Below are 144,179 nucleotides of genomic sequence, written 5' to 3' on the forward strand. Positions count from 1 at the left end.
AAACGGCATAAAGCCCCACACTCCAGCAAAATAAACACAGCCTTACTGGCAAAACGACAAAACAAAAGAATAAATTATAACAGAGTCCATATGAGTATGGGATTCACCCACACAGCTTGTAGTCCAAGCCTTCAGCTCTGTCTTGAGCTGAAGCTCTCCCAGTCTGGAGACCTTGCTTCTCCAAACCACAACAGAGAAAAGAAACAGGACTGAACATTTAAACGTTGCTTAGCCACACCCTGAGGTGGACTTATGGGGAATGACTTCCCTCCCATCTCTATGTCAATCCCATAAAACCACACCCTTTCAAAGAGTTAACACCCAGCATATAACATTCTGGCAGAAATGTTATTGGTTTCAGTTCACACAGGCTAGCAACCTGAGTGACACATACCTCTCCTCATATATCATACCAGTGACTCTGTCACATATTTCCCCCCTCTGCCCAAATCCAGGGGTTTGGGAACCTTCCGATACCAGACAGGGAATTCTAGAAAGGGCATCAGCATTCCCATGTAATTTCCCGGACCTATGCTCTACGTCAAAGTTGAAGTCCTGAAGAGCTAGAAACCATCTAGTTACCCTGGCATTTTTACCCCTCTTTCCCTCAACCATCTCAACGGGCATGGTCTGACACCAACTGAAACTCCCGGCCTAGTAGGTATTAACTTAGTGTATCTATGGCCCACTTTATGGATAAACATTCTTTTTCTACTATTGCGTAGTTTTTTGTCACAGGATGAAAGCTTCCAGCTCAGATAGAGAATGGGATGTTCTCCCTCTTTTATCTCTTGAGAGAGTACGGCTCCTAGACCAACCTCTGAAGCATCTATCTGGACTACGAACTCTTTCTTAAAGTATGGTGCGACCAGGATCGGCTGTTTACACAGGGCATTCGGAGTTCTCCTAGGACTGTATCTAACTCCTGTCAAGCTCTTCAACACAAGCTAAACAACTAAGTAATGTCAATGTGGCATCACCATAGAAATATTCACCTGCTAGTAACCAACAGCCTATTCAATAACAGCGCACTTAGAGATTTTTCATGTTTTTTTTTAAATTCAAAAGTAGTCGTAAAATTATACCTCTTATTTATTTGTGATCAGGCAGCTGTTAGAACCTTGCTGTTAGGTTTTTTTTCCTTTGCTGGTCACATGACCTTGTTGGCCTATTTAATCCTGCTCCGCCCTTCTGGCTTTGCTGGACTTCATTGTATATCTACTTTCTAGCTAGCCTGTGCTCTGTATCTAACTCTGTTAGTTTGCTTGGTCTACTGACCTCTATGTTCTATATATTTTGTTTGTTCGTCTGTCTGCTACTATTTCTGTTAGGAGGTGTCCCATATTCCTCCCAGTCCTTAGTACTTGTAGGGATTCCCTCCCCACATCTATAGGTCTCCGTACAGACTAGCTTAGGACTTTAGCAGGTCTGATCGCAGGATCAGGTCCCCTGTTACATCGTAGGGATTAAGCTGAGTTCTATCGTAGGGACAGATCTCCTCTCTTTCCTTAGCTCTGGTAGCAGAACATAACAGTAAGTCCAGCCAGCAAATTCTCTAAGGAAAGATTTTTCTGTTCCATCATGGTGTCGGTTCAGGATTTGGTTCATCGCCTGCAGGGACTCTCTCTGGAGGTGGCCGAGCGCCGTCAGCACGTGAGTAACTGTCCTGGAGCACATTTCTTGGAGCCTAAGGTATGTTTGCCGGATTTATTTTTTGGTGAACACCGAGAATTTTTTTCATTTAAAAATGCTTGCTTATTGTATTTTCGTTTGAGACCTAAGTCCTCTGGGGATGAATCCCAGCGCGTAGGGTTCATAATGTCACTTTTGCGCAAAGAGCCTCAGGAGTGGGCCTTTTCTTTGCAACCTAGTGATTCATGCTTCAGATCAGTGGATAGTTTTTTTTCTGCTTTGGGACTATTATATGATGATCCTGACCGTGTCGCATCAGCTGAGACTGAGTTGAGACGTTTAAAACAAGGATCAGGTAATGTTGAAAAATATTGTACTCATTTCCGTCGTTGGTCGACTCAAACAGGGTGGAACGATTCTGCTCTGAAAAGTCTATTTCTTGCTGGGCTCAGTGAAAGGGTTAAAGACCTGCTAATTGCTTATCCTACACCTGAGGATTTGCAACAGGCTATGCAATTAGCTATACGGGTGGATAGAAGACTGCGTGCTAGGGTTAATGAGAGCAAATCCTCTGCTATGTCAGTTTCTGGTTATGATAATGTGTGTACTAACAGTGGTGAACCGATGGAGATTGGATCGGTGGCACCTCGCTCTCAAGAAAAAGACCGTCGTTTTTCGGAAGGCTTGTGTTTCTATTGCGGAAAATCTGGTCATTTGATTAAAGGCTGTGAGCTTCGTATGAAGAAAGAAAAAAAAAAGGTCAGTCACACCCGTATTGCCTGTTTAAATTCCAAGGGTATATTTTTAGCTGCTTCCACGATTGCTCAGGAAAAATTAATGGAATTTCGGGTGTTTGTTGATTGCGGGTCTACACTGAATGTAATTGATGGGGGATTCGTGGAAAAACTCAATTTAAAACCTGAACCTTTATCATCCCCCATTGCTGTGGTTTCTGTGGATGGCTCCCCTTTGAAGAATATTACTCTCAAGGTCAGTGAATTTCCTCTCACTATTAATGGTGTTCACCATGAGAAATTGGATTTGGTAGTGTTGAATAACTTGCCTTCTCCAGTAATATTGGGTTTGCCCTGGTTAAAATTTCACAATCCTGTACTGGATTGGTCTACCAGTGAAATTAAATCCTGGAGCCATAAATGTTATGACAAGTGTTGTAACGGGCGTATTGCAGCTTTGGATAGGGGAGAATTGCCTGTTCCTATTCAGGATTTTTGGAGAGTTTTTTCTGAGAAAGAATCGCAGGTTTTGCCTCCCCATAGAGACTATGATTGTTCTATTGAATTTGTCCCTGGAGCGACTCTTCCTAAAAGTCGTTTATTTAACCTTACTATTCCTGAGAGGAAGGCTTTGGAGGAATACATACAGACAAGTTTGGCCGCCGGTCACATTAGGCCCTCTAAGTCTCCTGTGGCGGTTGGATTTTTTTTTGTAAAAAAAAAAGACGGCGGTTTACGTCCTTGTCTGGATTTTCGTGAGATTAACAAAATTACGGTACGCAATCCTTACCCACTGCCATTGATTCCTGATCTGTTTAACCAGTTATTGGGGGCCAAGTGGTTCTCTAAAATTGACCTTAAGGGGGCATACAATCTGTTGCGCATGAAGGAGGGTGATGAATGGAAGACTGCTTTTAACACTCCTGTGGGTCATTTTGAGAATCTGGTTATGCCTTTTGGTCTTACTAATGCTCCTGCATTTTTTCAGAATCTGATTAATGACATCCTTAGACCTTTGATCGGTAAAAATGTGGTTGTGTATTTGGATGACATTTTGATTTAGTCGCCAGATCTGGAGTCTCATTGGCGGAGCGTGCGTGAGGTATTACAGTTATTAATGGACAATTCGCTTTTTGCTAAGCTGGAGAAATGTGAGTTCGCTGTACAGAGAATTAGTTTTTTGGGCTACATTATCTCCAGCAAAGGTTTTGAGATGGATCCGGTTAAGGTTCAGGCTGTGCAGGAATGGCCTAGGCCTATTGGTTTGAAATCGATACAGAGGTTTTTGGGTTTCGCCAATTACTATAGAAAATTCATAAAAAAAATTTCTAGTATTGTCAAACCTCTGACTGATCTCACCAGGAAAGGTGCTGATGCGGTTCAGTGGTCTTCTGAGGCCATTGAAGCTTTTGTGTATCTCAAGGAGAGGTTCACCTCTGCTCCCATCCTTATGCAGCCTGATGTTACTTGGCCGTTTTTGGTTGAGGTTGATGCTTCCTCTGTGGGGGTTGGCGCAGTATTGTCTCAGGATAACGGGGATGGATTACATCCCTGTGCCTTTTTTTCAAAAAAATTTTCGGAGACTGAATTGAATTACGATATTGGTAATCGGGAATTATTGGCTATTAAACTCGCATTTGAACACTGGCGCCACTTCTTGGAAGGTGCGGAATTTCCCGTTCAGGTTCTTACGGATCATAAAAATCTGATATATCTTGATGCTGCCAAGCGCCTGAATGCCCGTCAGGCTAGGTGGGCACTGTTTTTCTCGCGGTTTAATTTCTCCGTTACTTACATCCCTGGTACTAAGAATGTTAAGGCGGATGCCTTGTCTCGCAGTTTTTCTCCCATAGTCGGTGCTGAGAAAGAGGAAAACATTTTACAAGAAGGTGTTGTGATAGCTGCTTTAGACTCCGTTTTGGAAGATGAGATTCTTAAAGCTCAGGAGAATACCCCATCTAACACTCCTCATGGGAGGTTGTTTGTGCCTGGGACCTTTAGGAGAGATTTGTTTGTTGAGTGTCACGAATCTCGGTTGGCAGGTCATCCCGGAATCTCTGAGACCAAGAGACTGGTGGGTCGCAGTTTTTGGTGGCCTGGATGGCAGAAGGAAGTCATTAAGTGGGTGCGCCAATGTACTATATGTGCTAGATCTAAGTCCTCACATACTCCTGCTGCAGGGTTGCTTTGTCCTTTGGAGGTCCCCAGTGCTCCTTGGACACATTTGGCTATGGACTTTATAACTGACCTTCCCCCCTCTGAGGGTTTTACTGTCATCTGGGTGGTCGTGGACCGTTTTAGCAAGATGTGTCACTTGGTTCCCTTCGTCAAACTGCCCTGCGCTAAAACTCTCGCTAAGGCCTTTGTCAAGGAAATTGTCAGACTTCATGGCGTTCCTACTGACATTGTTTCTGATAGGGGTCCTCAGTTCGTGGCTCGTTTTTGGCGTGCCTTTTGTGACAGGTTGGGAATTCATTTGTCGTTTTCGTCCGGATATCATCCTGAATCTAATGGCCAGACAGAAAGGAAAAACCAGGATGTTGAGCAGTTCTTGCGTTGTTTTGTGGCAGACAGTCAAGAGGGGTGGTCTGAGTTTCTGTCACTTGCCGAATTTGCTCTGAACAATCATACATCTTCTTCTGCTGGTTGTTCGCCTTTTTTTTGTTGTTCTGGGAGACATCCGTCGTTTGGGTCGTTCTCCAAGTTGGGATCTGCCGTGCCTGAGGAGGAGAATTTTTCCGGTGATTTGGAAAGAGTTTGGACGGATGTGCGTGGTAATCTTCAGGAGGCCAACAGAAAATCTAAAGACTACTTTGATAGGAAACGACAGGAGGTTTTGTTCGCTGTTGGTGACATGGTTTGGTTGTCCTCTAGGAATCTGCGGTTGAGGATTCCTTCTAAGAAATTGGGTCCCAAGTTTGTAGGGCCCTTTAAGGTGCTTCAGGTTGTCAACCAATCTGCTGTTAGGTTGGAGGTTCCTACCTCCTGGAGAATTAATCCGGTCTTTCATGTCTCTCTGTTAAAAAAAGCTGTTGTGTCGGATGGTGACGCCTCTGCCTCTGTTCCTCCGGTGGTGGAGGACGGGGAATATGAAATTTCTCGCATACTTGACTCTAGACGGTATAGAGGTAGTTTGCAGTATCTTGTGGCCTGGAAAGGTTTCGGACCCGAGGATAACTCTTGGGTGAGGTCAGATGATGTTTCCGCGTCCAGACTTATCAGAGCGTTTCACAGGAGATTTCCTGATAAGCCTGGTCCTAAGGGATCCGGAGGATCCTCTTAGAAGGGGGGGTACTGTTAGAACCTTGCTGTTAGGTTTTTTTTCCTTTGCTGGTCACATGACCTTGTTGGCCTATTTAATCCTGCTCCGCCCTTCTGGCTTTGCTGGACTTCATTGTATATCTACTTTGTAGCTAGCCTGTGCTCTGTATCTAACTCTGTTAGTTTGCTTGGTCTACTGACCTCTATGTTCTATATATTTTGTTTGTTCGTCTGTCTGCTACTATTTCTGTTAGGAGGTGTCCCATATTCCTCCCAGTCCTTAGTACTTGTAGGGATTCCCTCCCCACATCTATAGGTCTCCGTACAGACTAGCTTAGGACTTTAGCAGGTCTGATCGCAGGATCAGGTCCCCTGTTACATCGTAGGGATTAAGCTGAGTTCTATCGTAGGGACAGATCTCCTCTCTTTCCTTAGCTCTGGTAGCAGAACATAACAGCAGCCCGTCCTGTGACTTAAACTAATGCTGTCGCTGACAGAGGTAACATCATCCTGTTATGCTGTCACTGAGATGAGTGATGTGCCATATATTCAATTTCCTCCCCACTAATATGGATAAAGCTAAATATTAATTAAAAACTCTTTTAACTGAAAATCAATAGTCTAGCTATATAAAGAAATTGGACAAGAAGTTAATTCCTTGTGGCAAGACGACTCACTCGGCCGTTTCTGGAAGTAGACTCAGGAACCCGAGTTTCCTCTGCAGGCTTTATTAAACGGCATAAAGCCCCACACTCCAGCAAAATAAACACAGCCTTACTGGCAAAATGACAAAAGAATAAATTATAACAGAGTCCATATGAGTATGGGATTCTCCCACACAGCTTGTAGTCCAAGCCTTCAGCTCTGTCCTGAGCTGAAGCTCTCCCAGTCTGGAGACATTGCCTCTCCAAACCACAACAGAGAAGAGAAACAGGACTGAACATTTAAACGTTGCTTAGCCACACCCTGAGGTGGACTTATGGGGAATGACTTCCCTCCCATCTCTATGTCAATCCCATAAAACCACACCCTTTCAAAGAGTTAACACCCAGCATATAACATTCTGGCAAAAATTTTATTGGTTTCAGTTCACACAGGCTAGCAACCTGAGTGACACATACCTCTCCTCATATATCATACCAGTGACTCTGTCACATATTTTCCCCCTCTGCCCAAATCCAGGGGTTTGGGAACCTTCCGATACCAGACAGGGAATTCTAGAAAGGGCATCAGCATTCCCGTGTAATTTCCCGGACCTATGCTCTACGTGAAAGTTGAAGTCCTGAAGAGCTAGAAACCATCTAGTTACCCTGGCATTTTTACCCCTCTTTTCCCTCAACCATCTCAACGGGGCATGGTCTGACACCAACTTAAACTCCCGGCCTAGTAGGTATTATCTTAGTGTATCTATGGCCCACTTTATGGCTAAACATTCTTTTTCTACTATTGCGTACTTTTTTGTCACAGGACAAAAGCTTCCAGCTCAGATAGAGAATGGGATGTTCTCCCTCATTTAACTCTTGAGAGAGTACAGCTCCTAGACCAACCTCTGAAGCATCTATCTGGACTGCAAACTCTTTCTTAAAGTATGGTGCGACCAGGATCGGCTGTTTACACAGTGCTGACTTCAACAGTTGAAACGCGGTCTCTGTTTCCTCCATCCACTTCACCATGGTTTACCTGGTGCCTTTTAGGAGATCCATCAGTTGCAAAATTTGAGATAAACTGCCAGTAAAATCCCTCCATTCCCAGGAACACTCTTACTTGTTTCTTGGAGAGCGGTTGCGGCCAGGTCTGGATTGCCTCCACTTTAATTACTTGCGGCTTTATTTCGCCTCTTTCGTCGAAATAGCCCAAGTAATTGGCCTCTTCTTTTCCAGAGGCACATTTTCTCGGATTTATGGTAAATCCCACCTTCCTTAGAGCATCCAGGACAGCCTGTAGTTTAGGTAGGTGACTAGCCCAGTCTGGGCTAAAGACTACGATGTCGTTAAGGTAGGCTGCAGCATACATCTTATGTGGGGCTAGGATCCGATCCATAGCCCTCTGGAAGGTAGCTGGGGACCCCTGTAGTCCGAACGGCATCCAAGTGTATTGAAATCACCCATCACGTGTCGAGAAAGCCATCTTCTCCTTGACCATCTGGGACATAGGGATCTGCCAGTAGCCCTTCGTCAGTCCCAGAGTGGTGAGGTACCTCGCCAGTCCAAGCCTCTCGATGAGTTCGTCGACAAGGGGCATCGGGTATGCGTCACACTTGGACATCTCATTCAGTTGGCGATAGTCATTACAAAACCTCCACTCTCTGTTGAGTTTTTGTACGAGGACAATTGGGCTCGACCACCCGCTCTTTGACTCCACTATCACCCCGAGATCTAACCTCCTCTTCACCTCAGCCGAGATCACCTCCCGGCGTGCTTCCGGAATCCGGTACGAATTCAGATTCACTCTTACATGTGGCTCTGTTAGCATGTCATGCTCTACCACCTGAGTATGCCCCAGCATCTCTGAGAACAGGTCCCGATTCTGCTGCAGCAGTTCTCGACACTGTTGCATCTGGGCTGGCGATAGAGTTTCTGCTATAGTGACCTCCTCCACCTTGCCTTCGGGAGCGGCTCCCAGGCAAGGAGTTTCCACCGCTTCCCGGTCCCGCCACGGCTTGAGCAAGTTCACATGGTATATTTGGTGCGGCTTTCTTCGGCCAGGCTGGTGGACTTTATAATTAACCTCGCTGACTTTCTCCACCACCTCGTACAGACCTTGCCATTTTGCCAGGAACTTGCTCTTGACTGTAGGGATTAGTATCAAAATACGGTCCCTGGGCTTGAACTGCCTCAGCCTCGCCAATCGGTTATAGACTCTTGCCTGGGCTTCCAGCTCCTGGAGTAGATGAGCTTTCAAGATCGGCATCAGTTTCGCTATTCTTTCCTGCATCTGGGCAACATGTTCATTGACCCTCCGGTGTGTCGTAACCTTGGCTTCCCAGGTTTCCTTAGCAATGTCCAGGAGCCCTCGCGGATGTCATTCATACAGGTGCTCAAATGGAGAAAATCCGGTAGAGGCTTGCAGAACCTCCCTTACTGAGAATAGCAGGAATGGCAGCAAGTAATCCCAGTCATGTCTATCCTTCTCCACGACTTTCTTGAGCATTGCTTCAAGGGTCTTATTAAAGCGCTCTACTAAGCCGTCTGTCTGAGGATGGTAAATAGATGTTCACAGCAGGGTAATCTGGAGGACCTTGCACAGCTCCTTCATTACCTTGCTCATGAATGGGGTCCCTTGATCAATTAGGATTTCCTTTGGCAGCCCGGTCCTGGCAAATATATGAACCAGTTTCCTGGCTATTCATTTGCTTGAAGAGTTCCTTAGCGGTACCGCTTCTGGATACCGGGTCGCATAGTTTATAATCACTAGAATGTATTGGTGGCCTTGGGCTGATTTGACTAAGGGCCCTACTAGGTCCATAGCAATCCTCTCAAAGGGGACCTATATCACTGGTAGTGGAACTAGCGGGCTACGGAAGTGGCAGGAGGGAGCGGTTATTTGGCAAGTGGGACAGGACCTACAATAGGTCAGAATTTCTCAGAAACATCCTGGCTAATAAAACCTTCTTAATATCCTCTCCTGAGTTTTCTCAACCCATAAGTGTCCCCCCAGAACATGTGAATGGGCCATATCTAGCACCCTCCATCTGTATGGCCCCGGGACTAGCACTATCTCACCACCCCTGAGTTTGGCAACACGATATAACAACTCCCCCTGAACTGCAAAGTGGGGGAACCTGGTGTCGACCCCTGGGTCTTGTGTATCCCCATAGCATACAGTAACCTGGTCAAACGGCCACTTTAAGGTCAGGTCCCGAACTTGAGCAGTCCCAAAGTTCTCTCCGGGCACATCTAACTGAGGGAGGTTGGCCTCCTCAGTCACCATCTCGCCTTCATCGCCGGCAAGGATGCAGAGTGGGAACTCATCCACTTGAGACTTCGTCGGGAATTCTTCTCCAGGGACCTGGCTTTTGCTCATGCTATTTAGTCTGGTTCCCTTCCCCCAGAAGTCCCAAAGCAAAGAAAAATCATGGCCCAGTAAGACGGGATGTATCAGGTCCTTAACCACCCCAACCTCGTGGGACTGGGCACCACAGTCTGTTCCCACTGTCACTGTGGCCACAGGGTAGTCTTTGGCATCCCCATGGATGCACCGAATTCCCACAATTTTGGAAGGGACCAACTGGTGGGGCAGGGGAGCTCTGATTAAAGTCACCAGACTTCCAGAGTCTAACAGCCCAAGCACCTTTACTCCATTTATGGACACGGCACATGCCTGCGGCCCCTAGCCGGGTCGTCTGTCCACACTGAAGGCTGGATACGCATAATAGGAATTCCGTCTGCCTAGGCTGCAGTCCATGGGCTCAGGGGACATATCACACTGGGCGGCTACATGTCCAGGGTTGTGACACCGCCAACATACTATATACTTAACAACAGTCCTTGCGGCACCTTCAGTGGAAGTGGGATGCCCCCCAGTGGTGGCTCTAAACCTCTTCCATGGTGAACCTGCCCCATTTTGTGTATCCTAGTATGGGGCAGTGATTATATCCGGTTTCCCAAGGGATTTCTCTATCACCTGGTACCCCTCTATCAGGCCAATGAAGTCATCTGCGTTCTGGGGTTCGCCCTATCTATCAGTCACCACCCACTCGACCATCTGGGTGGGAGTGGAGGACTCTGGCTGCAACCGCTTCTGAACAAGATGGATTGTGTCAAACATCTGTGAGCGAGGGGGTTTGTCGTTGGCGTATGCCCAGTGGTGGACTCCTTGGGCTCTTACCGCCATATTCACTCCCAGGCGTGCTAAGATCTCTGTCTTTAGCTTAGCATATTCCTTGGCATCCTGCAGTGTGAAGTCGTAATATGCCTTTTGAGGTTCACCTGACAAATATGGTGCCAGAACCTCTGCCCCCTGTTCTGGTGGAAGTCTCTCCCGATCAGCCACCCTCTCAAAGACTGTCGGGAATGCTGCTGTGCCTTTTGCTGAACCTGGATCTGTTGTAGTAACAGTTTGTTCATCTCCTGTTGAGCTTGCTGCTGCTGCAGGATCTGCTGCTCCTGTAGCTCCCGGTGTTGCTGCAATTGTTGCAGGTGCTGCTGATGTTGTTGCTGCGGCACTGGACTAAATGCTTAATAAGCTCCTCCATGTTGCCAGATATCTCTGGCTGGTTGACGGCGTTCACCCAGGACATTCGCCGTTCTCTGTGGCAGGTACACGTGTTCCTGGATCTTTGCCAGCACTCTCACACCAACTGTGGCAAGACGACTCGCTCGGCCGCTTCCGGAAGTAGACTCAGGAACCCTGGTTTTCTCTGCAGGCTTTATTAAATGGCATAAAGCCCCGCACTCCAGCAAAATAAACACAGCCTTACTGGCAAAACGACAAAACAAAAGAATAAACGATAGAGCAAAATAAACACAGCCTTACTGGCAAAACGACAAAACAAAAGAATAAACAATAGCAGAGTCCATATGAGTATGGGATTCACCCACACAGGTTGTAGTCCGAGCCTTCAGCTCTGTCCTGAGCTGAAGCTCTCCCAGTCTGGAGACTCTACCTGAGGAGATTACTGGTAATTCTATTTCACCATCTAATCAGAGTATTGAACCCTTCACTGGAGGTATTAGTTCAGCATTTATGCCCCCTGTATCACCCAGTAGTGCAATCGAATTATATCAAAAAGTAGTAATAGAAGATGTGGAGGCATTAGTTTATCCTACCTCCACACCTAATTTAAGTGAAAGTGAACAATTAGCTCTAAAAAGAATAAAAAATTGGGAGGATGTAAATATACGGAAAGAAGACAAAGGTGGTAACCTTGTACTCTTAACCAGAGATTATTACATCCATGAAGCTAATAGACAATTGGCAGATCACAATACATACGTATATCCCACTTCAACAAGACCCCACTTATAAAAATAAACAAAAATTACGGTCTTTTTTGTGGAGAGAAGTAAAACTAGGTATACTATCTTAAAATGAAGCAAAGAAGTTATTCCCAGAATACCCCTTGAAGCCGCATTGGTATTTTTTACCGAAAGTCCACAAATCTGTAACTAACCCATCGTCCAATTATCCGCTATCCAGATATGTGGATTGGTTCTTACGACCCCTCCTAAAAGATATACCCTCATATATAAAAGACACTGGTGAATTTCTACAGGATTTACAAGATATTGAATGCCAGGAGAATTTTTCACTGGCTTCAATAGATGTGGAAAATCGTACATCAGGATACTGCAACATCAAGGTATAGAGACAATTCGAGGTATTCTGGGCTACAAGGACAAAAGCAATGCATATATTATTAACTTCATCTGCGAGGCATTAGAATTGATTTCGACAAGAAATGCTTTTCAATTTCTTAATAAATGGTATCTATTTCCAATGCACTAGGACCGCGATGGGTACGCTTATGGCGTGTGTATTTGCTAATTTGTTTTTAGCGGTGCTTGAAGATAAATTTGTTTTTACTTTGAAGAATCCTTACCTCAAATTTCTAAAATGTTTTTTTCGTTACATGGACGACATATTTATAATATGGGCTCGTCCTAAAGAGGTATTTTTTAGAATTTGTAAACTGTCTTAATACCATCAATGATATGAATATGCGGTTCACGTCAGTATTTGGGGGAAGGAATCTAGATTTTTTGGATGTAAAAGTATGAATAGCAAATGTCCGTTTGAATACGGAAGTTTATAGGAAAATTACCTCTTATTAATTCACTCCTTGATTTCAGGAGTTTCCCCCCTAACCATGTAAAGAAATCGGTTCCCTTTAGTCAGTTTCTCCGCCTGCGTAAAATTAGCAATGTAGATACAGGATACGAATCACAAGTAAACTACTGGCATGCGATTGAGTCTGATAATGATTTAGCTGAGGTTGCGGGACGACAACCTTTAATTACAAATAAACGTAGTAACAATCTAAGTGATATCCTGGTAAGAAATCGTATTGTATCCCATACTGAAAATTGGTTAAAGCGAATGAAACCTATAGGTAATCATAAGTGTAATGATTGCTCTTTTTGCAGTCAACATATTACATTAAATCCTATTGTTCGAATAACATACAAAGTTAATCAGTTTATTTCTTATAAGACCCAATCCGTTATTTATGTGTATTTTTTTGCCCATGCAAGTCCTTTATATATAAGATTCAGAGAACACTGCAGATTAATCATTACAGGAAAAGGTTCTGTTAGACTCATTGAACATATGAAAAAAGTAATATAATTCTGATCCTAAAGGTTTGAGTTTTGCAGGACTAGAACAGGTCAACCTACCAAGTAGATGTGGTAATTTAAATAATATACTATTGTGTAAAAAGACAAGGTGGATTCTGCAATTAAAAGCCCAGGGTATAAGTGGTCTTAATGACAAAGTGGAAATTACAATGTTTTTATAATGTACTATATGTGTATTAGATTGTCAATGTTTTGTGGATGTGACGTGGAGAGTAGAGGTGTGTTTTCTATTTAAGAGCCACCCCCCGCCCCACGTATAGTTTGTATTTGTAACCGTTGAAGCACTAGCTAGCTGCAAAACAGTCGTCGTCCTGAAGGTACCCTGCTCCCCCGGTTCCAGGTTTTAATGTGTGAATAAGGAATAAAGGTTCTTCAATTGAAATCACTTGCTGCCTGTTGTCTATCTGCAAAGCTCCCCGCTAATATGTTTGCCAAAAGCAAAGAAGGCCAGTTGTGACCTGCATTTGGTAGTAGTACTGTCCAGACAACTGATGCCAGTGGTGGTGGTGGTGCTTCTGCTATCAGCTACCACATTCTTAGTCGTACCTCCCAAATTTTGTTGAAAAAAAAGAGGGTCACATTATGCTTCACCAGTGTCGGACTGTGGTGCCAAGGGCCCACCAGTAACCAACTCCAGGGCCCCACGTTTCAGCTACATGCAAATTTGACATCATCCTCAATCACAAATTTATATAATAATGAACTGGGTAGATTGTTCAATGAATAAGATGCTGCCTTTGTCTGTACGTAGTGATTTGAGTATATTGTGCTAAGTACTACTCATATAAGAGGGTGGTGGCTCACTCTTGCACAGGGGCCCAACGGAGGATTCTCCTTTTCTCCTGTGGGCCAGTCCAAGTCTGTGCATCACATGTAGCTGAAAAATGCTAGGCCACACCCACTGACCATGTGTAATGTGCCCAAACCAGGTAGTCGTGGGCGAGCTGTAACCCATGCTTGCTTTGGCACCCTACAGACAAAGTATGTCCTCGCTCTGGTGTGCTGCTGCATATGTGGTGTTTCCCACTTACTTGTAGCCTGCTGTCCTCTTCTGACTCCAGGAATTCATCTTCTGGAACTAGGGCAGCAATTAATTCAAAGGACACAGAGTTCATAAAAGCAACCAGAACTTTACCTGGTAAGTGTCAGTATTTACAGTACTGTATTTACAGGCAGGTATAAAGGAAAAGCCCAATGAGTAGTCATCTTTCCCACAGGGACCAGATACAACTTTAGCCCTGGTTCCCGATTTAGGTGAAGCATCTCTGTTGCTTTTTTCTCTAGCCCTAGAGACTTTTTCTCTCCAATGACAGTATATCTGGATCCCAATTCACTCTACCTCCTAGAGTTTGAGTCCTGATTTCTTCTGCAGCTTCGCAGACAGAATGTGCCCCCAGGCCCCCGATGACTTCCTCGAAGTTCCCAGGCCGGCTAAGGGGACTCTTATGGAGGGATTCTCTGGTGATCCACTGTCCGGGATACCAGGCCCACGTCTACCCTAGCAGGCTTTACAGAGCCTGCTAACTTTCTGCAGTACTGCACACTACTGACTGTGCTCACTTCCTGCACATGACACTAGCACTCAGTTCCCCCTCCCTCTACTGGGCCGGCTGTCACAGTTAACCATACCTAGGCCAAACTGCAGCCCCCGAGGGTTCTAACCTCGGGAACGTGCTTTAAACCTTTCTAGTATCAGGGGCTGACTATCACCTCCACCACTACTACACACGCCCCTAAATCTAAACTAGAAAGTGGCAACCCCTTTAAAACTGTATTCTCACAACTGCTAAACCTTTCAATTATCCTGTTACATTATAAGAACAGAACAAGAGAAAACACCTGAGGACTGATTTGTTATTAGACGCATACCAGCCCGACTGTCCCCACTAGTGTTGAGTGAGCGTGCTCGTTTAACTCTTTAATAGAGCACGCGCAGGTGTTCACCGAGTATTTTTGGCGTGCTCGGCATCTATGTTTGAACCGCTGTGGCTGCATGTACCATAGTTGTTAGACAGCTGCGACACATGCAGGGATTGCTTGTTTGTTAGGCAATACCTGCATGTGTTGCAGCTGTCTAACAGCCGTGACACCTGCCGCTGTGGCTCAAACATAGATGCCGAGCACTTCAAAAATACTCGGCGAACACCCGAGCATGCTCGATTAAAGGGTTAAACGAGCATGCTCGCTCACATATGCGGATTATAATGAGGGCAATATGGGCTACCGCCCGGGGCCCTGAGGCTCCAGGGGGCCCATGAATTGCTCCCATTATAATGCGCATTTTTTTCGGTCACCGCCGCGCTGTCCGAAGGTTTAGATGATCACCGCTGCGGGCCCGCAGCTGTAGGCAGTTTGAATCATACTGTGTCGCCCCGCCCTGCCAGTGACACATGACGCTCCCATCTGGCCGCCGCGGCTGTATAGTCACTAGCACGGGCATGCAGTTTAAATGCTGTTGGTACCACCCTGCCTGGCGTCATGTGGCAGGGCGGTCCCAAAATCATTTAAATTTCCCGCCGGCGTTAGTGCATATACAGGGCTGCGTGATGCAGCCAGCGTGTCTATGAGTGGCTGCTTTGAACTTTGGGACCACCCTGCCACAAGACGTCAAGCAGGGCGGTCCCAAAGTTCAAAGCAGCCACTCACAGACACGCTGCATCATGCAGCCGCTCCCGTCCAGCCAGCTGCAGATCCACCAGGGTGGGCAGTTTGAATGATGCTGGGACCGCCCTGCCACATGACGTCAGGCAGGGCCCAGCATACACAGGGACACAGCATACAGGCAGACAGTGGCGGGGGGGCCCCCGGACAGCTCCCTCAGCAGCGGCGCACGGCCGCTACTTCTTCTTCGGCCGGGCCAGCACTGCAGCAGTTAACTTCCCTGTGCTGGCCCGGCCGCGTCACAGCTAGGAGACACGGCCCTGTGCGCGGCCGTGTCTCCTAGCTGTGACGTCACGCAGTGCGCGCCTGGCCTTCACTGCTGCAGCCTGCATCGGAGAAGAGCAGGAGGACTGGAGCGGAGAGGAGCAGGAGGACTGGAGCCGAGCCGGGGGATGGTGAGTGTGTGAGAGTGTGTGAAAGTGAGTGAGTGTGTGTGTGTGTGTGCAGGCAGACATAATTGTGTGATGTCTGGTTATATGTATTTTTGTGTTTCAAATGTGTTTATGCGTGTATGTATGTGTATGTCTGTATATGTTTGTGTGTGTGCGTGACTGTGTGCAGCCCCCTGCTGAGTATAGATGGCGCCGTGCGGCCTCCTGCTGTCCCTGGGGGGGCGCCGTGCGGCCTCCCGCTGTGTATAGATGGCGCCGTGCGGCCTCCCACTGTGTATAGATCGCGTCGTGCGGCCTCCTGCTGTGTATAGATACCTACGTGCGGCCTCCCGCTGTGTATAAATGGCGCCATGCGGCCTCCTGTTGTGTATAGATGGCGCCATGCGGCCTCCTGCTGTGTATAGATGGCGCCGAGCGGCCTCCCACTGTGTATAGATCGCGTCGTGCGGCCTCCTGCTGTGTATAGATAGCTACGTGCGGCCTCCCGCTGTGTATAAATGGCGCCATGCGGCCTCCTGTTGTGTATAGATGGCGCCATGCGGCCTCCTGCTGTGTATAGATGGCGCCGTGCGGCCTCCCGCTGTGTATAGATGGCGCCGTGCGGCCTCCTGTTGTGTATAGATGGCGCCATGCGGCCTCCTGCTGTGTATAGATGGCGCCGTGCGGCCTCCCGCTGTGTATAGATGGCGCCATGCGGCTTCCTGCTGTGTATAGATGGTGCCGTGCGGCCTCCTGCTGTGTATAGATGGTGCCGTGCAGCCCCCTGCTGTGTATAGATGGCACCGTGCGACCTCCCGCTGTGTATAGATGGCACCGTGCGGCCTCCCGCTGTGCATAGATGGCACCGTGCGGCCTCCCGCTGTGTATAGATGGCACCGTGTGGCCTCCCGCTGTGTATAGATGGCACCGTGCGGCCTCCCGCTGTGTATATATGGCTACGTGTGCTCCATATTGAGTCATACAATTAATGTAAGGCTATGTGCCCACGATGCAGAAATGCTCCGGATTTTTTTTGAGCGTTTCTGCATCTCCCTGGCAGAAAAAAAGCATGCGGATTGTACATGCGGATTGTACATGCTGATTGTACATGCGGATTGTACATGCGTTTTTCCTGCCAGGGACAAGCGGAAGTGAAGCGTTCTTCACTTGCATTTCCGCATGCGGGTTGACAAGCGCTTTCCAAGAAATTTTATCATCACTTGGAAAGTGCTTGACAACTTGGTCACACTATATAAATCCATGCAACCAGCATGGATTTATATAGTGTGACCGTAAAAGAATGGTAAAAAATAAAAAATATATACTTATCTTCTGATGGCCTAACCCGTCATATGACTAAATGACGTCACGGCAGGTCCTTTTCAGACCATCGCGAGCTGCCGTCAAGCCAGGACGCATCGGATAAAGACACCGGGGACCATCAGAAGGTAAGCATAATATTTATTTTTTCTTTTTTTCTTTTTTTACAGGTTTTATGGTACCCGGGTCCGGAGGAGAGTCTCCTCTTCTCCAAACCCGGGTACCATCCGCACATTGGAACGCATGGAATGCGCATCTACAGATCCAGTGATGCAGATTCCATGCATTCCAATGCAAATCAATGGTGGCGAAAACGACGCGATTCCGCAAAATAATTGGTAGTGCTGCGGATTTTTCCACAATGATAATCCGCAGCGGAAATTTCCGCAGCATGTGCACAACACATGCGGATTATCACTGGGGAACATGGCAGACCTTCTACCAAGCGTTTTTTAAGTGTTTCTGCAGCGGAATTGCCCCTGCGGAAACGCTTAAAAAATGCATAGTGGGCACACAGCCTAAAAAAAATTATTATAATTAATATTGTGCCAAATTAATTTCACGTGAACTATCACATGATCTATCACAGGGGATCATGTGACATGTGATACATCAGGTGTGTGTGTGTGTGTGTGTGTGTGTGGGGGTGTGGGTGGGGGTGGGGGGCCCGTGCCTTCTAAACTGCCCGGGGCCCTTGCTACTCTTAATCCACCCCTGCTCGCTCAACACTGATTATAATGAGGTTTGTCAACTTTATCTACAGGTTTCCATCATATCTTAAGCCTAAATTATTGTAAATCAACATTGAAGCCGTCTCCTAAACAATCCTCTCTGGACACGGGGGGAAATGTTTAGGGGTCCAGCAACCTAGTTCAGCTACTATGACATTACCATCCCCTGGCAGAGAAACTACCTCTGCAACATCTGGCACCTCCTCCATGGCTCACCACAAATTGATCTTACAAAATATAAACAGCACACAGTTACAGCACATTGAAATATTTATCAGTGTTACTAAAACTAAAAAAGTTTCCTTTGAATTAAAGACACATTAGGATAATTGGAGGCCATTGCAGGATTTGGTCCACTAAGGTTTGGGAGCTGTGCATTGTGTGGTTCAATAACACAACTTTCACCTAAAGATATTTGATAATGAAATTTTAAACAAAGTACAAAATTAAATATATTAAAATATAATCAACAAAAACACTGATCTCTACTGTTCACCATGCACTAATAGTTTGGCTTTGCACATGTCATGAATGGTGTAGGGACTAATATGAATCCAATGCCAGGCTTGAGATTGAGGTCTTCTCTGGAAACTCCTGGAGGCGGATAGAAAGTAAATGCTTGAAGAAGTCCAGTAAAAAACAGGAAAAGTTCCATCTTGGCCAAGGCCTCCCCAGCACAAGCTCTTCTTCCTGTAGAAATGGGATTACTGATTTAACCATTTCATGTTAAAAAGATATCTTGGACCTAACAATTTGAATATTGTGCATACTTTCCAACTCTCTCTTAATGTTTGGAAAAAAAGGGAGACCTCCAGAAAGCCACAAAAGTTTCATAGACCCCTGGAAACCATTGATGACTGAAGGTTTCCTGTACATCACTCTGGGATGTTTTGTATCCACACTAAGCCCCAGCGTTCATAGAATATTACAAAAATGCTCCATCCGCCACAAGGATGCCAATTACAGAACATGTTCTTGAAAAGGGGTTGAAAAGTGTAATTTTGATACCACTCTTCTCCCCAGATATGGCTAAAGCCATTTAAAAATTAATTCTGATCTTCATGAGCTTAAGTACTTGAGAGCAAACAGCATATGAGGACATTTTAAACTACTAGTTTCTACTCTTCTGAGTGTATACATGCTTGCAACAGGAATTTAAAAGAATCATCATGTCAGTGGCATAGCTTGGGTGTGGGGCATACGTCCTGCTGCTGACTATAAGTGGGGCTTGATCAAACAACTCTGCCTTGGTCAAGATATGTAGATAGAGGGCCAGAGTAGCAAACTGAATTTTTGCCCTGGGTGAAGAACAACATAGTGAAGACTTTTGAGAAATGTACTGTAGGTACTGAAAATTATAAAGTGCCCAAGTATATGCTGAGCATCTTAATAAGACCGTAGAACAGTTTTGATTTTTTTTAGTACAAAATATGGGATTTAGAAAAGTTATGTATTATTTCTTAAAAAAATATAGTCATTCTTTTAGGAAGTGTTTGGGCAGTTGAGTGACATGTAAATGATTTGATTTTGCTTCTTAATAGACGTTATTACTTACCTACTGAGAACGGCATAAATGCATCATGTCGGACAAATTTCCCATTTTCATCCAAGAAATGATTTGGATTAAAATCATAGGGAGTTTTCCATTGAGTCTTGTCATAAAGAACTGATGTCAGGAATGGCATAACTTCTGTACCCTTTGAACAATAAATCACCAAATATCTTTTTTATTATATACATTTCCTTTTAAAAATGTGAAATGATTGGAATGACTGTGGACCCCATAGCAGACCCTTTAACTAATAAGTACGCATATACAGTACTTGTCCAAAAGCTAAAAAAAAATCCTTGAGCATAAGGACAATGTTTTCATAAACTCACTTTTGGGATCAGATAACCCCGGAAATATACATCAGTTGGAGTTGAACGTGACACGTTTAGTGGGACAACATTCCCAAACCTTTGTATTTCATGTATTACTGCATCAGTATAAGGCATTTTCTTCCTATCTTCAACTGTCGGCAGCTGTCCAGGTTTAATATGTGTTTTAATTTCATCCTGTACCCTCTCTGTAAAGCAAAAGAGAAAATATTTTGTTACTTTTTTGTACTAGCACAGTTATGCCAATGTATTTATTTGATAGATTATAGGCTTTTACTCTGACTTGTACTTCCTATATCAGGGGCAGCTTAAACCAGGATAAGCAGCCAATTTATTGAGTATCCTCACTTGCCTATCTTCTTGTTATTGCTTATCTTTCTTTTTAGCTGTTGTACCTATGCAGCAATTGATTATATACAATAGTATAAAAAGTAACAAAAATAGTCTAAATTCCAAAGTCATACTGATAGCAAATTTAGATTGTGAGCCCCAGTGGGGACAGTGCCGATATTATCTGTAAAGTGCTGTGGAATTAATGGCGCTATATAAGTGTGTAAAATAATTAAATAGTCTAAAATAATTTCACTTTTAATTAAATGTATTCAATAACTAAACATGCCTAACTCTTAACTAGGATATATTGTCTAAAACATGGAATTCATAATGGAGTGCACTTTAGTTTATTTTTTCTATTTGTTTTATTATAATATAACTAGATGGTGGCCCGATTCGAACGCATCGGGTATTCTAGAATAGGTATGCGGCCGACGGGGCGCAATTAGCAGAGCGGTGTTTAAATTTGGCGCCCAAATCGCTGATTTGTCGCGTTCGGCAACCGCGACCAATCAGCAAAGCGGTGTTTAAATTTGGCGGCAATATCGGTGATTAGTCGCGGGCGGCGGCCGCGACCAATCTGCGAACCGTGTTAGTGAGGACTGGAGAGCGTGTTTAAATTTGGCACCAAAATCGCTGATTAGTCGCGACCAATCAGCAGAGAGGTGTTTAAATTTGGCGCCAAAACTGCTGATTGGTCGCGGCCGCCGACCGCGACCAATCAGCAGAGCGATGCAGAGCGAGGTTTAAATTTGGCCCCAAAGTCGATGATTAGTCGCGTCTGACGGTCGCGACCAATCAGCGATTTTGGCGCAAAATTTAAACAATGCTCTGCTGATTGGTCGCGGCCGTCAGACGCGACTAATCAGCGACTTTGGGGCCAAATGTAAACCCCGCTCTGCATCGCTCTGCTGATTGGTCGCGGTCGCCGGCCTCGACCAATCAGCAGAGCGTTGTTTAAATTTGGCGCCAATCTCGCTGATTGGTCGCGGATGGTGGCCGCGACCAATCAGCAGAGCGGTGTTTAAATTTGACGCCAAAATCGCTGATTGGTCGTGGGCGGCGGCCGCGACCAATCAGCGAACCATGTTAGTGAGGAATGGAGAGCGTGTTTAAATTTGGCACCAAAATCGCTGATTAGTAGCGACCGCGACCAATCAGCAAAGAGGTGTTTAAATTTGGCGACAAAATCGCTGATTAGTCGCGGCTAAAGGCCGCGACCAATCAGCAGAGCGTTGTTTAAATTTTGCGCCAATACTGCTGATTGATCTCGGCCAGCGACCGCGATCAATCAGCAGAGCGTTGTTTAAATTTGGCGCCAATCTCGCTGATTGGTCGCGGCTGGCGTCCGCGACCAATTAGCAGAGCAGTGTTTAAATGTGACGGCAAAATCGGTGATTGGTCGCGGCCGCTATTTAAATGTGGCGCCAAAATCGGCGATTGGTCGCGGGCAGCGGCCGCGACCAATCAGCAGAGCGGTGTTTAACTTTAGCGCCAAGATCACTGATTGGTCGCGTGCGGAGAGCGCGGCCAATCAGCGAATCGTATTGGTGAGGAGCGGGGAGCGAAATCGTATTAGTGAGGACCGGGGAGCGCCGCAGCCTGTGCGGCTACTTCCGCTGCGAGAACCCAGGACATGAGTGACTGCTCGCAGCAGAAGTATCCCGACCCGCAGCGCGGCTCCCCGGTCCTCCCTTCACACCCTAGCCGCTGATGTCCCCACAGTATCCGCATGGTGTTACAAAGGTCCGGACATTTGTGTTAAAAATCGCTGATTGGTCGCTGGCGCTGCCCGCGACCAATCACCAATTTGGGCGCCAAATTTAAATATCAGACGCCACCAATCACCGATCTTAGCTCCAGATTTAAACACCGCTGTGCTGATTGGTCGCAGCCGATATTTAAATTTGGCGCCCAAATCGGTGATTGGTCGCGGGCAGCGCCAGCGACCAATCAGCGATTTTTAACACAAATGTCCGGACCTTTGTAACACCATGCGGATACTGTAGGAACATCAGTGGCTAGGGTGTGAAGGGAGGACCGGGGAGCCGCGCTGCGGGTCGGGATACTTCTGCTGCGAGCAGTCGCTCATGTCCCGGGTTCTTGCAGTGGAAGTAGCCGCACAGGCAGCGGCGCTCCCCGGTCCTCACTAATACGATTCCGCTCCCCGCTCCTCACCAATACGATTCGCTGATTGGTCGAGCTCTCCGCACGCGACCAATCAGTGATCTTGGCGCTAAAGTTAAACACCGCTCTGCTGATTGGTCGCGGTCGCTGCCCGCGACCAATCACCGATTTGAGCGCCAAATTTAAATATCGGCCGCCACCAATCAGTACATCGGTGTTTAAATGTGGAGCCAAGATCGGTGATTGGTCGCTGCCGATATTTAAATTTGGCGCCCAAATCGGTGATTGGTCGCGGGCACCGCCAGCGACCAATCAGCGATTTTTAACACAAATGTCTGGATCTTTGTAACACCATGCGGATACTGTGGGGACATCAGCGGCTAGGGTGTGAAGGGAGGACCGGGGAGCGGCGCTGCGGGTCGGGATACTTCTGCTGCGAGCGCCCACTCATGTCCCGGGTTCTCGCAGTGGAAGTATCCGCACAGGCAGCGCCGCTGAGATCCATTCGGCTAGGGTGTGAAGGGAGGACCGGAGAGCGGCGTTGACATCCAATTGGTCACGGCCGATATTTAAATGTGCCGCACAAATCGGTGATTGGTCGCGGTCTTGGCCCGCGACTAATCACTGATCTTGCGGCTAAAGTTAACCACTACTGTGCTGATTGGTCGCGGACGCTCACCGCGACCAATCCCCGATTTGGGCGCCAAATTTAAATATTGGCCGCCACCAATCACCGATCTTGGCTCCAGATTTAAACACCGCTGTGCTGATTGGTCGCGGCCGATATTTAAATGTGGCGCCCAAATCGGTGATTGGTCGCGGGCAGCGTTGGCGACCAATCAGCACAGCGGTGTTTAACTTTTGCGCTAAGATCAGTGATTTGTCGGGTCCGAAGACCGCGACCAATCATCGAATCGTCTTGGTGAGGACCAGGGAGCGCCGCTGCCTGTGCGGGTACTTCCGCTGCGAGAACCCGGGACATGAGCGGGCGCTCGCAGGAGAAGTATCCCGACCGGCAGCGCCGCTCCCCAGTCCTCTCTTCCGCATGGAGGTCAGCGACGCCGGCGGTCCATCCGCTGCTACTGGCCGGGAGATGAGCGCCTCGCGCCGCTCATCTCCCGGCTGCATCTCCGTCCCGCAGATGGGTCCGGCGGTCGGGGTCCTTCTGCTGTTGCCGGCCGGGAGATGAGCGCCTCGCGGCGCTCATCTCCCGGCTGCATCGCCGCTCAGCTCCGTCCCGCAGATGAGCCGCTAACGGCCGCCATCTTTTTTCAGAAATCCTGCGGCGCTGATTGGCCGCTGTCGGACCAATGAGCGATGCGGGATTTCCTGGACAGACAGACAGACACACAGACAGACAGACAGACAGACGGGATAAGACGATTATATATATAGATAGAATTTGGAATGAACACTGATATACAGACCCATTTTAAGGCAAAAGGACACCATGAAGACAAAAGAGAACTTGTGCCAAAGTTATTAAAAAGTCTCAATCAGGTGATGGAGACAAGAAACTATTCAAGTCACTGAATATTCTATAGAGTACGGTTATGTAAAACATCTGTCCAGAGTGAGAAATCTTAGGAAAAATGTGCATAAATTGTGCTATGTCCCCGTGCGTGTGCAGTGAAGCTAATAACTACACAGCCTCACTGCGCACGCGCTGGAACATAGCGCGTGTGCAGTGAAGCTGGTAACCACACAGCCTCACTGCGCCCCATAACAATAGCGCTTGCTGGGAGAAATATTCAAATACAGTGACTGAATGTGGCGCTACCCATGACTAAATATGAGAATCACACCCCTATGACTGAAAACGAGCAGGTAGGACAAAGTATAAAAAAGGTTATAAAATCATTATCATACCACCAATTTTAATGAAAAAAGCTTGCTAGTGATGCACATTGCATCATTAACAAAGCAGTGGGGGCAGTGTAGCTAGTACATGACAAGTTCCCTTTAAAGCAAAAGGACACCATGAAGACAAAGCAAAACTTATACCAAAGTTAGTAAAAGGTTCTAATCAAGTGATAGAGACAACAAAATATTGAAGTTAGGGTATGTGCACAAGATGCAGATTTGAAGCAGGAATTTCCTGAGCATTTTTGCCTCTCCCTAGCAGAAATAAAAAGCATGCAGATTTACATGCGTTTTTGACTCGTTTTTACATGCGTTTTTTGAGGCGGTTTTTGAGCATCAATGAATGATTTTTGGAGCAAAATAAAGTTATTTGGTGGGACATTGCTTAAACCATTGGATTACCATACTTTGTTTGGTCATGAAAAGGTCTGATTGACACCTTGACATCACCAAACAAAAGAGCTGGGTGTCAGGTAGTCCTATTCACCCAATCTTCATTAGCATTTCTATTCATGTAATTTATGAGACTGCTGTGAGCTGTTTTTTTTTGTCTAAAAAGGTGCCATTAGGCAAACATTTCCCTGGCCATAATTAACAGCTCACAGCTGGTTTGTTAGCCACTACATTCCCTGATCAGCGCTCAGCAGCGATTTGGACACAACATATTTATGTTGTATCCAAAATGCGGTGTTCTAATGCCGCACTTTTGTTGTCGGTAAATGTGAATCCACCGTATATAATGACACTTTAATTGGTCAAAATCTGCAGCAGAGACTAGTGTGTCTACTACAGAAATTGACATGCTGCGGGTGAGTTTGGGTACGTGGCCACGATCAGAAGCCGCTGCAGGTTTGATGCTGCGTGTATATACAGCGTCAAACCCACAGTGTCCAGATGTTACAGCATAGTGGATGGGATCTCTAGAAACTCCACATCCGCTATGTGTGCATCAAAGGTTGTGAATCACCCGTGGACACTGACATGCTGCACGTCTTTCAGGACCGCAGCGTGTCAATTTTTCTTGCGGAGTCGCTATTCTCAGCCACAGAAATTTGACCACTAGAAAGTATTGAATGTGGTAATTCGCATGGTTCAGTGAACACATGTGGATTTACCTGCATTCAATAGAATGCAAAGTTTTGGACGCATCAAAAACTTGCATCCAAAGCACTGCTACGTCTGAATTATGGGCACAGAGCCTAAAATTAAAGAAAAAAAACGGTGTGGGCTCCCGCATCATTTTTATAACCAGCAGGAGGAAAGCCGACCGCTGGGGACTGATATTAGTAGCCGCGGAAGGGGCCATTAGCCAACAATGTTCCATGGCTATTAATATCAGCCCACAGCTATTTATTTAGCCTTTACTGGCTAGATTACAAAGGGACTCCGGAAAAAAGTTGACGTGGGGCCCCCCTATAAAATCTAATCAGCAAAGGCTAAATTCGACAGCTGCGGATTGATATTAATAGCCAGGGAAGGTTGCCATGAATACTAGCCCCCTCCGCGGCTCTTAATATTACCGCTCAGCAGTTCCAGAAATAGTGCATCCATAAGATGCGCCAAATCTGGTGCTTAGCCTCACGTTTCCACATTGCCCTGTAGCGGCGGCAGGGGGTAATGGGGTTGGGGTTCACGTCAGCCTTGTATTGGTGGCTGACGTGAAGCCCAGATTAGCAATGGAGGGTGTCTATAAGACGCCCCCATTAATAACCGCATGGTAAAATGGTGACCGCTTTTTCAATAAAAGACACAGCCAGAATAAAGTATTTTAATGAAATAAAACACACATGGTTCAACAAAAACGCAAAAAAACAAACAACAATATTCCTCACCTGTCCGCCGTCAACGACGCCAAGGTCTCACTATGATCTGTGTCACTTCTACAGCTGTGACATCAGAAATCACTGATGTCACAGCTGTAGAATATAGCACTGTATACTGACAAGGGTGTAAAATCACCCTGTCAGTATACAGTGCTGCAAGAGGTCACTGGAGTTCATCAGCTGAAGATCAGCTGATGAGCACCCGTGAGTTAGAGACCGTGGGAACATTCTTGTGAATGTCCCCATGGTCAGCTGATCGGTCATGAGACTGATCAGCTGATTACCGGCATCAGCAATCAGCTGATAATCACGTGACAATCAGCTGATTGCTGCCGACACTGATCACCTGATGTTCACGCGACTATCAGGTGATCGCTGATGTCACCAATCAGCTGATGATTGCGTGACCATCAGATGATCAGTGACGTCACCACAGGTCCTGCCAGTACACTGAAGGGTGAGAGCCCGCGCCTTGCAGTGTACCGCTGGACGCCGGAGAGACAACATCGCTGCCGGGACAGGTGAGTACGAAGGTTTTTTCTTTTCTTTTTACTTTTTTAATCTTTTTTTTATTTTTTTTTACTGCCGCGGGCACACGGGCTGGTAGGAGCCGGCTGCTGCTTCTCCCACCCACGCTGCTCTCGCTGTTATCAGTCAGAGCAGCAATTGGATGAGAGGAGTAGCAGTCTCCTTTCCCGACCCGGGTACCAGACGAGGCGCGATTCCAGAGCGATTTTGCGCCTAATGATTTACATTGAAACACAGCAAATCCGCATGTATAGATATTATACATGCGGGTTTGATGCGATTCAATGCAAGTCAATGGGCGCGAATTCGCTGCAGAATCGCTCAAGAGTTGGTTATGTTGCGATTTGTGCCACACTGATAATCCGGTGCGGAAACTTCCGCATCATGTACACAGCACATGCGGATTATCATTGCTATACATGGCAGACCTTTTACCAAGTGATTTTAATGCATTTAACACATTAAAACCGTGTCGTGTGCACCCAGCCTTAGGGTACAGTTATGTATATCATCTGTCCAAAGTAAGAGATCAAAAAGGAAAGCACCATAAAAAATGTGCACTAGTGAGGAAGGTCAGTAATAGAGCTATGATCTTTAATATGGTAGATTCATCAAGTTTTGACCAGGATCTTCAATTCTATGATAAAGTGACAAAGTCACTGTTGAAGTCATATCACATCTTGGCTCCAGTTTGTCAAAATGAATAGTAAACGTTCTGGAATTAAATGGTGTTCTACGAGAAAAAGTGTCATCTTTTATACACAGGAAACCCCCACTGATTAGCAGAATGGGGAATCTTCTCCTGTTTTAACACTAGAACTACTGATGGAGTCATTTTGACTCCTTTCATTTTTTATTTCTCTTCTGTGACTACATTTTTCAGAATTCCGGCTTGAAACTCGGTGACTTTTCCTCAAATATGATGTGAAAAAAGATTTTGTGAGAATAAATAATTTTGGTGAAAAATTTGCGCGTTTTTTTCAATATTTACCAAGAACTACTGAAGGGAGTCATTTTGACTCCCTACTATATTTTGAGGTCCTTTTGTCACTAAATGTTGCTATAAAGTTTTGTGCATAATTTTTTCACTCTGTCTTATTTACCCTGATGTTCATATAGATGTAGTTCAATTTACATGTCAACTTTTCACATTTTCCTTGTGTTTTACCTGCTTGTATTACTGTGTAATGCTGAACAAAATAGCTTGTTTACTCTAGGCTCTTATCTTATGCTAATGAAGGGTGGTGTTTTTCTAAGGTCCTAGCAGGAGACAGTATTCTGGATAGTAACTTTACTTTCAGTTCAGCTGAAGAGACAAAGAGAACAGACGCAGACATACGAGCTCTGAAGACTCATACAGGTATGAATTGTTATGAAATAGTTTAGCTGTCTGTCAACTGATTCAGCCCACCTACTTTTGAAGGTGGCAGAACAGTTATTATTTCTTTTAGTTTTCATTTCATTACTATTTTTCAGCAGGGAACTATATAGAATTATGGAATTTGTGAGGAATATGGAGAGAAGATGTTTGATAAAGCCTCAGGATATTCTGGCTACTTTGCAATCCATACCGGAGGATGAATCGGAATCCGAATTGCAGGAACATGTATTTGATTCTGACAGTGATGAAGATTTCATTCCTCAGAACATATCAAGTGAATCTGAAGACTCAGAAGGAACAAATCCAGAAGGTAAGTAGTTATGTGTATTTATTTGTTCTTCCACACACTGAGTTAGGGCCTGTGCACACTAGCAGAATTCTGGCTGAATAGCCATCTGGATATTCTTGCCGCAATACAGGCCGTACCTGCCCGCTCATGCCTGAAGCTCCGCTCCGAACCCCGGGCTGGAGCCGCTGTCAGGGACAGAGCAGCGCTTGCTTACGCGCGAGCACGGCTCCGTCCCAGACAGCGGCTCCAGCCCGGGGTTCGGAGCGGAGCTTCAGGTATGAAACTCCGCTCTGTACCTGAGCGGGCAGGTACGGGCCGGATTGTGGTGAGAATATCCGGTCGGATATTCCGCCGCTAATCCAGCCAGTGTGCACGGACCCTTACAAAACAAAAATTCTAAATATTCATCAACTTTTTTACAGATATTCCAAGCACATCAACTGGGGATCGGGCTCATGCAGTTATGTTGCCTCGTGACCATCCTCCTGGTCGTGGACAGAAAAAATCAGCAAAACGTCCCAGAAATGAAAGAACAACAGATAACGATGGCGGCGAAGGTAATGCAACAACAAACACCAGAGAAGGCGAATCTGAAGGAATACTAGTTTCAGCGGATGGTATTCAATGGAAACCTGTTGAAATTGGAGAACACTTGCCTGGTAGGCGTGACAGCCAAAATATTCTTCGAGAAGCACCTGGCCCTACAGGATACGCCAGAAGAAATATCATTATCGATAGTCCTTTGAGCGCATGGCGTTTATTTTTTGATTCATATATATTGACACATATAAAGAACTGTACGCTTGCAGAAGCATGCAGGAACAATAATTTACAGTTTACTCTATCTGATGAGGAGCTAGATGCATTCATTGCTATATTCTATGCTCGTGGAATATCTGTCACTCGATTAGCAGCATTTGGTGTAATGACTGGGGAATACCGTTTTGCAAAGCGACAATGTCTAGGGACCGCTTTGTTGAAATTATGAGGTTTCTCAGATTTGATGAGAAATCTACTCGATCGGAGAGACTGCAAACGGACAAGTTTGCTCTATTTTCTACTGTGTGGGACAGGTTTATTGAAAATTGTATTGCGTGTTACAAACCTGGCCCATACATAACGGTGGATGAGCAACTTTTCCCAAGCAAAACTAGGTGTCCATTCACGCAGTACATGCCTTCCAAACCAGATAAATATGGCCACAAATATTGGCTAGCTTTTGATAAGAGGAGCAAATATCTGGCAAATGGCTTCCCTTATCTAGGCAAAGATGACACACGCCGTGCTGAGGACCGTTTAGCTGACCATGTGGTAATGAAATTATTGGACCCGTTTTTGAAAAAAGGTCGCAATGTTACAACCGATAATTATTTTACTTCAGTAAAATTAGCTAAACAGCTAAAAAGCAAAGGAACAACCATCCTGGGAACACTGAACAAGATAAAGCGAGAAGTGCCTAAAGAAATAAAATCCATGAAAGAGGAATTGTACAACACTAAAGTGTTTAGAAATGAAGACAATTTTACACTTACAGTATATCAAGGAAAGCCCAACAAAAATGTTGTCATTTTGAGTTCCGTCCATCCAGATGTTGTTGTTGCGTCTGATTCCGCTAAAAAAACTCCAGAAACGGTAAAGTTTTACAATGAAACAAAATATGGAGTAGATTTAGTGGATCAGATGGCACGAAAATATACCACACGAACATGCACAAGGAGATGGCCTGTTCATGCATTTGAAAATGCCTTAGACTTTGCGGGTATAAATGCATGGATAATATTCAAGGAGATTACCCACCAAAAAATGTCACGCAAGGCATTTTTGCAAACGCTTGTGAGAGAGTTGAGTGGTCCTTATGTCACAGATAGGGAAAAGGGTTCCACGTCCCAAGTTTCTACATGCTCAGAAGTGATGGTTCAAACAAAATTTTGCCAGATCAAAGAAAAGTGCAAGAAAAATAGATCTGTCGGAAATTGTAAGACTTGTGGTAAGTCTTTGTGTGGGCAATGTACTGCCATAAATCAAAGGCAATGCCTAAAATGCGAAACACCAAATGTTTAGAAGGTGAATTCTGCGCCATATTTTCATTTTTATGTTCCTCCACCTACATTTTCTCTGCTTTTTGTTCTTCAGTTGTTGTTTATATGTGTGCACTTGAATAAAAAAAAATGTTTGAAAAACGTCTATTATAATTATTGTTATTTTCTGTAGAAAAATAAGAAAAGCAGAAAAAAAGCAATCAAAAGCATTACTGTTGAATCTCACAATAATAATACATTACAAAAAATATAATTATTAATAAATAACCACAAATGAAACTCTAAAAATAAACGAAAACAAGCAAGGAGTCAAAATGACTCCTTTCAGTAGTTCTAGGCGGGGTCACGAGTCCAGTAGTCCTAGTGTTAATGGAGTGGAGATCAAGCATGGACAGTGCTACTCCATTCATTCTCTGTCGGAGTGCTGGAGATTCGAAAGAGAGTTCCTGGAATACTCCTTTGTGTAACAAAATTCTGTAGCCTGAGGGGACTAAAATCTGCATGTTTATTGGCTATGATTTTTATTGGCTATTTTAGGTGAAAGCTAAATGTTTCACTCTGCCAAAAATCACGTGTCCACACCGTGTAGGGTGGGTAGCAGCATCATGCTTTCGGAATGTTTATATGCCGAATTTCCTAGACCCTTAGTAAATATAAAACATTCAATAAATGGAAAATATATATACTGAAATAACCTCTACCTAATTGATAATAATAGATACACCTATCGTACAGTAGTACCTATTTAAGAGTTAAGAGACCCACCCAAAATTGTATTGAAAAATGTACTTCTACTGGGGTAGTCATTAGTGTTGAGCCACCCCCGTAGTGTTCGAGTTCGGTTCGGTTCGTCGAACACCCGTGTGTTCGCCGAACTGTTCGTCGAACACCTTCGAACACCGTTAAAACCAATGGCAGGCAAACAAAAACACATAGAAACACATAGAAAACACCTTCAAAGGTGTCCAAAAGCTGACAAACTGCTCAGAAGACACAACTAACACATGGAAAAGTGACAAGTACATATAGTCATGAGAAAAGAAAAGAGGTGGAGGAGTAAAAGGAGGGGGAGACACAGATATAGGCATGTCATGCCCTTCTAAAATCCAAAAAGTGAGAAGCCGACACGTTCAGTCCGCTCCTGCCCGTGCCACCTCCGTGTCGCCGGGTTTGTGCCAGAGCCGCGGTAAACCCAGACGGCCAGCCCCCCTCTCCCAATACTGGTGCCTGTCCGCTGGTGGGTCGAGCGAGCCCCACTGTGGTGGAGGCAGCTCTAAGCTTTTTAATTTAAATTGTCTCTCTAATTTGAATGAATACACTTTAAATCCATTTACAAGGATCTATTGGAGGGCAAGTCTCATGCCAGCAGCCGCGTAATTCCAGCTCCAGTAGCGTCCACTAAAGCTGCTGCAGTTAAAAAGCTTTTATAAGGATCGAGCTCGGCTGTCCACCGCAAGGCATCCTACTGCCAGTCCCAGCCCCTATGCCTTGGGGTGCCTCCTGATGCTCTTCACTGAGTATCCCGTGGTCCCGAAGCATTTCCTTTGAAAAAATTAAGTGTCCAAACTACAGGTGGTGTAGCTTGCTTAACAGCCGGGATAATCCGCTGACTAGCAGACACTGCTACTAGGCACAAAGTATTTCCTGGGCTAGATGCAGTTAAAAATTTGTAATTAGATACTCTCGTTGGATGCTGAGAAAGCATTCCATAGAGTCTCCTGGCACGCCATATATGATTCTCTTAAAAAGCTTGGGGTAGGGGTCTAGGGGACCCTTTTATAGCCAAAATCACGGCCCTGTATCGCAATACGTCACCTAGGCTGAAGATAAATGGAACTGTAGCACCCTGAGGGCTCGGTTGCTACAGAGGTATTGCACCTCACCCAGAGGTGTGATATCTCACTCTCAGGTAAGGATGGGGTGTGGATCAGGACCCGACACCTGCATGCATTACACCACATTGCCGTGGGGCAGGGCGACCAATATGCCCCTGAGATGGGCACGACAGTCCCTGTCCCTGGCTGGAGTGGGGGGAGGGAACACTGAGGAAGGGGAACCCTGTAGTGCAGGAGCAGGGAGGAAGCAGTTCCTGGGTGCATTGAGAAGGGAGTATAAAAGGTGGGCACCATCTTAGTTCAGTGCAGAGAAGTCTGAGCAGAAGTGGCAGGGAGCAGGGGCTCTGCATGAGCTCTGCTCCGGAGGCGGGCCTAGTAACAGAGGCCCAGGCCTGGAAGAGGGAGAAGGAAGGAAGAGGAGCGGAGAAGGCTCCAGGAACAAGGAACGAAGGGATCCCAGGGGTGCGGACGGGCGAGTCACCACCGCACGCCCGAATCCACCTGCATGGAGGGGTCAGGCCAAAGGGGGAGACCGGTCCCCGAAACTAGTGGAGGCAGGAAACGACCCTCAGCTAGAAACCGGAGGCTGTGACATTTTATGTGGCGCAGCCCCTCGCTACACCCGCTAGGAGGGCAGCACATAGGGTCAGGGAAACTGGCGCCAAGTTTACCAAGAGGAGGCCCGAGGCAGCCGGACAGGAGGGTTGGTAAGAAAGGCCAGACAAAGGACACACAAAGGGGGTCCTGTGAAGCGCTCCAAAGTTATCTGGGAGTTGTCTGAGCCCCTCACCTGGTGAGCACAGTACGACGTGGGCAGCCGTTACCTGCAGACGTGGTCTGGATAATAAGAACTGTGAGTAAAGGCCCTGGACTGCATCACTGACTCCGTGTCGTTACTGCTGCTGCCCTGCACCATCACCCCCATCCTCCACATACACTGCCCTGAGGCTATACTCCTCCCGTGGGGAGTTATGCTACGCTCTGCTGCACCCACAACACCAGCCTCAGCGGTCTGCCCTGCAGCGGCGGTTCACTCTGACCGCAATCCACGGGTGGCGTAGTCGGACATTTAAACATCAAAACCACATAAATAGTTCCGCCACTGGTTTGACCACCCTGAGCCACGGAACCGGGTCGCCGCCACGAAGACTACAACCACCAGCATCCACCAAAAAGGGTCCGGCTCCGGGTATCCCAAGGCCCAGGGGGTGCATCAGAACATTTTCATCACCTTTCACAATCACCAATGGGACAAGGCAGGGATGTCCTCTGTCCCCTCTCTTATACATCCTAGTGACGGAGCACCTGCTCTCATCAATTCGCCATAACCCCAATATTAGGTGGATTGAGGTGGGAGGCACCGAGTACAAGTGCTCTCTATTTGCTGATGATGTACTAGTATATATCACTCAATCACATATATCCATCCATGCTGTTATGGCTGAAATAGATCACTTTGTTACATGGTCAAATTTTAAAATAAATGCAGCGAAGTCTGAGGCCCTCAATGTCTCCCTCCCCAAATCCATATAGGATTCCATCCAGTCCAACTTTCCCTTTGCCTGGCCCTCACAGGGTATCAAATACTTAGGAATTCCTATTCATAGAGACCTCTCCCATCTATGTTATCTTAATTTTGGGCCCTTTATTGAACAACTCCATACAGACCACGGTTGGCAAGTTAGAACTGTAAGATTCACTACATGAACCACTGGTGTTTTGTGGAAAAGCACATGTACACTGTGTTCCAAATTATTATGCAAAAAGTGTTTAGGAGTGATAAGGGAAGAATTTGTTTGTTTGTCAGTTAAACTCATTGATGGTGATGTGTGTCAGGGCTCTTTATATCACTGTAAGCAATTGCAGACACCTGTGCTAATTAGTTTGGCAGGTGTGTCCAATGAGAGGCAAGACTACTTAAGAAGGCTGTCTCACATTATTAAGCAGCCTACATTTTCTGCCAAAATGGGAAAGAAAAAGGATGTGTCGGCTGCTGAGAAGCAACAAATTGTGGAGTGTTTAGGTCAAGGCATGACTACAATCAACATTGTGCGATGATCAGGATGAAGTGTCTTGGCAATCAAGAAGTATGTAGCTGATTCACAGTACACACGTGTGCGTGCTGATAAGGGCAAATTGAGGACTCTTTCCTACAGGCAATTACGTCAGGTTAAAAGAGCAGCAGCAAAAAAACCTTGTCATAGCAGCAGACAAGTTTTTGAAGCTGCTGGTGCCTCCAACGTCCCCCGAACAACAAGATGCAGGGTCCTTCAGAGGTTTGCAGCTGTGCATATGCCATCCTGTCGACCTCCTCTATCCACTTCACACAAGCAGAAACGGCTCCAGTGGGCCAAACATTACATGAAGACTGATTTCAAAACTGTTTTGTTCACGGATGAGTGCCATGCAGCGCTCGATGGTCCAGATGGATGGAGTGGAGGATGGCTGGTTGATGGACACTCCACGCAAACACGGCTACAGCGCCAACAAGGAGGAGGTGGAGTAATGTTTTGGGCTGGAATCATGGGGAGAGAGATTGTCGGCCCCTTTAGGATCCCTGAAGGCGCTAAAGATGAACTCCATAATGTATGTGGATTTTCTCAAACAGCTCTTCCTGCCATGGTTCAAGAAGAAGAACCATGTATTTCACAGCAAGATCATTTTTTTGCATGATAATGCACCATCTCATGCTGCACATAAAACATCTGCATCTCTGGCTGATATGGGCATAAAAGGGGACAAACTTATGGTGTGACCCCCATGCTCCCCTGACCTCTACCCCATTCAGAACCTCTGGAGCATCATCAAAAGGAGTGTCTATGATGGCGGGAGGCAGTTCACATCTAAGCAACAGCTCTGGGAGCATATTCTGTCCTCATGCAAAACAATTGAAGCAGAAACCATCCAAAACCTGACAAATTCAATGGACGAGAGAGTTCAGAAGCTCCTTTCGAACAAGGGGTCCTATGTGAAAATGTAACATCACCTAGAATAAAGTTTTGAATTGAAAACTGTTTGATTTCAGTTTCTAATAACCTGCTAATGCTTATAATTTCAAAAATGACCATTTTTTTGGTCTTTATTAAAATGAAAAGGTTGATCGAAAAGTTTGGGGGATCTAAGAGTGTGGCAACCCAGTAGTCATGATTACTTCGAATTCTGACAATATGAGGGTCATGCTGCAGGTAGTGCAGCAAGAAGGCACTTATGTGTCTTGCGCATCTCGGAGCCCCAAAATTATTTTCCGGGCTAGATGCAGCTACAAATTATTATTAATTTTAAATCTGGTGGAGCTTAGTATAGATGGGCTAATAGGACCAGTGCTGCACACTGCTACAAAGCCCAAATTATTTTCCAGTCAAGATACAGATAAACATGATTAGTAATTTGAAAGCTTAAAACGGTTGGTAGGGTGATTTTAACCAATCATCAAGCTTTTACTCTCCCCAGGATGACACAGGGGTAGAAAAGTCGTTTCAGATCCATGATTTGTTCATCTTTATGAACGTGAGTCTGTCTACATTATCAGTGGAGAGCCGCGTGCGCTTATCTGTCAGCACACCACCAGCAGCGCTGAACACACGTTCAGACAGAACGCTGGCTGCGGGGCATGACAAGATCTCCAAGGCGTAAGTGGCTAGCTCCGGCCATATATCCAGATTGGAAGCCCAAAAAGAGTAAGGGTCCAGTGACACAGTCATGGCTTCAATGTTTACTTGGAGATACTCCTGTACCATCGTCTCTAGGCGTTGACTATGTGTCAGACTTCTTGTCTCCTGTGGCCTTGCAAAGGATGGGCTAAAAAAGTGGTGAAATGATTCCGCAAAATTGATGTTACCAGCAGATACTGTGGTTCTGTTACGGTTTGAGTGCTGAACACTTGACGGTCCCACGGTTGGCAAGTTGGAACTGTGAGATTCACTACGTGCACCACTGGTGTTTTGTGGAAAAGCACATGTAAGATTCTGCAACAGTCTCTGCTGATACTCCTGCATGCGTGCATCCCTTTCTATGGCAGGAATAATTTCTGCAAATTTACTTTTGTACCGGGGATCTAACAGTGTGGCAACCCAGTAGTCAGGATTATTTCTAATTCTCACAATTCGAGGGTCATGTTGCAGGTAGTGCAGCAAGAAGGCACTCATGTGTGTTGCGCATCCAGGAGCACCAAGTCCCTGTTGTGTTGGTGGCGAGGTAACAATCATGCTTCCTTCCTCTGTCCTCTCCCCCCAACCTCGCACAACAGAAATGTGATCAAGGTCTCCCTCATCTGATGAGTCTTCCATCAGTTCGTCCTCCACTTCTTCCTGGGCTCCTGCACCTTCCTCACTAGTTTGGCTGCTACCATGCGCCCTGGTAAAACCATCTCCCCCACCCTCACATGCCTGCCGCCTTGGTGCTGCCGACCGTCTGGACCTTGCAGATGTTAGCCCTTCCGCATACAACTCCTCCTCCTCTACTTCCTCCACCTCCTCTTGTGCCACCACCTGACTCCGAATTCTGTTTAACATGTGCTCCAGCATGTAAATCACCGGAATAGTCATGCTGATAATGGCATCGTCAGCACTAAACATCTTCGTCGCCATTTCAAAACTGTGCAGAAGGGTGCATAGGTCCCTGATCTGAGACCACTCCTCCAGCGTGATTTGCCCCACCTCCGGATCTCGTTGGCCCAGGCTATACGTCAGAACGTATTGCACCAGGGCTTGTCGGTGCTGCCACAGTCGCTGCAACATGTGCAGAGTTGAATTCCACCGGGTAGGCACATCGCATTTTAGCCGGTGAAGTGGCAGGCCCAACGACTTCTGTAGAGATGTAAGTCGCTGAGCTGCGGGATGCGAACGGCGGAAGTGAGCACACAGCGACCGTGCCCTCTGCAGAAGGCCATCTAGTCTGGGATAGTGGGCTAAACATTGCTGGACAACCAGGTTCAACACGTGAGCCATACAAGGCACGTGTGTGACATTGCCCCGGCGAAGGGCTGCACCCAGGTTTGCAGCATTGTCGCACACGGCCTTCCCTGGTTTCAGGTCCAGTGGAGACAACCATTCATGAAATTGGTTCTCCAGAGCTGACCACAACTCCTCAGCTGTGTGACTCACATTTCCCAGACATTTCAAAGTAAAAACCGCCTGATGACGTTGAGCCCTACTGCCAGCATAGTAAGGAGGTGTGCAGGATCCCTTCTGCGCAGTTAGAAAGCTTGTGGCATGACCAGAGAGGCTTTGGGTGCAGGTGGAAGACCGAGAGGAGGTTGAGGAGGCAGAAGCAGTGGAGGAACTTTGACATAAAGAGGATTGACGCACAACTCGTGGGGACGGCAAGACTTGGACAGCAGCCCCTTGTCCTGCTGTCACCATAGTTACCCAGTGCCCAGTCAGCGACATGTAACGCCCCTGTCCATGCCTACTCGTCCAAGTGTCTGTGGTGAAATGCACCCTGTCACACACAGAGTTTCTCAAAGAAGCGGTGATGTTGTGTGCGACATGCTGGTGGAGCGCAGGCACACCTTTCTTTGAGAAGTAGTGCCGACTGGGCATCTGGTACTGGGGCACTGCGACGGACATAAGGTCTCGAAAATCCTCTGTGTCCACCAGGCGGAAAGGCAGCATTTCTGTAGCCAAGAGCTTGCAGATGGTGAAATTCAACCTCTTAGCTTTCTCATGGCTAGGAGGAAATGGTCTTTTACTTGTCCACATCTGAGGGACCGAGGGCTGGCTATTGTGCTTAGACGGGGTTGATAAGGGTGTCCCCGGCAAACTGCCGGTCTGTGAGGAAGATGCAGGCGGACATGTTAGGTTGCCTTGATCCAAAGGTGGTGCTATCGATGTCGGACAGCGCTCAACACCAGCTGGTGTTACCACCTCCAAAGAAAATGATGACCTGCCAATCACGCTGGCTGTTGCGGGTAAAGAGGTGGAAGGTCTGCGCCCCAAAACAGGTGTGACTGCTGTCCCCCCAGTCACAGAGGATGAAGAGGCCGCGGATGCACAAGATATGGCAGACGGTGGTTGACCCGGCCGGCTAGGCCGCATTGTAGCACACTGAGCTTCCCACTGCAACTTATGCTTCATGTCCATGTGCCGGTTCATGCATGAAGTACTCAAACTATGTATTTTTTGGCCTCTACTTAGCTTTTGCTGACAAATGTTACAGATAACACGAGTTGGGTCATCTTTATTGATCTGAAAAAATGCCCAGGCTATGCAAGGCTTAGCACCCATGCGACCTGAAGAGCCACCACGACTTGTGGTGAGAGGCAGAGTTGTGTTTGAGGATGCAGTTGTTGACGTGCTTCCAGTACTACGTCTCTGTCCAGGAAGGCGCAACCTGACCTCGTCGTCACTAGCATCTTCCTCCACCTCCTCTGCTGACCTCATCTCTTGGCTGACTGTGGGTTGACAGTAAGTGGGATCTCCAACCTCATCATCATCACCCTGTGCGTTATCACACCCGTCGTCCTCAGAGCCAACCTGTTCCTGCCCTGACAAAAAACTAAAGTTGTCGCTCCAATCAGGTATTTGAGTCTCATCATCGTCTTCCTCATTGTCTCCACCAACAGGATTTACAGTTTGGGAATGAGGGTTTACATTATGGTCAGAACCTTCTGCGTCTGGTCCTGGATCCGATTCATAAAGATTCTGGGCATCAGTGCAGATCATTTCCTCGTCTGGATTCACAGAAGCGCTGGAGTCGACCTCTGATTCCCAGGCTATAGTATGAGTAAACAGCTCTGCAGACTCAACCATCTGTTCTACCTCATACTCAGACGGGCAGCTGGAGATTTGGGAGCTGTGAGGAAGCAAGTGCGATTGGGGTGACACCTTTGATGACTGGAGTATTTGTGATGTTGAAGTTGATGTGGAGGAGAGCCCACTTAAAGGAGCACTTGATATCCATTGAAGCACCTGCTGTTTTTGTGCCTCATCTGGAATTTGTAGCGATTGGCGTGGCCGTAAGAAAGGGATCTTATCACATTGTCCGCTAAAAGAAGTAGACATTTTAGTTTGGCTGGAAGATGGTCTTTCTTCTGCAGATGTTACTGTTGCTTTAACACCTACCCCACGGACACAACGTTTTTCCCCTTCCCAACACGCCTATTCCCCTTTCCACCAGCAGCAGGCCTTTTTCCACTCATTTTGGTGGTTAACTAATTCACAACTCTGGAGTTGTTTGCACAAAAAAACAATGGATGGGAACCGAGCAGAGCTGAGTGGCCAAACTGTGGTATTAGGCCAAAACTATTGGCTGGGTTAGATGCAGAAAAAAATTATATTCAATTTGCAACCTGATGGAGGTCAGTATAGATGGACTAATAGAGAAAGTCCCACACACAGCTAGAAGCCCAAATATTTTTTCAGAGGTAGATGCAGAAAAAAAATATATTCAGTTTGCAACCTGATGGAGGTCAGTATAGATGGACTAATAGAGAAAGTCCCACACACTGCTAGAAGGCCAAATATTTTTTCAGAGCTAGATGCAGACAAAAAATTATTTTTAATTTGCAACCTGATGGAGGTCAGTATAGATGGACTAATAGAACAAGTCCCACACACAGCTAGAAGCCCAAATATTTTTTCAGAGGTAGATGCAGAAAAAAATCATATTCAGTTTGCAACCTGATGGAGGTCTGTATAGATGGATTAATAGAACAAGTCCCACACACAGCTAGAAGCCCAATATTTTTTCAGAGGTAGATGCAGATAAAAAATATATTCAGTTTGCAACCTGATGGAGGTCAGTATAGATGGACTAATAGAGAAAGTCCCACACACTGCTAGAAGGCCAAATATTTTTTCAGAGCTAGATGCAGACAAAAAATTATTTTTAATTTGCAACCTGATGGAGGTCAGTATAGATGGACTAATAGAGAAAGTCCCACACACTGCTAGAAGGCCTAATATTTTTTCAGAGCTGGATGCAGATAAAAATTATTTTTAATTTGCAACCTGATGGAGGTCAGTATAGATGGACTAATAGAGAAAGTCCCACACACTGCTAGAAGGCCAAATATTTTTTCAGAGCTAGATGCAGAAAAAAATTATATTCAGTTTGCAACCCGATGGAGGTCAGTATAGATGGACTAATAGAACAAGTCCCACACACAGCTAGAAGCCCAAATATTTTTTCAGAGGTAGATGCAGATAAAAATTATTTTTAATTTGCAACCTGATGGAGGTCAGTATAGATGGACTAATAGAGAAAGTCCCACACACTGCTAGAAGGCCAAATATTTTTTCAGAGCTAGATGCAGACAAAAAATTATTTTCAGTTTGCAACCTGATGGAGGTCAGTATAGATGGACTAATAGAACAAGTCCCACACACAGCTAGAAGCCCAAATATTTTTTCAGAGGTAGATGCAGAAAAAAATTATATTCAGTTTGCAACCTGATGGAGGTCTGTATAGATGGATTAATAGAACAAGTCCCACACACAGCTAGAAGCCCAATATTTTTTCAGAGGTAGATGCAGAAAAAAAATATATTCAGTTTGCAACCTGATGGAGGTCAGTATAGATGGACTAATAGAGAAAGTCCCACACACTGCTAGAAGGCCAAATATTTTTTCAGAGCTAGATGCAGACAAAAAATTATTTTTAATTTGCAACCTGATGGAGGTCAGTATAGATGGACTAATAGAGAAAGTCCCACACACAGCTAGAAGCCCAAATATTTTTTCAGAGTTAGATGCAGAAAAAAATTATATTCAGTTTGCAACCTGATGGAGGTCAGTATAGATGGACTAATAGAACAAGTCCCACACACAGCTAGAAGCCCAAATATTTTTTCAGAGGTAGATGCAGAAAAAAATTATATTCAGTTTGCAACCTGATGGAGGTCTGTATAGATGGATTAATAGAACAAGTCCCACACACAGCTAGAAGCCCAATATTTTTTCAGAGGTAGATGCAGAAAAAAAATATATTCAGTTTGCAACCTGATGGAGGTCAGTATAGATGGACTAATAGAGAAAGTCCCACACACTGCTAGAAGGCCAAATATTTTTTCAGAGCTAGATGCAGACAAAAAATTATTTTTAATTTGCAACCTGATGGAGGTCAGTATAGATGGACTAATAGAGAAAGTCCCACACACTGCTAGAAGGCCAAATATTTTTTCAGAGCTGGATGCAGATAAAAATTATTTTTAATTTGCAACCTGATGGAGGTCAGTATAGATGGACTAATAGAGAAAGTCCCACACACTGCTAGAAGGCCAAATATTTTTTCAGAGCTAGATGCAGAAAAAAATTATATTCAGTTTGCAACCCGATGGAGGTCAGTATAGATGGACTAATAGAACAAGTCCCACACACAGCTAGAAGCCCAAATATTTTTTCAGAGGTAGATGCAGATAAAAATTATTTTTAATTTGCAACCTGATGGAGGTCAGTATAGATGGACTAATAGAGAAAGTCCCACACACTGCTAGAAGGCCAAATATTTTTTCAGAGCTAGATGCAGACAAAAAATTATTTTCAGTTTGCAACCTGATGGAGGTCAGTATAGATGGACTAATAGAACAAGTCCCACACACAGCTAGAAGCCCAAATATTTTTTCAGAGGTAGATGCAGAAAAAAATTATATTCAGTTTGCAACCTGATGGAGGTCTGTATAGATGGATTAATAGAACAAGTCCCACACACAGCTACAAGCCCAATATTTTTTCAGAGGTAGATGCAGAAAAAAAATATATTCAGTTTGCAACCTGATGGAGGTCAGTATAGATGAACTAATAGAGAAAGTCCCACACACTGCTAGAAGGCCAAATATTTTTTCAGAGCTAGATGCAGACAAAAAATTATTTTTAATTTGCAACCTGATGGAGGTCAGTATAGATGGACTAAGAGAGAAAGTCCCACACACAGCTAGAAGCCCAAATATTTTTTCAGAGCTAGATGCAGAAAAAAATTATATTCAGTTTGCAACCTCATGGAGGTCTGTATAGATGGACTAATAGAACAAGTCCCACACACAGCTAGAAGCCCAAATATTTTTTCAGAGGTAGATGCAGAAAAAAATTATATTCAGTTTGCAACCTGATGGAGGTCTGTATAGATGGATTAATAGAACAAGTCCCACACACAGCTAGAAGCCCAATATTTTTTCAGAGGTAGATGCAGAAAAAAAATATATTCAGTTTGCAACCTGATGGAGGTCAGTATAGATGGACTAATAGAGAAAGTCCCACACACTGCTAGAAGGCCAAATATTTTTTCAGAGCTAGATGCAGACAAAAAATTATTTTTAATTTGCAACCTGATGGAGGTCAGTATAGATGGACTAATAGAGAAAGTCCCACACACTGCTAGAAGGCCAAATATTTTTTCAGAGCTGGATGCAGATAAAAATTATTTTTAATTTGCAACCTGATGGAGGTCAGTATAGATGGACTAATAGAGAAAGTCCCACACACTGCTAGAAGGCCAAATATTTTTTCAGAGCTAGATGCAGAAAAAAATTATATTCAGTTTGCAACCTGATGGAGGTCAGTATAGATGGACTAATAGAACAAGTCCCACACACAGATAGAAGCCCAAATATTTTTTCAGAGGTAGATGCAGATAAAAATTATTTTTAATTTGCAACCTGATGGAGGTCAGTATAGATGGACTAATAGAACAAGTCCCACACACAGCTAGAAGCCCAAATATTTTTTCAGAGGTAGATGCAGAAAAAAATTATATTCAGTTTGCAACCTGATGGAGGTCTGTATAGATGGATTAATAGAACAAGTCCCACACACAGCTAGAAGCCCAATATTTTTTCAGAGGTATATGCAGAAAAAAATTATATTCAGTTTGCAACCTGATGGAGGTCAGTATAGATGGACAAATAGAGAAAGTCCCACACACTGCTAGAAGCCCAAATATTTTTTCAGAGCTAGATGCAGAAAAAAATTATATTCAGTTTGCAACCTGATGGAGGTCAGTATAGATGGACTAATAGAACAAGTCCCACACACTGCTAGAAGCCCAAATATTTTTTCAGAGCTAGATGCAGAAAAAAATTATATTCAATTTGCAACCTGATGGAGGTCAGTATAGATGGACTAATAGAATGATGCTATGCCCAAACGATTTTACTTCACTAGGTTCAGTAAAAAAATTGGTATTCTATACACAGGTGGTATATCTTGCAACACAGATAGGCTACTCCACTGACTAACACACTCTGCAATAGGCCAAAAAGGATTAGCTTTGCTACATTCAGCCAAATGCTGTGAAAAAAACTTGCACAGCACTGGCACAGACCTGCCTGGCAAAAACTGATAGGAACTGATGTAACCTAGTCCTGAAAAGGACTCCAATTACAATTAGTCTTTACTCCCACAATCTATCTATTTAAGAGCACAGACCTGCCTGATAAAAGTCGTAGGAAATGCTGTAACCTAGTCCTTAAAAGGACTGCAATCACAACTATTCCCTACTCCCAAGCTATCTGTAGATTTGTGCGAAAATTGGCTTGAAATTAACAAGGTATAGCGCACACAGCAACAGCGGTGCCGTCTAACACGCAGCTGCAGCAGTGAGAAAATGGTGGCGACGGGGAAAATGGCTTGGTCTTATAGGGCAAGGACATGTGACATACACTGCCAATGACACATGCCCTTGCTTGTGTGAAAAAAGCACTTCGCTCCGTGTGTGCGCTGCTGATAGGCTGACAGATTTCACCTCCCCACTGTAAATGCGGGAAAGAGAAAAAAAAATGGAGATCTTCATTATTCCTGCAGATATCCATCCCCTGCCCCTCCCCCCGCCCCGCTGTACACTCAAACTGCGTATTAACATTAATTTTCATCATTACTGAGAAAAAATCCAGTTATGATTTTGGTGCACGAACAGTTATCGAACATAACCTCGAACAGCCGAATTTTTCTCAAATCGTTCGTGTTCGCCGAACGGCTCGAACACCGCCCAAAACAGCTCGAATTTGAGATTGGCGAACAGTTCGAGTAGAACAACGCTCATCTCTAGTAGTCATCCCAAAAAGATGGCCATTATACATGGAATATTATGGAACTGTGAATGTGTAACAGAAAATCTGGTCTAGGTAAAGTGGTAGCCTTGTGAAAGAGGGGGTCACCTAGTCTTAGGAAACTGTAATTGTTCATTTACAGTCTTATGTTACTTTAAAAAATATAATAAGAATTACTTTGAATCTCTGGATACTTCATCATCAATAAAATTCCCCAGTAGATTGTTATAGATACAGTTACAGTTCCAGCACTGAAGAGATCCCGGACGCAAGTAAGTAGATTTTCTTCATTAAAATATGTCTCAGCTTTTGATGATTCCTGAAAATACATAATCCTCATGTTACTCACTATAAGCAGCTGGTTCCAAGGTAATTATAACCAACCTCTGTTTCTTATACGATAGGCACCTTACCTTTCTGTTAACATTTTCTTTTACCTGAAACAGTAGGTTTTCGAAGGAATGTTCTCATGACTCTAGTATGAGAAGTCCTAAGGTAATTTGTGACATTTATAATGATGTCTCGGAAGCAGATCCCATTTGTCAACTATGTGCCTCATTATGGAGGAGATATCAACATGCTCCAGCGTAAATATTGGACTGGGGATATGTAACCACCAAGCTCTGTGCCTTAATACTGTGTGTAACTACCAAGATTGTAGACTCATCGGGAGGCTGTAACCACTGTATGAATGGATTTACTGTATATTAAAAGAGTTCTCTGAGAATGTGATAAAATGGCGTCTTTTTATCAAACTGCAGCCCGTCCTAGTCATCTGTCAGGACGGCCTGCAGACTGATGACATGAAGAAAGCTGTGTTCCAACTATGTTTCAACTGATAAGAGCTGTATCACACATACCTCAGTCGGTGGCTGGGAGCACGGCTGTCATATATGAAGAAATATATCTTTTCCTCACTGAGCACATAGGGGTTATCGCCATCTTCATCCTCCTCAATGTTTATTTGTTTTCCAGTTGTGCGCAGTTAGTCTCCATGCACTGCTATAAAGATGTCAGACTGATGGAGGAGTAGGATAAAGCTGGATATCTCTTCGATGAACACATGGGTTAAAACATATTTCTTCACATATGACAGCCGTGCTCCCAGGAGCCAACTGAGGTATGTGTGATACAGCTCTTATGAGTTGAGACACAGGTCTCGAGACTTTTATGTCTTCAGTCTGCAGCTCATCTTGACATGTGACAAGGATGGGTTGCAGCTTGTGTTATATCAAGTCATTGTGTCACGCAATGTCATCAGGACCAGCCACGGACAGTCTTCCGGTGCTGGGTAATGACGTGACCCAGCACCAGGGAGCAACAGGGAATGGGTCGCAGCTGCAGACTGAGGACTCTGGGAACAGAGGTAGAAGAGTTGCCGGAGTGTGGGGGGTGCGATCGGCTCTTATGTTTGTACTCGTCTGTCTCGTCTCATAATTTGTCTAATGCATGTAGTGTAGAGGAGTGTTTGCCGGTCTAAGTTGCTTCAGGTGGTTCAGTTAGTTGTTCAGGGTTTTGGGGAGTTTTTGGGGCAACTTTCGGTGGATTTTAGGGGTGCAATGTCACAATTTTGTCCAATGCTGGTAATGAGGCCCATTAGAGCATGTGTGGGGAAGGGGTGGGGAAGCACACACCTCCTGGGTATTAGTTCCTAGTGCACAAGCTTTCGTCACAAGATGAAGTCCTTCGCACGGCTGGTGCAGTATAATATGACCCAAGCCCAGGCCCACCAGAAGTGATGGTACGACCAGAATGCTTGTGACAGGACCTTACCATGTGGGTCAAAAGGTGTGGGTACTGGTCCCTGTAACCCAAGACAAGCTTTAGGTGGCCTGGTAAGGCCTGTACTTCATGCACCAGAACTCAACAGCGTAACTTATCTGGCCACCCTTGATCACGCCCATTGAAGGCAGAAGGCCTTCCACATAAAAATGATGTAGGCATATCATGAGTGGGAGGTCTGCGCCCTCCTCGTATGCAACCTGCCAGAATAGGGAGAGTCAGAGTCCCTCCCGGATATGCTTGCCCAGGCAAGGACAGGTGGGACCATCAAGGATATGGAGGTTTGCAATCAGTTCTTGTTGGAACAATGGTCCCAGCTGTGGGCAACCCTATACCCCTTCCAGGAGTTGATAAGAAACAAGGCCGGAAGGACAGAGTCGGCCATCCATCAAGTGGACACTGGGGTTCATCCCCCAATAAAACGTGCAGCATATCGCATCTCCCTGGAGGTACAGCAGTAGATACAGCATTAAACCGTCCAAAAGTGCTTATGCTTCGTCTGTAGTCCTTGTCCCAAAGAAGGACCAGACAAGCCAGTTCTGCATGGACTACAGGGGGCTCAAAGCTGTCATGGTCACCAATGAGTACTCAATGCCTTGCATCAATGAGCTGCTCGATCAATTGGCCGAGGCCAAGTATCTGATCATCATGGATTTGAGTCGGGGATATTGGCAGAATTCCCTGACCCGCGAGGCACGGGAGTGCTCTGCCTTTATCACCCCATTAGGACTGTACGAGTCCACAGTGATGCCATTCAGCATGAAGAATGCCCCTGCCACTTTTCAGCATATGGTCAACACACTGCTCAAGGGTCTTGAAGGGTACGTGACCGCGTACCTGGACGACATTGCCATCTTCAGTCCCACCTGGGAGGATCACCTAGAGCATCTGGCGCAGGTGCTCATGCTGGTTATGAGTGAGGTCCACTACCTGGGACACCGGATAGGCGGGGGGGATCTAAAGCCGGAAGCAGGGAAGGTGGATGCCATTTCATCCTGGCCCATCCCTAATACCAAGAAACAGGTGATGTCCTTCATGTGCAGCGCCGGGTACTATAGGAGGTTCGTCCCTCACTATAGTAGCTTGGCAAAGCCCCTGACAGTCCTCACCAAGAAGAAGCTGCCCTCCGGAGTCAATTGGACAAACAACTGTAAGATGGTCTTCTGGGAGCTGAAAACCAACCTTTCTAGCTTCCCGGTACTACAAGCAACCTACTTTACATTGCCGTTTGTAGTACAGACTGACACAAGTGACTTTGTCCTCGGTGCTGTGCTCAGCCAGATCGACAATAAGGGACAAGAAGACCCCATTTTGTACCTGAGCCCGAAGCTACTGCCGAAGTAGGTGGCCTACTCCACGATGTAGAAGGAATGTCTGGCAACTGTGTGGGCCCTGCAGTGTCTGCAGCCATACTTGTACGGACACCAATTCACCGTGGAAACAAAATACAGCTGATTACACACTGTATCTGGAATAAATGGGAGGCTACTATGCTGAAGCCTTGCGCTCTAGCAGTACAACTTTGCCATTCGCCACAAGAAGGGTCTTGACCACGGTAATGCTGACGTGTTTATTCCGATGAGGAGAGGTTGCGGACGGGCGCGCAGGGGAATACCAGAAAGTGCTTCCCCGTAGCACCCTATAAAGGGGGGAGGTGTGAAGAACATTGGAGATATATTTTCTTATCAATCATTTGTATTCTATTTGGCATGGGATTATAAAAACCCTGTCAGTGTGCAGCTGTAATAGAACACGTAGCAGCAGGAGGGGGGAGGGTCGAGAGTCAAAGGGCTGTGAGTGACAGATCTTACACCTTGACCAGCTCAGACCAGAACAAAAGGCTTGCTTACTATGTGAGTACCATGGGATCTAAATTGCTTTCTTAGGCTATGTGCCCACGTTGCGGACCTGAAGCATATTTTTTACGCTTCTCCCTGGCGGGAAAATCGCATGCGGATATTACATGCGGTTTTCCCGCCAGGTAGAAGTGTTTGTGAGGCGTCTTTGCATGCATTTCCGCATGCGGGTTATCAAGCACTTCTCCAAGCATCACTTGGAAAAGTGCTTGACAACTTGTTCAGAATGGTAAAAAATAAAAAAATAAACTTTATACTCACCTTCTGATGCATTCTCTGCCCCGTCCGGAGCCTTGAGCGGCTCACGCTGTTGTGTGCAGGACCTGCGGTGACGTCATTGAGTCATGTGGTGGGTCACATGACTCAATGACGTGGCAGGTCCTTCAGACAACAGCGCGACGGAGGGAAAACATCAGAAGATAAGTATAAACTTTATTTTATTCTTTTTTTTACAGGTTCTTTGGTACCCAGGTCTGGATGAGAGTCTCCTCTCCTCCAGACTTGGGTACCATCCGCACATTGATTCCGCTGCGCTTCCGCAAAATTAATGAACATGCTGCGAATTTTTGACCGCAGCATATGCGCTGCAGAAAAATCCGCAGCATGGGCATTGACATTGCGGAATGCCATTGGGGACCATGGGGTGCGGATATACATGCGTTTTTAAAGCGTTTACGCTGCGGAAATTCCGCAGCATATACGCTTGAAAAACGCTACGTGGGCACACAGCCTTAAGAACAGAGGGTGTCTGTGTAAGGCTGTGCCAAGCTGACCTTTCTTGTACCCAGGGGGTGCGAAACGTCACGTTGGTGCAAGTGGGGAGACCGTATCATGTGATCCTTCTGACGTAATAGTGACGTCAGGTGGGGTGGCGATTTGTGGATCCCTCACAAACACTGCAACGCTGGCATCCCTATATGCCCTAATTCCTCCCCACCGGCATTACATTGTGTATGTAGGAGAGCTGTGTGTGAATTTAGGAGAGTTTTGTGTAAGAGAGCTGTGTATACAGGGTCGGACTGGCCTGGCGGGGTACCGGTAAAATTCCCGGTGGGCCCCGGCTCATGACGCCCCAGCCGCCCCAGTGACAGAGTTTAAAAAAAATAAAAAATTGAGGGACATGGGCCCTTTAAAAGCGCAAGAGTCAGGGGCGTGCGCACGCATGCACGCGAACCTGACCCGCCGCGATGCCCATGGCCGGCGACAGCTTCACCACTCGGTGCACCCAGGTAAGTACTGGGGCCCCGGGGGGAAGACGCGCTATTGTGTTGGGGGAGGGAGAGCCCCCCATCCGGGAGGGAGAGCCACCACCCCAGGGAGAACCCCCCACACCTCCTCCTCAGATACGCACCTCTCCTCGTTCCTGCTGCTCGAGTGATGTCACGTCTTCTGATTCTGACGTCTCAGGGCACTCAGGGCAGAGGGCTAGGTGACATCACTACCACCCTCTGCTCTGAGAACTGCAGAGTCAGAAGACGGTGACTACACAGAACCTGCAGCCAGGGAGCGGGAGAGGTGAGAATTTGATTTTTTTTTTATGTATACAGCATCATGGGGGCCCATATACTGTATGGAGCAGCATGGGAGCCAATATACTGTATGGAGCAGAATGGGGTCCATATACTGTATGAAACAGCATGGGGGCCCATATACTGTATGGAGCAGCATGGGGCCCATATACTGTATGGAACCACAACATGGGGCCAATATACTGTATGGAGCAATATTACATGGGGCCCATATACTGTATGAAGCAGCATGGGGGCCAATATACCGTGGCATAGCATGGGGGCAAATATACTATATGGAGCAGCATTACATGGGGCCCATATACTGTATGGAGCAGCAGCATGGGGCCCATATACTGTATGGAGCAGCAACATGGGGCCAATATACTGTATGGAGCAGCATCATATGGGGCCAGTAAACTGTATGGAGCAGCATGGGGCCAATATACTGTATGGAGCATCATGGGACAGACATACTGTATGGAGCAGCATCACATGGGGCCAGTATATTGTATGGAACAGCATGGGGCCAATTTACTGTATGAAGCAGCATGGGGCCAATATACTGTATGGAGCAGCATCATATGGGGCCAATATACTGTATGGAGCATTATCATTTGTGGTCAATATACTGTATGGAGCAGCATGGAGGCCAATATACTGTATTGAGCACCATGGGGGCCCATATACTTTATGGAGCACCATGGGGGCGCATATACTGTATGGAGCAGCATGGGGGCCTATATACTGTATGGAGCAGCATGGGGGCCCATATACTGTATGGAACAGCATGAGGGCCCATATACTGTATGGAGCAACATCATGGGGGCTCATATACTGTATGGAGCAGCATGGGGGCCCATATACTGTATGGAGCAACATCATGGGGGCCCATATACTGTATGGAGAAGCATGGGGCCCATATACTGCATGGAACAGCAACATGGGGCCAATATACTGTATGGAGCAGCATGAGCAGCATTACATGGGGCCAATATACTGTGTGGAGCAGCATAAGGGCCCATATACTGTATGGAGCAGCATGGGGGCCCATATACTGTATGGAGCACCATGGGGGCCCATAGAGTGTATGGAGCAGCATGGGGGCCCATATACTGTATGGAGCTAAATGGGGGCCATTTCTGGCCTCCATTAAAAATATGTTTCAGTGTGTCAGTGAAGCAATTGAAACCAGTTTGCTGTTCAAAATAGTTACCTACAGGCCTGGTATTTAAAACTGTGGTGTCTGCATCACACGGATCACATATAAGTTCGCTCCAAATTCAGTCATTGGAAGATATTGTCCTCCATGTAAAATGGGCAAGGCACGTGGCAAGGGACGGGGAACTGGACGTGATGGTGATGATGGTGCATGCAGAGGGCGAGGCCATGGGCAAGCTGAAATTGTGCAACAACAAACACCCACATCTTCTCGCTCGACCTTCCTATCCCAATTAATAGGGGATCGCAGTACACCACTATTGAACACAGAGCACTGTCAAAAGGTTATTGGTTGGATAGCAGATAATGTTTCCAGTCACTTAGCCACCACCACCACCTTGTCTTTCACATGGTCAAGTCTCAGTAGCTGTGAGTCTGGACCGCATATTCCTCACCCTAAACCTCCTTCCTCCCTCCATGCCGAGTGCCCAGAGACAACTGATCCCACACTTGGACACTCGAAGAGCTGTTTACTTTCCCATTTATAGATTCGGGCCTCTCGCCCGGTCCACTTGAAGTGGGGCTAGAGGAGATCGCATGTAGCGATGCTCAAATATTTGAGTAGCCACGGTCACTCGAAGGAGATGGTGGGAAAGTGTCCCAAGAGGTGGACGATGATGAGACACAATTGCCAGAAAGTTAGGAGGAGGACCAGGGTGCAGAACTGGAAGACGAGGTGGTGGATGATATAGTAACTGACTCAACCTGGCAGGAGGACATGCAGAGCGAGGACAGCAGCAGACAGAGGGAGAGAGGCAGAGCACCCCAACAGGCAGGAAGAAGCAGTGTGGTGGCCGCAGACAGAAGGCAAGCAACCGTTCCCCGTAACACCAATACGGAGGAAGTTGCCAGTACAACTGTTAGGTCTTCCCGAGTCTGGTTGTTTTCTAAAGACTCTGCCGATAACCACAAAAAGGCCATTTGCACCACCTGCCAGGCCAGCATCAGCAGGGGTGGCAAAACGACCAGCCTGACCACCACCAGCATGATCAGGCACATGGCAGCAAAGCACCTGACTTTGTGGGCCGAACCCCAGGGTCCAGGAACAGTGTCTGCAGGTGGCACCATTGCTTTTTCCGCTGTTGTGCATGCAAGCCAATCGCCTGTCTATGGTGCATGCGAAGATGTCTCCTGTCCTGCACATGTCGTTGCACACTCTGAAGAAGCAGCATCAGGAAACATGTCCACGTCCTTGTCCCAGCACAGCGTTCAGTTGTCCATACCCCAGTCCTTAGAACGCAAGCGCAAATACGCAGCCAACGGCCCACAGGCCATAGCACTAAATTCCCACATTTCACGACTGCTTGCGCTCGAAATGTTGCCATTTAGGCTCGTGGAGACAGAAGCATTCCGCAACCTGATGGCGGCAGCTGTCCCTCGGTACTCGGTCCCCAGCCGCCACTATTTCTCCCGGTGTTCCGTCCCCGCATTACACAAGCACTTGTCCCAAAACATTAGCCGTACCCTCAACAACGCAGTTACCGGGAAAGTCCACCTAACCACGGACACTTGGACAAGTGCTTGTGGGCAGAGACGGTACATCTCGCTGACGGCACACTGGGTTAACATAGTGGAAGCCGGGACCCAGTTGGATCTTGGGACGGAACACGTCCTCCCGACTCTGAGGATTGCGGACCCTAGGTCAGTCAGGGTTGCCCCCACAGTCTACAGCTCCTGCACCTCATCCTCCTCAGCCTCCTCCTCCTCTTCAGCCTCCATCTCTGAAATGACCACATCAGTTGCAAGCTGGAAGCACTGCAGCACTGCCTCGGCCAAGTGGCAACAGGCTGTGTTGAAGATAATACAGTATGCTTAGGTGATAAACCGCACAATGCTGAATAGTTGTGGACAGCTCTGAAAGAGCAGGCAGATCTGTGGCTCACACCGCTGAACCTACAGCCAGGCATGGTCGTGTGTGACAATGGCCGGAACCTAGTGTGCTTAACCTCGTGGTTCAGCGGTTTCTTAAATCCTACCCGGATCTGTCGGATCTGCTTGTTAAAGTACGCCGCCTGTGAGCCCATTTTAGAAAGTCACCTACATTGTCCGCCGACCTTGCCATCTTTCAACAGTGTTTGCATCTTCCGGCTCACAGACTGGTATGTGATGTCCCCACGCGTTGGAACTCTACACTGCAGATGTTGGGAAGAATTTATGAACAGAAGAGGGCAGTTGTTGAGTACCAGCATCAACAAGGCCGTCGGTATTCAGTTCAGACTCCACACATAAGGCCTCAGGAGTGGACATGGATGTCAGACATAAGTACCATCTTCCAAAACTTTGAGGACTCCACCAAGATGGTGAGCGGCGATGATGCCATAATTAGCGTCACCATCCCACTTCTCTGTCTTCTGAAATGATCTCTGTTCACAATCAAAGAGGATGCAATGCAGGCGGAGCATGATTAGATGGAGCAAGGAACCATACAGGGTGATTACACACAGCCCAGCGTCATCTCATCCCAATGTGGATTGGGTGAAAATGAGGAAGAGGAGGAGGTGGAGGAAGAACAGGAGCTAGTTTCATGCGCTATAGACAGTACTACCTGCACAAATGTAATACCGTTTGTTCAGCGTGGATGGCTAGAGGACATAGAGGAGGAGGAGAGCATTGTCAGTCATCCTCCTGGTGAGGACACGGAAGTCTTGTCTGTTAGCAGTCTGGCACACATGGCTGAGTTTATGCTGCGCTGCCTTTCCCATGACCCTTGCGTTCTCAAAATTTTGGGTGACAGTCATTACTGGTTGGTGACACTTCTAGACCCATGCTACAAGGAGAACTTTATATCTCTTATTCCTGAGGTGGAAAGGTCTACAAAAATGGGGCAGTACTGGACGCCCTTGTTGCAGAACTATTAAAAAAATTCACATCTGAAAACGCTGGCGGCAGAGGTCACAGTTCGTTGGACAACCAAGGAGTACAGGCGAGAGAGACACAAATGCAATCCAGCAGAGGCAGGGGAACACTGTCAAATGTCTGGGAGAGTTTTCTCAGACCCTCCCATCGCATAGGCCCTGAAGTTCGGGGTACTCTCACAAGGAGTGCAAAGTTTGGGAAGATTCTGAGAGAGTACCTTGCCGACCGTACCAACGTCCTCCGTGATTCCTCTGTGTCTTTTAATTATTGGGTATCCAAGCTGAATACGTGGAATTAACTGGCTCTCTACGCCTTGGAGGTCCTGGGCTGCCCTGCCGCTAGCTTTTTATCAGAGTGGGTTTTTAATGCCCCTGGTGGAATTATAACTGATAAGCGCATTCGCCTGTCAACTGAAAATGCTGACAGGCTGACTCTTATAAAAATGTACCAGGGCTAGATTCTCAACACCACCGAATGATAGCAGCGTAACATAAACTGAAATACAGTGTCTTTTTTGGGAGGTGTATTCCCATGCACCTCTTCACACCCACACATAGGTATACGCTTCCTGATTTTGGCTATTTGCTTTTGTCCTCCTCCTTCTCCTCATCCTCCACAACCATATCACCAGGGTGACCGTGGTCCGTGATGCAACACCCACATAATTTTTTTAAAGGGGGTTTATGATGCTCATAAAAAAAAAAATTATACAGTATGTTCATGTATACCCCCAGGGGTAAATGTTTGTCATCCCATACACTTAGTGCATGGGCATTCCAAGTATAGGAGACCCGCTCCTTTCTAATGGGAACATTATTTTATGAGGCCCTCCTTCACGTCTCTTCCAAGGGTCATGGAAGTGCCTCCAAATTTTTGGCAGCCCTTGCATTCACTGCATAGGCCAACACTATGTGAGACTCTTTCCTTTCTAATGGGAATTTGTCGTTACTGTGGCCCTGCTCTATGTGTCCTTAAATTGTTTGTGGGGTTTTCCTAAAATTGTTCAGCCATTGGACTCACTGCATACCCTATAACTATATAGCAGGCCCTCTCCTTTCTAATGGGAACATGTCGTACTTGGTACTGTGGCCCTGCTCTATGTGTCTTTAAATTCTTAGTGGGGTTTTTCCAAATATTGGTCAGCCGTTGGACTCACTGCATACCCTATAACTGTATAGCAGACCCTCTACTTTCTAATGGGAACATGTCGTACTTGGTACTATGGCCCTGCTCTATGTGTCTTTAAATTCTTACTGGGGTTTTTCCCAAATTTTGGCTGCCCTTGCATTCACAGCATGGGCATTACCACTATAGGGGACCCGCTCCTTTATAATGGGAACATTTTTTTACTGAGACCCTCCGCTAAGTCTCTTCAAAGGGGTATTGGGTTGAGTCCAAATTTTTGGCAGCCCTTGCAGTCACTGCATATGCAATAACAGTATAGGAGACCCACTTGTTAATAAAGGGAACAACAAATCATAGCTGGCTGATGGCTCCCTAACAATAGCGAGGGCCAACTGCTGGACTTTTAAGAATAGTAAGGGCCATCTGATGGCCCTATAAAAATAGGCTTTATGACTTTCAGGGTCCCTCCATCATAAATAAAACAGGATGTGTCTGATGATGTGTCACACACCACATTGCCAGATAAGGTTGTAAAATGTTAAAATGACATTTCCCGGTGAATGCATTTGTCTTAAAAAATAACGTAAAAAAAACCAAAACAATAGGATCTTTCTTTAGCATAAAAAACAGCGTTGCCAATTTAACCTCAATGTAAACACATTATTCAGCTCCTGCACCTCCTCCTTCATCTCTGAAATGACCACATCAGTTACAAGCTGAGAGCACTGCAGCACTGCCTTGGCCAAGAGGCAACAGGCTGTGCTGAAGATAACATGCTTAATGCTTAGGTGACAAACCGCCCAGCGCTGCAGAGTTGTTAAAAGCTGTAACACAGCAGCCTGATCTGTGGCTCTCACCGCTGAACATACAGCCAGGCATGGTCATGTGTGACAATGGGCGGAACCTGATGACGGAGAAATGACAGCCGGAGTAAATACGGTTTCCCTCTATGCCAGTCCTTTCACCGAGCTAACTAGAACTCTCGGCAAAAAAGCTGTGGACTGGCTCCGTACCGTCCCTGGCCACATTCACTTGTCCACGTGTTTGTGGTTAGGCGGTCCTTCCCAGTAAGTGCACTGGGGAGGGCACGGGTAATGTTGTGGGACCCGTGCTTGTGGAAGGCGGAGATGATACCGGGAGAAATAGTGGCGGCTGGGGACCGAGTATGGACACCCGGCCGCCGCCGGCTTGAGGTTGTGAAAAGCTTCCGCCTCCACGAACCTAAAATGCCATATTTCAATTGCAAGCAGCTGCCCAGAAATCTGGCAGTTTAGTATTGTGGCCTGTTTGGCTGGCTGCATGCTTGCACTTGCATTCCAAGTAACAGAAAACTAAGCAGACGGTGGCCTCTAACATCATCATGGCCTCACCTTGGCACTATGAACTCTCCTGAAGGAGAAGCCAAGGCACACCGGAGGAGTCTCCGGTTCTCTGGTGGGCCCGTCCAACCCTGCCGAGAAGCAGCTCTGGCTAAGAAAAGTGTGGAGGAAGGTTCCCGGACACTCTATGGCTGCGTTTTTAATGTGGATCGGCCATGCTTATGCATGTTATTTCTCAAACCGCATTGCAGATCAGCCATTGTCCAACTCTGTATTCATCAAATTAAATGCGCAAAGAAAGATGTTTGTGTGTCAAAGCACCACCGACAAGTGCGAGTTGATGTTGGACGGGCTGCCATTGCTTCTGCAACAAGCTGCATTAGAGGACTTCCTGGGAGAAATGACACCAAGGGTAGATACGGTCTCCCTCTATGCCAGTCCTTTCACTGAGCTAACTACAACTCTCAGCAAAAAAATCTGTGGACTGGCTCCTTACCATCCCTGGCCACATTCACCTGTCCACGTGTTTGTGGTTAGGCAGTCCTTCCCAGTAAGTGCACTGGGGAGGGCACAGGTAATGTTGTGGGACCAGTGCTTGTGGAAGGCGGAGACAATATAGTAGCGGCTGGGGACCGAGTATGGATACCAGGTCGCTGCCACCATAAGATTGTGGTCAGCTTCCGCCACCACGAGCCTAAAAGGCCACATTTCAAGTGCAAGCAGCTGTCAAAAATTTGTCAGTATAGTATGCAGCCTGTGGGAGGGTGGGTGGCTGGCTGCATACTTGCGCTTGCATTCCAAGGAATGGGGTAGGGACAACTGTATGCTGCACTGGGACAAGGACGTGGACGGTGATTGTTGCAAGTCTGCAACGACAGGTGCATGGCGGGATGCATCTTCGCATGCGCCAAGGATCACTTATGATGGGCACACTTTTAGGCAGTGACCTGGGAGTCAGAAATGCTTTCAGAGGTCTTCCCCATGCTGTTCCCATGTCTTTTCAGCACTGTATGTATGTGTCTGATGATGGGTCACACACCACATGGCCAGATAAGGTTGTAAAATGTTAAAATGACATTTCCCAGTGAATGCATTTGTCTTTTTTGAAAGCAATGCCTAAGTGCAAAAACGCATCATAAACGCTACCTGTAAACATAACCCAAGGTGTGGAGGAGCATTTTTGTTTTTGGTTATTTATTTTGCCTTATATACAAGTCATTACCCTGGAAAGGATGTTCCTTAACATATTTCCCAGGAAAATCCATTTTGGTTTCATTTTTGTATGTTTTATTGTGAGTCCGTAAAAGTAGCGTAATACTCTGACAACGTTGTTGACAGCAGTGACCTGGGAGTCAAAAATGCTTCCAGGGGTCTTTCCCATGCTGTTCCCATGCCATTTGAGCACTGTTCCCATCGATTTGGGCAATTTTTAGTCCCTCTGCAGACCGTCAGGGGGAGCCGCCTGAAAAATGCTCAAGTTTCCCATAGACTTACATTGGGCTTGTTGCTCGGGTCGAGCACCTGAGTATTCTAATTTGCTCGACCCGAGCAACGAGTACCCGAGCATTTTAGTGCTCGCTCATCACTACTTCTGATCTCTGCACAAGACCTTCTGTGCTGAATGAATATGATTGTGTTGTTGGTATAATATTATATTTTCTGCCCTGACTGGATAGTAAAAGGCCCAGATGCTCACAGTATTAGTAATATGAGCCAAATAAGAAAGCAACGCACCTGTTCCTGCTTCATAAGATATGCATCAATATATCCTGTGATGTCATTTGTATCAAAATCCAGTCGTCGATTCATCAAACATTGGGAAATAAATCCTCTCAGATCTTGTATGTTCTGCTGTACTTTCTTATGTAGGCCAAGGAGTGATCCGAGGAAGGGATAATAATTATACAGCTGTGGAAATCAACAGTTCCTCTTTAGATATTTTTGCAACAAAAAGTACAGACCAGTTAAATAAAAGTGTGAATTGAGAGCAGCTCGGTCAGTCAGTGGTTAGCGCTCTACCATTCATCACTAGGAACCTAGGTTAGAATTCAGCCAAGTGTAATTTCTGGATTGGGCCCTGTTCAGTATTTTATTTTGTTCAGTACAATTTTAGTGGATCTGATTTTTATCCATTATTGGTCCATGTGGATGATATTTTTTACCATTCATGTGTGCCACCCATTTTTCTCATGATAAAAAAATTATTGAGGTTTCCTAAGTTTCTACTAGCATAAGTCAAAGAAAATCAGAAGTGCACAGATGCATTTCAGAGGGACCCATTCACGGAAATGGATGAGTTTGATCTGCAAATTGGATGAAAATTGGATATGGCTTTGGGTATGTGAAAAAGGTAGTAGTCTAGACCTGGTCAAAAGTGCGGCTGGCGGGCCACATCCGGCCATCTGGCTGTTCCAGTCTGGCCAACGGACCGAGACAGCCGAAGGGCTGAAACAGTGGCCGACGGATCGCACTGTGCCCTTACCCACTCTCCGTCGCTGATCACTCTCTCCGCTCTCTGCATGCAGTGCGGTGAATACATTGGTGGAGGAGGGGACGCTGTCTCCATTTTCCACCAATCAGCATGTGAGGCAGCAATCGCGATAACATCGTTTCATCGTGTCAGCTGTGGAGAATCAGTGCATCAGAGAACAGAGGCAGAGCACCGGGGGAACGGGAGTAAGGTGAGTATTTGTTGTTTTTTTGTTTTTTTCATGTGTATGGGATATTTATATGTCTGTAGTGATCAGCGTGAAGCTCATATTGTATATAGGGGGGCTCATGCTGTATATAAGACGCTATGTGTAGTTCATGCTGTATATAGAGGGGCTATGTGTGGCTCATACTCTACATAGAGGGGTATGTGGGGCACATGCTGTATATAAGAAGCTATTTGTGGGGCATATGCTGAATATAAGAGGCTATGTGGAGTTTATGCTGTATGTAAGATACTATGTGGGGGCTCATGCTGTAAATAGGGGACTACATGGGGCACATGCTGTTGGTGGGTACGTGGGACACATGCTGTACATCAGACTACATGGGACTCTTACTATATTGCGGAGGCTATGTGGGGAACATGCTGTATATCAGAGGCTATGCAGGGCACATGTTGTTGTTAAATATTAATTATGAATATTCATGTTATTCTTAATTCTGAATTATGTACCATACAGATTGCATCAGCCATCGTGTTAGGGTTTTTAGTTGACATGCGCTATTTGTGTATTTTTGGTTCAGCACCAAAATTAGAAGAACAGGTGCCATACGACCGGCCTATAAAAGCCCATGTTAGAGACAGGGGGGGTCTCTCTTGCCATTCCACTGGACACAGGATGAGGGCCTGTCACCAGCTGCTGATGTAGGCCCAAGGAAACACGTTGTTTACCCGGACACATGGTGTCATCCGGACACACGTGTTGGACACAGACAGATGCAATCTACCATCCAGGATCCCAGGGAAAGATGGGCGAATCTCAACTATTAAGCTAATTATGGACAAATGGACAATCACTCTGTAACTATCTAATTATTTTATGTAACTATTGCAATAATTCTTTTTAAAGGACTATCCAAGAATAAATCGATACATTTTTTATAAGAATATCGTGATATTGATACTTTGAGAAGTCCTCGATAGAGAAAAAATACAGAGAGAAGTATTTTTTTTACATTGGCGAGCCTTAGCCAGTCCTGATTTTTTGTGTTTTTAAGTGAATTTCCTTCTTGAACAAAGGGGGAGAGAAGAGATGAGATGAGCTGAACAGCTGTTGTTCACGTGTCAAGAAATCCACTAACTTTGTCACAAGAATCAGAAAGAGCCTACAGATGGACTGACAGGCACCAGAGGTACTACAAGGATCAGATCAGACGAACTGAGGATAGTACGTGCTGATCATCAGAAGCTAAGAAATCTGAAGGTAAGCAAAATATGGATATAATTTCTTATTTTGCTAAACAAAGTAAGATTAACTTCAAAGTTAATGAAGGAAATGACTTAGATGTTTTGTGGCTTAGTTTATATAGAGAATGTGAATTGCAGAATTTACAGTAAACTTCTAAATTGCTAAATAGAGACAAACAAAAATTGAGAAATATTGTACATTTTTTAGATTTATTTCATCATCTTGTGCTAGAGAGGTCTAAGCAGGACAATTGTGTAGAAATAGTGTCAAATGATGATACTGATTCTGACTGTAATGTCGAAATTGAGCAAGAAGTAAGACACGTGTCTGTAACTGAAGGTGACCTTGGGTCAGACGAAGAGACGGACATAAAAAAAACTGACATGGGAGGAGACATGATTGACATACGAGAAACTGACATATTAGGTGATTTGGGAGGAGACATGAGTGACGTAGGAGGAGCTGACGTACAAGGGCCACTAAAAATAGCAGAAATTTTAGGAGCTACTGAGGTCCAACTTCAAATTAAAATGAGGAAAAATTTGCTAAAATTATACAAAATCATGCCAAAATATGATGTCAAAATCCACGTCTGTAGAAATTCTGATATTTGAGAGCTTTTCTGATAAGTTTGATCTATCCAATGAGGAGAGGAATCAATTATTTAAAATGTGGATTCCTGTGACATTTTCAAGACATTTAAATTTAATGCCCTGTGAAAATGACTCTGCTAATGAATGGGAAAACGATTCGGACAGATTAAAATATCTGATTTATTGTACCACAAAAAATTTCTCAGACATTGATGATCTACAAAAATTAAGGATTGGTAGGAAAGAATGTATATATACAGTACAGACCAAAAGTTTGGACACACCTTCTCATTTAAAGATTTTTCTGTATTTTCATGACTATGAAAATTGTACATTAACACTGAAGGCATCAAAACTATGAATTAACACATGTGGAGTTCTATATACTTAACAAAAAAGTATGAAACAACTGAAAATATGTCTTATATTCTAGGCTCTTTGCATTCTCTTGATGAGCTTCAAAAGGTTGTCACCGGAAATGGTCTTCCAACAATCTTGAAGGAGTTCCCAGAGATGCTTAGCACTTGTTGGCCCTTTTGCCTTCACTCTGCGGTCCAGCACACCCCTAACCATCTCGATTGGGTTCAGGTCCGGTGACTGTTGAGGCCAGGTCATCTGGCCTAGCACCCCATCACTCTTCCTCTTGGTCAAATAGCCCTTACACAGCCTGAAGGTGTGTTTGGGGTCATTGTCCTGTTGAAAAATAAATGATGGTCCAACTAAACGCAAACCGGATGGAATAGCATGCCTCTGCAAGATGCTGTGGCAGCCATGTTGGTTCAGTATGCCTTCAATTTTGAATAAATCCCCAACAGTGTCACCAGCAAAGCACTCCCACACCATCACACCTCCTCCTCCATGCTTCACGGTGGGAACCAAGCATGTAGAGTCCATCCGTTCACTTTTTCTGCGTCGCACATAGACACGGTGGTTGGAACCAAAGATCTCAAATTTGGACTCATCAGACCAAAGCACAGATTTCCACTGGTCTAATGTCCATTCCTTGTGTTCTTTAGCCCAAACAAGTCTCTTCTGCTTGTTGCCTGTCCTTAGCAGTGGTTTCCTAGCAGCTATTTTACCATGAAGGCCTGCTGCACAAAGTCTCCTCTTAACAGTTGTTGAAGAGATGTGTCTGCTGCTAGAACTGTGTGGCATTGACCTGGTCTCTAATCTGAGCTGCTGTTAATCTGCGATTTCTGAGGCTGGTGACTTGGATAAACATCCTCAGAAGCAGAGGTGACTCTTGGTCTTCCTTTCCTGGGGCGGTCCTCATGTGAGCCAGTTTCTTTGTAGCGCTTGATGGTTTTTGCAACTGCACTTGGGGACACTTTCAAAGTTTTCCCAATTTTTCGGACTGACTGACCTTCATTTCTTAAAGTAATGATGGCCACTCGTTTTTCTTTACTTAGCTGCTTTTTTCTTGCCATAATACAAATTCTAACAGTCTATTCAGTAGGACTATCAGCTGTGTATCCACCAGACTTCTGCACAACACAACTGATGGTCCCAACCCCATTTATAAGGCAAGAAATCCCACTTATTAAACCTGACAGGGCACACCTGTCAAGTGAAAACCATTTCCGGTGACTACCTCTTGAAGCTCATCAAGAGAATGCCAAGAGTGTGCAAAGCAGTCATCAAAGCAAAAGGTGGCTACTCTGAAGAACCTAGAATATAAGACATATTTTCAGTTGTTTCACATTTTTTTGTTAAGTATATAATTCCACATGTGTTAATTCATAGTTTTGATGCTTTCAGTGTGAATGTACAATTTTCATAGTCATGAAAATACAGAAAAATCTTTAAATGAGAAGGTGTGTCCAAACTTTTGGTCTGTACTGTACATTCATGTCCATATTTGAACGGTTGTACAAAGCTCTCATCAAAAATGGAAAATTACAGCAAATGATAACTTTTGTACAAAAATTTGAATTCTTAAATCCAGTATCTCGAGTTATTGCGTCACAAAATTTCTTTATTTGAATGTGCGCAGTTGCTTGATTTTGTTAGAAAACATGAAAATCGTGAAAAGAAAATAAATCAAGCTAAATTTGTAAAACCAGAAAAGAAATCTTACCAAAAGCCAATGAGTCATCTTCGAAATGAAATCTATGAAATACGCAGAAGCTTTCATATATGTTATAAGCCATATTAGATGATTCAAAAGTAAATTTCTTCACAGAAAGAGTTAACACTCAGTCAGAACTGTGACTCTCTAAAAAGGAAAATGGCCAAAATTGACGGACAGAGGCAGGTGAGACGACCAGCTGAGAGTGACGTCATGGAATGTAGACTGAAAAACAGTGAGTTATCTGAGCTTTTGAAGGATAGAAAGATGTCTTTTCTAAACAGAGCTTTTCTGGAGATTTTTGACAGAGACAGAAGATTTGGTTTAGGGAGTGGCTAAGAAAAATTGTAATTATATGTTGTATCAAAGTGTCATACAATGTATCATTAGTTATTTATAATCTTATACAGTAAAATTGTGTAGTTACATAGTATCTGCTAGTTCATATATATATATATATATATATATATATATATATCTACAATATATATATACACACTTGTATACAGTAGAGATTGTTTATAATTGTATTTATATATATATATTTATAGTAATAATTAAAAAATTATTAATTCATAAATTAAAACCTCATATATAAATAAAAGTAGCAATATTTTGAATTACATTAGAACAAATATATGTGTAAGATATTTAAATAATTCTGTTTCTGTATGAATTTGATATTTAATTTTATTTTTTATGTTTCCTTAGAGTTTTCATTCCAAAGCAAGATTTGATCAAACAACTCTAAAATGGATTTATTTCTTTATTCACACAGGAAGTTGGAAAAAAATCCCATGATTTTATGTGTATAACATTTAAAAGAAAATAACAATATAACTAGTTGAACTATATTATGCGTGACATTTATTAATTAATTCTTCTGTGCATGAAGTGTTTGCTTTATAACTAAAGTTGCATTACTGCATGACGTGTGACAGCTGCAGCCTTTCAACTTTGAGCAAATAGTATAGAATCTCAGTCATTCTATTTTCAGCGCACGTAACTTAAAACCTGGTAGCCAGTAAAAAAAGAATCTATGACATTTCTATTTTTGCAAGCCAAGAGTATTTTTTTCAAGCGTCCTAAATTTCAGTGAATTACTCTCATATTATATTATATTTACTTGGGGAATATTCAAAGAAATATTAAGACATTAAATTTAATAGTTTACTATGCGCATTGATAAATTATACAAAAATTTTGAGTTAAATATATATCTATAATATAACCGGGAATGCGTCCCTCTGTCGGAAGCCTCGATAGACTGCGCATGCGTGACGCGCAGTCTGGCTCCAGACAGAAGCAGGCATCCAGCCGTTACAGGTAAGAGGAGGTGTATGGCTCCGGAGATTGCGGTATGCATAGGCACTGAACGCATACCGCGATCTCTGGCGCCATACTTGCATACTTACTTGACCAGGAGGAGCGTTGCCGTGGCGCCTCTCTTCGCCGGAGACCAGGGCAGGAGTGAGGCATCGGATCGGCGTGTGCGCATAGCGCTATCCGGCGTCATTTTACTGAAGACACATTTACAGTGTGTCTTCAGCAAAATGGCGCCGGACAGCGCGGTGCTCCGGTGCCGGACTCCTCCACCGGCCCCTGGCAGAACAGGACGCAGCAGCGCTGGTGTACAGAGAAGAAAGGTGAGTATAACTGTTTATTTTTTTTGTATGTTTGTACAGTGTGAAAGGGATGAGGGGTACCATGCATACCAGGATTGGGGGGTGAGGAGTACCACACATACCAGGATTGTTGGGTGAGGGGACCATGCATATACCAGGATTCTGGGGTGAGGGGACCATGCATACCAGCATTGGGGGGTGAGGGGTATCACACATACCAGGATTGTGGGGTGAGGGGTACCACACATACCAGGATTGGGGGGTGAGGGGACAATGCATACCAGGATTGTGGGGTGAGGGGACCATGCATACCAGGATTGGGGGGCGAGGGGTACCATGCATACCAGGATCAGGGGGTGAGGGGTACCACACATACCAGGATTGGGGGGTGAGGGGACCATGCATACAAGGATTGGGGGGTGAGGGGTACCACACATACCTGGATTGGGGAGTGAGGGGACCGTGCATACCAGGATTGGTGGGTGAGGGAACCATGCATACAAGGATTGGGGGGGTGAGGGGTTCCACACATAGCAGGATTGGGGGGTGAGAGGACCATGCATACCAGGATTGGGGGGTGAGGGGTACCATACTGACCAGGATTGGGGATGAGGGGTGCCATGCATATCAGGATTGGGGATGAGGGAGCCATGCATACCAGGATTGGGGATGAGGGGTGCCATGCATACCAGGATTGGGGATGAGGGAGCCATGCATACCAGGATTGGGGACGAGGGGTGCCATGCATACCAGGTTTGGGGATGAGGGAGCCATGCATACCAGGAATGGGGATGAGGGGTGCCATGCATACCAGGATTGGGGATGACGGGTATCATGCATACCAGGATTGGGGATGAGATAGCCATGCATACCAGGATTGGGGATGAGGGAGCCATGCATACCAGGAATGGGGATGAGGGGTGCCATGCATACCAGGATTGGGGATGAGGGGTATCATGCATACCAGGATTGGGGATGAGATAGCCATGCATACCAGGATTGGGGATGAGGGGTATCATGCATACCAGGATTGGGGATGAGGGAGCCATGCATACCAGGATTGGGGATGAGGGGTATCATGCATACCAAGATTGGGGATGAGGGAGATATGCATACCAGGATTGGGGATGAGGGGTGCCATACATACAGTACAGACCAAAAGTTTGGACACACCATCTCATTTAAAGATTTTTCTGTATTTTCATGACTATGAAAATTGTACATTCACACTGAAGGCATCAAAACTATGAATTAACACATGTGGAATTATATACTTAACAAAAAAGTGTGAAACAACTGAAAATATGTCTTATATTCTAGGTTCTTCAAAGTAGCCACCTTTTGCTTTGATGACTGCTTTGCACACTCTTGGCTTTCTCTTGATGAGCTTCAAGAGGTAGTCACCGGAAATGGTCTTCCAACAATCCTGAAGGAGTTCCCAGAGATGCTTAGCACTTGTTGGCCCTTTTGCCTTCACTCTGCGGTCCAGCTCACCCCAAACCATCTCGACTGGGTTCAGGTCTGGTGACTGTGGAGGCCAGGTCATCTGGCGTAGCACCCCATTACTCTCCTTCTTGGTCAAATAGTCCTTACACAGCCTGGAGGTGTGTTTGGGGTCATTGTCCTGTTGAAAAATAAATGATGGTCCAACTAAACGCAAACCGGATGGAATAGCATGCCGCTGCAAGATGCTGTGGTAGCCATGCTGGTTCAGTATGCCTTCAATTTTGAATAAATCCCCAACAGTGTCACCAGCAAAGCACCCCCACACCATCACACCTCCTCCTCCATGCTTCACGGTGGGAACCAGGCATGTAGAGTCCATCCGTTCACCTTTTCTGCGTCGCACAAAGACACAGTGGTTGGAACCAAAGATCTCAAATTTGGACTCATCTGACCAAAGCACAGATTTCCACTGGTCTAATGTCCATTTCTTGTGTTCTTTACCCCAAACAAGTCTCTTCTGCTTGTTGCCTGTCCTTAGCAGTGGTTTCCTAGCAGCTATTTTACCATGAAGGCCTGCTGCACAAAGTCTCCTCTTAACAGTTGTTGTAGAGATGTGTCTGCTGCTAGAACTCTGTGTGGCATTGACCTGGTCTCTAATCTGAGCTGCTGTTAACCTGCGATTTCTGAGGCTGGTGACTCGGATAAACTTATCCTCAGAAGCAGAGGTGACTCTTGGTCTTCCTTTCCTGGGGCGGTCCTCATGTGAGCCAGTTTCTTTGTAGCGCTTGATGGTTTTTGCAACTGCACTTGGGGACACTTTCAAAGTTTCCCAATTTTTCGGACTGACTGACCTTCACTTCTTAAAGTAATGATGGCCACTCATTTTTCTTTACTTAGCTGCTTTTTTCTTGCCATAATAAAAATTCTAACAGTCTATTCAGTAGGACTATTAGCTGTGTATCCACCTGACTTCTGCACAACACAACTGATGGTCCCAAACCCATTTATAAGGCAAGAATTCCCACTTATTAAACCTGACAGGGCACACCTGTGAAGTGAAAACCATTTCCGGTGACTACCTCTTGAAGCTCATCAAGAGAATGCCAAGAGTGTGCAAAGCAGTCATCAAAGCAAAAGGTGGCTACTTTGAAGAACCAAGAATACAAGACATATTTTCAGTTGTTTCACACTTTTTTGTTAAGTATATAATTCCACATGTGGTAATTCATAGTTTTGATGCCTTCAGTGTGAATGTACAATTTTCATAGTCATGAAAATACAGAAAAATCTTTAAATTAGAAGGTGTGTCCAAACTTTTGGTCTGTACTGTACCAGGATTGGGGATGAGGGGTGCCATGCATACCAGGATTGGGGATGAGGGAGCCATGCATACCAGGATTGGGGATGAGGGAGCCATGCATACCAGGATTGGGGATGAGGGTGCCATACATACCAGGATTGGGGATGAGGGGTGCCATGCATACCAGGATTGGGGATGAGGGGTGCCATGCATACCGGGATTGGGGATGAGGGGTGCCATGCATACCGGGATTGGGGATGAGGGGTGACATGTATACCGGGATTGGGGATAAGGGGTGCCATGCATACCAGGATTGGGGATGAGGGGTGCCATGCATACCGGGATTGGGGATGAGGGGCCATGCATACCAGGATTCGGATGAGGGGCCATGCATATCAGAATAGGGATGAGGAGTGCCATGCATACCAGGATTCGGATGAGGAGCCATGCATACCAGGATGGGGATGAGGGATGGGGTACCATGCATACCAGGATGAAGGATACCATACATACCAGGATAGGGATGAGGGATGGGGTACCATGCATACTAGGATAGGGATGAGGGGTGCCATGCATACCAGGATTGGGGATGAGGGGTGCCACGCATACCAGGATTGGGGGTGAGGGGTGCCATGCATACCGGATTGGGGATGAGGGGTGACATGTATACCGGGATTGGGGATGAGGGGTGCCATGCATACCGGGATTGGGGATGAGGGGTGCCATTCATACCGGGATTGGGGATGAGGGGCCATGCATACCAGGATTCGGATGAGGGGCCATGCATACCAGAATAGGGATGAGGAGTGCCATGCATACCAGGATTCGGATGAGGAGCCGTGCATACCAGGATGGGGATGAGGGATGGGGTACCATACATACCAGGATGAGGGATACCACACATACCAGGATAGGGATGAGGGATGGGGTACCATGCATAATAGGATAGGGGTGAGGGGTGCCATGCATACCAGGATTGGGGATAATGGGTGCCACGCATACCAGGATTGGGGGTGAGGGGTGCCATGCATATCGGGATTGGGGATGAGGGGTGACATGTATACCGGGATTGGGGATGAGGGGTGCCATGCATACAGGGATTGGGGATGAGGGGTGCCATGCATACCGGGATTGGGGATGAGGGGCCATGCATACCAGGATTCGGATGAGGGGCCATGCATACCAGAATAGGGATGAGGAGTGCCATGCATACCAGGATTCGGATGAGGAGCCGTGCATACCAGGATGGGGATGAGGGATGGGGTACCATGCATACCAGGGTGACGGATACCACACATACCAGGATAGGGATGAGGGATGGGGTACCATGCATACTAGGATAGAGATGAGGGGTGCCATGCATACCAGGATTGGGGGTGAGGGGTGCCATGCATACCAGGATTGGGGGTGAGAGGTGCCATGCATACCAGAATTGGGGGTGAGGGGTGCCATGCATATTAGGATTGGGGCAGAGGGGTGCCATGCATACCAGGATAGGGATGAGGGGTGCCATGCATACCAGGATTGGGGATGAGGGGTGCCATGCATACCAGGATGGGGATGAGGTGTGCCATGCATACCAGGATTGGGGATGAGGGGTGCCATGCGTACCAGGATAGGATGGTGGGGACAGGATGGGGGCAGCACAAATACCAGGAGGGGGAGGTATTGCTTCATCTGTGCATACGTCATACTATATGAACCTTTTTTTTTGCAAGGGAACCTGCTGTTATATCCCAGCTTAGGGAAGTTATTTATCTATATATTAGTTTGTAATTTTGGAGTACTACTATCACCTGGTGATTATACTGCTAACTGCAGCTAGTTATTAAGCATATTCACATTAACAGGTGATATGCTGAGATGAATTAGAGGATTCAGGAATCATCTTATATTGTACTGATGTCGCCTCCACCAGGGATCTTTTTTGAATCAAAATAAATGAGTAATATATTCTAGCGTTACTCTTAGTGGCTAATCTTGCTATTATGATCTATGACTGTTATATAAGAATAGGCTTTTGTGAGAGACTCTGAATGATTGGGTCTCTCTGGACTACATGTCGTCTTGTTAGACGTTATAGCCTATAGCTTGATGTCTTTCTATATATCTACCTGAGCTAACAGCATTTGATCATCTTTTCACAAATTTTATGTCTATTTCTATGTTATACAGTATTTGTGTGCCTTAAGGCAATATTTTAATGATATCTAGTAAAGGTTATTTTTTATGGGTTTTTTGATGTAATTACACCTATGACATAAAAATATTCTATCACATGAAGAACTTGATTAATAATGAATTACTATTATTGTTTATTATTCCAAACATAATTTATTTTAATATTTTGATAATAATTAGATGGATATTATTGATTGCTATGGTACGCTGTGATATTATAAGTTAAGAAAATTGCCAGATTTGTTATCAGATTAGGGAATGAAGACTTCAATCAAGACATCACAATTATGAATTCTATCTGAATAAAGACTTTTAATATTTATAAATCAAAGATATTCTCAAAAGTTACAAGAAGAAGCAACCGATATCCAGAAATATCAGAAGGTTAAGATGTTGTGAATGCTGAGTGTTATACTAGACTGTGTCAAATACAATTCACACCACTGATAACCCGGACTGCAGAGGACGATGATCCTATATGAACTGTGTTGTGTTCAAGTTTCATCACATTGCAGTGGTTTCTTATCACCTACAATGCTTCAATGAAAGCTGGTGAATATTAAACGAGTGTCAGGATTCTGCCAGCCTGACATATGTGTCCTGTACATTAAGGACTGAGTACTGGTTATGGTGCTATATAAAGCAGGGAAGTGTCAAGTTAACCCCTGCTTTGCTGACCAAAGACGTCACATCTGTTCCAAAAGTGACACGAGACCAGTGCGGATGACACGGAGGATTCCAGAATTATCCAAAGACAATTCAACATCAGTCCAGGTTGTTATGATCTGCAACATAAACTACAGTAAGGAAAGAATGGGAAAAGCTGTCCCTACAGTAAGACTAAGCTGAATCCCTACGATGTAGCGGGCAGCCTGTTCCTTGTGAACAGACCCGCCTTTGTCCTCGGCTAGTCTGAACGGAGACCTATAGAATTAAGGAAGGGGTCTCTAAAAGAACTAAGGACTGGGACAAAAACGAGACACCTCCTAACAGAAGTTGTTGCAGAGCAAAAAGACAAACTGACAAAAAGTACTAGAGGTCGCAGAGGACCAAACAAACTAGACAGAGATAGGCACCAAAGCACCTGGCTAGAGAACAGGCAAAAAACACTGAAGTCCAGCAAAGCCAGAAGGGCGGAGCTGGAATATATAGGCAGCTGGTCACGTGACCGCAAAATACAAGATAGCAAAAACTAACAGGAGGGTTCTAACAGTACCCCCCTTCTATGAGGATCCTCCAGATCCTCCAGGCCCAGGCCTATCAGGAAACCTCCTGTGGAAAGCTTTAACAAGCCTAGGAGCAGAGACATCATCCGTCCTTACCCAGGAGTTGTCTTCGGGACCGAAACCCTTCCAGGAGACAAGTGTAGTGCCGGCGTCCCTGCCCTCTGCTAGGCAGGGACGCTGTTCCCCTCACCGCTCTGCTCCGTGCCCGGCGTCCCTCTCCCGCTCTGCTGGCAGCGCGCGCTCCTTCCCGGCTACTGTGCTTAGGGCGCGCGCGCGCGCCCTCCCTCCCTCTTAAAGGGGCCGCGCGCGCCGTCCTAAGGAGTCCCCGGCCAATGGCCGGAGGACTTTACCATATATAAGGCACCTCCTCCAAAATGGAGGTGCCCGAGCAATGTTGTTGCACCGTTCTACTCTGCTTCAGCCCTCAGGTCCCGTTGCCAGTTACCTGCCAGTTACCTGCCAGATTCCTGCCAGCTTGCTGTCCTAATCCTGCCTGATTTCCTGTTACCTGCCTGCCTGCCTGAGGTCCGACGGTCTGTCTTACAACTCCGGTCAGTCTGTCTAAGGACCAACTTGCCCGCTCACCTGGGAGCGCACATCAGCTACCTGCCTACTTGCCTGAGGTCCGACGGTCTGCCTTACAACTCCGGTCAGTCTGTCTATGGACCAGCTTGCCCGCTCACCTGGGAGTGCTTCTCCGCTACCTGCCTGCTTGCCTGCCCGGAGGCTCCGCTGTCACGTGCTGTGACCACCAGCTATTCCAGACTCTTGCCCGCTCACCTGGGAGCGCTTCTCCGCTACCTGCCTGCTTGCCTGCCCGGAGGCTCTGCTGTCACGTGCTGTGACCACCAGCTATTCCAGACTCTTGCCCGCTCACCTGGGAGCGCTTCTCCACTACCTGCCTGCTTGCCTACCTGGAGGCTCCGCCGTCACGTGTTGTGACCACCTGCTATTCCAGAGACTCTCGCTTGCTCACCTAGGAGCACACATCCTCCATCTGCCTTGCTAGCCTACCTGGAGGTTCAGCCATCACAGGTCGTACCTACCCTTTACCTAGAGACTGCCCCGGTCACTTGCCGTGACCTCCTGCCCGTTCTTCCAGAGACTGCCCCGGTCACTTGCCGTGACCTCCAGCCCGTTCTTCCAGAGACTGCCCTGATCACTTGCCGTGACCTCCTGCCCGTACACCCAGAGACTGTCCCGGTCACCTGCTGTGACTGCCTGCCTGGTCGCCACCCGCTCCCTTACAAGGACCGCTCCCTTGTATAGTAGCCCAGAGGTTCCGCCTCCCAGACCCGTTACAGTTTGCTCGGGCCATGGAACCCGGTGGCACCCAAGCTCCCTCGCTCTCGGACCTGTGTCATGAACTGTCCCGTCAAAGGTCCCAACAGGAGTCCATCCTGGGTCACCTGCGGAAGGTCAATACTCGCCTGGACACTCTGACTGCTCCACCAACAACCTCCGCCAGTGCCATGTCTCGCAATCCGGCAGCTCCGCTGTCCACTAACACCATGATATCCTACCCCGGACCTCGGCTTTCTGCACCTCCTCGCTTCGGAGGCGACTCAGCCCAGGCTCGGGGCTTCATAAATCAGTGCACCCTGCACTTTGAACTATTGTCCCACCAGTTTAACTCCGACCGAGCCAAAATTGAATTCATCATGTCCCATCTCACCGGGGAGGCCCTGGCCTGGCTAAATCCTCTATGGGAGAGAGGAGACCCCCTGGTGTCCAACTTGCCTGCTTTTCTCACGGCTTTCCGGAAAGTCTTCGACGAACCCGGACGGAAGACCTCATCCGCATCATCGTTGCTACGCCTCCGTCAGGAAAGTCTCACCGTGGGCCAATATGCCATACGGTTCCGTACCCTTGCCTCGGAGCTGGCCTGGGATAACGACGCTCTGGTTTCCGTCTTCTGGGAGGGTCTGTCCGGCCGTATTAAAGATGAACTTGCCGGTCGGGACATTCCTACCACTCTCGATGACTTAATAACTCTTGCCACCCGGATTGACCTACGGTTCCAGGAGCGTGCCAGAGAGGTCACCCGTGAGAGGAGGTTACCACGTCTAGCTCCTACTTTTCAGAAACCCGTCACTCCTTCTGTCTCTAACCAGGTACACCCTCCTGAGCCTATGCAGGTCGACCAGACCAAGATGGTCAAGACCCGTCAGGACTTACGCCGTGCCGAGGGGACCTGCTTCTACTGTGGCAGTAAGGAGCACCGGATCCGTGCCTGCCCGGAGAGGTCGGGAAACGCCTGTGTCTAGGTTCGCTCAGAGAGGTCCACCTAGACAAGAATAAATCCTCTCCATCCCTGCTGTTGTCAGTTTCAATCGTCTTCGGGGAGAACCGTTATTTCGAACTAGCCCAACTGGACTCTGGAGCAGCCGGGAATCTTATTTCACAGTCCCTGGTAGAGAAATACCGCATCCCCACCAAACCTCTGGCTGTACCCTTGTCTGTTGCTGCCGTGGATGGGGGGCTCTTACCACGCCCCATCCAACTCATCACCGAATCCATTACTCTGCAGGTGGGAATGCTGCATTCTGAAAGTATCTCCTTCCATGTTCTGCCTGGACTCTCTCACGCCCTCTTGCTAGGCCTACCTTGGCTCCAGAAACATGCACCCATTCTTGATTGGCAGACCGGAGAAGTCCTTCGCTGGGGACAGGGCTGCCATAAGACCTGCCTGGTTCCCGTTCATCCCGTCCGTCCTTCTCCTACCCCAGCTAATCTACCTGGACTTCCGATTCCTTATTGGTCTTATGCTGATGTCTTTAATAAAAAGGAGGCAGAGACACTACCCCCTCATAGACCATACGACTGTCCTATCGACCTGTTACCTGGTACTTCTCCTCCCCGTGGGCGTATTTATCCATTATCCGCTGCTGAGACCCGGTCGATGTCCGAATATATTGAGGAGAATCTGGCCAGGGGATTCATCCGGAAATCTACCTCCCCGGCGGGAGCAGGCTTCTTTTTCGTCAAAAAGAAGGACGGCCCTCTCCGTCCCTGTATAGACTATAGAGGCCTTAACCAGATCACGGTGAAGAATAAGTACCCCCTTCCGCTCATTCCGGAGTTATTTGATCGTCTGAGGGGGGCTAGAATCTTCACCAAACTGGACCTCCGTGGGGCGTACAACCTGGTTCGTATCCGTCAGGGGGATGAATGGAAGACGGCATTCAACACCCGGGACGGCCACTATGAATATCTGGTAATGCCCTTTGGCCTCTGTAACGCTCCTGCCGTCTTTCAAGAGTTGGTCAATGACATCTTCCGGGACCTTCTCTACTCCTACGTAGTGGTGTACCTGGACGACATCTTGGTCTTCTCTCCGGATCTCCAGACTCACCGGAGGGATGTTCGTCGGGTCCTGCTCAGGCTCAGGCAGAACCATCTCTACGCTAAATATGAGAAGTGCCTCTTTGAGCAGACCTCGCTTCCGTTTCTGGGCTACATTATCTCTCAGACCGGCCTACAAATGGATCCTGAGAAACTGTCTGCCATCGAGAAATGGCCCCGACCAGAGGGGTTGAAGGCTATTCAATGGTTCCTGGGCTTCGCCAACTATTACCGCCTCTTCATCCCGCACTTCTCTTCCCAGACTGCCCCAATTTCCGCGCTCACCCGTAAGGGTACTAATCCCAAAGAGTGGCCGCCCAAAGCAGAGGAGGCCTTTCTTTCCCTAAAACAGGCCTTCTCTTCCGCCCCGGTGCTGCATCGCCCGGACGGCAACAAGCAGTTCTTCCTGGAAGTTGACGCCTCCTCCTCTGGAGCCGGAGCGGTACTTACTCAAAAATCATCTTCCGGGAGAATGGTAACTTGTGGCTTCTTCTCCAAACTCTTCTCCTCTTCTGAGCGCAACTATTCCATAGGAGACCGAGAGTTATTGGCCATCAAGCTGGCGTTGGAGGAGTGGCGTTACCTACTCGAGGGGGCTCTTCATCCGGTAATAATTTACACTGACCACAAGAACTTGGCTTACCTCCAGCATGCCCAGAGACTTAACCCGCGCCAAGCCCGGTGGTCCTTGTTTTTTGCTCGCTTTGATTTTGTTCTTCATTTTCGCCCGGCAGACAAAAACGTCAAAGCAGACGCCTTGTCCCGATCCTTTCTGGTGTCCGATCTCGAGGAAGAACCTAAACATATCATCGATCCCGCCAGAGTAATGCAGGTGGCTCCCTGAGTCTAAATCGTCTCCCTCCCGGTAAGACGTTTGTTTCAGTACCTGATCGGGAGAAGATCCTACACTGGGGCCATTCGTCTAAACTAGCTGGCCACGCCGGTCAGAAAAAGACCCTCCAGCTTATTGCCCGGCACTATTGGTGGCCTACCCTGCACAAGGACATAATAGACTTTGTTTCTGCCTGTGTGTCCTGCGCCCGCAACAAAGTCCCGAGACATCTGCCAGCCGGACGCCTCCTTCCGCTTCCTGTACCTGCTGCCCCCTGGCAGCATATAGCAATGGACTTTATAACTGATCTCCCCGTCTCTGCCGGTTGTACGGTCATTTGGGTGGTCGCTGACCGCTTTTCCAAGATGGCTCACTTTATTCCCCTGCCAGGCCTTCCGTCTGCACCCGAGCTGGCTAAAGACTTTATCCGCCACATCTTCCGTCTTCATGGCCTGCCCCTCCACATCGTGTCGGATCGTGGGGTACAGTTCACCTCACGTTTCTGGAGAGCCACTTGTAAACTACTAGACGTCACCCTGGACTTCTCTTCCGCTTACCACCCACAGTCCAATGGTCAAGTGGAGCGGATCAATCAGAACCTGACCAGTTACCTCCGGCACTTCGTTAATGCCCACCATTCTGACTGGGTGGATCTCCTACCATGGGCCGAGTTCTCTTATAATAATCACGAGAGCGAATCCTCCTCCAAATCCCCGTTTTTTGTAGTCTTTGGTCAGCATCCTCGGATTCCTTTTCCTGTCTCCACCTCTGTGGACAACCCGGCTGCGGAATCTCTCATTAGCAAATTTTCCTCCATATGGGAGAGTACCCGGTCCGCACTCCTTCTGTCATCCGAGCGTATGAAAAGACACGCTGACAAAAAACGCCTGGATCCTCCACAATTTCGTCCAGGAGATAAAGTCTGGCTCTCATCTAAATATGTTCGACTCAAGATACCTTCTTACAAGTTAGGGCCTCGGTTCATCGGTCCTCTGGAGGTCATCAGTCAGATCAACCCGGTGGCCTATAAATTGAAACTCCCGGCCAACTTACGGATCCCTAACTCCTTCCATGTATCTCTCCTCAAACCCGTGGTGCTTAACTCTTTTTCCAAGTCTACAGGTACGCCTCCTGCTCCGGTTTCTGCTGAGGACGAGTTTGAGGTAGAGAACATTCTTGCCACCAAAAGGGTAAGAGGAAAGACCTTTTTTCTGGTAGATTGGAAGGGGTTTGGTCCTGAGGAGAGAACGTGGGAGCCCCGGGAGAACATCCATGCCCCTCTCATCCTAGCTAAATTTCTATCTGGCCTAAAAAAGGGGGGGCCTAAAGGGAGGGGTACTGTAGTGCCGGCGTCCCTGCCTTCTGCTAGGCAGGGACGCTGTTCCCCTCACCGCTCTGCTCCGTGCCCGGCGTCCCTCTCCCGCTCTGCTGGCAGCGCGCGCTCCTTCCCGGCCACTGTGCTTAGGGCGCGCGCGCGCGCCCTCCCTCTTAAAGGGGCCGCGCGCGCCGTCCTAAGGAGTCCACGGCCAATGGCCGGAGGACTTTACCATATATAAGGCACCTCCTCCAAAATGGAGGTGCCCGAGCAATGTTGTTGCACCATTCTACTCTGCTTCAGCCCTCAGGTCCCGTTGCCAGTTACCTGCCAGATTCCTGCCAGCTTGCTGTCCTAATCCTGCCTGATTTCCTGTTACCTGCCTGCCTGCCTGAGGTCCGACGGTCTGTCTTGCAACTCCGGTCAGTCTGTCTAAGGACCAACTTGCCCGCTCACCTGGGAGCGCACATCAGCTACCTGCCTACTTGCCTGAGGTCCGACGGTCTGCCTTACAACTCCGGTCAGTCTGTCTATGGACCAGCTTGCCCGCTCACCTGGGAGCGCTTCTCCGCTATCTGCCTGCTTGCCTGCCCGGAGGCTCCGCTGTCACGTGCTGTGACCACCAGCTATTCCAGACTCTTGCCCGCTCACCTGGGAGCGCTTCTCCGCTACCTGCCTGCTTGCCTGCCCGGAGGCTCCGCTGTCACGTGCTGTGACCACCAGCTATTCCAGACTCTTGCCCGCTCACCTGGGAGCGCTTCTCTGCTACCTGCCTGCTTGCCTACCTGGAGGCTCCGCCGTCACGTGTTGTGACCACCTGCTATTCCAGAGACTCTCGCTTGCTCACCTAGGAGCACACATCCTCCATCTGCCTTGCTAGCCTACCTGGAGGTTCAGCCATCACAGGTCGTACCTACCCTTTACCTAGAGACTGCCCCGGTCACTTGCCGTGACCTCCTGCCCGTTCTTCCAGAGACTGCCCCGGTCACTTGCCGTGACCTCCAGCCCGTTCTTCCAGAGACTGCCCTGATCACTTGCCGTGACCTCCTGCCCGTACACCCAGAGACTGTCCCGGTCACCTGCTGTGACTGCCTGCCTGGTCGCCACCCGCTCCCTTACAAGGACCGCTCCCTTGTATAGTAGCCCAGAGGTTCCGCCTCCCAGACCCGTTACAACAAGATACTGTAATCTCCCTCTATGCCATCTTGAATTCAAAATTAGAGAAATTTCATATTCACCGTCTTCCACCACAGGAGGAACTGTGACAGTGGCATCCCTATTAGAAACGTCAGCCTTTTTCAACAAGGAAACATGAAACACAGGATTAATCTTCCAGGAAGTAGGGACATCCAACCTGATAGCAGATGGGTTAACAACCTGAAGCACTTTAAATGGACTCACAAACTTAGGAACCAGTTTTTTAGAGGGAATCCTCAACCGCAAGTTCTTCGAGGACAACCAAACCATGTCACCAAGAGTAAACAAAACCTGTTTACATTTTCTGTCAAAATACTTCTTGGACTTCTTGCTAGCCTCTTGCAGGCTACAACATACATTAGTCCAAACTCTCTCCAAATCACCGGAAAAATTCTTCTCTTCCGGCACCGCCGACCCCAATTTGGAGAACGAACCAAAAGACGGATGTCTCCCAGTGCAACAAAAAAAAGGAGAACACCCAGCAGAGGAGGATGTATGATTGTTAAGAGCAAATTCTGCGAGAGGCAGAAACTCAGACCACACCTCTTGATTGTCTGCCACAAAACAACGCAAAAACTGTTCAACATCCTGGTTCTTTCGTTCAGTCTGTCCATTAGACTCAGGATGATAACCAGACGAAAATGACAAATGAACTCCCAACCTGTCACAAAAAGCACGCCAAAAGCGAGCCACAAACTGAGGTCCTCTATCAGAAACAATATCCGTGGGAACGCCATGGAGCTTGACAATCTCCTTAACAAACGCCTTAGCGAGTGTCTTGGCGCACGGCAACTTAATGAATGGAACCAAATGACACATCTTACTAAAACGGTCTACGACCACCCAGATGACAGTAAAACCCTCAGACACAGGAAGATCAGTAATAAAATCCATAGTGAGATGCGTCCAAGGTGCACTAGGAACCTCCAGAGGGCAAAGCAACCCCGCAGCAGGAGTACACTGACGCACCCACTTGATGACTTCCTTCTGCCATCCAGGCCACCAAAAACTGCGACTGATAAGTCTCTTAGTCTCTGAAACTCCTGGATGACCTGCCAACCGAGACTCATGACACTCCACAAACAAATCTCTCCTAAAGGCTCTAGGCATGAACAACCTCCCATGGGAAGTGTTAGATGGAGCATCATCATGAGCATTCAGAATCCCATTCTCCAAATCGGAGTCCAATGCCGCCACCACAACTCCTTTCTGCAAAATGCTCTCCTCCTCCTCGGCACTGACCATAGGAGAGAAGCTGCGAGATAAAGCATCGGCTTTAACATTCTTAGTACCAGGGATATAGGTAACAGAAAAATGAAACTGAGAAATAAAAGTGCCCACCTAGCTTGACGGGCATTCAAGCGCTTGGCAGCATCCAGATAGATCAAATTCTTATGATCTGTGAAAACCTGAATAGGAAATCTAGTGCCTTCCAAAAAATTACTCCAGTGTTCAAACGCAAGTTTAATAGCCAGCAACTCCCGATTTCCAACATCATAATTCAGTTCGGTTTCCGAATTTTTTTTCGAAAAGAAGGCACAAGGTTGTACTCCACCCTTGTTCTATTGAAACAAAACTGCTCCGACACCCACTGATGAAGCATCGACCTCGACCAAAAAAGGTTTGGTCTCATCAGGCTGTATAAGGATAGGGGCAGAACTGAACCTCTCTTTGAGATACTCAAACGCTTCAATGACTTCAGTAGTCCACTGGGTCGTATTCGCACCTTTCCTGGTGAGATCAGTTAGAGGTTTAACAATTACAGAAAAATTCTTAATGAATTTCCTGTAAAAATTGGCAAAACCCAAAAACCTCTGCATAGATTTCAAACCAATAGGCCTAGGCCATTCCTGCACAGCCTGAACCTTCACAGGGTCCATCTCAAAGCCCTCGCTGGAGACAATATAGCCCAAAAAACTAATTTTCTGCACAGCGAACTCACATTTCTCCAGCTTAGCAAAGAGTGAATTATCACTCAATAACTGCAAAACTTCACGTACACTCTGTCAATGGGACTCTAAATCTGGTGAATAAATCAAAATGTCATCCAAATACACAACCACATTCTTACCAATCAAAGGTCTCAGGATGTCATTAATAAGGTTCTGAAAAAATGCAGGTGCATTGGTAAGACTGAAGGGCATCACCAGATTCTCAAAATAACCCTACCGGAGTGTTAAAAGCAGTTTTCCATTCATCACCCTCCTTCACACGTAACAAATTGTATGCCCCTCGGAGATCAATTTTTGAGAACCACTTGGCTCCCACTAACTGGTTAAACAAGTCAGGAATTAACGGCAATGGGTAGGAATTGCGTATGGTAAGCTTATTAATTTCACGAAAATCCAGACATGGACGTAAACCGCCATCCTTTTTTTTAACAAAGAAGAATCCGACTGCCACAGGCGACTTAGAAGGTCTAATGTGACCAGCAGCCATGCTAGTCTCTATGTACTCCTCCAAGGCCTTTCTTTCAGGGATATTCAGATTAAACAAGCGACTTTTGGGAAGAGTAGCACCTGGAACAAACTCAATGGCGCAATCATAATCTCTATGAGGAGGTAAAACTTGCGACTCCTCCTCCGAAAAAACCCTCCAAAAATCTTGAATAGGTACTGGTAATTCCCCTTTTTCCACAGCCGCAATGCGACCTTTACAACATTTATCATAGCACTTCGGACTCCAAGACTTAATCGCATTAGTAGACCAGTCCAACAAAGGATTGTGCAGTTTTAACCAAGGCAATCCTAGAACAACTGGAGAGTAGTGTTGAGCCACCCCCGTAGTGTTCGAGTTCGGTTCGGTTCGTCGAACACCCGTGTGTTCGCCGAACTGTTTGTCGAACTGTTCGTCGAACACCTTCGAACACCGTTAAAACCAATGGCAGGCAAACAAAAACACATAGAAACACATATAAAACACCTTCAAAGGTGTCCAAAAAGCTGACAAACTGCTCAGAAGACACAACTAACACATGGAAAAGTGACAAGTACATATAGTCATGCGAAAAGAAAAGAGGTGGAGGAGTAAAAGGAGGGGGAGACACAGATATAGGTATGTCATGCCCTTCTAAAATCCAAAAAGTGAGAAGCCGACACGTTCAGTCCGCTCCTGCCGTGCCACCTCCGTGTCGCCGGGTTTGTGCCAGAGCCGCGGTGAACCCTGACGGCCAGCCCCCCTCTCCCAATACTGGTGCCTGTCCGCTGGTGGGTCGAGCGAGCCCCCCTGTGGTGGAGGCAGCTCTAAGCTTTTTAATTTAAATTGTCTTTCTAATTTGAATGAATACACTCTAAATCCATTTACAAGGATCTATTGGAGGGCAAGTCTCATGCCAGCAGCCGCGTAATTCCAGCTCCAGTAGCGTCCACTAAAGCTGCTGCAGTTAAAAAGCTTTTATAAGGATCGAGCTCGGCTGTCCACCGCAAGGCATCCTACTGCCAGTCCCAGCCCCTATGCCTTGGGGTGCCTCCTGATGCTCTTCACTGAGTATCCCGTGGTCCCGAAGCATTTCCTTTGAAAAAATTAAGTGTCCAAACTACAGGTGGTGTAGCTTGCTTAACAGCCGGGATAATCCGCTGACTAGCAGACACTGCTACTAGGCACAAAGTATTTCCTGGGCTAGATGCAATTAAAAATTTGGAATTAGATACTCTCGTTGGATGCTGAGAAAGCATTCCATAGAGTCTCCTGGCACGCCATATATGATTCTCTTAAAAAGCTTGGGGTAGGGGTCTAGGGGACCCTTTTATAGCCAAAATCACGGCCCTGTATCACAATACGTCACCTAGGCTGAAGATAAATGGAACTGTAGCACCCTGAGGGCTCGGTTGCTACAGAGGTATTGCACCTCACCCAGAGGTGTGATATCTCACTCTCAGGTAAGGATGGAGTGTGGATCAGGACCCGACACCTGCATGCATTACACCACATTGCCGTGGGGCAGGGCGACCAATATGCCTCTGAGATGGGCACGACAGTCCCTGTCCCTGGCTGGAGTGGGGGGAGGGAACACTGAGGAAGGGGAACCCTGTAGTGCAGGAGCAGGGAGGAAGCAGTTCCTGGGTGCATTGAGAAGGGAGTATAAAAGGTGGGCACCATCTTAGTTCAGTGCAGAGAAGTCTGAGCAGAAGTGGCAGGGAGCAGGGGCTCTGCATGAGCTCTGCTCCGGAGGCGGGCCTAGTAACAGAGGCCCAGGCCTGGAAGAGGGAGAAGGAAGGAAGAGGAGCGGAGAAGGCTCCAGGAACGAGGAATGAAGGGATCCCAGGGGTGCGGACGGGCGAGTCGCCACCGCACGCCCGAATCCACCTGCGTGGAGGGGTCAGGCCAAAGGGGGAGACCGGTCCCCGAAACTAGTGGAGGCAGGAAACGACCCTCAGCTAGAAACCGGAGGCTGTGACATTTTATGTGGCGCAGCCCCTCGCTACACCCGCTAGGAAGGCACCACATAGGGTCAGGGAAACTGGCGCCAAGTTTACCAAGAGGAGGCCCGAGGCAGCCGGACAGAAGGGTTGGTAAGAAAGGCCAGACATAGGACACACAAAGGGGGTCCTGTAAAGCGCTCCAAAGTTATCTGGGAGTTGTCTGAGCCCCTCACCTGGTGAGCACAGTACGACGTGGGCAGCCGTTACCTGCAGACGTGGTCTGGATAATAAGAACTGTGAGTAAAGGCCCTGGACTGCATCACTGACTCCGTGTCGTTACTACTGCTGCCCTGCACCATCACCCCCATCCTCCGCATACACTGCCCTGAGGCTATACTCCTCCCGTGGGGAGTTATGCTACGCTCTGCTGCAGCCACAACACCAGCCTCAGCGGTCTGCCCTGGAGCGGCGGTTCACTCTGACCGCAATCCACGGGTGGCGTAGTCGTACATTTAAACATCAAAACCACATAAATAGTTCCGCCACTGGTTTGACCACCCTGAGCCACGGAACCGGGTCGCCGCCACGAAGACTACAACCACCAGCATCCACCAAAAAGGGTCCGGCTCCGGGTGTCCCAAGGCCCAGGGGGTGCATCAGAACATTTTCATCACCTTTCACAATCACCAATGGGACAAGGCAGGGATGTCCTCTGTCCACTCTCTTATACATCCTAGTGACGGAGCACCTGCTCTCATCAATTCGCCATAACCCCAATATTAGGTGGATTGAGGTGGGAGGCACCGAGTACAAGTGCTCTCTATTTGCTGATGATGTCCTAGTATATATCACTCAATCACATATATCCATCCATGCTGTTATGGCTGAAATAGATCACTTTGTTACATGGTCAAATTTTAAAATCAATGCAGCGAAGTCTGAGGCCCTCGATGTCTCCCTCCCCAAATCCATATAGGATTCCATCCAGTCCAACTTTCCCTTTGCCTGGCCCTCACAGGGTATCAAATACTTAGGAATTCCTATTCATAGAGACCTCTCCCATCTATGTTATCTTAATTTTGGGCCCTTTATTGAACAACTCCATACAGACCACGGTTGGCAAGTTAGAACTGTAAGATTCACTACGTGAACCACTGGTGTTTTGTGGAAAAGCACATGTACACTGTGTTCCAAATTATTATGCAAAAAGTGTTTAGGAGTGATAAGGGAAGAATTTGTTTGTTTGTCAGTTAAACTCATTGATGGTGATGTGTGTCAGGGCTCTTTATATCACTGTAAGCAATTGCAGACACCTGTGCTAATTAGTTTGGCAGGTGTGTCCAATGAAAGGCAAGACTACTTAAGAAGGCTGTCTCACATTATTAAGCAGCCTACATTTTCTGCCAAAATGGGAAAGAAAAAGGATGTGTCGGCTGCTGAGAAGCAACAAATTGTGGAGTGTTTAGGTCAAGGCATGACTACAATCAACATTGTGCGATGATCAGGATGAAGTGTCTTGGCAATCAAGAAGTATGTAGCTGATTCACAGTACACACGTGTGCGTGCTGATAAGGGCAAATTGAGGACTCTTTCCTACAGGCAATTATGTCAGGTTAAAAGAGCAGCGGCAAAAAAGCCTTGTCATAGCAGCAGACAAGTTTTTGAAGCTGCTGGTGCCTCCAACGTCCCCCGAACAACAAGATGCAGGGTCCTTCAGAGGTTTGCAGCTGTGCATACGCCATCCTGTCGACCTCCTCTATCCACTTCACACAAGCAGAAACGGCTCCAGTGAGCCAAACATTACATGAAGACTGATTTCAAAACTGTTTTGTTCACGGATGAGTGCTGTGCAGCGCTCGATGGTCCAGATGGATGGAGTGGAGGATAGCTGGTTGATGGACACCCCACGCAAACACGGCTACAGCGCCAACAAGGAGGAGGTGGAGTAATGTTTTGGGCTGGAATCATGGGGAGAGAGATTGTCGGCCCCTTTAGGATCCCTGAAGGCGCTAAAGATGAACTCCATAATGTATGTGGATTTTCACAAACAGCACTTCCTGCCATGGTTCAAGAAGAAGAACCGTGTATTTCACAGCAAGATCATTTTTTTGCATGATAATGCACCATCTCATGCTGCACATAAAACATCTGCATCTCTGGCTGATATGGGCATAAAAGGGGACAAACTTATGGTGTGACCCCCATGCTCCCCTGACCTCTACCCCATTCAGAACCTCTGGAGCTTCATCAAAAGGAGTGTCTATGATGGCGGGAGGCAGTTCACATCTAAGCAACAGCTCTGGGAGGGTATTCTGTCCTCATGCAAAACAATTGAAGCAGAAACCATCCAAAACCTGACAAATTCAATGGACGAGAGAGTTCAGAAGCTCCTTTCGAACAAGGGGTCCTATGTGAAAATGTAACATCACCTAGAATAAAGTTTTGAGTTGAAAACTGTTTGATTTCAGTTTCTAATAACCTGCTAATGCTTATAATTTCAAAAATGACCATTTTTTTGGTCTTTATTAAAATGAAAAGGTTGATCGAAAAGTTTGGGGGATCTAAGAGTGTGGCAACTAGTGTTGAGCCACCCCCGTAGTGTTCGAGTTCGGTTCGGTTCGTCGAACACCCGTGTGTTCGCCGAACTGTTCGTCGAACTGTTCGTCGAACACCTTCGAACACTGTTAAAACCAATGGCAGGCAAACAAAAACACATTTAAACACATAGAAAACACCTTCAAAGGTGTCCAAAAGCTGACAAACTGCTCAGAAGACACAACTAACACATGGAAAAGTGACAAGTACATATAGTCATGCGAAAAGAAAAGAGGTGGAGGAGTAAAAGGAGGGGGAGACACAGATATAGGCATGTCATGCCCTTCTAAAATCCAAAAAGTGAGAAGCCGACACGTTCAGTCCGCTCCTGCCCGTGCCACCTCCGCGTCGCCGGGTTTGTGCCAGAGCCGCGGTGAACCCTGACGGCCAGCCCCCCTCTCCCAATACTGGTGCCTGTCCGCTGGTGGGTCGAGCGAGCCCCCCTGTGGTGGAGGCAGCTCTAAGCTTTTTAATTTAAATTGTCTCTCTAATTTGAATGAATACACTTTAAATCCATTTACAAGGATCTATTGGAGGGCAAGTCTCATGCCAGCAGCCGCGTAATTCCAGCTCCAGTAGCGTCCACTAAAGCTGCTGCAGTTAAAAAGCTTTTATAAGGATCGAGCTCGGCTGTCCACCGCAAGGCATCCTACTGCCAGTCTCAGCCCCTATGCCTTGGGGTGCCTCCTGATGCTCTTCACTGAGTATCCCGTGGTCCCGAAGCATTTCCTTTGAAAAAATTAAGTGTCCAAACTACAGGTGGTGTAGCTTGCTTAACAGCCGGGATAATCCGCTGACTAGCAGACACTGCTACTAGGCACAAAGTATTTCCTGGGCTAGATGCAATTAAAAATTTGTAATTAGATACTCTCGTTGGATGCTGAGAAAGCATTCCATAGAGTCTCCTGGCACGCCATATATGATTCTCTTAAAAAGCTTGGGGTAGGGGTCTAGGGGACCCTTTTATAGCCAAAATCACGGCCCTGTATCGCAATACGTCACCTAGGCTGAAGATAAATGGAACTGTAGCACCCTGAGGGCTCGGTTGCTACAGAGGTATTGCACCTCACCCAGAGGTGTGATATCTCACTCTCAGGTAAGGATGTAGTGTGGATCAGGACCCGACACCTGCATGCATTACACCACATTGCCGTGGGGCAGGGTGACCAATATGCCCCTGAGATGGGCACGACAGTCCCTGTCCCTGGCTGGAGTGGGGGGAGGGAACACTGAGGAAGGGGAACCCTGTAGTGCAGGAGCAGGGAGGAAGCAGTTCCTGGGTGCATTGAGAAGGGAGTATAAAAGGTGGGCACCATCTTAGTTCAGTGCAGAGAAGTCTGAGCAGAAGTGGCAGGGAGCAGGGGCTCTGCATGAGCTCTGCTCCGGAGGCGGGCCTAGTAACAGAGGCCCAGGCCTGGAAGAGGGAGAAGGAAGGAAGAGGAGCGGAGAAGGCTCCAGGAACGAGGAACGAAGGGATCCCAGGGGTGCGGACGGGCGAGTCGCCACCGCACGCCCGAATCCACCTGCGTGGAGGGGTCAGGCCAAAGGGGGAGACCGGTCCCCGAAACTAGTGGAGGCAGGAAACGACCCTCAGCTAGAAACAGGAGGCTGTGACATTTTATGTGGCGCAGCCCCTCGCTACACCCGCTAGGAAGGCACCACATAGGGTCAGGGAAACTGGCGCCAAGTTTACCAAGAGGAGGCCCGAGGCAGCCGGACAGAAGGGTTGGTAAGAAAGGCCAGACAAAGGACACACAAAGGGGGTCCTGTGAAGCACTCCAAAGTTATCTGGGAGTTGTCTGAGCCCCTCACCTGGTGAGCACAATACGACGTGGGCAGCCGTTACCTGCAGACGTGGTCTGGATAATAAGAACTGTGAGTAAAGGCCCTGGACTGCATCACTGACTCCGTGTCGTTACTGCTGCTGCCCTGCACCATCACCCCCATCCTCCGCATACACTGCCCTGAGGCTATACTCCTCCCGTGGGGAGTTATGCTACGCTCTGCTGCACCCACAACACCAGCCTCAGCGGTCTGCCCTGGAGCGGCGGTTCACTCTGACCGCAATCCACGGGTGGCGTAGTCGGACATTTAAACATCAAAACCACATAAATAGTTCCGCCACTGGTTTGACCGCCCTGAGCCACGGAACCGGGTCGCCGCCACGGAGACTACAACCACCAGCATCCACCAAAAAGGGTCCGGCTCCGGGTGTCCCAAGGCCCAGGGGGCGCGTCAGAACATTTTCATCACCTTTCACAATCACCAATGGGACAAGGCAGGGATGTTCTCGGTCCCCTGTCTTATACATCCTAGTGACGGAGCACCTGCTCTCATCAATTCGCCATAACCCCAATATTAGGTGGATTGAGGTGGGAGGCACCGAGTACAAGTGCTCTCTATTTGCTGATGATGTCCTAGTATATATCACTCAATCACATATATCCATCCATGCTGTTATGGCTGAAATAGATCACTTTGTTACATGGTCAAATTTTAAAATCAATGCAGCGAAGTCTGAGGCCCTCGATGTCTCCCTCCCCAAATCCATATAGGATTCCATCCAGTCCAACTTTCCCTTTGCCTGGCCCTCACAGGGTATCAAATACTTAGGAATTCCTATTCATAGAGACCTCTCCCATCTATGTTATCTTAATTTTCGGCCCTTTATTGAACAACTCCATACAGACCACGGTTGGCAAGTTAGAACTGTAAGATTCACTACGTGAACCACTGGTGTTTTGTGGAAAAGCACATGTACACTGTGTTCCAAATTATTATGCAAAAAGTGTTTAGGAGTGATAAGGGAAGAATTTGTTTGTTTGTCAGTTAAACTTATTGATGGTGATGTGTGTCAGGGCTCTTTATATCACTGTAAGCAATTGCAGACACCTGTGCTAATTAGTTTGGCAGGTGTGTCCAATGAAAGGCAAGACTACTTAAGAAGGCTGTCTCACATTATTAAGCAGCCTACATTTTCTGCCAAAATGGGAAAGAAAAAGGATGTGTCGGCTGCTGAGAAGCAACAAATTGTGGAGTGTTTAGGTCAAGGCATGACTACAATCAACATTGTGCGATGATCAGGATGAAGTGTCTTGGCAATCAAGAAGTATGTAGCTGATTCACAGTACACACGTGTGCGTGCTGATAAGGGCAAATTGAGGACTCTTTCCTACAGGCAATTACGTCAGGTTGAAAGAGCAGCGGCAAAAAAGCCTTGTCATAGCAGCAGACAAGTTTTTGAAGCTGCTGGTGCCTCCAACTTCCCCCAAACAACAAGATGCAGGGTCCTTCAGAGGTTTGCAGCTGTGCATACGCCATCCTGTCGACCTCCTCTATCCACTTCACACAAGCAGAAACGGCTCCAGTGGGCCAAACATTACATGAAGACTGATTTCAAAACTGTTTTGTTCACGGATGAGTGCCGTGCAGCGCTCGATGGTCCAGATGGATGGAGTGGAGGATGGCTGGTTGATGGACACCCCACGCAAACACGGCTACAGCGCCAACAAGGAGGAGGTGGAGTAATGTTTTGGGCTGGAATCATGGGGAGAGAGATTGTCGGCCCCTTTAGGATCCCTGAAGGCGCTAAAGATGAACTCCATAATGTATGTGGATTTTCTCAAACAGCACTTCCTGCCATGGTTCAAGAAGAAGAACCGTGTATTTCACAGCAAGATCATTTTTTTGCATGATAATGCACCATCTCATGCTGCACATAAAACATCTGCATCTCTGGCTGATATGGGCATAAAAGGGGACAAACTTATGGTGTGACCCCCATGCTCCCCTGACCTCTACCCCATTCAGAACCTCTGGAGCTTCATCAAAAGGAGTGTCTATGATGGCGGGAGGCAGTTCACATCGAAGCAACAGCTCTGGGAGGGTATTCTGTCCTCATGCAAAACAATTGAAGCAGAAACCATCCAAAACCTGACAAATTCAATGGACGAGAGAGTTCAGAAGCTCCTTTCGAACAAGGGGTCCTATGTGAAAATGTAACATCACCTAGAATAAAGTTTTGAGTTGAAAACTGTTTGATTTCAGTTTCTAACAACCTGCTAATGCTTATAATTTCAAAAATGACCATTTTTTTGGTCTTTATTAAAATGAAAAGGTTGATCGAAAAGTTTGGGGGATCTAAGAGTGTGGCAACCCAGTAGTCATGATTACTTCGAATTCTGACAATATGAGGGTCATGCTGCAGGTAGTGCAGCAAGAAGGCACTTATGTGTCTTGCGCATCTCGGAGCCCCAAAATTATTTTCCGGGCTAGATGCAGCTAAAAATTATTATTAATTTTAAATCTGGTGAAGCTTTAGTATAGATGGCCTAATAGGATCAGTGCTGCACACTGCTACAAAGCCCAAATTATTTTCCAGTCAAGATACAGATAAACATGATTAGTAATTTTAAATCTGGTGGAGCTTATTATAGATGGCCTAATAGAATCAGTGCTGCACACTGCTACAAAGCCCAAATTATTTTCCAGCCAAGATACAGATAAACATGATTAGTAATTTGAAAGCATAAAACGGTTGGTAGGGTGATTTTAACCAATCATCAAGCTTTTACTCTCCCCAGGATGACACAGGGGTAGAAAAGTCGTTTCGGATCCATGATTTGTTCATCTTTATGAACGTGAGTCTGTCTACATTATCAGTGGAGAGCCGCGTGCGCTTATCTGTCAGCACACCACCAGCAGCGCTGAACACACGTTCAGACAGAACGCTGGCTGCGGGGCATGACATGATCTTCAAGGCATAAGTGGCTAGCTCCGGCCATTTATCCAGATTGGAAGCCCAAAAAGAGCAAGGGTCCAGTGACACAGTCATGGCTTCAATGTTTACTTGGAGATACTCCTGTACCATCGTCTCTAGGCGTTGACTATGTGTCAGACTTCTTGTCTCCTGTGGCCTTGCAAAGGATGGGCTAAAAAAGTGGTGAAATGATTCCGCAAAATTGATGTTACCAGCAGATACTGTGGTTCTGTTACGGTTTGAGTGCTGAACACTTGACGGTCCCACGGTTGGCAAGATGGAACTGTGAGATTCACTACGTGCACCACTGGTATTTTGTGGAAAAGCACATGTAAGATTCTGCAACAGTCTCTGCTGATACTCCTGCATGCGTGCATCCCTTTCTACGGCAGGAATAATTTCTGCAAATTTACTTTTGTACCGGGGATCTAACAGTGTGGCAACCCAGTAGTCAGGATTATTTCTAATTCTCACAATTCGAGGGTCATGTTGCAGGTAGTGCAGCAAGAAGGCACTCATGTGTGTTGCGCATCCAGGAGCACCAAGTCCCTGTTGTGTTGGTGGCGAGGTAACAATCATGCTTCCTTCCTCTGTCCTCTCCCCCCAACCTCGCACAACAGAAATGTGATCAAGGTCTCCCTCATCTGATGAGTCTTCCATCAGTTCGTCCTCCACTTCTTCCTGGGCTCCTGCACCTTCCTCACTAGTTTGGCTGCTACCATGCGCCCTGGTAAAACCATCTCCCCCACCCTCACATGCCTGCCGCCTTGGTGCTGCCGATCGTCTGAACCTTGCAGATGTTAGCCCTTCTGCATACAACTCCTCCTCCTCTACTTCCTCCACCTCCTCTTGTGCCACCACCTGACTCCGAATTCTGTTTAACATGTGCTCCAGCATGTAAATCACCGGAATAGTCATGCTGATAATGGCATCGTCAGCACTAAACATCTTCGTCGCCATTTCAAAACTGTGCAGAAGGGTGCATAGGTCCCTGATCTGAGACCACTCCTCCAGCGTGATTTGCCCCACCTCTGGATCTCGTTGGCCCAGGCTATACGTCAGAACGTATTGCACCAGGGCTTGTCGGTGCTGCCACAGTCGCTGCAACATGTGCAGAGTTGAATTCCACCGGGTAGGCACATCGCATTTTAGCCGGTGAAGTGGCAGGCCCAACGACTTCTGTAGAGATGTAAGTCGCTGAGCTGCGGGATGCGAACAGCGGAAGAGAGCACACAGCGACCGTGCCCTCTGCAGAAGGCCATCTAGTCTGGGATAGTGGGCTAAAAATTGCTGGACAACCAGGTTCAACATGTGAGCCATACAAGGCACGTGTGTGACATTGCCCCGGCGAAGGGCCGCACCCAGGTTTGCAGCATTGTCGCACACGGCCTTCCCTGGTTTCAGGTCCAGTGGAGACAACCATTCATGAAATTGGTTCTCCAGAGCTGACCACAACTCCTCAGCTGTGTGACTCACATTTCCCAGACATTTCAAAGTAAAATCCGCCTGATGACATTGAGCCCTACTGCCAGCATAGTAAGGAGGTGTGCAGAATCCCTTCTGCGCAGTTAGAAAGCTTGTGGCATGACCAGACAGGCTTTGGGTGCAGGTGGAAGACCGAGAGGAGGTTGAGGAGGCAGAAGCAGTGGAGGAACTTTGAGATAAAGAGGATTGACGCACAACTCGTGGGGACGGCAAGACTTGGACAGCAGCCCCTTGTCCTGCTGTCACCATAGTTACCCAGTGCCCAGTCAGCGACATGTAACGCCCCTGTCCATGCCTACTCGTCCAAGTGTCTGTGGTGAAATGCACCCTGTCACACACAGAGTTTCTCAAAGAAGCGGTGATGTTGTGTGCGACATGCTGGTGGAGCACAGGCACACCTTTCTTTGAGAAGTAGTGCCGACTGGGCATCTGGTACTGGGGCACTGCGACGGACATAAGGTCTCGAAAATCCTCTGTGTCCACCAGGCGGAAAGGCAGCATTTCTGTAGCCAAGAGCTTGCAGATGGTGAAATTCAACCTCTTAGCTTTCTCATGGCTAGGAGGAAATGGTCTTTTACTTGTCCACATCTGAGGGACCGAGGGCTGGCTATTGTGCTTAGACGGGCTTGATAAGGGTCTCCCCGGCAAACTGCCGGTCTGTGAGGAAGATGCAGGCGGACATGTTAGGTTGCCTTGATCCAAAGGTGGTGCTATCGATGTCGGACAGCGCTCAACACCAGCTGGTGTTACCACCTCCAAAGAAAATGATGACCTGCCAATCACGCTGGCTGTTGCGGGTAAAGAGGTGGCAGGTCTGCGCCCCAAAACATGTGTGACTGCTGTCCCCCCAGTCACATAGGATGAAGAGGCCGCGGATGCACAAGATATGGCAGACGGTGGTTGGCCCGGCCGGCTAGGCCGCATTGTAGCACACTGAGCTTCGCACTGCAACTTATGCTTCATGTCCATGTGCCGGTTCATGCATGAAGTACTCAAACTATGTATTTTTTGGCCTCTACTTAGCTTTTGCTGACAAATGTTACAGATAACACGAGTTGGGTCATCTTTATCGATCTGAAAAAATGCCCAGGCTATGCAAGGCTTAGCACCCATGCGACCTGAAGAGCCACCACGACTTGAGGATCATACTGTACTGTATATGAGAAGCTATGTGGGGGATTATACAGTATATAGGAGACTGTGTGGAGGATCTTAAAGTATATAGGGGGCTGTGTGTTGGCTCATACAGCATATAGGGGGATGCGAGCATACTTAATTTATTCTGTTCAATATTAAGTCATAAAATTAATATAAACTAATTATGATTAATATTTTAATATTAATATAGAGCAGAATTAATTTTAGCCTATAGGTTCGTCGTTCCACAACAGTCACGGTCTCTCATGTTGCCCTTTGGGAAAATTAATTGCCCACCCCTGTCAAAGACTATAATAGATACGACTCGTATGTGTTCTATGTGCAAAAAACAAACAAACAAAAAAACACAAAACCTTTATGCAAAACTCATGAAGTTGGGGCCTACGTTTCAATGAGAGGACACATCACCTCAATGCAATCAAACAATCGATTAAAAGAAATCTAGGATAAGAAGAAAGGGTCTCCTTTTTCCATAAAGAGTAACGTCGACAATGCACATTAGTTGAATGTTGGCTGTACGATGCTTCAGTCAATCGTTCTGCTAACTGACATCTCTACATACTCTCCCATACACAAGTGCGGTCTTGTGCTCTCTATGAGAAAGCCGTCGGGTGACAATTCGGTCGACAGCTTATGACTTTGATTCAGAGATGTCAGTCACTAGTAAGACAACCCACTGGACTCATAAAAGCACCCAGGATTGCAATGAACAAACTAGAAGTTATACTGAATCTTTTCTAGCAAATCCTTATATCATTCTACTTGCCGTATCCTTCCCTGTCCTGTGCTGTTCCACAGACCGGACTGCATGTGCAATGTGACAAGTTCCCTTTTAAGTAGGTTACAATCCCAGATAATGCCTTTATGAAAGAGTAGTGATGTTTAAAGGACAAAAATATATGTTTTTTATTTGTTAATTAGTTCTTAACTAATTGAAGAATAACTCATTCTATAAGAACTATATAGTGTACTATAAGGTGCTCTGTACTGTACACTTGTAAGAATATTAGAACACTCCTTATTCAGTGATATGAAATATGAAGAACCGCTATGAGATGATAACTTATATTCATTATACAAGGTAATTACCTTCCTACATTACTCGGCAAAATTGCTGTAACATTTAAAAGAGATGCTCTATCGCTATGAAATTTGGACTCACTTGCTTTGGTTCATGAGAATTGAGAGAGTGATGAACCTCAGTGACAGTGCCGAAAAACACCCTCACGCCAAGTGATCCCACCGACTTGTCGCCGCGCTGGTCGTCTCCACTGCAAGATTAAGTTAAGTCAAGCACCTTTCAGCATGTTAGTAGTTTGTGCGGTGCTGACATTTCACACCTGCCGAATTCCTTTTTCATTTGTCAACTACAAGTGCTTCTCACTAAATTAGAATGTGATCAAAAAGTTAATTTATTTCAGTTCTTCAATACAAAAAGTGAAACTCATATATTATATAGAGTCATTACAAACAGAGTGATCTATTTCAAGTGTTTATTTCTGTTAATGTTGATGATTATGGCTTACAGCCAATGAAAACACAAAAGTCATTATCTCAGTAAATTAGAATACTTTATAACACTAGATTTAAAAATGTTTTTAAAATCCGAAATATCCTACTGAAATGTATGTTCAGTAAATGAACTCAATAATTAGTCGGGACTCCTTTTGCATCAATTACTGCATCAATGCGGCGTGACATGGAGGCGATCAGCCTGTGGCACTGCTGAGGTGTTATGGAAGCCCAGGTTGCTTTGATAGCAGCCTTCAGCTCGTCTGCTTTGTTGAGTCTGGTGTCTCTCATCTTCCTCTTGACAATACCCCATAGATTCTCTATGGGGTTAAGATCAGGCGAGTTTGCTGGCCAATCAAGCACAGTGATACTGTTGTGTGTAATCCAGGTATTGGTACTTTTGGCAGTATGGACAGGTGCCAAGTCCTGCTTGAGAATGAAATTTCCATCTCCAAAAAGTTTGTCAGCAGAAGGAAGCATGAAGTGCTCTAAAATTTCCTGGTAGACGGCTGCGCTGACTTTCGTCTTGATAAAACACAGTGGACCTACACCAGCAGATGACATGGCTCCCCAAACCATCACTGATTGTGGAAACTTCACACTAGACCTCAAGCAGCTTGGACTGTGGCCTCTCCACTCTTCCTCCAGACTCTGGGACCTTGATTTCCAAATGAAATGCAAAATTTACTGTCACCTGAAAACAACACCTTGGACCACTGAGCATCAGTCCAGGTCTTTTTCTCCTTGGCCCAGGTAAGAAGCTTCTGGCTTTGTCTATTGGTCATGAGTGACTTGACACAAGGATTGCGACACTTGTAGCCAATGTCCTGGATACGTCTCTGTTAGGTGACTCTTGAAGCAATGACTCCAGCAGCAGTCCACTTCTTGCGAATCTCCCCCAAATTTTTTAATTGCTATTTCTTAACAATCCTTTCAAGGTTGCGGTTACCCCGTGCTTGTGCACCTTTTTCTTCCACTCAAGTATCCATTAATATGCTTGGATACAGCACTCTGTGAACAGCCAGCTTCTTTAGCAATGACCTTTTGTGACTTTCCCTCCTTGTGGAATGTATCAATGACTGCCTTCTGGACATCTGTCAAGTCAGCAGTCTTCCCCATGATTGTGGAGCCTACTGAAACAGACTAAGGGACCTTTTTAAATGCTTAGGAAGCCTTTGCAGGTGTTTTTTGTTAATTTTTTTAGTTTACTGAGATTTTTGTAATGACTCTATATAATATATGAGTTTCAATTTTTGTATTGAAGAACTGAAATAAATTAACTTTTTGATGATATTCTAATTTAGTGAGAAACACTTGCATGTACAGATACAGTTTGGAGGAGTGTGTTTTCATTGTGAAAACTTATTGGAAAACTGAGTTCTTGAAGAGGTGCCAAAGTGAGCGTCTAGAGAAGTTTGGAGGTCGAAAGCTGCTGTCCAAACCCTGTATTCTGTCATAGGTGAATAAGCTGGAACATTTCTGGATAGGCATGATGGAGGACCTTCGAAAATGTCTGAGGAAACAATTCAAGATGTGAAACAGTGACTTATGGCATCTCCACGTAAATTGTTGCACTGGATTTCCCAGAAGACAGGCATGTCTCATTCCATATGTCAAAGAGCAGCCAAGAAAATTTGTGTTCACCCGTACAGAGTAACTGTCATTCAGGAAAAGAAAGGGCCCGACCAAGAGAAAAGAATTTGTTATTGCTGGATTTTTTCTTTTGGGGCCATTTGAAGGGTCAAATGTACAGTAACAAGCCATGAACATTACAGGCAATCCGATAGAACATTCAGCGAGAAATTCAGGCTATGACCGCAGTCATCCTGCGGAATACATTCGATAATATAGAACAGGTGTGCTTGAATGCGAACGGTAAACATTTTCAACACCTGCTTTAAAACATCAGTTTCTCATAAACCAGGGAATGTATAGTCAAAATTTAAGTACAGTGAGGAGCAGACTTTCTCCATCACGGAGCACCAGTGCCATGATTCTTATTGTTATGTTTTATTAGTAATTTCTTCCTGTGTTTTATTGTTCTGCTTGCTCGTCAGTATGTGCACTAATTTAATTTGTAGAGTGTCCAGCATTCCAGTAATCTCATTAGTATCTCAGGAGCCCCTAACCATTGTTCAAACAGCGACTAAGTCCATTGTGTGAGTGCTGAAAGTAGATCTGGCGGAGCTGTCAACCAAAAGTTTGGCCAACCAAAAGTTGGGATACAATGAGTATCAACTGATACAAAATCAGTGGAACTACTGATCCCAGGTTGGTAACTTGAGGCCTGACGGAACTGTATTTGGGCCATTTACCTGGAGATGTTGTAAAACTTTGATGTAAGGAATAGAGTTGAGCCACCCCCATAGTGTTCGGGTTCGGTTCGTCGAAGACCGGTGTGTCCGCCGAACTGTTCGTCGAACACCGTCGAACACCGTTAAAACCAATGGCAGGCAAACAAAAACACATAGAAACACATAGAAAACACCTTCAAAGGTGTCCAAAAGCTGACAAACTGCTCAGAAGATACAACTAACACATGGAAAAGTGACAAGTACATATAGTCATGCGAAAAGAAAAGAGGTGGAGGAGTAAAAGGAGGGGGAGACACAGATATAGGCATGTCATGCCCTTCTAAAATCAAGAAAGGCTGGAGTAAAAATCTAAAATCAGCCTACCAACACCCAGACGTCGTGACAAGAAAATGAAAAAAAGAAATATCTTTAGGTAGAATGGCGGTTCCATTCAGAACACTTTCCTTACAAGACGTAGTGGTATCCCCGTTGTGAGTTGTGCCAAAAACGGAACCCAATACATTCGGACTAATCCACCATTTGTCATATCCAAGGGGCAGGTCAGTAAACGACAACATCGACGCGGAACCAAGTACAGTAGTACATACTGTACATCCTTTGACAAGACAATCAGGCGGATCAAGAAGTTGGGAAGGGTCACCCCAATGGCCAAAACAGACATTGATGCAGCGTTCTGGTTACTTACTACCTGTGCCTCCGAATAGTGTCCACCTATTGGGCTGCTTCTGGGAAGGAGCATACTATATAGATCGCTGTTTGCCCATGGGGTGGTCCAGATCCTGCTCACTATTTGAGGCATTTAGTTGCTTCCTCGAATGGGTTGTAATGGACGTTTCTAAGGGGGCACATATTATCCATTACCTCGACAACTTCTTATGCCTGGGCCCAAAAGATTCGCCACAGTGTGAATACACGCGGTAGTCCACCTGTGAGAAGGAGAGAGCTGGAGGGAGAGCGGACACCACAGAGCCGAGGGGTTAGATGGAGAACGGAAGATGATGGGCTACTCCACTGAGTAACAGACACTGCTACAAGCCCAAAAGGTTTTAATTGGCTAGATGCAGTAAAAAATTGTTTTTAAATACAAAGGTGGTGTAGCTTGGTACAGATGGGCTACTACAATGAGTAACAGACACTGCTACTATGCCCAAAAGGTTTTACTTGGCTAGGTGCAGTAAAAAATTGTTATTAAATACAAAGGTGGTATAGCTTGGTACAGATGGGCTACTACAATGAGTAACAGACACTGCTACTATGCCCAAAAGTATTTACTGGGCTAGATGCAGTAAAAAATTGTTATTAAATACAAAGGTGGTGTAGCTTGGTACCGATGGGCTACTCCAATGAGTAACAGACACTGCTACTATGCCCAAAAGGTTTTACTGGGCTAGATGCAGTAAAAAATTGTTATTAAATACAAAGGTGGTGTAGCTTGGTACAGATGGGCTACTCCAATGAGTAACAGATACTGCTACTATGCCCGAAAGGTTTTACTGGGCTAGATGCAGTAAAAAAAATTTATTAAATACAAAGGTGGTGTAGCTTGGTACAGATGGGCTACTACAATGAGTAACAGACACTGCTACTCTGCCCGAAAGGTTTTACTTGGCTAGGTGCAGTAAAAAATTGTTATTAAATACAAAGGTGGTGTAGCTTTTTTACAGATGGGCTACTACAATGAGTAACAGACACTGCTACAGGCCCACAAGGTTTTACTTGGCTAGATGCAGTAAAAAATTGTTATTAAATACAAAGGTGGTGTAGCTTGGTAGAGATAGGCTGCTACAATGAGTAACAGACACTGCTACTATGCCCAAAAGTATTTACTGGGCTAGATGCAGTAAAAAATTGTTATTAAATACAAAGGTGGTGTAGCTTGGTACAGATGGGCTACTCCAATGAGTAGCAGACACTGCTACTATGCCCAAAAGGTTTTACCTGGCTAGACGCAGTAAAAAATTGTTATTAAATACAAAGGTGGTGTAGCTTGGTACAGATGGGCTACTACTATGAGTAACAGACAATGCTACAGGCCCAAAAGTATTTACTGGGCTAGATGCAGTAAAAAATTTTTATTAAATACAAAGGTGGTATAGCTTGGTACAGATGGGCTACTCCAATGAGTAACAGACACTGCTACTATGCCCAAAAGGTTTTACTTGGCTAATTGCAGTAAAAAATTGGTATTAGATACACAGGTGGTGTAGCTTGCAACACAGATAGGCTACTCCCCTGACTAACACACACTGCTAGAGGCCCAAAAGGATTGGCTTAGCTAGATTTAGCCAAATGCTGTGAAAAACACTTGCACAGCACTGGCACAGACCTGCCTGGAAAAAAGTGCTAGGAACTGCTTTAACCTAGCCGTCAAAAGGGCTACAATTACAACTAATCCCTACTACCTAAACCTTTCTGTCTATTTAAGAGAAAATTTGCTTGCAATTCACAGTTACACAATATAGTGCTAACAGCAGCAGCGGTGCCGTCTAACACTCAGCTGCAGCAGTGAGAAAATGGTGGCGACAGGGAAAATGGCTGGGTCTTATAGGGCAAGGACATGTGACATACACAGCCAATGACACATGCCCTTGCTTGTGTGAAAAAAAGCACTTTGCTGCGTGTGTGCGCTGCTGATAGGCTGACAGACTGCACCGCCCCACTGTAAAAGCGGGAAAGAAAAAAAAATGGAGATCGGCATTATTTCTGCAGAGATCCATCCCATGCCCCTCCCCCTGCCCACTCTACACTGAAACTGTCTGTTAACATTGATTAACAGTATTACTGTGAAAAAATCCAGTTACGATTTTGGTGCACGAACAGTTATCGAACATAACCTCGAATAGCCGGATTTTTTGCAAATCGTTCGGGTTCGTCGAACGTCTCGAACACCGCCCAAAACAGCTCGAATTTGAGATTGGTGAACAGTTCGAGTCAAACACCGCTCATCTCTAGTAAGGAATAAAATATTGTTGCATCGTTAACTTGTCTAGGTGATTATTAAAACCCTCAACCTCAGATCTTTACAAGTACGATAGATCATCTCTTTTAGAAGTTATAAGTCACGGTTCCAGTCCCTCCCTGTGTCTGAGACGCAGTGGCTGACAGCTCATCTGTCCAATCTTGTACAGGGGCGTGCTGGAGCTGTCAGTACTGTGATTGACAGCTCGACCGTCCAATCTGGTACAGGGGCGTGCAATAGCTCAGTGTGGTTACTGACAGCTCGGCTGTCCAATCTGAGACTGGGAAGCACTGGCTATCTTCAGGTGTTCATTATCCCAGGTGAATGCCTGGCTACTTAACTGAGCTGTTTGTCCCCGATCTCTGCCAGACGTACATTCAGCTAGTGTGTGGTTTGTTCTCTGTGCCTTGTTCTGTTTATTGATCTTCTGCTGCCTGACCTTGGACCCTGTTCTGCCTATCCGTCTGTTTAACCTGTTCTGCTCTGATCTGCTGTCCTCTTGGAATTCTGACCCACAGTACGTTACCTGACTATGCCTTTACCTCTTCCCTCTGTTTATGACGTATCCTCCTGGCTTTGGGTTCGGACTCCTTGACCATCCCGTCTCATGGCCTGGCCGTGAAAATTGACTCAGCGTCACATTATAGCAATTTTTCCAGGTAAAGTAGTGATTGAATCACCCTGTTTAAAACAGTGTACATTTTGCAATGCATAATAATAATCTATACAGGACCACCAACAGAAATTTTGGAACCCCATAGGGCAAAGCAGTCGGTTCTCCTAAACTCCCTATTATGTTCATCTTGTACCCACTGTATATATGTAGTGAGTGTCTGAGAAGGACTGTTCTGATCTGGTACAGTAACCAACTGAATATGAGAAAGAGGAAACAGAATACTTGGATATTGCACTGGCAGCACGGTGGCTCAGTGGTTAGCACTGCAGCCTTGCAGCACTGGGGTCCTGGGTTCACATCCCACAAAGGACAACATCTGCAAGGAGTTTGTATGTTCTCTCTGTGTTTGCATAGGTTTCCTCCCACATTCCAAAGACATACTAATAGAGAGTTTAGATTGTGAGCCCCAATGGGGACAGTGCCCATAATGTCTGTAAAGTGCTGTGGAATTAATGGCGCTATATAAGTGAGTAAGATAAATAAATAAATTCTTGAATTGAAGGCATTATTTATGGGAACCAAGTTTGCACATTATCATCTAATAAATAGTGCACTTTTCATTTATAAATGAAGCGACTGGAGAGTAGTGGGTGAAAACCAAGAAATGAGTTTGAGTCTAATTGTCTGAGCTCATGATTGCACTGCCATTAGTCATGAAAGTTATCCTGAAACTATTCTAAGAATTCACTAAAAAGTTTAGATATAAGATCTGATGGTTTTCTTACCATCACTTTGGGTGTACCAATCAGAATGTCATTTTCAGCTAACATTTTGATTAATTTTTGAAATGTTGGGTCATCATACTCGAACCTTTTCCCAAAGATAATAGGGCAGATTACATTGGAAACTGCACTGTTTATCAGCAGGTCAGTATTGAATGGTTTGCCTAGAAGAATAACAAAAAAAAGTTAAAATATAAATAAAAAAAATGAAAAAATGTAAAATTAAACTGTTACTCAATATGAAAAGACATTTGTAAACCCAAATTAAAATAATGTCCTGTAGATGACTGTGTCACCTTAGATATAATTTCATTGGAGTAAACTCAGCCAGGATGACAATTGAAATCCTAATGACATGTTTAGATGCTGCAGAAGCTTTCCATGTGCAGAAAAATGTGATGCAAATTTCCAGCATATAGTACAGACCAAAAGTTTGGACACACCTTCTCATTTAAAGATTTTTCTGTATTTTCATGACTATGAAAATTGCACATTCACACTGAAGGCATCAAAACTATGAATTAACACATGTGGAATTATATACTTAACAAAAAAGTGTGAAACAACTGAAAATATGTCTTATATTCTAGGTTCTTCAAAGTAGCCACCTTTTGCTTTGATGACTGCTTTGCACACTCTTGGCATTCTCTTGATGAGCTTCAAGAGGTAGTCACTGGAAATGGTTTTCACTTCACAGGTGTGCCCTGTCAGGTTTAATAAGTGGGATTTCTTGCCTTATAAATAGGGTTGGGACCATCAGTTGTGTTGTGCAGAAGTCTGGTGGATCACAGCTGATAGTCCTACTGAATAGACTGTTAGAATTTGTATTATGGCAAGAAAAAAGCAGCTAAGTAAAGAAAAACGAGTGGCCATCATTACTTTAAGAAATGAAGGTCAGTCAGTCCGAAAAATTGGGCAAACTTTGAAAGTGTCCCCAAGTGAATGCCAAGAGTGTGCAAAGCAGTCATCAAAGCAAAAGGTGGCTACTTTGAAGAACCTAGAATATAAGACATATTTTCAGTTAATTCACACTTTTTTGTTAAGTATATAATTCCACATGTGTTAATTCATAGTTTTGATGCCTTCAGTGTGAATGTACAATTTTCATAGTCATGAAAATACAGAAAAATCTTTAAATGAGAAGGTGTGTCCAAACTTTTGGTCTGTACTGTATATAAATCAAAAACTTGACACTTTGTGGCATATCCTAAAATACATAGTGGAAGCATCCACTATATGTGAATGGGGAGTTTGTAGAAAGCCTATGAGTAGCATTGAACTTTAACTGTGGTGCGGATTGTCAATTTGGATTCTGTAGACTGGGTTGGAGAGCGAGACAGACAAAAAACTACCGTATTTTTCGGACCATAAGACGCACTTTTTTCCTCCAAAATTTTGGAGTAAAATGGGGGGTTCGTCTTATAGTCCGAATGTTGGGGGTGTGTGTATATTTATGTGTGGTGTGGGGGGAGCGGTATCGGTGGAGGAGCGGGGAACAGGAGGCAGCAGCCGCCCGCTGCAGCCTACACTGTCCTCGCTGCTAAAGAAAATGAATATTCACTGAATATTCAAGCTCCTTAATAGCGGTATACAGTGTTGCCGCGCTGCGGCTGCTGCTGTTGCCGGCTATCTCCTGTGCCCGCAGTTAAAGGGCATGAATATTCAACCTCTCTCCACGCCCATGGGCGTGGGGAGGGGGTGAATATTCATGCCCTTTAATGAGCGGGCACAGGAGATAGCCGGCAGCAGCTGCGGCGCGGCTCCGCTGTGTGTCGGCTATGAAGGAGAGTGAAGTCACTGCTCCCCGTGCACACAGTCCAGGCGTGGGGAGCAGTGACTTCCGGCAGCTGATCTCTCCATGTGAGCCGCGCATGGCAGTTACGTCATGCGCGGCTCACATGGAGAGATCAATGCAGGCAGACCGGACGCAGCGCTGGAGGAGAGAGAAGAGAGGTGAGTAGGAGTGTTTATTTTTTTAATGTGCAGCCTGATGGGGATTAGGGGGACCATGCATACTAGGACAGGGATTAGGGGTACCATGCATACCAGGACAGGGATTAGGGGTTCCATGCATACCAGGACAGGGATTAGGGGTGCCAAGCATACCAGGACAGGGATGAGGGGTGCCATGCATACCAGGACAGGGACGAGGGGTACCAAGCATACCAGGACAGAGATTAGGGGTGCCAAGCATACCAGGACAGGGATGAGGGGTGCCATGTATACCAGGAAAGGGATGAGGGGTGCCATGCATACCAGGGTAGGGATGATGGGTGTCATGCATACCAGGATAGGGATTAGGGGTGCCATGCATACCAGGACTGGGATTAGGGGAGCCATGCATACCAGGACAGGGATTAGGGGTGCCATGCATACCAGGATAGGGATTAGGGGTTCCATGCATACCAGCACAGGGATTAGGGGTGCCATGCATAACAGGACAGGGATGAAAGGTGCCATGCATACCAGGACAGGGATGAGGGGTGCCATGCATACCAGGACAGGGATGAGGGGTGCCATGCATACCAGGACAGGGATGAGGGGTGTCATGCATACCAGGACAGGGATTAGGGGCGCCATGCATACCAGGACAGGGATTAGGGGTGACATGCATAACAGGATAGGGATTAGGGGTGCCATGCATTCCAGGACAGGGATGAGGGGTGCCATGCATACCAGGACAGGGATTATGGGTGCCATGCATACCAGGACAGGGAAGATGGGTGCCATGCATATCAGGATAGGTATGAGGGGTGCCATGCATACCAGGATAAGGATGAGGGGTGCCATGCATACCAGGATGGAGGGATGCCAGGCATACCAGGATGGGGGATGGGGACCATATATAAAAGGAAGGGGGGCAGCATATATACCAGGATGGGGGATATTGTCAGAATTGGGGGACATTACCCCTTTACCAGTGTCAGCAGAAGACCCCCTCCCCCTTAAAAGTGCATCATAACCACATTTTTTGCTTAAATTTTAATTTTTTTATTTTCCTCCTCTAAAACCTAGGTGCGTCTTATGGTCCGGTGCGTTTTATAGTCCGAAAAATACGGTAGATTGTATAAAAGCTATGAGATGTATGGGAAATATATATATTACCTTTGTAAGATTTAAAACTTTCTATAAGGGGCATTAATTCATCTTGAATTCTGGCTTCCACACTTTTCTTCCCCATTCCAAAGTCTCGAAGTGTTGATATTGTGAACCTCCTCATGGATTTCCATACTTCTCCATTAGAAAATGATATACCTAAAATATAGTTATATAGGAAAAAGAATGAATTAATCATACTAAATAAAAAGTAGACTTGTAACCCAAACAATTCAATGAGTGGTTTCTTTAAATGTTGAAGAAGTTGAATTCCATGACTTAACAATTGGATTTATAAATAATATCCATCAGGGTCGGACTGGGGTGTCTGGGGCCCACAGGGAGAACTGACTCTAGGGGCCCACTTACAGCCATATGCAAATATCTGTTATCCGCTATCCCTGTTATAGTGGAGCATTGACTGGCGGCTCCTGCACATCTACTGTGCACCACTATAACTGGGATGTACAATTACGGTAGTTTGCATTAAAGGGCTTCTTTGGTTAAAACAAGTTATCACCGATCCATGGGATCCACAGGATCGGTGATCACTTATTGATCGTTTGGGTCCGAACATTGGAAAAGGCGCCTATCAGAAGAATGGGGAAGTTTCATCCCTGACAGGACACTTATCCCCATTTTAAAATGCAGCTTCAAAAAAAGAGCAGCGCTCACAGTCACTGAGGGAATGACTGGATGAGTGGTCGCATCTCACATGCCGCTCCAGTCTAATGGGGAGAAAAGCTCCACATTCTGCCGATTGTGTCCCAGCAGTCAGACCCCCACCAATCAATATCATCACTGATCCTGTGGAGAGGTGATTACTTGTTTTCACCGGAGAACCCCTGTAAGTGCATCTCTGCCGCTCTGGTCCAAGTATTTAATCTCTAAGGCTGCGGCCCCACTATCAGTATTTGATCAGTAATTTTTCTCAGGAGTGGGAGCCAAAACCAGGTGAGGAATAATCAGAGAAAAGGTATAATAGAAACAAGTCACCAATTCTGTATTTATCACCCACTCCTGGTTTTGGCAGCTACTCCTGAGAAAAAATACTGACCGAATACTGATGGTGGGGCTGTGGCCTAATGGAAAAAAATCTTTTCCTAGTTAATATCAGCAAGAACAAAATGACTGCCATACACAACACAGTCCACTATATCAACACCAATAATACCACATACAAAAGAGACAAATATCGCCACACCATGACTAGATCACATATTACCACGACATAGTGACCGAATAATACTACATACAAGGAACAAATACGGCCACACCATGACCAGACCACATATTACCACCCCAAAGTGACCAAATACTACAATACTGATCATGAATACAAACCACAATACTAACAACACTGTTATTACCACCAGTGACATTATACACAGGAGCTCTGTATAAAGTGTCAGTGTACAGGTAATACAGGGATCACCAGTGACATTATACACAGGAGCTCTGTATATAGTGTCAGTGTACAGGTAATACAGGGATCACCAGTGACATTATACACAGGAGCTCTGTATATAGTGTACAGTGTACAGGTAATACAGTGACCACCAGTGACATTATACACTGGAGCTCAGTATATAGTGTCAGTGTACAGGTAATACAGGGTTCACCAGTGACATTATACACAGGAGCTCTGTATAGAGTGTCAGTGTACAGGTAATACAGTGATCACCAGTGACATTATACACTGGAGCTCTGTATTTAGTGTACAGGTATTACAGTGGTCACCAGTGACATTATACACAGGAGCTCTGTATATAGTGTACAGGTAATACAGTGGTCACCAGTGACATTATACACAGGAGCTCTGTACATAGTGTATAGTGCACAGGTAATACAGTGGTCACCAGTGACATTATACACAGGAGCTCTGTATATAGTGTACAGATAATACAGTGGTCACCAGTGACATTATACACAGGAGCTCTGTATATAGTGTACAGGTAATACAGTGGTCACCAGTGACATTATACACAGGAGCTCTGTATATATTGCACAGGTAATACAGTGGTCACAAGTGACATTATACACAGAAGCTCTGTATATAGTGTATACATAATATAGTGATCACCAGTGACATACACAGGAGTTCTGTATATACTATATACACACGTGGTCAGAATTGTTGGTACCCCTCGTTTAATGAAAGAAAAACCCACAATGGTCACAGAAATAACTTGAATCTGACAAAAGTAATAATAAATTAAAAATCTATGAAAATGAACAAATGAAAGTCAGACATTGCTTTTCTGCTTCCACTGAATTAAAAAAAAAAATTAAACTCATGAAATCGGCCTGGACAGAAATGATGGTACCCCTGAAAATAATGTGACAAAAGGGACATGTTAAATAAAGTTGTGTCCACTAATTAGCATCACAGGTGTCTACAATCTTGTAATCAGTCAGTGGGCCTGTATATAGGGCTACAGATATTCACTGTGCTATATATAGGGCTGCAGATACTCACTGTGCCTGTATATAGGGCTACAGATACTCACTGTGCCTGTATATAGGGTTACAGTTACTCACTGTGCCTGTATATAGGGTTACAGATACTCACTGTGCCTGTATATAGGGTTACAGATATTCACTGTGCCTGTATATAGGGTTACAGATACTCACTGTGCTTGTATATAGGGCTACAGATACTCACTGTGCTTGTATATAGGGCTACAGATACTCACTGTGTTGTTTGGTGACATGGTGTGTACCACACTCAACATGGACCAGAAGAAGCAAAGGAAAGAGCTGTCTCAGGAGATTAGAAAGAAAATTATAGAAAAGCATGTTAAAAGGTGAAGGTTATAAGACCATCTCCAAGCAGCTTGATGTTTCTGTGACTACAGGTGCACATATTATTCAGAAATTTAAGATCCATGGGACTGTAGCCAACCTCCCTGGACGTGGGTGCAGGAGGAAAATTGATGACAAATCAAAGAGACGGATAATATGAATGGTAACAAAAGAGCCCAGAATAACTTCTAAAGAGATTAAAGGTGAACTTCAAGCTCAAGGAACATCAGTGTCAGATCGTACTATCCACCATTGTTTGATCTAAAGTGAACTTTATGTAAGACGACCAAGGAGAACACCATTGTTGAAAAAAAAAATAGTAAAAAAGCCAGACTGGAATTTGCCAAACTACATGTTGACAAGCCACAAAGCTTCTGGGAGAATGTACTATGGACAGATGAGACAAAAATTGAAGTTTTTGGCAAGGCACATCAGCTCTATGTTCACAGATGGAAAAATGAAGCATATCAAGAAAAGAACACTGTCCCTACTGTGAAACATGGTGGAGGCTCTGTTATGTTCTGGGGCTGCTTTGCTGCACCTGGCACAGGGTGTCTTGAATCTGTGCAGGGTACAATGAAATCTCAAGACTATCAAGGGATTCTAGAGAGAAATGTGCTGCCCAGTGTCAGAAAGCTTGGTCTCAGTCGCAGGTCTAGCAACAGGATAATGACCCAAAACACACACAGCTAAAAACACCCAAGAATGGCTAAGAGGAAAACATTGGACTATTCTGAAGTGGCTTCTATGAGCCCTGACCTAAATCCTATGGAGCATCTTTGGAAAGAGCTGAAACATTCTGGAAAAGGCAACCTTCAAACACGAGACAACTGGAGCAGTTTGCTCATGAGGAGTCGGCCAAAATACCTGTCGAGAGGCGCAGAAGTCTCATTGACAGTTACAGGAATCGTTTGATTGCAGTGATTGCCTCAAAAGGTTCAACAAAATATTAAGTTAAGAAGAAGAACCATCATTTCTGTCCAGGCCGATTTCATGAGGTTAATTTTTTTTTAAATTCTGTGGAAGCAGAAAATCAATGTCTGACCTTCATCTCTTCATTTTCAAAAATTTGTAATTTATCAGATTGAAGTTATTTCTGTGACCATTGTGGGTTTTTCTTTCATTAAACGAGGAGTACCAACAATTTTGACCACGTGTGTAGTGTAAGTGTACATGTAATACACTGACTCACCAGTGATGTCTCTAGGTGAAGTCCTTCATCTTCGCTTTTCTTCTTCATCTGGCACAGACAGTCATCACTTCTTCCAGCCAGGAATCATCTCTGCAGAAAATAACACACAGTTATTAATAACTGATCTCTTCTAGAGAATATTCCCACTTTCCCCCCCCGACCTCTACACTACACCAGTTGAAGAAAAAAAGCAACATAGTGCCGTCCTGCACAGTAACAGGACCTCTCTTTTGTCCCATCCCATGGAAAACAATTTCCTAAAAAGTACATTATATTACAGAAGTAATAATGTAATAATAATTGGAATCTAAAGTAATAATGTTCCCCACTGGTCACCATAAACTAATAAAGTATGTTCCTCAATCTGGCTCCCAAACAGTAATTAAGTCCCTTGTCTAGCCAGGCACCCCCTTATGTCCCTTCTGGCCACCATTTGTCTAGTGTGATCCCTCCATATATTTATCCTAGCACATGTGTATCGAGTCTGCCCCCTCCCATATACCCATCCTAGCCCCCCCATGTGCCAGTCTGCCCCCCCACATATCCATCCTTGCCTCCATGTTTCCAGCCTGCGCCCCCATATGTCCCCCCCATATATCCTCCATGTGTCCAGCCTGCCCTCTACATATTCATCCTGGCCTCCATGTGTCCAGCCTCTCCCCTCATATATCCATACTGCCCTTACCCCCTGCATATATCCATCCTGACACCCCCCATATATCCAGCGTGCCCCTCCATATATTTATGCTAGCCCATGTGTATCGAGCCCGCTCCCCCCCACATATTCATCCTAGCCCCCCATGTGTCCAGCCTGTCCCCCCCCATATATCCATCCTGGCCTCCATGTGTTCAGCCTGCCCCCCCTCCCCCATATATCCATCCTGGCCTCCATAAGTCCAGCTTGCCCCCCCCATATATCCATCCTGGCCTCCATATATCCATCTTGCCCCCCCATATATCCATCCTGCCCCCCCCCATATATCCATCCTGCCCCCCATATATCCATCCTGCCCACCCCCCGTTGCCTGGGTCCACCTTGGTTCCCCCTTGTGTGTCCTGCCAGGGCTCCCCCTTGCGTGTCCAGCCAAGGCTCCCCCCCTTGCGTGTCCAGCCAGGGCCCCCCCCCTTGCGTGTCCAGCCAGGGTTCCCCCCTCGTGTGTCCAGCTTGGCCCCCCCTCGTGTGTCCAGCTGGGCCCCCCCTTGTGTGTCTGTCCAACTTGGCCCCCCCTTGTGTGTCTGTCCAGCTGGGCCCCCCTTGTGTGTCTGTCCAGCTGGGCCCCCCCTTGTGTGTCTGTCCAGCTGGGCCCCCCTTGTGTGTCTGTCCAGCTGGGCCCCCCTTGTGTGTCTGTCCAGCTGGGCCCCCCCTTGTGTGTCTGTCCAGCTGGGCCCCCCCTTGTGTGTCTGTCCAGCTGGGCCCCCCCCTTGTGTGTCTGTCCAACTTGGCCCCCCCTTGTGTGTCTGTCCAGCTGGGACCCCCCTTGTGTGTCTGTCCAGCTGGACCCCCCCTTGTGTGTCTGTCCAGCTGGGCCCCCCCTTGTGTGTCTGTCCAGCTGGGCCCCCCCTTGTGTGTCTGTCCAGCTGGGCCCCCCCCTTGTGGGTCTGTCCAGCTGGGCCCCCCCTTGTGTGTCCTGCTGGCCCCCGCCTTGTGTGTCCAGACCATTACACACACACACACACACACACACACCTCTTACCTTCCTGCGATCCCGTGCGGTGTCCTCCTCCTGAGTTGCGCGCCTCCTTCACAGCAGGCGCATGACGATGACGTCATAAGCCGGCCGGCGAAAGGAGACACGCAGCTTCAGCTGCTTCACTGGGACGTGCTCCGCGGTGGTTCAGGTAATGAACGCTGCGTGCGCGCGTCCCTGCATACACTGTGCCTGCGCTTTTAAAGGGCCCGTGCCCCTTAAAACCGCAGGATTTTTTTTTGTTCTCTTCTCCCCCCTCTACTCTGCAGCAGGGGGCGGGGCCCACCGGGAAATTTCCCGGTATCCCGCCAGCCCAGACCGACCCTGATATCCATACATAAGAAAATGCATGTAAATAGACCATTGAGATGTCACACATAGTAATAATTCTACTAGCTTTGAGAAAGAAGAAGAAGAAGAAAACAAAAAAAAAGGAAGAACTAAGAAGACCAAAAAAGACCAAAGGTAAGATAAGGAAAAAAAAACAGGAAAAGAAAGAGAGATTGAAAATAATGATGATGATGATGATTAAGCTGAAGAAGAAAGCTGGAGAAGAGGATGATGGAAGAGAAAGAAAAAATGAGAAAGGAAGAAAAGTAGACTGAAGATGATAATGACAAAGATGGGGAAGAAAAGGTAAAGGAAGAGTAATGTAGATGATTATTATAATGATGATGAAGGAGATGGAAAAGAATTCAGGAAGGAGATAAGGTGAAGATAACATAAAAAATGAAAAAGACAATGATGAAGTACAGTTGTGCTCATAAGTTTACATACCCCGGCAGAATTTTTGCTTTCTTGGCCTTGTTTCAGAGAATATGAATGATAACAAAAAACCTTTTTCTCCACTCATGGTTATTGGTTGGGTGAAGCCATTTATTGCCAAACTACTGTTTTCTCTTTTTAAATTTTAATGACAACCAAAAACATCCAAATGACCCTGATCAAAAGTTCACATACCCCAGTTCTTAATACTGTGCATTGCCCCCTTTAACATCAATGACAGTTTGAAGTCTTTTGTGGTAGTTGGGGATGAGGTTCTTTATTTTCTCAGATGGTAAGGCTGTACATTCTTCTTGGCAAAAAGACTCCAGTTCCTGTAAATTCCTGGGCTGTCTAGTGAGATCTCCCCAGAGTGGCTCAATGATATTGAGGTCAAGAGACTGAGATGGCCATTTCAGCATCTTCACTTTGTTCTGCTGTAGCCAAAGACAGATCGACTTGGCTTTGTGTTTTGGATCGTTGTCATGTTGGAGCATCCAAGTACGTACAATGAGCAGCTTCCAGGCTGATGAGTGCAAATTTACCTCCAGTATTTGCTGATAATGTGCTGCAACGTGCTTTGGGATGCAAAGAAAAACCTACAAATAACATCAGCTGAAATTCAGGACTCTCTGAAAATTAGCGGTGTGGCTGTTTGAAGATGCACAATAAGGAGGCCCTTGAAGAAAAATGAGCTGCATGGTCGAGTCGCCAGAAGAAAGCCATTACTGCGAAAATGCCACAAATTATCTCGACTACAATACGCCAAACAGCACAGGGACAAGCCTCAAAACTTCTGGAACAAGATAATTTGGAGTGATGAGACCAAAATTGAACTTTTTCGCCACAACCATAAACATTATGTAACATCCCTGGCGGCGTGCTTGCATGGCTTACCATCTCCCACCATGCAAGACAGCAATCTTACCTATCAGGCCAGGCTGCACACTTTGCTCCAGTACTTGCTGTTTGTATGTCTCTTGTTTGCTGGCTTAGGGCGTCGGCGCTGTTGCTTCCTGATTCTTAAAGCTATAGTGTGCGCTGTCCTAATGCGTCCCCAGCCTAATGCTGTGAGTCACTGGATACTTAAACCCCCTCCACCCAGTAGGAGGTGCCTGAGCAACACTTTCTTACAGTGTGTTCTGTGCAACTGTGAGTTGCCAGGTCCTGTCCTGACTCTAGTCTGTTTCCTCCTCCCTGGGGGCTAAGTACCCAGGGCCGCTACCTGTATCTCTGACTTCTAGTCTGTTTTGGCCACCTTGGGGGCTGAGTACCCAGGGCCGCTACCTGTATCTCTGACTTCTAGTCTGTTTCCGCCACCCTGGGGGCTGAGTATCCAGGGCCGCTACCTGTATCTCTGACTTCTAGTTTGTTTCCGCCACCCTGGGGGCTAAGTTCCCAGGCTCGTTCCTGTATCTTGTTCCCAGTTCAGTTCCTGTCTGAACAGTGTCCTAGCCCGTTACTTGTTTGTCTCTATGTCCGAACCTTCCCTTTTCCTGCAGGGTCCAAGCCTGCACCTAACTCCAACTCGCTGTCTCTGTACTTCTGTTTGTGAGTTTTGTGTCCACGCGCTACTTCATTGTAAGTACCTGGTGTGTATCTGGTTCTGCTTGTCCCCTTTCCCTTCCTCCGTATCTACCTCCTGTGTTCTAACCATCTTCCTGTATTTTCCAGTCTGTTCCATGTGAACAGAGCCCTGTCCTGTCTGCCTGCACCTTCTGCTCTGTTCTGCTCTGCTTGTTCACCGCACCTGCGGTTTTGCTCTGCTCGGCTAGTTCACCGCATCTGCGGTTTCGCCCTGCTCTGTTTGTTCACCGCATCTGCGGTTTCGCTCTGCTCTGCTGTCCACCGCACCTGCGGCTCCGTTCCTGTGTCCCAGTCTGTACTGGTCCCTATCCTGCCTACGTTCCTACCTGCCAGTACCCGCCTGTCTGCATTCCAGCCGTGCCTGCCAGTGCCCACCTGTCTGCATGCCAGCCGTGCCTCCCAATCCCCTCCTGTCTGAATACCAGTCATGCCTGCCAATACCCACCTGTCTTCATATCAGCCGTGCCAGCCAGTACCCACCTGTCTGTATGCCAGCCTAACCTGTCTGTTCCGGCATTCCCCGGTGTGGGTCAACAACTGTGACCGGGGTCTGACCTCGAGTATCACCTGGTCCCTCTGCTCGGTTCCTCCTTGGTTCACGGAGTCGACTGAGCCGCCGTGTGACCAAGGTCGGACCGAGTTGATACTTAGTTACGCCCCTCCAGGCACTCCTCGGTTCATGGTCCAGTGGGATCACTAATCACGCTCATGCCAGTCAGTCCAGGCACGAGCGTAACATATTACATTTGGAGAGAGGTCAACAAGGCCTATGATGAAAGGAACATCATTCCTACTGTAAAGCACGGAGGTGGATCGCTGATGTTTTGGGGATGTGTGAGCTACAAAGGCACAGGAAACTTGGTAAAAGTTGAAGGAAAGAAGAATGCAGCACATTATCAGCAAATACTGGAGGTACATTTGCACTCATCAGCCTGGAAGCTGCACATGTAATGTACCTGGACGTTCCAAAATGACAACGATCCAAAACACAAGGCCAAGTCGACCTGTCATTGGCTACAGCAGAACAAAGTGAAGGTTCTGGAGTGGCCATCTCAGTCTCCTGACCTCAATATCATTGAGCCACTCTGGGGAGATCTCAAGCGAGCAGTTCACTCAAGGCTTTTTGCCAAGAAGAATGTACAGCTTTACCATTTGAGAAAATAAAGAACCTCATCCACAACTACCACAAAAGACTTCAAGCAGTCATTGATGTTAAAGGGGGCAATACACGGTATTAAGAACGGGGGTATGTGAACTTTTGATCAGCGTCATTTGGATATTTTTGGTTGTCAAGAAGATTTAAAAAGAGAAAACACAGTAGTTTGACAATAAATGGCTTCACCCAACCAGTAGCCATGAGTGGAGAAAAAGTTTTTTGTTAACATTCATATTCTCTGAAACAAGTAAAAATTCTACTGGGGTATGTAAACTTTTAAGCACAACTGTAGATAAATAATTGATAAAGAGAAAAAAACAGAAGGAATATAAAATCAAAGGAAAGAGGAAAAATAAAAAGTAAGAAGAATAACATGATGATGATAAAGAAGAAGAATGAGAAGAAGGAAACAGAAGATGAATGATGTATAGAAGTAGAAGTTGAATGTAAATGTAAATTAAAATAAAATAGTGGACTGCTGGCTACTTTCTAGGAAAGACCTGAACGTCTCCATCCCCTCCCTTTTTTTGTGTTTTTCTTCTTCATGTTCACCCTTGACTAATAAAAAAAAGTTTGGGTTTTTGTTACCCTGTATTTGTTCAGTAAATATTAGCAGTGTCATTTTAATGTATATTATTTTGTGCAAAATTCAATAACTTTTTTAAAAAATAAATAAGAGAAAAGAAGGATAAAAAGGAAATAGAATGATGACAATGATGAAGTAGGAGCAAGAATAATGCAGAAGTAAAGTCAATAGCCACTATGGCATTCAGCAGTCATCACACAACTTTTAAGAATTAGCATAGGTGTTAAGTCTTTTTCAATTCATAACATTTGCTCATAAATGACGTTTGTTGATGTTTTTAGTTAATCTTCAATTTGCAGAATCAGCTATAGTTACTGGACTTTCACCATTGTGGAATTTTTGATTCATAGAATGCACAATATTATAGTTCTATAATTACCATGTCCATTAGAAAAAACATCGAAGATTGGAGCAATCGCCCGTTGTCCAAAATCCTCAGCTTGAGTAACAAGTGCTTCTTTTATCATCTTATATCCAGCAAGTATCACCTTTTTATTGGGTCCAAAGTGCAAAGTAAATATTTCTCCATACTTCTCAGAAAGCTGTAAAATATCATATTTTATAGTTATATAAACATTTATTTGCATATTATTTCTGTAAAAACAAAATTAGTTTTTAATCAAACCACACTATCACTCACATGGGGCCAATAAAGATACATTTCAAACAAGCCACAGTTGCTGTTGAGTCCATGAAGCTGGAGAAATATGCAAAAATCTTGACATGATCAGGGAATGTTGCCCTAGCACTAAAGTTAGCGAACAAGAGGCCTAAAGACCTGATCGAGACAGCTGAAAAATTGAGCCTGACATTAGAGAGTTGGAAATATCTAGTACTTGAAGGATCTAAGTTAATTGGAAGGATACCCTGACTTAAAGATGGAACCTGGACTGAGACGCCCTGTAGTGACCTTGAGAAAACGAATGCATTGGTCTGCCTGCCTTGAGACCACTATGGCTCATGACACACCAAGGGAGCAGCCGTGGCCAGTGTCATGCCCAATGATTTGGGAATCATACAGACAGTATTGCATTATTATTGTGTTATTATACTGTATATCGGTGTTTCGTTGCTATGCAGTAAGATTTCATCTCTTTAGAAGTTTATCCTTCCTCTCTATCTGCCTCTCTCTGATGTAGCTCTGATGTCAGTAACTCCTCCCTTCTTCTTCATTCTTCTACCTCATTCAACATCTATCAGCCATCTTAGAAGCTCATGTTTGCAGCCCTGTTTCTGAAAATTCTTTTTTACCTTTTGTATGTGTGCATATCTTCAAGAATTCAGCTGGAAAATAAACCTTCTTCCTGAATCTTCATACCTGCCTCCTACAGTTGAGTTAAAACTATCTGAGGACAACACTACGTTTGAGTATGATTAAAAAAAGGCAGCCGAGAAACAGTGTCTCACAGTGCCCTACGTGTGCCACTTAGTCATGGAGTCAGAATAGCCAGGACGCTAAGTGGTACTATAGTTTGAGGCAATTTTGGGAGCTGTGGCTGGAGGGGAGTCGCGGCATGAACTCGGACCATGATTTGAGAAAGTGGTGAGAGACTGTGGCCCACACCAGGAGACCTGAACAAAGAGAAAGTGTGTGTCTAGAAGCAGTAAGATGCCTCTCAGTGGGAAAAACAAGATAATCTTGTAGTTTTAATACGTTTTAATGGCTAACAAAAATAAAATAAATGATGTTACAAAGCAAGCTTTCGATACTTCTTGGGTCTCTTCCTCAATCATAGTATAACAAAGTTTCTGAAGAAACACAATATATGCTCAAAAAAGCAGAGGCATGGCATAATAAATGGACATTTAAATAAACAAACTGAGTTTAGAGAGTGAATCTCTAAGTCCAATATCCATGGAAGATCAGAGACAGGGTGTCCTCACTGTCTCTGGAGCAGATTCCTCAGATATTGGAGTGAGTCATAAATTCTCAGGACAGATTTAGTCCTGCCAAAGGAAAGGAAGTTGCCTAATAATTAAGCACACCTTATATAGGGTGTTGATGTCATTAGTCAACACCCCTCCTCATTACAGAGATGCACATCACCAGATTTACTTAATTGGTAGTTGGCTCTCAAGCCTATGCAGCTTGGAGTAGGACAACACGTATAAAAAGTATTATGTGATCAAAATACTCATTTGCCTAATAATTCTGCACACAGTGTATTATAGTCTTGCTGTGTGTTGAGAATCTGTATCCTGTTTCTGGTCTCTACATGAGTGCAGGTTTTGTAGCTCTTCACATTGTAAGAAACAGTTGCTCTTGGTGTATCCGAGGGCATTGAACTTCGGATCCTTATGTTTATTACATTTGGAGGTTGGCTGTAGCACAGCAAGGGAGGGTCTTTGAGTATTGTTTTTAGCTGATCATCCTTATGTAGGAGTTTTCTCAGTACATCAAGCTGTGGGTTGTAGGTCACCACCAGAGGTACACAAATATTTTCTTCTTTTTCTCCATATTGAAGTAATTGACTTCTTGGGATCCTTGTGGCTCTAATGATCTGATCATTAATGGAGGTGGGGTGGTAGCCTTGGTTTAAAAATGTCTTTTTAAGATTAGTTAACTGTTCTTCCCTGTCCGTTAGGCTGGAAGAAATACGATAATATCTAAGGGCCTGGCTGTAGATGATGGACTTTTTAATGTGTTTCGGGTGGAAGTTGTCCCATCTGATTTATGTGTGACGGTCAATTGATTTCCGATACACCGATGTCTGTACTGAACCGTTATGAATTTTTACGGTGGTATCCAGAAAGTTGAGTTCCATTCTTGAATGGTCCAATGTTAAGTTTATGGTGAGATTAAATGTATTGAAGTTGTCATGAAATTTAAGAAGTTCTTGTTCAGACACAGTCCAGATTATTATTTGTAGCTATAGCTCCTCGGTGAAAGAGAAAAAATTGTGTGACGATAAATCTGGTGAGTCTTAATACAGACTCAGAAGGGATCCCATTAGCTTAAAAAAAAATTTAGCAGGCGGATGATCCACCACTGCCCCCTCCGACCTCCCTCATCTCTGCTGAGGTCTTTGCCGCACACTTTAAAAATAAGAACGACCAAACAAGGCAAGTCTTTATTGTTTGACAACCCCAACCCCTTTGTATACCAGACTAATGCCCTTTCCCCATATCCACTCTCCAATATCACTGAAGAGAGATTACTCGTCTCCTCTCCAAATCACACTTCACAACTTGTGCACTTGACCCCATCCCATCTCACCTCCTCCCCAACCTTACCACTACACTTGTCACATCCCTAACCCATCTCTTCAACCTATCATTAACTTCTGGTACCTTCTGCTTTCAAACATGCCACAATCACGCCTATCCTCATAAAGCCATCCCTCGACCAAACCGCTATGTCCAGCTATCGCCCCATAACGCTGCTCCCATTTGCTTCCAAACTCCTTGATCAGCATGTCCAAGCTGAACTTTCCTCCCGCCTCTCAACTAACTCACTTTTGACAACTTACAGTCTGACTTCTGTCCCCATCATTCCACTGAAGCTGCCCTGACCAGAATTACTTACAGCCAATGCTAACAGACCATTCTCTATACTCCTCCTTCTAGACTTGTCCTCTGCCTTTGACACAGTGATCACTGTCTCCTACTACAGATTTTTTCTTCCTTTCGAGTCAAAGACCATGCCCTATCCTGGATCTCCTCATACCTTTCCAACCGAACATTTAGCTTCTCCCACACTTCTTCCTCATCCCATCCTCTCTCTTTTGGAGTCCCTCAAGGCTCTGTCCTAGGGCCCCTACTCTTCTCGCTCTATACCCTTGGCCTTGGAAAACTCATAAAGTTCCATGGCTTCCAGTACCACTTATGTGCTGATGACACTCAGATCTACCTCGCTGGTTCAGATGTCACCTCTCTGCTGTCCCGAATCCCGGAGTTTCTATCAGCCATATCCTCTTTCTTCTCCTCTTGCTTTCTCAAGCTCAATGTGGACAAATCTGAACTCATCATCTTTCCTCCATCTCACGTATCTCCCTACCTGATCTATCTATCACAATAAATGACATCACGCTTTCCCTTGTACGGGAATATGCTGCCTCAGAGTAACCATTGACTCTGCCCTGTCCTTCAAGCCGCACATCCATCTCTCGCCACCTTCTGTCACCTCCAACTCAAAAACATTGCCAGAATCTGTCCTTTCTTCAGCCTCCAATCTACTAAAATGTTTGTAAATGCCCTTATCTCCCGCCTTGATTACTCCAACATTCCCCTCTGTGGCATCCCAACTGACACCTGTCCTTAACTCTGCTGCCCAACTAATTCATCTCTCTCCTCGCTACTCCTCCGCTTCTCCCCTCTGCAAATCCCTCCATTGGCTCCCAATCCACCAGCGTATTTAGTTCAAACTACTAAAGGCCCCGTCAAGGCCCCGTCACACATAACGAGATCGCTAGCGAGATCGCTGATGAGTCACGTTTTGGTGACGCAATAGCGATCTCGCTAGCGATCTCGTTATGTCTGACAGGTAGCAACGATCAGGCCCCTGCTGTGAGATCACTGATCGTTACAAAGCTTCCTGGACCATTCCTGGGTCGTTGCGCTCCTGCTGGGCAGTGTGCATCACTGTATTTGACACCTTGTCAACGACCTCGCTAGCGATTCAGAACTGAGACACGTAGAGGTGCATAAATTGGACTTTTCTGCGTTCATCGTCCCCGATTGGTGGTCGCTACTGCGTCCTTGTTTTTTCAGATCCCACCAGCGTTCTCCGGCTGTGACTCCACTTTGAACAAATTAGACATCTTTAGCGAAGTAGGTATTGTTTGGGGTCTTAAATGAGTTTCCATTTTTAATTCATTTATAGGACATCTACCAATTATCTGCTATCATTGCTCTTCAGGGAGGGAGGGCTTGGCTTCTATCTGTATATATATGCTTTTGCATGGGCAGATATTTTAGGGGTCTCGTGCACACACACCCACACAGCACGTTTTCTGACACGCTGTCGTGGCCAACCGCTTCAGAGTTTTTCATACGCCAATTAACATGAAGCTTAAATCAATAGACTCTGTTCTTTTGGCCTGTTGCACGCTTCAAAACTTTCTTCGTCGACGTGATGCAATTACGTACTGTCCGCCTGGCTTTGTGGACTCTGTAGACCGAGCCAATGGGGAAGTGGAGCTCGGTGAATAGCGTGCAAACGATCCTGCAATTGCAGGCCTTCAACCAGTGGGACATGGCAGAAACACCCATGATGCGAAGACCTGCTGCGACAACTGCTGCCAGTATTTTAACGGTCCTGGTGCCCCGTCACACATAACGAGATCGCTAACGAGATCGCTATTGAAGCCAAGCCCTCACTCCCTGAAGAGCAATGATAGCAGATAATTGGTAGATGTCCTATAAATGAATTAAAAATGGAAACTCATTTGAGACCCCAAACAATACCTACTTCGCTAAAGATGTCTGATTTGTTCAAAGTGGAGTCACAGCCGGAGAACGCTGGTGGGATCTGAAAAAAACAAGGACGCAGTAACGACCACCAATCGGGGACGATGAACGCAGAAAAGTCCAATTTATGCACCTCTACGTGTCTCAGTTCTGAATCGCTAGCGAGGTCGTTGACAAGGTGTCAAATACAGCGATGCACACTGCCCAGCGGGAGCGCAACGACCCAGGAATGGTCCAGGAAGCTTTGTAATGATCAGCGATCTCACAGCAGGGGCCTGATCGTTGCTACCTGTCAGACATAACGAGATCGCTAGCGAGATCGCTATTGCGTCACCAAAACGTGACTCATCAGCGATCTCGCTAGCGATCTCGTTATGTGTGACGGGGCCTTAAGCCCCGTTACACCAGTTTCATTCAGCAATCCAACTCCAATATCTTTATACCCAGCTAAAAACTGTTGCATCCTCACTGACTATATAGTGAGTGCAGTATCCTACCTCCATCAGAGATTCGTGAGGCCTTTTCAGATCCACCAGGTTGAGATTTCCAATGACAGGGAGAGGGATCGGTCCAGGGGGCATATTTGCTGTGCTCTTCTTAACTCCATTTATCCAATAGATGAATAGTGCAATGCAAATTGAAAAGTATACCAACACATCGACTCTAGCCAAAAAGTAGGCAATAAAATCCATAGCGAAGTACTGTTAAGAGTCCGTTCTGATTGTGCTGCTGCCCTTATATTTATACACATGGGCTTATTTTTCCTACATGTTAATCTTTACTAGGGCACAAATAACCAGGTAATTGGTTCATTGCCATTTACGTTGGTCAGACAATCTTTGCTTAGATTGCACAATCTTTCTTTTTACAGAAATTGCATTATGAATTTCAACCAAATAAATGCTGGCCAATGTGTATTATAAAGTAATATTTTATAGTAATATAAAGAAATATGATTTAAATTTTGTTATCTTATCTGTTCTGCAGCTGCACCACTGCCATGGTGTAAAGTTCACATACTAATGTTTGGGGTCAAAAATTAATTGATTTTTAGTTATAATAGGATCAGGGCCAAGAAAAGGTATTTTGGTGCCCTAGGCAGATGAAGCCCATGGTACACACTCCAAGCAAAGGAATTGCTCAGAGACTAAGGTAACAGGACTAGATATGAGCGGTGTTCGACTAGAACTGTTCGCCAATCTCAAATTCGAGCTGTTTTGGGCGGTGTTCGAGTTGTTCGACGAACCCGAATGATTTGCAAAAAATTCGGCTGTTCGAGGTTATGTTCGATAACTGTTCGTGCACCAAAAGCGTGTCCTGCATGTCTGGCGCTATTTAGAGCACCAATCATGCAGGGATTGTCTGCCACTCACTGTAATGCCACAGCCATGGTGGTTGTGGCATTACAGTGATTGCCCAAATCGATGGGAACAGTGCCAACAGTGAAACATGAAAAGCCGGCAATTCAGCAGCGGCATACACCTGTACCCGACAATTTAGAACCGAAAGAATAGAGCTTCACACATAGATTAGATAGATATAAACATGTCAGCCACATATATACGAAGTACAGTGAAAGTGCTGCTTACTGTACTTGTCATTTAGCGTAAAGGATTTATCAAAAAACATAATAGTGTTTTCATGCACTGTCTCTTTAAAAAAGCCGGCCGGCAATTCAGCAGCGGTACCCGACAATTTATAACAGAAAGAATAGAGCTTCACACATAGATTAGATAGATAGAAACATGTCAGCCACATATATAAGAAGTACAGTGACAGTGTTGCTTACTGTACTTGTCATTTAGTGTAAAGGATTTATTTAAAAAAATATTAGTGTTTTCATGCACCGTCTCTTTAAGAAAGCCGGCCGGCAATTCAGCAGCGGTACCCGACAATTTATAACAGACAGAATAGAGCTTCACACATAGATTAGATAGATAGAAACATGTCAGTCACATATATATGAAGTACAGTGATAGTGTTGGTTACTGTACTTGTCATTTAGTATTAAAATAAAGGATTTATTATTAAAAAAATTGGCGTGGGGTTCCCCTTAATTTTAGGCTCTAGCGGAGGTTAAGCAGACGGCTGGGGCAGATGTTTGAAGCCTGGGAAGGGGGTAATACCCACGGAGCTTCCCAGGCTACTAATATCAGCCCCCAGCTGAATACATAGCCTTTACTAGCTATTAAAATGGGGGACCCCCCCAAAAAAATGACGTGAGGTCCCCCCTAATTTAATAGCTAGCAAAGGCTAGGCAGACAGCTGGGGGCTGATATTAATAGCCCAGGAAGGGAGCCATGAATATTGGCCCCCTCCCAGGCTAGAAGCACCAGCCGTCAGCCGCCCCAGAAATGGCGCATTCATAGGATGCGCCAATTCTGGCACTTAGCCTCGCTCTTCCACGCTGCCCTGGTGCGGTGGCAGGGGGTAATAGGGTTGGGGTTGATGTCAGCTTATAATGCCAGCTGACATCAAGCCCAGGTTAGTAATGGAGAGGCGTCTATAAGACACCCCCATTACTAACCCCATAGTCAAAGTTAAAAAAAACACAAACACCCAGAATAAAGTCCTTTAATTGAAATAAAGACACAATCCTTTATTGTTCTAAATTAAACCATACTTACCATCACGCCCATTCCAGCTGAAGCCAACGATCTCCTGCAATAAAAGAAAAATAATAAAGCAACCTCATCCTTACCTTTCCATGGTTCCCACGACAGCTTCAGCTCTGCTACATCGAGATGACAGGCTGGACCGCAGCAGAACGCTGCCATCCAGCCTCTCATCCCGCAGACACTGAGAAGCACAGGCTTGCTTGCGCTGCTCAGCGTCTCTCTGTGACGACATCCAGATGAGCCGAGTTCATGTCCAATGAACTCGGCTCACCTCATGCACGTCACTGACAGCGTGGGAAAATTCTCACGCTGAAGCGGTGAGTGCAGGAGAATTCTCCCACGCTGTCAGTGACGTGCATAAGGTGAGCTCATGTCCAATGAACTCAGCTCACCTCCTGCACGTCACTGACAGCGTGGGAGAACTCTCCTGCACTCAGCGCTTCAGCGTGAGAATTCTCCCACGCTGAAGCGCTGAGTGCAGGAGAATTTTCCCACGCTGTCAGTGACGTGCATAAGGTGAGCTCATGTCCAATGAACTCAGCTCACCTCCTGCACGTCACTGACAGCGTGGGAGAATTCTCCTGCACACAGCGCTTCAGTGTGAGAATTCTCCCACGCTGAAGCGCTGAGTGCAGGAGAATTTTCCCACGCTGTCAGTGATGTGCATGAGGTGAGCCGAGTTCATTGGACATTAACTCGGCTCATCTGGATGCCCTCACAGAGAGACACTGTGGAGCGCAAGCAAGCCTGCGCTTCTCAGTGTCTGCGGGATGACAGGCTGGATGGCAGCGTTCTGCTGCGGTCCAGCCTGTCATCTCGATGTAGCAGAGCTGAAGCTGTCATGGGAACCATGGAAAGGTAAGGATGATGTTGCTTTATTATTTTTCTTTTATTTCAGGAGATCGTTGGCTTCAACTGGAATGGGCGTGATGGTAAGTATGGTTTAATTTAGAACAATAAAGAATTGTGTGTTTATTTCAGTTAAAGGACTTTTTTCTGGGTGTTGTGTTTTTTTTAAATACTTTACTAGAAATTCATGGTGGTCATGTCTAATATTGGCGTGACCCCATGAATTTCGGGCTTAGGGCCAGCTGATAATGCCAAGCTGGCCCTAACCCCTTTATTACCCAGTGAGCCACCGCATCAGGGCCCTGGATGAGTTGGGTACAGCGCCAGAAGATGGCGCTTCTATGAACGCGCCATTTTCCGGGGTGGCTGCGGACTGCAATTTGCAGCGGGGGTGGCCCAGAAAGCTTGGGCCTCCCTGCGCTGCGGATTCCAGCCCCCAGCTGCCTAGTTGTACCTGGCTGGACACAAAAACAGGGCGAAGCCCCACGTCAATTTTCTTTAAATTATTTCATGAAATAATTAAGAAAAAAAGGGCTTCCCTATATTGTTGTGTCCGGCCAGGTACAAATAGGCAGCTGGTGGTTGGGGGCAGCCCGTTCCTGCCTGCTGTACCTGGCTGGACACAAATATAGTGCGAAGCCCCACGTCAATTTTTTTTAAATTATTTCAGGAAATTCATGAAATAATTAAAAAAAAATTGATGTGGGGCTTCGCCCTATATTTGTGTCCAGCCAGGTACAGCAGGCAGGAACGGGCTGCCCCCATCCACCAGCTGCCTATTTGTACCTGGCCGGACACAACAATATAGGGAAGCCCTTTTTTTCTTAATTATTTCATGAATTTCATGAAATAATTAAAAAAAATTGAAGTGGGGCTTCGCACTATATTTGTGTCCAGCCAGGTACAGCAGGCAGGAACGGGCTGCCCCCATCCACCAGCTGCCTATTTGTACCTGGCCGGACACAACAATATAGGGAAGCCCTTTTTTTCTTAATTATTTCATGAATTTCATGAAATAATTAAAAAAAATTGAAGTGGGGCTTCGCACTATATTTGTGTCCAGCCAGGTACAGCAGGCAGGAACGGGCTGCCCCCAACCACCAGCTGCCTATTTGTACCTGGCCGGACACAACAATATAGGGAAGGCCTTTTTTTCTTAATTATTTCATGAATTTCATGAAATAATTAAAAAAAAAGTACGTGGGGCTTCGCCCTATTTTTGTGTCCAGCCAGGTACAACTAGGCAGCTGGGGGCTGGAATCTGCAGCGCAGGGAGGCCCAAGCTTTCTGGGCCCCCCCCCGCTACAAATTGCAGTCCGCAGCCACCCCGGAAAATGGCGCGTTCATAGAAGCGCCATCTTCTGGCGCTGTACCCAACTCATCCAGGGCCCTGGTGCGGTGGCTCACTGGGTAATAAAGGGGTTAGGGCCAGCTTGGTATTATCAGCTGGCCCCAAGCCCAAAATTCATGGGGTCACGCCAGTATTAGACATGACCGCCATGAATTTCTAGTAAAGTATTTAAAAAAAACACAACACCCAGAATAAAGTCCTTTAATTGAAATAAAGACACAATTCTTTATTGTTCTAAATTAAACCATACTTACCATCACACCCATTCCAGCTGAAGCCAACGATCTCCTGCAATAAAAGAAAAATAATAAACCAACCTCATCCTTACCTTTCCATGGTTCCCACGACAGCTTCAGCTCTGCTACATCGAGATGACTGGCTGGACCGCAGCAGAACGCTGCCATCCAGTCTGTCATCCCGCAGACACTGAGAAGCGCAGGCATGCTTGCGCTCCTCACTGTCTCGCTGTGACGGCATCCAGATGAGCCGAGGTCATGTCCAATGAACTCGGCTCACCTCATGCACGTCACTGACAGCGTGGGAAAATTCTCACGCTGAAGTGCTGAGTGCAGGAGAATTCTCCCACGCTGTCAGTGATGTGCATGAGGTGAGCTCATGTCCAATGAACTCAGCTCACCTCCTGCACGTCACTGACAGCGTGGGAAAATTCTCCTGCACTCAGCGCTTCAGCGTGAGAATTTTCCCACGCTGTCAGTGACGTGCATGAGGTGAGCCGAGTTCATTGGACATGAACTCGGCTCATCTGGATGTCGTCACAGAGAGACGCTGAGCAGCGCAAGCAAGCCTGCGCTTCTCAGTGTCTGCGGGATGACAGGCTGGATGGCGGCGTTCTGCTGCGGTCCAGCCTGTCATCTCGATGTAGCAGAGCTGAAGCTGTCCTGGGAACCATGGAAAGGTAAGGATGAGGTTGCTTTATTATTTTTCTTTTATTGCAGGAGATCGTTGGCTTCAGCTGGAATGGGCGTGATGGTAAGTATGGTTTAATTTAGAACAATAAAGGATTGTGTCTTTATTTCAATTAAAGGACTTTATTCTGGGTGTTTGTGTTTTTTTAACTTTGACTATGGGGTTAGTAATGGGGGTGTCTTATAGACGCCTCTCCATTACTAACCTGGGCTTGATGTCAGCTGGCATTATAAGCTGACATCAACCCCAACCCTATTACCCCCTGCCACCGCACCAGGGCAGCGTGGAAGAGCGAGGCTAAGTGCCAGAATTGGCGCATCCTATGAATGCGCCATTTCTGGGGCGGCTGACGGCTGGTGTTTCTAGCCTGGGAGGGGGCCAATATTCATGGCTCCCTTCCTGGGCTATTAATATCAGCCCCCAGCTGTCTGCCTAGCCTTTGCTAGCTATTACATTAGGGGGGACCCCACGTCATTTTTTTGGGGGGGTCCCCCATTTTAATAGCTAGTAAAGGCTATGTATTCAGCTGGGGGCTGATATTAGTAGCCTGGGAAGCTCCGTGGGTATTACCCCCTTCCCAGGCTTCAAACATCTGCCCCAGCCGTCTGCTTAACCTCCGCTAGAGCCTAAAATTAAGGGGAACCCCACGCCAATTTTTTTAATAATAAATCCTTTATTTTAATACTAAATGACAAGTACAGTAACCAACACTATCACTGTACTTCATATATATGTGACTGACATGTTTCTATCTATCTAATCTATGTGTGATGCTCTATCTTTCTGTTCTAAATTGTCGGGTACCGCTGCTGAATTGCCGGCCGGCTTTTTTAAAGAGACAGTGCATGAAAACACTATTATTTTTTTAAATAAATCCTTTACACTAAATGACAAGTACAGTAAGCAACACTGTCACTGTACTTATTATATATGTGACTGACATGTTTCTATCTATCTAATCTATGTGTGAAGCTCTATTCTTTCTGTTCTAAATTGTCGGGTACAGATGCTGAATTGCCGGCCGGCTTTTTTAAAGAGACGGTGCATGAAAACACTAATATTTTTTTTAATAAATCCTTTACACTAAATGACAAGTGCAGTAACCAACACTGTCACTGTGCTTCTTATATGTGTGACTGACATGTTTCTATCTATCTAATCTATGTGTGATGCTCTATTCCTTCTTGTCTAAATTGTCGGGTACCGGTGTATGCCGCTGCTGAATTTGCCGGCCGGCTTTTTTAAAGAGAGTGTCTTCTGAGCAGTTTGTCAGCTTTTGGACACCTTTGCAGGTGTTTTCTATGTGTTTCTATGTGTTTTTGTTTGCCTGCCATTGGTTTTAACGGTGTTCGACGGTGTTCTAAGGTGTTCGACGAACAGTTCGACGAACAGTTCCTCGAACATCCCGGTGTTCGACGAACCGAACCGAACCCGAACACTACGGGGGTGGCTCAACACTAAACAGGACCCCTAATGCACCCCCCGATGGGTCATGAAACAAGCTCAGATGACCATTTTCACTAATAATTTTACCTTTTTCATAACAAATACCTTAAAAAGTAAAGATGTGGTGTACTTTAGGGGTGCAAATTCAAAGTTAGTTATAGAATCATTCATTGTTTACGGACTGGTTACATAATACAAGGCACACATAACAATATTCGTTCCTGACATGCTATATTTTAAAGTGCTCGACATGCTCAGCAAGTATTTCCAGGTTGTTCAGGCGGGAGCTGGGGTCCCTGCCCTGCATGCTTGCCGCTCTTTACAGAACCAATGAACATGCAGGGATTGCTTCCCGCACACTGTAATGCCGTAGCCATGTTTGTTGTGGCACTACAGTGATTGGCTGGCCACACAGCATCATTGGGTCTATTTAAAACCTGGTGCCCCTATGCTCGTCACAGTCTATCTGGAAACCGGCAGAGTAGAGAGAGATGCTGCTGAGAGAGAGATTTGCTTGTTTATTAGTTAGTGTAGGTATTCCACAACATATTTATATATCCATCTGAAGCAACAGTTCTTCTGAGGACTAATCCTGCTGCATAGATTCAGTGCTGATAGCAGGAGTTAGGCAGGCAGGGTTTGTGGCAGTGCATACAGCATAAGAGGGTCCATTGCACATTCTGTCTGATCCTGTTACAGATATTTGTAGACATAGCCCCAGATATCAGGGTTCAGGGCTAATTTTTTTGTTATCTTAATCCTGATTATTTGCTTAAAAAGCAAGGCAGGCAGGGTTTGTGTGGCAGTGTATGCAGCACAAGAGGGTCTATTGCACGTTCTGCCTGATCCTGCTGTTACAGATATTTGTAGACATAGCCCCAGATATCAGGGGCCAGAGCTATTTTTTTTTTCATCTTAATCCTGATTATTTGCTTAAAAAGCAATGCAGAGTACACATTTTTTCTGCTCCATTTGCTTGTTAGCACTGCAGAATACAGCCAGATCTTTTCCATATTACAGTGATAAAAATCCAGAAATTTGTAGTGAACGTGGAAAATATTGGTCTCCATTTACAGTTTGTAACAGTGTGTCAGTGAAGCTATTCACACATGGTTGCTGGGAAGAATAGTAAACTACAGGCCCGCTATTTAAAACCGTGGTTGTTCGTCAGTCATATCACATATAACTGCGGTCCAAATTCAGCCATTTCTGTCCTCCATTTAAAGTTTGTAGCAGTGTGTCAGTGAAGCTATTCTCACTTGGTTGCTGTGAAGAATAGTGGAAGCAAAAGAACTTTTTTCAGTGATCAGATACACGTGATCCATATGACTGCCATAATTATACAGAAATTTTGTGGAGTGTGCCAAATATTCCACTCCATTTAAAGTCAGCCACCTGTGTTTTGTTTAACCAATTGACACTTGGTCGCTGACAAATATCATACTATTAGGCGACTGCCTGAAACCGTGGCCATCAGACGTTATCCCATATGACTGCCCTAATAATCCAGCAATTTTTGTGAGCGTGTCAAATATTACACTCCATTTAAAGTATTGCAGTTGTGGGTACAGACCTATTGATAGTTGGCCGCTGACAAATAGCATATCTGTGAACAATGTTGTTAGAGTATTAAACCACTTTTATGGACTGACAAAAAAAAAAACATACAAAATCAAACTAAAATGGAAGGCAAAAGAAATGCAAAAAAAAAAGTTATGGACTGTGGAAGTCATTTATGTGACCAGAATGAACACTCATCTATAGATGGTGATGAAACCACCTAGCAGCACCTGTCCCTATTGTAAATGCATCTAACAGCGTTATCGATAGGGAATAGAATAGATTTTACATCTTTTTGGGCAGCACCAGTATCACGCAGTATAAGGCAATAATACCTGGCTGGATCGGTGTAATACGCTATCCATACTACGATACCTCACCTGTAAACTAATTTCAGATAAGAAAGTTAATATTCTAGAATATAGAATCTATTGGAATTGTCATTCCCATTATTAAGGAGTGTGCCTTCTATACTGTTATGGCATATGCAGCCATTTCATGGGTTGCCAAACATTCAGACACACTCCAATACACATTTGAAGAGACGTAAAAATAAAAAAAATGAAAACACAGTAGAATCTTTCTTTAGTATAAAACCAAACTCACCAATGTAACCTCAATGTAATCACATTGTTCAGCTCCTGCACCTCCTCCTCCTCCTCCTGTTCAGCCTCAATCTCTGAAATGGCCACATCAGTCACAAGCTGGAAGCACTGCACACTTCCTTGGCCAAGCTTCATCAGGCTATGCTGAAGATAATATGATTAATGCTTAGATGACAAACCGCACACCGCTGCAGAGTTGTTGAAAGCTGTAACAGAGCAGCCTGATCTATGGCTCTCACTGCTGAACATATAGCCAGGCATGGTCATGTGTGACAATGGGTGGAACCTGGTGGCGGAGAAAAGACAGCCGGAGAAGATATGGTTTCCCTCTATGCCCATGTTTTCACCGAGCTAAAGAATATGGCTGTGGTGAAATACAACTCTAACCGAGAAGCAGTGTCAGACTGAAGAACATTGGGCCCACTAGAGGATTTGATTCTGAGGGCCCACCTTTCTCCCACCGCTCAAGAGCCCCATAGCAGTTTTGCGCTATCATGAACTCTCCTGATGGAGAAACCAGGGCCCATCCAACCCTGGCGAGAAGCAGCCCTGGGTAAGAAAAGTCTGTGTGAATGTTCCTGGACACTCTATGGCTGCTTTTTTACTGAGGAGAAAAGCCATGCAAACACGGGGAGTACTTATAAAATCTTTGCAGATGTTGTCCTTATTGGGATTTGAACCCAGGACCCCACTAACCACTGAGCCACTGTGCTGATCTCTCTGTTCTTCCTCTGATGTTTAACATGCTGGAGAAACTTGCACCTACTGCCACTCAGTATCTTCAGATCCTTTGTGAGAAACTAAAGTATTTGGGCAGCTACTCAGTCTACCAAATAAAATTCCTGACAATTTCTGTAATGCCCAAAATGCGTACAACGCGAGGGTCACGGTAAAGGCAGTGGAACATAAAATCTGCCATGTGTGCCAGACTGCCAACACCCAAGACTTCCCTGTTCTCACTAAGAGGATGACTGTCCATGTTCTCTTCCTCCTCCTCCTCATTATCACCAAATCCGCGTTGAGATGAGATGAAGCTGGGCTGAGTAGCATCACCGTGTATAGTTCCTTGCTCCGCCTGCAATGCCTCCTCTTTAATTGTGAGCAGCGAGCATTTCAGTAGATAGAGAAGCAAGATGGTGATGCTAATTATGGCATCATCACCACTCACCATCTTGGTGGCGTCCCCAAAGTTTTGGAGGATGGTACAGATGTCAGACATCCATGCCCACTCATCAGCTCTTATGTGCGTAGGCTAACCTGAATGCTGACGGACGTGTTGAAGCTTGTATTCAACAACTGCTCTCTGCTGCTCAAAATCATTCCAAACATCTGCAACATTGATTTCCAACGCGTAGTCACATCGCACACCAGTTGGTGAGCTGAAAGCTAACACTGCTGAAGCCCTGCCAGGGTGGCGGAAGCTGTAGCTGACTCTCTGAAATGGGCACACACATGGCGTACTTTTAGAAGCCGCTTTGGCGGATCCGGGTAGGTTTTGAGAAACCGCCAAACCACTAAATTGGGCACATGGGCCAGGCATGGTACGTGTCCGAGCTTGCCTAGCTTCCGAGCCACCACTAGGTTCTCTGATACAGCTTTCAACAACTCTGCAATGGTGTGCGGTTTGCTGCCTAAGCATACAGTCCTGCTTATTGTTATAGGCACACAAAGTTTAAGTACATAATCTGAAATATCTCCTGAAAAAATTAATCAAGTGATGGAGATGGAGGCTGAAGAGGAGGAGGAGGTGGTGCAGGAGCTGTAGAATGTAGGGGAAACCCTGATTGACCCAGGACCCGCAATCCTTTGCGTCGGGAGGACGTGTTCCGTCCCATGGTCCCACTGGGTCCTGGCTTTCACAATATTAACCCAGTGTAAAGCGTCAGTGAGATGTACCATTCCTGGCCACATTGACTTGTCCACGTGTTTGTGGTTAGGCGGTCCTTCCCACTAAGATCACTGGGGAGAGCACTGGTAATGTTCTGGGACGCGTGCTTGGGTAAGGCGGGGACGACACTGGGAGAAAGAGTGGTGCCTGGAGGCCGAGTATGGACACCCGGTCGTCGCCGGCATGAGGTTGTCAAAAGCTTCCGCCTCCATGAACCTAAAAAGCAAAATTTCAAGTGCAAGCAAGCAGTCCTGAAATTAGGCAGTTTATTATTGCTGCCTGTGGGTGGGTGGTTGGCTGCATACTTGCACTTGCATTCTAAGGACTGGGGTAAGGACAGCTGAATGCTGCAAAGGGACAAGGATGTGAATGGTGATGGTTGCAAGTCTGCAACGACAGGTGCAGGGCAAGAGGCATCTTCGCATGCGCCATGGACAGGGTATTGGCGTGCACGCACAAAAGTGGAAGAGGCAGTGGTGTCACCTGCAGACACTGTTTCTTGACCTTGGCGTTCGGCCCAGCTAGTCGGGTGCTTTGTTGTCATGTGTCTGAGCATGCTGGTGGTGCTCAGGCTGGTAATGTTGATGCTCTTGAGGATGCTGGCCTGGCAGATATTGCAAATGGCCTTTTTGGGGTTATCTAAACAACGGTCTTTAAAAAAGAACCACACTCAGGAAGACCTAACAATTGTACTGGCAACTTCTGTTGTGTTGGTGTGCCGGGGAACAGTTGCATGCCTTGTGTCTGTGGCCACCACACTGCTTCTTCCTGCCTGTTGTGGTGCTACTCCTCCCTCCCCCTGTGTGCTGCTGTTCTCACTCTGCATGTCCCCTTACCAGGTTGGGTCAGTGACTTCATCGTCCACCGCTTCGTCTTCCACTTCCGCACCCTGGTCCTCCTCCTGACTTTCTGTCCATTGTGTCTCATCATTATCCACTTCTTGCAACAGTAATTGCACTTTCCCACCGTCACCTTCGTGTGATCATGACTGCTCAAATCGCTAGATGCGATTTTCTTTTTCCCTGCTTGAAGCTGGCCGGGCGAGAGACCTGAATCTATCAATGGAAAAGTGAACAGCACTTGGGGTAACCTGGACTCTAATCTCTCCTTCAAACCACATATCCAAGCTCTTTCAACTTCCGAGCAGACCGAGCGAGAGTCCAGAATCTATAAATAGAAAGATGAACAAAACAGCTCTTCAGAGTGTCCAAGCGTGGGATCAGTTGTCTCAGGGCACTCAGAATGGTGGGAGGAAGGAGGATCAGGGTGAGGAAGATGCCAACTCCAAGTAAAAAAAATCTCACGGATCTGCACATTCCTCAACCACGAATCTACAAAAACACAAGTGCACGCCCTCATCATCTCCCGTCTCGACAACTGCAACCTCCTGCTCTGTGGCCTCCCTTCTAACACTCTCGCATTCCTCCAATCTATCCTAAACTCTGTTGCCCGACTAATCCACCTGTCCCCTTGCTATTCCCTGGCCTCTCCTCTCTGTCAATCCCTTCACTGGATCCCGATTGCCCAGAGACTCCAGTTCAAAACCCTAATTTTGGCATGCAAAGCCATCCACAACCTGTCTCCTCCATACATCTGTTACCTAGTCTCCTGGTACTTACCTGCACGCAACCTCCAATCCTCACAAGATCTCCTTCTCTACTCCCCTCTTAACTCTTCTTCCCACAATTCCATACATGATTTCTCCCTTGCATCACCCTTTCTCTGGAACTCTCTACCCCAACATTTCTGACTCTCGCCTACTGTTGAAACCTTCAAAAGGTACCTGAAGACCCACCTCTTCCGACAAGTGTACAACCTACAGTAGCACTCACTCCACCATACCACTGAACAACCAGCTCTATCCTCACCTACTCTATCCTAACTAGTGTTGAGCCACCGCCGTAGTGTTCGGGTTCGGTTCGGTTCGTCGAACACCGGGATGTTCGAGGAACTGTTCGTCGAACTGTTCGTCGAACACCTTAGAACACCGTCGAACACCGTTAAAACCAATGGCAGGCAAACAAAAACACATAGAAACACATAGAAAACACCTGCAAAGGTGTCCAAAAGCTGACAAACTGCTCAGAAGACACTCTCTTTAAAAAAGCCGGCCGGCAAATTCAGCAGCGGCATACACCGGTACCCGACAATTTAGACAAGAAGGAATAGAGCATCACACATAGATTAGATAGATAGAAACATGTCAGTCACACATATAAGAAGCACAGTGACAGTGTTGGTTACTGCACTTGTCATTTAGTGTAAAGGATTTATTAAAAAAAATATTAGTGTTTTCATGCACCGTCTCTTTAAAAAAGCCGGCCGGCAATTCAGCATCTGTACCCGACAATTTAGAACAGAAAGAATAGAGCTTCACACATAGATTAGATAGATAGAAACATGTCAGTCACATATATAATAAGTACAGTGATAGTGTTGCTTACTGTACTTGTCATTTAGTGTAAAGGATTTATTTAAAAAAATAATAGTGTTTTCATGCACTGTCTCTTTAAAAAAGCCGGCCGGCAATTCAGCAGCGGTACCCGACAATTTAGAACAGAAAGATAGAGCATCACACATAGATTAGATAGATAGAAAAATGTCAGTCACATATATATGAAGTACAGTGATAGTGTTGGTTACTGTACTTGTCATTTAGTATTAAAATAAAGGATTTATTATTAAAACAATTGGCGTGGGGTTCCCCTTAATTTTAGGCTCTAGCGGAGGTTAAGCAGACGGCTGGGGCAGATGTTTGAAGCCTGGGAAGGGGGTAATACCCACGGAGCTTCCCAGGCTACTAATATCAGCCCCCAGCTGAATACATAGCCTTTACTAGCTATTAAAATGGGGGACCCCCCAAAAAAAATGACGTGGGGTCCCCCCTAATTTAATAGCTAGCAAAGGCTAGGCAGACAGCTGGGGGCTGATATTAATAGCCCAGGAAGGGAGCCATGAATATTGGCCCCCTCCCAGGCTAGAAACACCAGCCGTCAGCCGCCCCAGAAATGGCGCATTCATAGGATGCGCCAATTCTGGCACTTAGCCTCGCTCTTCCACGCTGCCCTGGTGCGGTGGCAGGGGGTAATAGGGTTGGGGTTGATGTCAGCTTATAATGCCAGCTGACATCAAGCCCAGGTTAGTAATGGAGAGGCGTCTATAAGACACCCCCATTACTAACCCCATAGTCAAAGTTAAAAAAAACACAAACACCCAGAATAAAGTCCTTTAATTGAAATAAAGACACAATCCTTTATTGTTCTAAATTAAACCATACTTACCATCACGCCCATTCCAGCTGAAGCCAACGATCTCCTGCAATAAAAGAAAAATAATAAAGCAACCTCATCCTTACCTTTCCATGGTTCCCACGACAGCTTCAGCTCTGCTACATCGAGATGACAGGCTGGACCGCAGCAGAACGCTGCCATCCAGCCTGTCATCCCGCAGACACTGAGAAGCGCAGGCTTGCTTGCGCTGCTCAGCGTCTCTCTGTGACGACATCCAGATGAGCCGAGTTCATGTCCAATGAACTCGGCTCACCTCATGCACGTCACTGACAGCGTGGGAAAATTCTCACGCTGAAGCGCTGATTGCAGGAGAATTTTCCCACGCTGTCAGTGACGTGCAGGAGGTGAGCTGAGTTCATTGGACATGAGCTCACCTCATGCACATCACTGACAGCGTGGGAGAATTCTCCTGCACTCAGCACTTCAGCGTGAGAATTTTCCCACGCTGTCAGTGACGTGCATGAGGTGAGCCGAGTTCATTGGACATGACCTCGGCTCATCTGGATGCCGTCACAGCGAGACAGTGAGGAGCGCAAGCATGCCTGCGCTTCTCAGTGTCTGCGGGATGACAGACTGGATGGCAGCGTTCTGCTGCGGTCCAGCCAGTCATCTCGATGTAGCAGAGCTGAAGCTGTCGTGGGAACCATGGAAAGGTAAGGATGAGGTTGGTTTATTATTTTTCTTTTATTGCAGGAGATCGTTGGCTTCAGCTGGAATGGGTGTGATGGTAAGTATGGTTTAATTTAGAACAATAAAGAATTGTGTCTTTATTTCAATTAAAGGACTTTATTCTGGGTGTTGTGTTTTTTTTAAATACTTTACTAGAAATTCATGGCGGTCATGTCTAATACTGGCGTGACCCCATGAATTTTGGGCTTAGGGCCAGCTGATAATACCAAGCTGGCCCTAACCCCTTTATTACCCAGTGAGCCACCGCACCAGGGCCCTGGATGAGTTGGGTACAGCGCCAGAAGATGGCGCTTCTATGAACGCGCCATTTTCCGGGGTGGCTGCGAACTGCAATTTGTAGCGGGGGGGGCCCAGAAAGCTTGGGCCTCCCTGCGCTGCCGATTCCAGCCCCCAGCTGCCTAGTTGTACCTGGCTGGACACAAAAATAGGGCGAAGCCCCACGTACTTTTTTTTTAATTATTTCATGAAATTCATGAAATAATTAAGAAAAAAAGGCCTTCCCTATATTGTTGTGTCCGGCCAGGTACAAATAGGCAGCTGGTGGTTGGGGGCAGCCCGTTCCTGCCTGCTGTACCTGGCTGGACACAAATATAGTGCGAAGCCCCACTTCAATTTTTTTTAATTATTTCATGAAATTCATGAAATAATTAAGAAAAAAAGGGCTTCCCTATATTGTTGTGTCCGGCCAGGTACAAATAGGCAGCTGGTGGATGGGGGCAGCCCGTTCCTGCCTGCTGTACCTGGCTGGACACAAATATAGTGCGAAGCCCCACTTCAATTTTTTTAAATTATTTCAGGAAATTCATGAAATAATTTAAAAAAAATTGACGTGGGGCTTCGCACTATATTTGTGTCCAGCCAGGTACAGCAGGCAGGAACGGGCTGCCCCCAACCACCAGCTGCCTATTTGTACCTGGCCGGACACAACAATATAGGGAAGCCCTTTTTTTCTTAATTATTTCATGAAATAATTTAAAGAAAATTGACATGGGGCTTCGCCCTGTTTTTGTGTCCAGCCAGGTACAACTAGGCAGCTGGGGGCTGGAATCCGCAGCGCAGGGAGGCCCAAGCTTTCTGGGCCACCCCCGCTGCAAATTGCAGTCCGCAGCCACCCCGGAAAATGGCGCGTTCATAGAAGCGCCATCTTCTGGCGCTGTACCCAACTCATCCAGGGCCCTGATGCGGTGGCTCACTGGGTAATAAAGGGGTTAGGGCCAGCTTGGCATTATCAGCTGGCCCTAAGCCCAAAATTCATGGGGTCACGCCAATATTAGACATGACCACCATGAATTTCTAGTAAAGTATTTAAAAAAAACACAACACCCAGAAAAAAGTCCTTTAATTGAAATAAACACACAATTCTTTATTGTTCTAAATTAAACCATACTTACCATCACGCCCATTCCAGCTGAAGCCAACGATCTCCTGAAATAAAAGAAAAATAATAAAGCAACATCATCCTTACCTTTCCATGGTTCCCATGACAGCTTCAGCTCTGCTACATCGAGATGACAGGCTGGACCGCAGCAGAACGCTGCCATCCAGCCTGTCATCCCGCAGACACTGAGAAGCGCAGGCTTGCTTGCGCTCCACAGTGTCTCTCTGTGAGGGCATCCAGATGAGCCGAGTTAATGTCCAATGAACTCGGCTCACCTCATGCACTTCACTGACAGCGTGGGAAAATTCTCCTGCACTCAGCGCTTCAGCGTGGGAGAATTCTCACACTGAAGCGCTGAGTGCAGGAGAATTCTCCCACGCTGTCAGTGACGTGCAGGAGGTGAGCTGAGTTCATTGGACATGAGCTCACCTTATGCACGTCACTGACAGCGTGGGAAAATTCTCCTGCACTCAGCGCTTCAGCGTGGGAGAATTCTCACGCTGAAGCGCTGAGTGCAGGAGAATTCTTCCACGCTGTCAGTGACGTGCAGGAGGTGAGCTGAGTTCATTGGACATGAGCTCACCTTATGCACGTCACTGACAGTGTGGGAGAATTCTCCTGCACTCACCGCTCAGCGTGAGAATTTTCCCACGCTGTCAGTGACGTGCATGAGGTGAGCCGAGTTCATTGGACATGAACTCGGCTCATCTGGATGTCGTCACAGAGAGACGCTGAGCAGCGCAAGCAAGCCTGCGCTTCTCAGTGTCTGCGGGATGAGAGGCTGGATGGCAGCGTTCCTCTTGCGGTCCAGCCTGTCATCTCGATGTAGCAGAGCTGAAGCTGTCGTGGGAACCATGGAAAGGTAAGGATGAGGTTGCTTTATTATTTTTCTTTTATTGCAGGAGATCGTTGGCTTCAGCTGGAATGGGCGTGACGGTAAGTATGGTTTAATTTAGAACAATAAAGGATTGTGTCTTTATTTCAATTAAAGGACTTTATTCTGGGTGTTTGTGTTTTTTTTAACTTTGACTATGGGGTTAGTAATGGGGGTGTCTTATAGACGCCTCTCCATTACTAACCTGGGCTTGATGTCAGCTGGCATTATAAGCTGACATCAACCCCAACCCTATTACCCCCTGCCACCGCACCAGGGCAGCGTGGAAGAGCGAGGCTAAGTGCCAGAATTGGCGCATCCTATGAATGCGCCATTTCTGGGGCGGCTGACGGCTGGTGTTTCTAGCCTGGGAGGGGGCCAATATTCATGGCTCCCTTCTTGGGCTATTAATATCAGCCCCCAGCTGTCTGCCTAGCCTTTGCTAGCTATTAAATTAGGGGGGACCCCACGTCATTTTTTTTGGGGGGTCCCTCATTTTAATAGCTAGTAAAGGCTATGTATTCAGCTGGGGGCTGATATTAGTAGCCTGGGAAGCTCCGTGGGTATTACCCCCTTCCCAGGCTTCAAACATCTGCCCCAGCCGTCTGCTTAACCTCCGCTAGAGCCTAAAATTAAGGGGAACCCCACGCCAATTTTTTTAATAATAAATCCTTTATTTTAATACTAAATGACAAGTACAGTAACCAACACTATCACTGTACTTCATATATATGTGACTGACATGTTTCTATCTATCTAATCTATGTGTGAAGCTCTATTCTGTCTGTTATAAATTGTCGGGTACTGCTGCTGAATTGCCGGCCGGCTTTTTTAAAGAGACGGTGCATGAAAACACTATTATTTTTTTTGATAAATCCTTTACGCTAAATGACAAGTACAGTAAGCAACACTGTCACTGTACTTCGTATATATGTGGCTGACATGTTTCTATCTATCTAATCTATGTGTGAAGCTCTATTCTGTCTGTTATAAATTGTCGGGTACCGCTGCTGAATTGCCGGCCGGCTTTTTTAAAGAGACGGTGCATGAAAACACTATTATTTTTTTTGATAAATCCTTTACGCTAAATGACAAGTACAGTAAGCAGCACTTTCACTGTACTTCGTATATATGTGGCTGACATGTTTATATCTATCTAATCTATGTGTGAAGCTCTATTCTTTCGGTTCTAAATTGTCGGGTACAGGTGTATGCCGCTGCTGAATTGCCGGCTTTTCATGTTTCACTGTTAGCACTGTTCCCATCGATTTGGGCAATCACTGTAATGCCACAACCACCATGGCTGTGGCATTACAGTGAGTGGCAGACAATCCCTGCATGATTGGTGCTCTAAATAGCACCAGACATGCAGGACACGCTTTTGGTGCACGAACAGTTATCGAACATAACTTCGAACAGCCGAATTTTTTGCAAATCGTTCGGGTTCGTCGAACAACTCGAACACCGCCCAAAACAGCTCGAATTTGAGATTGGCGAACAGTTCTAGTCGAACACCGCTCATCTCTAATCCTAACCCATCCCTTGTAGACTGTGAGCCCTCGCGGGCAGGGTCCTCTCTTCTGCTGTAGCAGTCGCTGTCACATTTTTGTTCAAGATTATTGTAATTGTTTTTGCGATGTATTTGTATATCCCTTTTTCACATGTAAAGCGCCATGGAATATACAGCAGTCACAGTTTCAATAGCAGATACAGTACAGCACATGTTCTGTTGCTCATCCTGAGCTCTCCCGGCATTCCCTGTTACCTCAGGCTCCGCAATGCCTTCCTCTTCCAATTGTTTTCATGCTTCCTGAGCCACTCTTCTGCTGGTTCAGCATCCCACTGAACAAAGTGGCGGACGTCCGCATACTGTATGTACTACCCTTTAGTGAGCTCCTCGTACTTCCTAAGGCTCCACGCTTAGTCTGCTTCTCCTGTGTCCTCTCTTCTCGCTGTATGTTTCCTGACCTTCAGCCTCCAGGGCCTTGAACTTCTCCTCAGTCTTCCTCCAGCATATACTTAAACGTTACCACTACGACATCTCTGACAGAACTGACTCCTGACAGGAATAACCGTTGCTCCCCTCTGGCCCAAATTCCTCCCCCTTTTTTAACTGGACTAATCATCAACCGTCTCCGCTGGTCGCTGGGCAAACTTCTCCCTTCACCAATGAACTGCCGTATTCACCCACTAATAACGTACACTAAACTTCCTATTCTCTAAACTATGCCTTATCTTCTAATAATAATAATAATAGGCCGACCATTGCCTATCAGCCCCAATGTTTCTTTCTATCACTAACTAAACCCTGGGCAGTGTCCTATGCTTTCCCTATAGACCATATATAAATAATATTACACAATTATCACAATACATTACATTAACTGTGTACATCAATGCCTATAAATCAATGCAGATTTATATATTAATATGGTCACCAAAATATAATAAAACCATATGACGCGCCCCCTGGGCCATGGGGTGCTCGGCAGCCGGACCTCTGGTTGCTGGGGGGATATCACGGTAGCAGACCTGGTCCGTGACCCAGGGCGGTCAGTAAAATGAGGAATAGATATGGGGGATTTGGAAAATTTGTGACGCCACCTGTGGAATGCGGCTAAGGGGTGCCGCCGCTGCGGAACAGTCCTCTGGAGCTGGTGTTACGGCAGCAGGAATGGTGTGGCTCTCCACAGGTAGAGCTAGCTCCAGGGCAGCGTGGGGTGTAATGGATGATGGTGCAGGGGGAGAGACGGCAGGACGGTCCAGGAGGAAAGACGGACACTCACACTGGGGTAAGCTTCAGTACCTTTACTGGTGATGCTGCAGGCACGGTCCAGGGTACTCCAGGTGAAGGGCACACTTTGGACTCTCCCCAGTGAGCGGGTATAGGGCCTCCTAATCCGTGGCTTTACTTGTTAAGCTTGTGGCCTGCCTGCAACTAGGCCTAGCTTGGTTACTGTCTCTCTCTCCCTTGCGCCTGCTGACCTGGTGGTAGGGCCTTCTTTTGGAGATCACTCTCCCTGGACGCTGGGGCCTCCGTGACTCCTAGCCCTGGTACAATAGTCAGCGTTTGGTGAACCTGGGACCTGTAGTCCTCCAGGGGTTCCGGTGTTTCCTACTGAGTGTAAAGGGTCCCTGTAGGCGCGGACCCGGTGTCCGGTATATATATCGGGGTGAGCCTGGTATGCTCCTCTGCCCTCTCACTACTTCTTCATTCTCCTCTCGCCTTCGGCCACACTCAAGGCCCTCACTAGTAGAGATGAGCGTTGTTCTACTCAAACTGTTCGCCAATCTCAAATTCGAGCTGTTTTGGGCGGTGTTCGAGCCGTTCGGCGAACACGAACGATTTGAGAAAAATTCGGCTGTTCGAGGTTATGTTCGATAACTGTTCGTGCACCAAAATCATAACTGGATTTTTTCTCAGTAATGATGAAAATTAATGTTAATATGCAGTTTGAGTGTACAGCGGGGTGGGGGGAGGGGCAGGGGATGGATCTCTGCAGGAATAATGAAGATCTCCATTTTTTTTTCTCTTTCCCGCATTTGCAGTGGGGAGGTTCAGTCTGTCAGCCTATCAGCAGCGCACACACGGAGCGAAGTGCTTTTTATCACACAAGCTAGGGCATGTGTCATTGGCAGTGTATGTCACATGTCCTTGCCCTATAAGACCAAGCCATTTTCCCCGTCGCCACCATTTTCTCACTGCTGCAGCTGCATGTTAGACGGCACCGCTGTTGCTGTGTGCGCTATACCTTGTTAATTTCAAGCCAATTTTCGCACAAATCTACAGATAGCTTGGGAGTAGGGAATAGTCGTGATTGCAGTCCTTTTAAGGACTAGGTTACAGCATTTCCTACGACTTTTATCAGGCAGGTCTGTGCTCTTAAATAGATAGATTGTGGGAGTAAAGACTAATTGTAATTGCAGTCCTTTTCAGGACTAGGTTACATCAGTTCCTATCAGTTTTTGCCAGGCAGGTCTGTGCCAGTGCTGTGCAAGTTTTTTTCACAGCATTTGGCTGAATCTAGCAAAGCTAATCCTTTTTGGCCTATTGCAGAGTGTGTTAGTCAGTGGAGTAGCCTATCTGTGTTGCAAGATATACCACCTGTGTATAGAATACCAATTTTTTTACTGCACCTAGTGAAGGAAAATCTTTTGGGCATAGCATCATTCTATTAGTCCATCTATACTGACCTCCATCAGGTTGCAAATTAAATATAATTTTTTTCTGCATCTAGCTCTGAAAAGATATTTGGGCTTCTAGCAGTGTGTGGGACTTGTTCTATTAGTCCATCTATACTGACCTCCATCAGGTTGCAAACTGAATATAATTTTTTTCTGCATCTAGCTCTGAAAAAATATTTGGCCTTCTAGCAGTGTGTGGGACTTTCTCTATTAGTCCATCTATACTGACCTCCATCAGGTTGCAAACTGAATATATTTTTTTTCTGCATCTAGCTCTGAAAAAATATTGGGCTTCTAGCTGTGTGTGGGACTTGTTCTATTAATCCATCTATACAGACCTCCATCAGGTTGCAAACTGAATATATTTTTTTTCTGCATCTAGCTCTGAAAAAATATTGGGCTTCTAGCTGTGTGTGGGACTTGTTCTATTAATCCATCTATACAGACCTCCATCAGGTTGCAAACTGAATATAATTTTTTTCTGCATCTAGCTCTGAAAAAATAGTTGGCCTTCTAGCAATGTGTGGGACTTTCTCTATTAGTCCATCTATACTGACCTCCATCAGGTTGCAAATTAAAAATAATTTTTATCTAGATCTAGCTCTGAAAAAATATTTGGCCTTCTAGCAGTGTGTGGGACTTTCTCTATTAGTCCATCTATACTGACCTCCATCAGGTTGCAAATTAAAAATAATTTTTATCTGCATCTACCTCTGAAAAAATATTTGGGCTTCTAGCTGTGTGTGGGACTTGTTCTATTAGTCCATCTATACTGACCTCCATCAGGTTGCAAACTGAATATAATTTTTTTCTGCATCTAGCTCTGAAAAAATATTTGGCCTTCTAGCAGTGTGTGGGACTTTCTCTATTAGTCCATCTATACTGACCTCCATCAGGTTGCAAATTAAAAATAATTTTTTTTCTGCATCTACCTCTGAAAAAATATTGGGCTTCTAGTTGTGTGTGGGACTTGTTCTATTAATCCATCTATACAGACCTCCATCAGGTTGCAAACTGAATATAATTTTTTTCTGCATCTACCTCTGAAAAAATATTTGGGCTTCTAGCTGTGTGTGGGACTTGTTCTATTAGTCCATCCATACTGACCTCCATCAGGTTGCAAACTGAATATAATTTTTTTCTGCATCTAGCTCTGAAAAAATATTTGGCCTTCTAGCAGTGTGTGGGACTTGTTCTATTAGTCCACCTATACTGACCTCCATCAGGTTGCAAATTCAAAATAATTTTTTTGTCTGCATCTAGCTCTGAAAAAATATTTGGCCTTCTAGCAGTGTGTGGGACTTTCTCTATTAGTCCATCTATACTGACCTCCATCAGGTTGCAAACTGAATATATTTTTTTTCTGCATCTACCTCTGAAAAAATATTTGGGCTTCTAGCTGTGTGTGGGACTTGTTCTATTAGTCCATCTATACTGACCTCCATCAGGTTGCAAATCGAATATAATTTTTTTCTCCATCTAACCCAGCCAATAGTTTTGGCCTAATACCACAGTTTGGCCACTCAGCTCTGCTCGGTTCCCATCCATTGTTTTTTTGTGCAAACAACTCCAGAGTTGTGAATTAGTTAACCACCAAAATGAGTGGAAAAAGGCCTGCTGCTGGTGGAAAGGGGAATAGGCGTGTTGGGAAGGGGAAAAAAGGTTGTGTCCGTGGAGTAGGTGTTAAAGCAACAGTAACATCTGCAGAAGAAAGACCATCTTCCAGCCAAACTAAAATGTCTACTTCTTTTAGCGGACAATATGATAAGATCCCTTTCTTACGGCCACCCCAATCTCTACAAATTCCAGATGAGGCACAAAAACAGCAGGTGCTTCAACGGATATCAAGTGCTCCTTTAAGTGGGCTCTCCTCCACATCAACTTCAACATCACAAATACTCCAGTCCTCAAAGGTGTCACCCCAATCGCATTTGCTTCCTCACAGCTCCCAAATCTCCAGCTGCCCATCTGAGTATGAGGTAGAACAGATGGTTGAGTCTGCAGAGCTGTTTACTCATACTATAGCCTGGGAATCAGAGGTCGACTCCAGCGCTTCTGTGAATCCAGACGAGGAAATGATCTGCACTGATGCCCAGAATCTTTATGAGTCGGATCCAGGACCAGACGCAGAAGGTTCTGACCATAATGTAGACCCTCATTCCCAAACTGTAACTCCTGTTGGTGGAGACAATGAGGAAGACGATGATGAGACTCAAATACCTGATTGGAGCGACAACTTTAGTTTTTTGTCAGGGCAGGAACAGGTTGGCTCTGAGGACGACGGGTGTGATAACGCACAGGGTGATGATGATGAGGTTGGAGATCCCACTTACTGTCAACCCACAGTCAGCCAAGAGATGAGGTCAGCAGAGGAGGTGGAGGAAGATGCTAGTGACGACGAGGTCAGGTTGCGCCTTCCTGGACAGAGACGTAGTACTGGAAGCACGTCAACAGCTGCATCCTCAAACACAACTCTGCCTCTCACCACAAGTCGTGGTGGCTCTTCAGGTCGCATGGGTGCTAAGCCTTGCATAGCCTGGGCATTTTTTAAGATCGATAAAGATGACCCAACTCGTGTTATCTGTAACATTTGTCAGCAAAAGCTAAGTAGAGGCCAAAAAATACATAGTTTGAGTACTTCATGCATGAACCGGCACATGGACATGAAGCATAAGTTGCAGTGGGAAGCTCAGTGTGCTACAATGCGGCCTAGCCGGCCGGGCCAACCACCGTCTACCATATCTTGTGCATCCGCGGCCTCTTCATTCTCTGTGACTGGGGGGACAGCAGTCACACCTGTTTTGGGGCGCAGACCTGCCACCTCTTTACCCGCAACAGCCAGCGTGATTGGCAGGTCATCATTTTCTTTGGAGGTGGTAACACCAGCTGGTGTTGAGCGCTGTCCGACATCGATAGCACCACCTTTGGATCAAGGCAACCTAACATGTCCGCCTGCATCTTCCTCACAGACCGGCAGTTTGCCGGGGACACCCTTATCAACCCCGTCTAAGCACAATAGCCAGCCCTCGTCCCTCAGATGTGGACAAGTAAAAGACCATTTCCTCCTAGCCATGAGAAAGCTAAGAGGTTGAATTTCACCATCTGCAAGCTCTTGGCTACAGAAATGCTGCCTTTCTGCCTGGTGGACACAGAGGATTTTCGAGACCTTATGTCTGTCGCAGTGCCCCAGTACCAGATGCCCAGTCGGCACTACTTCTCAAAGAAAGGTGTGCCTGCGCTCCACCAGCATGTCGCACACAACATCATCGCTTCTTTGAGAAACTCTGTGTGTGACAGGGTGCATTTCACCACAGACACTTGGACGAGTAGGCATGGACAGGGGCGTTACATGTCGCTGACTGGGCACTGGGTAACTATGGTGACAGCAGGACAAGGGGCTGCTGTCCAAGTCTTGCCGTCCCCACGAGTTGTGCGTCAATCCTCTTTATGTCAAAGTTCCTCCACTGCTTCTGCCTCCTCAACCTCCTCTCGGTCTTCCACCTGCACCCAAAGCCTGTCTGGTCATGCCACAAGCTTTCTAACTGCGCAGAAGGGATCCTGCACACCTCCTTACTATGCTGGCAGTAGGGCTCAACGTCATCAGGCGGTTTTTACTTTGAAATGTCTGGGAAATGTGAGTCACACAGCTGAGGAGTTGTGGTCAGCTCTGGAGAACCAATTTCATGAATGGTTGTCTCCACTGGACCTGAAACCAGGGAAGGCCGTGTGCGACAATGCTGCAAACCTGGGTGCGGCCCTTCGCCGGGGCAATGTCACACACGTGCCTTGTATGGCTCACGTGTTGAACCTGGTTGTCCAGCAATTTTTAGCCCACTATCCCAGACTAGATGGCCTTCTGCAGAGGGCACGGTCGCTGTGTGCTCACTTCCGCCGTTCGCATCCCGCAGCTCAGCGACTTACATCTCTACAGAAGTCGTTGGGCCTGCCACTTCACCGGCTAAAATGCGATGTGCCTACCCGGTGGAATTCAACTCTGCACATGTTGCAGCGACTGTGGCAGCACCGACAAGCCCTGGTGCAATACGTTCTGATGTATAGCCTGGGCCATCGAGATCCAGAGGTGGGGCAAATCACGCTGGAGGAGTGGTCTCAGATCAGGGACCTATGCACCCTTCTGCACAGTTTTGAAATGGCGACGAAGATGTTTAGTGCTGACGATGCCATTATCAGCATGACTATTCCGGTGATTTACATGCTGGAGCACATGTTAAACAGAATTCGGAGTCAGGTGGTGGCACAAGAGGAGGTGGAAGAAGCAGAGGAGGAGGAGTTGTATGCGGAAGGGCTAACATCTGCAAGGTCCAGACGGTCGGCAGCACCAAGGCGGCAGGCATGTGAGGGTGGGGGAGATGGTTTTACCAGGGCGCATGGTAGCAGCCAAACTAGTGAGGAAGGTGCAGGAGCCCAGGAAGAAGTGGAGGACGAACTGATGGAATACTCATCAGATGAGGGAGACCTTGATCACATTTCTGTTGTGCGAGGTTGGGGGGAGAGGACAGAGGAAGGAAGCATGATTGTTACCTCGCCACCAACACAACAGGGACTTGGTGCTCCTGGATGCGCAACACACATGAGTGCCTTCTTGCTGCACTACCTGCAACATGACCTTCGAATTGTGAGAATTAGAAATAATCCTGACTACTGGGTTGCCACACTGTTAGATCCCCGGTACAAAAGTAAATTTGCCGAAATTATTCCTGCCATAGAAAGGGATGCACGCATGCAGGAGTATCAGCAGAGACTGTTGCAGAATCTTACATGTGCTTTTCCACAAAACACCAGTGGTGCACGTAGTGAATCTCACAGTTCCAACTTGCCAACCATGGGACCGTCAAGTGTTCAGCACTCAAACCGTAACAGAACCACAGTATCTGCTGGTAACATCAATTT

At 46.1% G+C, this 144,179-nt stretch overlaps 1 protein-coding gene and 1 long non-coding RNA gene across 4 annotated transcripts; one reads left to right on the forward strand and one right to left on the reverse strand.

Moving 5' to 3' along the window:
- Window positions 1-18,260: 18,260 nt before the first annotated feature.
- On the reverse strand, window positions 18,261-118,379 carry LOC141162210 (cytochrome P450 2K1-like). Of its 2 annotated transcripts, XM_073648066.1 has the most exons (9): window positions 118,105-118,378; window positions 112,578-112,740; window positions 102,432-102,581; window positions 99,330-99,490; window positions 57,489-57,662; window positions 44,265-44,406; window positions 19,890-20,077; window positions 19,564-19,705; window positions 18,261-18,698 (listed from the first exon to the last, which is right to left on the reverse strand). In XM_073648066.1, exons 1-9 carry the CDS (start codon window positions 118,297-118,299, stop codon window positions 18,511-18,513), a joined length of 1,503 nt encoding a protein of 500 aa, XP_073504167.1. In that variant the 5' UTR covers window positions 118,300-118,378; the 3' UTR covers window positions 18,261-18,510. The 2 variants fall into 2 exon arrangements, with proteins under 2 accessions (XP_073504167.1, XP_073504168.1); XM_073648067.1 differs by lacking the exon at window positions 57,489-57,662 and having other exon boundaries at window positions 118,105-118,379.
- LOC141162211 (uncharacterized) lies at window positions 27,796-29,907 on the forward strand. Of its 2 annotated transcripts, none has more exons than XR_012250750.1 (3): window positions 27,796-27,923; window positions 28,043-28,254; window positions 28,656-29,907. It is a non-coding gene; the product is annotated as an uncharacterized lncRNA (long non-coding RNA). The 2 variants fall into 2 exon arrangements; XR_012250749.1 differs by having other exon boundaries at window positions 27,820-27,923; window positions 28,040-28,254.
- Window positions 118,380-144,179: the final 25,800 nt, after the last annotated feature.

Source organism: Phyllobates terribilis, unplaced genomic scaffold, assembly GCF_046119375.1.
Source record: "Phyllobates terribilis strain yellow unplaced genomic scaffold, ASM4611937v1 Scaffold_9__5_contigs__length_417890890, whole genome shotgun sequence".
NCBI lineage: Eukaryota > Metazoa > Chordata > Amphibia > Anura > Dendrobatidae > Phyllobates > Phyllobates terribilis.

Bases quoted from the DNA above. Each gene is read 5' to 3' on its own strand.
- LOC141162210 (XM_073648066.1), bottom strand. From the start codon at position 118,299: ATGGATTTTATTGCCTACTTTTTGGCTAGAGTCGATGTGTTGGTATAC. The intron at 102,582-112,577 runs GTAATTATAGAA...ACTATATTTTAG, and splicing joins TGTTTTTTCTAATGGACATG to GTATATCATTTTCTAATGGA. The intron at 20,078-44,264 runs GTAATTCTTATT...TTTGCTTTACAG, and splicing joins GAAGTATCCAGAGATTCAAA to AGAGGGTACAGGATGAAATT.